Source organism: Mustelus asterias, chromosome 22 (assembly GCF_964213995.1).
Source record: "Mustelus asterias chromosome 22, sMusAst1.hap1.1, whole genome shotgun sequence".
Classification (NCBI taxonomy): Eukaryota; Metazoa; Chordata; class Chondrichthyes; order Carcharhiniformes; family Triakidae; genus Mustelus; species Mustelus asterias.
In genome coordinates this window covers 64,090,163-64,227,674 of record NC_135822.1, presented here as the reverse complement: position 1 = coordinate 64,227,674, position 137,512 = coordinate 64,090,163, and the positions used below count along the sequence as shown (strand labels likewise).

Here is a 137,512-nt window from a genome sequence, read left to right as displayed (position 1 = left end):
TGAAGACCATTTGCCTTCTTTATTGCCTGCTGTACCTGCACGCTTACTTTCAGTGATTGATGCACAAGGACACCAAGGTCTTGCTGAGCTTCCACCTCTCTCAATTTACACCCATTCAATACAAATAATCTGTTTTCCTATTATTGCTACCAAAGTGGATAACCTCACATTTATCCACATTATACAGCACCTGCTATGCATATGCCCACACACTTAGCCTGTCCAAATCACACTGAAGCATCTCTGCGTCCTCCTCACAGCTCACTCTCCCACCCAACTTTGTATTATCTGCAAATTTGGAGATAATACATTCAGTTCCCACTTTCAAATCATTAATATATAATGTGAACGGTTGAGGTCCTGGCACAGATCCCTGCAGAACCCCACGAGTCACTGACTGCCAATCAGAAACATTGAAATGGATAGAACGCTGGTTAGCAGATAGGAAGCAAAGAGTTGGCATAAATGGGTCATCGTCTATGATAGTGACCCATTTATATCAACTCTTTGCTTCCTATCTGCTAATCAGCTTTCTATCCATCTCAAGACATTACCTCCAATCCCATGTGCTTTAACTTTACATAGTAGGTTATGTTACCTTGTCGAAAGCCTTCTTAAAGTCTAAATACACCACATCCCCGACAAGGGAATTTTCAGTCACTTCAACCTACATGTGACACTAATAAATAAACTTTAAACACTGGTTTTCCTTGGTCAACTCTACTCGTTACATTCTCAAAGAATTCCAATAGATTCGTCAAGCATTATTTCCCTTTTGTAAATTCATGCTGACTTTGTTTGATTATACCACTGCCTTCCAAATGCTAAGTTATGAAATCCTTGATATTGGACTCTAGCAACTTCCCTCATACCGACGTTAGGCTCACTGGTCTATAGTTCCCTGTTTGCTCTCGAACTCCCTTTTTGGATAGTGGGCTTATATTAGCTACCCTCCAATCTGTAGGAACTATCCCAGAGTCCAAAGACCTACATGTTAACCTTCAGAGAATCTTGAACAAGGACTCCCAAGTCCCTTTCTGCTTCTGATTTCCAAAGCATTTCCCCATTTAGAAAAGTCTATGCCTCCATTCCTCCTTCCAAAGTGTATAATTGCACACTTTTCCACACTGTATTCCATCTGCCACTTCTTTGCCCACTTTCCCAGCCTGTCCAAGTCCTTCTGCAGCCCCCCTGCTTCCGCAATACTACCTGTCCCTCTACATATCTTTGTATCATTTGCAAACTTAGCAACAGTGCCTTCAGTTCCTTCTTCCAAATCATTAAAATCAATTTCCCCAAAACCATTTCTTTACTATTGCTGATTTTCTTCAGCTCCTCACTCAAACTTGTTTCTCTCAGAACTTCTGGTACATTATTCATGTCTTCCTTTGTGGAGACTGAGACAAAATACAAATTTAATTCCTCAGCCATTTCTTTAGTCCTGTTATGAATTCTCCCGTTTCCGACTGTAAGGGGACTACATTTGTTTTTCTCCATCTTCTCTTTACATACCTATAGAAAATATTAGTCATTTTTTATGTTCCCCGCTAGCTTACTTTCATACTCTATTTTTCCCTTCTTAACCGATCCCTTTGTCTCTCTTTGCTGAATTTTAAACTGCTCCCAATCCTCAGGCCTATTGCTTTTTCTTGCCAATTTGTATGCTTCTTCGTTGGATCTGATATTATCTCTAATTTCCCATGTAAGCCATGGTTTGGCCACAATTCCCTTACCACTCTTGCGCCAAACAGGAATAAACAACTTCTGGAGTTCACCTATTCATTCATTAAATGCCCGCCATTACCCGTCCACTGTCTTTCCTTTCAGTAATGTTTCCCAGTCTATCAGGGCCAATTCATGCCATCATAATTACCTTTATTGAAATTCAGGACCCTGGTCTCAGAATCAACAACATCACTATCCATCTTGGCAAAGAATTCTACCAGGTTATGGTCACTCGTCCCCAAGGGTTCTCTCACAACTAGATTGCCAACTAACCCTTTCTCATTGCACAACATCCAGTCCAAGATGGCCTGTTCCCTTGTTGGTTCCTCAACATATTGCTCAAGAAAACCATCCCATATGCACTCCAGAAATTTCTCCTCTCTTGTACTGTGATTAATTTGATTCTCCCAATTTATATGCAGATTAAAATGACCCATAATCGCAGATATTCCTTTAACACATGCATCTCTGATTTCCAGACAATAACACTTCTTTTCATCCACATCAACATCTACAGCAACCTTACTCACTCCCTCTATCTCTGCTCTCAAGTAAAGTGCAGCACCTGTACAGTAATGTACTGTAATTTGTACTAGACTGTAGTTGGCAAGTTTTACATTGTTCTTGTTTTCTTGCATCATGAAACCATTTCTGCAGTATAATTGTTCTGAATTTACTCAAAAGCATAGTTTTAATCACCTCTTAATGTTAGGTACATTGACCTGAACAGGCGCCAGAGTGTGGCCTCTTTTAAGGTCAAACCAAATAAACAAACTCAAATGAAATCAGGACAAAGTAAAAGGGGCAGCTCCCCAAAAGGAGGGGGAAGAGCCCGAACAAAAATCAAAGTACAAAGGAAACTTAAAAACATCAAATCAGAATGTGATTATTAGGGTCGATAACGCACCCCAACCCTTGCGGTGCCCAACGGCGCGGAAGGTGTCAACCGTGCCCGTGGACACCGCACGCTCCCTCTCCAGGGACACCTGGCCGCGAATGTAGCCGCGGTAGAGGGGCAGACAGTCAGGATGGACGGCCCCCTCGATCGCCCACTGCCTGGACCTGTAAATGGCACGTTTCGCCAGGCCTAGGAGCAGGTTCACGAGGAGGTCGCCATCCCGACCCGCCCCTCTCCGCACCAGCTGTCCGTAGATCAGGAGCGTGGGACTGAAGTGCAAACAGAACATCAATAAAAGGTTTTTGAGGAAAACAAAAAGGGAGTGCGACCTAAGACACAAAACATAGACATGGTCCACGGACTCCACAAGGCCGCAGAAGGGGCAATCTTCGGAGCCCGTGAACCAGTGATAACTAGGGGAATTTCACAGTAAGTCCATTGCAGTGTTAATGTAAGACTTACTTGTGGCTAATAAATAAACTTTACTTTGACAATCCAGCAACTTTCACGATCATGGTTTTTTTTCTGATTTCAAGACGCGATGTACCAGAGTCAGAAAGCACAGATTTAGAGTAATTGGTAAAAGACATGATAAAGATATGAGAAAAAAATTCATGCAGTGATGTGGAATTCACTCCCTCGGAACATGGTGGAGGCAGGTTCAATGGAAGCATTCTTATGGGAATTAGCATTTTATCTGAAGAAGAAGAATGTGCAGGGTTCCTGGCAGCATCACAGAGCTGTTGTGGCGCAGATGGTCTGCAACTCACGCAGTGTCCGACACCTGCCTTCTCCCCGCAACCCTGCACGTTCTTCCTTTTCAGAGAACAGTGCAAAACACAAATAACAAAAAAACAGAAAAAGCTGGGTCAACTCAGGTTTGGCAGTATATTAAGTGATCTTTCTCTCCACCTGAGCTTTGACCGTAACACTATATTCTCCTTGCCTTCTCCCCTATATACGCTATGAACGGTACGCTTTGTCCGTAGAGCACGCAATAAACAATATTTTTCACTGTATGCCAACACGTGACAATAATAAATCAAATCAAATATCTGCAGAAAGAGAGGAGTTAATGTTTCGAGTGCGTATAACTCTTCCAGCATCCGCAATGTTCTGGTTTTTAAGTGCAAACCAGAAGGTGGGAGAATTAAGTTGCAGGAAAGAGAATTGCTCCCTCCAGAGAGCATTCCACATGATTCTGTCTGCTGGGTGCACTTGCCCCGCAGAAACATGGCGGATCTCGGCTTTGTTGTGCCCCGCATAAAGATGGCGACCGCGGCCCCAACCCCGCCCCCATCTCTTTGGCGGTTTGTCACGTGCGGCCGCGCACGCCGCTTTGGCGGGAATCTCCCAACGGAAAAGCGTCCGAGTGAGTCTGAGGAGAGAGCGGCCAAAAAAAAATTAATTGGTCAGCGCCCGAGAGGCAATTCGCACAAAAACAAAGAAAACCCACTCTGGTTTTCCTTCCCCTGCAGCCATGTTTTCTGAGCAGGCGGCCCAGAAGGAGCCGACTCTGCTGTCGGCGCCGCTCCCAGAGCAGCCGGGCCCGACCTTCCAGCGGGTGCCCACCGCCTCGTACAGCAACCGCTCGGGCCGCTTCAAGCTGGGGGAGCGCAGCTTCCAACGCCAGTACGCGCACATCTACGCCGCCCGCCTCCTGCAGATGCGACCGGTGCTGGAGGAGAGAGCCCGGAAGAAGTGGGGTGAGTGCCCGAGGGACAGGAGCAGGGAGGCAAGAGGGTGAGGGGAGGGGAGGCGTGAGGGGAGGGGAGGCAAGAGGGTGAGGGGAGGGGAGGCAAGAGGGTGAGGGGAGGGGAGGCAAGAGGGTGAGGTGAGGGGAGGCAAGAGGGTGAGGGGAGGCAAGAGGGTGAGGGGAGGGGAGGCGAAGAGTGGAGGGTAGGGCAGTGCCTGACATCATGGACTTGTCCATTGTTTGAACCTGTTGTTGCTGCTTGTTTTCCTCTGTCACATTAATGATATATAATGTGTGCAAAATATACATGCGGGTATAATATACATATGATGCGTGTGCAAAATATACACGCTGGTATAATATACATATGATGCGTGTGCAAAATATACACGCTGGTATAATATACATATGGTGTGTGTGCAAAAGATACACGCTGGTATAATATACATATGGTGCGTGTGCAAAAGATGCACGCTGGTATAATATACATATGGTGCGTGTGCAAAATATACACGCTAGTATAATATATTACATATATAATGTGTGTACATTTGTCCATTGTTTTAACCTATTGTTGCTGGATGTTTTCCTCAATCACTTTTATTACAATAGGGTTTCCATATATGACAACATTTAACATATGCACATTGGTATATTAAAACTTTGTGTGGATTTGTCCATTGTTTAACCTATTGTTGCTGGATGTTTTCCTCAATCACTTTTATTACAATTGTGTGTCTATATGTGACAATACATAATATAGACACACTGGTATAATATGTTAAATCTTTGTGTAGATGTGTCCATTGTTCTAACCTGCTGTTGCTGGATGTTATTTTGAATCTCATTAATATAATATATAACGTGTGTGTCTATGTTAATATTAACACACTGATATATAGAATCTGTATGTAGCTTTGTCCACTGTTTTAACCTGTTGCTGGATGTTTTCATGAATCACGTTAACATATTGTATAATAAGAAGTCTCACAACACCAGGTTAAAGTCCAACAGGTTTATTTGGAATCACGAGCTTTTGGAATGTTGCGGTGAGTCATGAAGAAGCAGTGATCCGAAAGCTTGTGATTCCAAATAAACCTGTTGGGCTTTAACTTGGTGTTGTGAGATTTCTTACAAAAGTAAAGTTAAAGTTTATTTATTAGTCACAAGTAAGGTTTACATTAACACAGCAATGAAGGTACTGTGAAATTCCCCTAGCTGCCACAGTCCGTCGCCTGTTCGGATCATTGTACCGAACCAGCATGTCTTTCAGAATGTGGGAGGAAACCGGAGCACCCAGAGGAAACCACACGGACACGGGGAGAACGTGCAGACTCCACAAAGACAGTGACACAAGCCGGGAATTGAATCCGAGTCCCTGGTGCTGTGAAGCAACAGTGCTAACCACTGCCACTGTGCCCAGCCCAGTCCAACGCCGGCATCTCCACATCATAATATATAATGTGTGTGACTATGTATGATAACATGTAATGTGCACACTGATTTAATATATCAAATCTGTCTGTAGATTTGTTCATTGTTTGAACCTGTCGCTGTTTGTTTTCCTGAATCAGTAATGTACAATGCCTAATATACAATATCTGCACACACAAAATATGTGTCTGTAGATTTGTCCACTGTTTTAACCTGTCACTGTCATTTTCTTAACCAGTGAGATACATTGTCACCATATTATATACTATAACTTGCATACTCCATAACATTTATGCACTGATCATAGAATCCCTACAGTGCAGAAGGAGGCCCTTCGGCTCATCACGTCTGCACTGGCCACAATCCCAGCCAGGCTCTATCCCCGTAACTCCATGCTAGTTCCCATGATATGGAGAATTTAGCATGGCCAATGCACCTAACAGGCACATCTTTCGAACTGTCGGAGGAAACCGGAGCATCCGGAGGAAACCCATGCAAACACGGGGAGAACATGCAAACTCCACACAGACAGTGACCCAAGCCAGAAATCGAACCCGGGTTCCTGGTGCTGAGAGGCAGCAGTGCTAACCACTGTGCTACCATGCCACCCTAATATATTATCAGTGCGATGGCCGGGAATTGAACCCGGGTTAACTGCATGGAAGACAGCTATGTAATGAGAGAATCTGCTGCATCTATTGGCTTGCCCATTGTTTGAACCTGTCGCTGCCACTGTTGCCTGGATCCATAGTGAAGTTATTTATATATATATATATATATAGTGATTGAATCTGCTGCTGATTTTGACAATTGGTTTAAAATTATCATTTTTCAAAACAGCTTTTATTATTAGCTGTGGCAAGAATGCTGTCCTCATTGTTTCATATCTTGTGAGCAGTGCAACAAAATGTGAAACCTTAAGGTACAGTCATGTAATCTAAAACTAAATCTTCCAAAAGCAGACTTGTCAATTTGCCAGCATTGATCTTTCTGTGTTATGTTTTACAGGAGCAGATGTAGCAGTGAGGAAGCTGTGTGAGTTGCAGTTGGGGGAAAAATGTTGTGTGGTTGGGACCCTCTTCAAACACATGGAATTGAAACCATCCATTCTGAGAGAAATCAGTGAGGAGGTAAGGGCATGTCTTTGGGGCACAAACAACACTCAACTTATGGAGGATTACTGTATAATCTCCTTGATCGTGTGTCTGAACCTTGCTTAATATTCGTTTTGGTTGGTCAGCAAGTGGAATTTGTGCGCTGTCATAATCACAGATATATAGACTGCTAGGAACTTTATCCTGTTAATTTAGTTGAGATTTCATTTTGGTTTGATTTTGATTTGATTTATTATTGTCACATGTTGGTGTATGGTGAGAAGTATTGTTTCTTGCATGTTATACAGACAAAGCATACCGTTCATAGAGAAGGAAAGGAGAAAGTGCAGAATGCAGTGTTACAGTCATAGCTAGGGTGTAGGGAAAGATCAACTTAGTGTGAGGTAGGTCCAGTCAAAAGTCTGATGGCAGCAGGGAAGAAGCTGTTCTTGAGTCAGTTGGCACATGACCTCAGACTTTTGTATCTTTTTCCCGACGGAAGAAGGTGGAAGAGAGGATGTCTGGGGTGCGTGGGGTTCTTAATTATGCTGGCTGCTTTGCTGAGGCAGCGGGAAGTGCAGACAGAGTCAATGGATGGGAGGCTGGCTTGTGTGATGGATTGGGCAACATTCATGACCCTTTGTAGTTTCTTGTGGTCTTGGGCAGATCAGAAGCCATACCAAGCTGTGATACAACCAGAAGGAATGCTTTCTATGGTGCATCTGTAAAAGTTGGTGAGATGCCAAATTTCCTTAGTCTGAGAAAGTAGAGGCGTTGGTGAGCTTTCTTAACTATAGTGTCGGCATGGGGGAGACCAGGACAGGTTATTGGTGATCTGGACACCCAAAAACTTAAAAGCTTTCGACTGCATAGATCGCTGATCTGTAGTTATTACTGACTCGCAAATTTAGATTTGACTTGATCAGTTGAATGAAGAGGTTTTTCATAGTTTCAAGAATAAAGTGTCAAGTTTTTCTTTTTGCATTATCTCCTTTTCTTCATTTGATGTCTTGTCACCTTTTGAGCTGAGAGATTAGGTAGACAGCTCATTATTTTACACCCTGTACTCAACTGCTCAAGTATGACCTCTTATGTTCTCTGACACTGGGCAGCTTTCATGTGGCTTAGCATTGAAAACTGAAGGGAGCAGCATTTGACACTCTGGGCCCAGCTTGTTGGTGTTAATTGTAGCATGTTAATACTCGGTGACACTGAATTAGGAGGATTCACTGTTTCTCCAAAAATACTAAATCCTGTCTTTTTGTTTTAGCACAGTCTGTTACCTCAACCAGCACGTTCAAAATACACAGACCAGTTAGATGAGCTTATTCTGGAGGATGAGTTGCAACGAATCAAATTGGAGGGAGAGATTAATGTCCAGAAATTTGTTACAGGTATGACTGGAAACACCAAGTCTGGATGCAAGTCTGTTCCGATGAAGGTTTTTCCTTTTCGAGGTGCCATGATAAATTCTGGGCAGGTATGCGGGCCAAATTTGTGGTTCACATGATTTCTCAATTTCCTGAGAAATTATAGTGTAACCTGCTCTGTGTAATATTTTCACGATGTGGAGATGCTGGCGTTGGACTGGGGTAAACACAGTAAGAAGTTTAACAACACCAGGTTAAAGTCCAACAGGTTTATTTGGTAGCAAAAGTCACACTATCTGTAATCCCCACAGCTTGCCTGGACTTGCAGAATTTCACTGGCTGTCCTGCCTGGAGACAATACACATCTCTTTGACCTGTCTTGGTGCTCTCTCCACTCACATTGTTTGTACCTTTAAGACTTGATTAGCTGTACGTATTCGCATTCCAACCATTATTCTGTAAATTGAGTTTGTGTCTTTATATGCCCTGTTTGTGAACAGAATTCCTACTCACCTGAAGAAGGAGCTTAAGGCTCCGAAAGCTTATGGCTTTTGCTACCAAATAAGCCTGTTGGACTTTAACCTGGTGTTGTTAAACTAATATTTTCACAGCAGTTGCACAGTGAAATTTGCAGGTTTATGTTTACAAATATTTTGGTGATTGTTCATTAAGGCAGTTACAGAACTGGAAGAGACTTCTGACAATGAAACGTCACCTGTTGATCAAACCGAGTCAGGGTTCAGTGTTCTCCTAGTTGGACATTACTCGGGCAAAAATGTGTAGTTTCTAAGGGTGCAGGGTTACGTGTTTGATTTCTTTTTGCACCTTTTTCCTTGGAAAAGCTGATTGCATGTTGAAAGTAGAGTGACATTGATGTAAAATTGGAGAAAAATTATCTGTTTTGATGGCCATAGGAGTCATTTGAAGTTACAACCAAACAAAAGGGGTAAACATTTTAAATTCAGTTTCATGCTTTGGGAGTCCACTTGTTTATTTTTGAAAGTCTGAGGGGAAAAAAATCCCAAAGAGATTGTATAGATTGCAAAGAGCAGATGGGTCCGAGTTGAAGGTATCATGTGAATATTCCCTTCAGTTTGCTGGTAGAATGATGGTAGTAACAGCTTTGTAACCAGGTGTATGTTTCTGTTTTCTGAATGTGGTTATTACGGTTTGGGTGTTCTGTTTGTACTGATTGAATTTGACCATCTTTGTTTTGTTTGATGTATCACAAAAGATGGTCAACCTGAAATGTTAACCGTTTCTCTCCACACATTACCTGCTGAGTATTTCCACCATTTTCTACTGTTAAAACACTACCTTAATCTTTTTTTTAAATTGAGTCTTATGTCGTGCTGTATTAATCCTACCACTTGGCAATTAATTTGTCATTTAATTGTTTGAAATCATTGTGGTAGTTATTGTGACTCACTGAAGTTGGCCATAAACACTTGGTGTCACAGAGCTGATGACCTGTATCTAACATTTGCTTGTGTATTATTTATCAGGAGCAGTTGTTGCGTTACTTGGCGCTGAGCAGGGCGATGGAAAATTCTTAGTAGAAGAGCTTTGTACTGCTGACCTTGCACCACAACGGCAAGTGGCAGAATCCGACACTGATAGGTGAGGGCAACACTTCTGCATCACTAATTTTGAGAAAGGAATTGATTAATTTCAGCAGATGCTAATTAGTTTGTTATTCTGCACAACCTAAATGTCTCTATAGTTTCCTAGTCCTGCTTATTCAGCACAAGAAATTGAAGCAAGTTTTGGAGAAGTGGAAAAGATGATTCGGCCTATTGGTGGTGTGTCAGAGGTGGCCGGTACTGCCGAAACCTCAGACAATACAAGACTCACGAAGCCAGTGTCTCGGTTTGAAGACTAACTTTTATTTAAACCAGCGGCTGCTAGGAGAAATCATCAAAGGGTCAGGGCAGCTTTGAGAAAGAGCAGCTAGACCTCTCCGATGAAATCTGACGTATTCAATTCAAAACAGATCAATTATAGGTTTTCTTTATCAATTACTCCCTCCTTTCATTAACTTTAAATCAATGATTTTCAATATGTATGAATCAACAATAATACAATCACATCTTACCTTCTGACATAATGGCATTTTATTAGTTTGTAGAATTTGGAAGCTAACTCCTGTCTTGGTTGACCCCACTTCCCGTGTTGCTGAGTAGCATCAGATGCTAGCCCAAAATTCAAATTAGTGTTCCCATGAGTTCCCTGATAGGTCACTGTCAAACTAGGTGACCACATGACTCCATGTCTGGCCATGCATCCATCTTATCTGGACAGTGTGTAAGTCCTATTCATGAAATATGATTAAGTGTTCTAAATGTTCCCTCCATCTGAAACTCTAGTGATAAAACTTGTATATTTTCAAGGCTTAGAATGCCCTTTACCATGATGTTTCTCAGCAAATTGCCCTTGGCTAAAGTGTACAATATACCTTAGAATACCTGACCTTGCATTCAAAATATCAGCATATGTGTTTTAAAATCATAATCACTTGTTTAAATATCTTACTACATCTCCTATGTGTGTAAACTGCTGTCTTGTTAGCTCGTAAGCCTGTTTTAAAAGCCATTTAATTTACTGCTGGTATTTCTATCAGTGCCTTGATGTCTGATGGTTTAAAAATCTTACTAGCCTATTATGATTCCTCCTCTTCCACGGCCAATCAGTCATAGCCTTTTACATCAACTGTATCTCACATATCTCTTAATTCCTTACTTTCCTTTGGTAATTCCACTTCTTCTCTCATCAGTTATTTCATGTATAATAGTCACTTTGGCGTTCTGGTAACTTACGCAAATTTGAGTGAAAAGGTTCTGTTTGACTGTACTTTATGTTGCACCTCCAAATTTAAACACTTTGAGCAATTTGCCTGACAAATTAGTTCTAGTTTACTTAACAATCTTGATATGTAGTTAGAATTCTGACGAAATCTGAGAATTAATTGTGCATTGTTTTCCTGTTTGGAGGTATGTTTTATTAGCCTCTGGTCTTGGCCTGGGTGGAAAGAATGCTGACAGTCTTCTTGGCATGCAGCTTCTGGTTGACATGGTCACTGGTCAATTGGGAGATGAGGGTGAGCAGAGCAGTGCTGCAAAAATTTCCCGTGTGATTTTAGCAGGAAATCTTCTCAGCCGAAATACCCAGAACAAACATTCGTTCATCAAGGTAAACAGCCAGACTTTCAGCAAATGTTCTCCATATTGTCAAATGAACAAAACGTTAATTATCGTGTAAATTTCTTGACTTGCGAACTGGAAATCAATAACACCGATCTTAAAATTCACAAATGATCTGAAGTAGGCAGACTTTATATAGAACTTTATCAATATTCAACAAAAATTCAAGCATTAATTTGCATTGCCTTTGGCACTTCACAATTTGAAGGGTTGATATCACATGTAATTTTCTACAAGAATTATACTATCAAAATACATTTCAACGTATTGAGGAAAAATAAAACTTAATTTGTCCTTTTAATTCTTCAAGTCCTGGGACCAGCATCTGAGGCAATTTGGATTGATTTCTTCTTCAGATTTCAAAATTAATGTCTGTTTAACATAAGGACATAACAGGAGCAAGAGAAGGCCATAAAACTCATCAATCCTTTTTGTGATTCTTTATTTGAGTATTGCTGAAAAAAAAAACCCTGTATAAGTTTTTTGTCCTGTACTTATCAGGACAGAATTGCAAGAATATCAAATCTCAAAGAGAATAATAATGTATACTGTGTGAGAGGAGGATGCCGATTGGTCGAGGTGATGTGATTGAACAGGTTCATGCATTGCACCTTTTCTATTAGTTTATTTAAAGTTTATTTTATTAATGTCACAAGGAGGCTCACATTAACACTGCAATGAAGTTACTGTGAAAATCCCCTAACTGGCACACTCCAACGCCTGTTCGGGTCTACTGAGGGAGAATTTAGCATGGCCAATCCATGGCCAAGAAGGAAATTAGGAGAGCCAGAAGGGGTCATGAGAAGGCCTTGGCAGGTAGGATTAAGGAGAACCCTAAGGCGTTCTATAAATATGTGAAAAGTAAAAGGATGAGACGTGAAGGAATAGGGCCTATAAAAGGTGAAGGCGGGAAAATCTGTACGGAACCAGTAGAAATGGTAGAGGTGCTCAATGAGTATTTTGCCTCGGTTTTCACAGAGGAAAAGGACCTGGGTGGATGTACTGTGGGCTTGCGGTAGACTGAAAGGATTGAGTATGTGGACTTTAAGAAAGAGGTTGTGCTGGAATCTTTGAATGGCATCAAGATAGATAAGTCGCCGGGTCCGGATGGGATGTACCCCAGGTTACTATGGGAGGCGAGGGAAGAGATTGCAGAGCCTCTGGCGATGATCTTTGCGCGTCGATGGAGACGGGAGAGGTGCCGGAGGATTGCAGATGTGGTTCCTATTTTCAAGAAGGGGAATAGGGATAGCCCAGGTAATTACCGACCGGTGAGTCTAACCTCAGTGGTTGGTAAGCTGATGGAGAAGATCCTGAGGGACAGGATTTAGAGAGGTTTAGTATGCTCAAGAATACTCAGCATGGCTTTGTCAAAGGCAGATCATGCCTTACGAGCCTGGTGGAGTTCTTCGAAAATGTGACTAAACACATTGACAAAGGGAAAGCGGTAGATGTGGTTTATATGGATTTTAGCAAGGCGTTCGATAAGGTCCCCCATGCAAGGCTTCAAGAAAAAGTGAGAGGGCATGGGATCCAAGGGGCTGCTGCCCTGTGGATCCAGAACTGGCTTGCCCAAAGGAGGCAGTGTGTGTGTACAAATGGGTCTTTTTCTAAATGGAGGTCGGTCACCAGTGGTGTGCCCCAGGGATCTGTTCTGGGACCTTTGCTGTTTGTCATTTTCATAAATGACCTGGATGAGGAAGTGGAGGGATGGGTTGGTAAGTTTGCCGACGACACGAAGGTTGATGGGGTTGTGGATAGTCTGGAGGGATGTCAGAAGTTACAGAGGGACATAGATAGGATGCAAGACTGGGCGGAGAAGTGGCAGATGGACTTCAACCGAGATAAATGCGTAGTGGTCCACTTTGGCAGGTCAAATGGGATGAAGGAGTACAATATAAAGGGAAAGACTCTTAGTACTGTAGAAGATCAGAAGGACCTTGGGGTCCGGGTCCATAGGACTCTAAAATTGGCCCCGCAGGTGGAGGAGGTGGTTAAGAAGGCATATAGTGTGTTGGCCTTTATCAATCGAGGGATTGAGTTTAGGAGTCCGGGGATAATGATGCAGCTATATAAGACCCTCGTCAGACCCCACTTGGAGTACTGTGCTCAGTTCTGGTCGCCTCATCACAGGAAGGATGTGGAAAAGATTGAAAGGGTGCAGAGGAGATTTACAAGGATGTTGCCTGGATTGAGTGGCATGCCCTATGAGGATAGGCTGAGGGAGCTCGGTCTTTTCTCCTTGGAGAGACGTAGGATGAGAGGAGACCTAATAGAGGTATATAAGATGTTGAGAGGCATAGATCGGGTGGACTCTGAGGTTTTTTCCCAGGGTGGAAATGGCTGCTACGAGAGGACACAGGTTTAAGGTGCTGGGGGGTAGGTACAGGGGAAATGTTAGGGGGAAGTTTTTCACACAGAGGGTGGTGGGCGAGTGGAATCGGCTGCCGTCAGTGGTGGTGGAGGCAAACTCAATAGGGTCTTTTAAGAGACTCCTGGATGAGTACATGGGACTTAATAGGATGGAGGGTTATAGGTAGGCCTAGAAGGTAGGGATATGTTCGGCACAACTTGTGGGGCCGAAGGGCCTGTTTGTGCTGTAGTTTTTCTATGTTTCTAATCTACCTAACCAGCGATCCTTTGGACTGTGGGAGGAAACCGGAGCACCCGGAGAAAACCCGTGCAAGCATGGGGAGAACGTGCAGACTCCGCACAGACAGTGACCCAAGCCGGGAATCGAACCCGGGTCCCTGGCGCCGAGGCAGCAATGCTAACCCCCTATGCCGCCCTTATGCAAACTAAATTGCTTGAGGGATGATTATTCCCTCGTGCATTCTTTGTGGTAATGTCTCTACCTATTAGTCCACTTGTTGATTAAACTGCATTCTGTTCTCATGCAGTATACATTGTTCTCCTCTTTGAGATTTGGCATTCTTGGAAAGTTTTGATCAGTGCATGGTGAAAAATTTCGACAGCATTTTTTTTTCAGCAATACTGCCAAGCAACTGTCTTTCATATTTAGGTTGGATGTCAATCATTGGAATCGTTTAATTGCCTTGACTAGTATGAAGAAGAGCATTTAAGGGCCAAATGGTTTGCTCCTGCTTCTATTTCCGACATGAGCCAGGCAGATTCAATCCTCATATCTCTTGTAATATATTTTTACATTTTCTTTCTCGTGCTGGCATTATAACTTGGTAACCCAGAATTTTGTGTTTTAGGCGAAGTACCTCACAAAGAAGACCCAAGCAGCCAGTGTGGATGCCATCAAAATGCTAGACGAGATTCTGGTGCAACTGTGTGTACGTGTTTGTCTTGGCTTCATTTACAGCAGCAGAGAAGTGTTTGGTGGGAGATAGTGGACCTTTTAGTGCTTTGTTTGAACTTGACGAATCACTGTTGCCGAGATGGGTGCAGGTTAATTCAATTACTTGAAGGCAGAAATGCTTTTTTGTTTTTGGCTCCCTGCAGGCTTCGGTTCCTGTTGATTGTATGCCTGGAGAATTTGACCCGACGAATTACACGTTACCTCAACAGCCACTCCACCGCTGTATGTTTCCGCAGTCTATTACCTATCCCACAATGCAGCTAGTCACCAACCCGTATGAGGCAGACATTGATGGAGTTAGGTATGGATACATGGGTTGTGTAACAATTTGGGTTGTTTTGAGATTAAATATCGTTAGGATTTTGCCAAACATGGCTCTTGTATCCTGTTCATGGGATGTAAAGTTAAAATCTCTGTTCTAGAAACGGAAGCAAATGAAATCTAGTGATATATTTCAGGAATCCAACAATGAAGGCCTAAATTTGGAATCCTTGTCTTTAGGTTCCTGGGAACAGCTGGACAGAATGTGAATGACATTTTCTGTTATAGCAGCATGGAAGATCACCTTGAGATCTTAGAGTGGACTTTACGAATTGGCCATATGAGTCCCACAGCGCCTGATACCCTTGGTAATTATCTCACTTTTCTATCTGTATTTATAAGTATTCCATTCAAATGCTTAATTTTGTAAATTAAATGTCTACTCCACTGTTCTGCTGAAAGGCAGTTTTAAAAAATAGGTAGTATCTACTCTTTGCTGGTATTTGATGTTGATCTGACCTGCACTTTCCCAGAACATAATATCCTAAACTTATCCTTGTAATATTTACTGTTTGGTGTTCCGATGACTTGACAGTGCTGCAGTTAGGAAATTGACTTGCTTTCTATTTATTTCTAGGGTGTTACCCATTCTACATGAATGATCCATTCATTTTTGAAGAGTGTCCGCATGTTTACTTCTGTGGTAATGCGCCATCATTCAAATCAAAAATTGTGAAAGGTGAGGACCTGCTTTATTGCGAGATCTGGCACGAGAAATAGTCATGTTCATTGTCAAACTGTGGAAGAGTGATTTCTGTTTTGGCAGAAGATGGAAAGAATCTTGTTGACAATCTATGGGAGGGTTGGAAGGACTGCTGAAATACAGATGATTTTAAGCAGCATTTTGGTTCTGTGTGCTGATGCTTACAATGTTCGAGAGTATGTACCGTGTGGATTAGTTGGGAACACAACATTTTGACACCTGGGTGCCAAAAATTAATACATTTCTGTCAGCATCAAGGCCAGGGATGTCTCCTGTTTGACAAGTTTTAATGACTTTTGATTCGAGCATCATGCTGAACGCCAAGTTTCTGAATCCTATTCTCTTCAGCTCTGTTTGAAAACCTGTGGCATGATTGAAATTATTGAATAAACGTATTTCACGTACAATTTCCCTTGAGACAAATTGAGGTAGCTGCCAAGAATTCATCACATGATTTTTTTTTTCTTGCAATTGCTTACACTTAAAGACAGGAACAGTATCAGCAATTCACTCTATCCTAAACTAAGCCATTGTGGTCGCCTCCAACTGCTTATTCTGACACTGAGAGGTAGCAATCTGCAGAGCTGACAGTGACTTTACGAGTGCAGTAAGCATTTATTGGAATGAATTTAGTGACTCAATCAGCCAGTCCACAAAACAAATCTAGAAACAAATCTGCAATAGCTTAACCAATGATTAAACTAAAATTCAAATTATCAAAATTCGTGGTGGCACTGCTGTCTGACAGCTCCAGGGACCTGGGTTCAATTCCCGACTTGGAATTCCCGACATTGTTTGTGTGGAGTTTGCACATTCTCCCTGTGTCTGTGTGGGTTTCCTCCGGCGCTCCAGTTTCCTCCCACAGTCCAAAGATGCGCGGGTTAGATTGATTGGCCATGCCAAATTGCCCCTCAGTGTCCCGAGATGCGTTGGTTAGAGGGGTTAGTGGGGTAAATATGTGGGGTTACGGAGGTGGGGTCTGGGTGGGATTGTTGTCGGTTCAGACTCGATGGACCGAATGGCCTCCTGTACTGTCGGGTTTCTATGATTTCATTATTGTTTTGATTGGCTAATCCAGAACACAAGGTTGAGGAAGTCCATTCACAAACTTGCACTGAGTTTATGATGCTCAAGTAAGTGATTGGGCAATTGGTAAACAGTTTGGAGATGGTGAAATGTTGTTTCATTTGGAACTAATGTTTCAGGGAAATGGAAGGGGAATGATGTGTGAAGTTAGGAAAAAATGAAATATGAAACTTTAAAGGAGTTTTTTTGGATTGATCATGGTCATACTTTTGATTTGCACGGTTGTGCCCACCCACTGCTTTCAGCATGGAACTTTGAACAAGGGCACCTTTGTAAGATGACTATTCTGACATCTGAGTATGCAGTGTGAGGAGTAAGCAGGTTGTGGTGGCTATCATCCTGTTGAAACATTATTGTGGGAGGTCTCCATCCCAGGCATTCTTACAATTTTATATACTGTCAGACCACTTGAGCTTGCTCTCTGTTGCTAGTTTTTCATTCTTTGCTTTCGATCGCCTTGAGCTATTGGTCTTCTGGCTTTCACGTCTTGCATTCTTTGTTCTCCTACTGATATCACTGCATCCATATAAACAGTTCTTCATCTCAGCACTTCACAGGTCTTTAATTACTCTTCTGTGTGTTTATTTCCTTCCCTCTTTTGCTGTTTTTTGTTGCCTCTTGGCATGCTTTTTAAAATTTCCAGATCTTCAGCATCTACCATATGTTGCTTGTGCAGTATGTGAAGCAAACCGCTCAGCAGCCAGAGCCATTCAAGTTCTTGAGGCTGTGAGCATCCAATGGATGTATTCACTTTCAAAATGATTACCATTTGAGAAAACTGTGACAGGAATGCCGAAACACATGAAAATTGTTGAGTACAGAATCCTGTGATGATTATTAGATGAAATCACGAAAGTGCAACCAGTTATAATGTTGCTTAGAGATTCCATCTTGTCTGCCATTCATCTTGAGCTTCTGTGTGGAGGGAGCCTCTATTTTGATCAGTGGGGCGTAATGTTTATCCTTTTGTTTGATCCCTTTCTTATATTTTGGCTGGGGGTAGAGAAGGAAGTAAATAAGAAACAATAAAAAGAAACAGAAGCAGCTGACTATTTTGGGCTGCAGTTCAGTCTTGTGCATGTATTTTTTTTTGTCAGATTTGTGGAGTAATTGAGGAAAATACTCTCTGTTCTCAGGTGTAGATGGACAACAGGTGCTGTTGGTTGCTGTCCCAGAATTTTCCACAACACAAAAGGCTTGTCTGGTGAACCTGCGGACTCTTGAGTGTCAGCCAATCAGTTTTTCTGCTTTCTCTGAGCAGGATGATGTTGAGATGGATGTTAGTCACTGAGTGCACAGACACTTTTATTTCAAATGATTTCCTGTGACTTTTTTTTCTCTGGCTCTGTTGCAGCAAGCAAGGTACAGAATGCCCATGGTGAACTTCGGAGTGAGCAAACTGCGGAGTGTTGCACACCTTTTGCAGCTCTGCTATTGTTGCTGCTCAAGGCAGTGATGTGGGAGAAATATGCTGTGCGATCATTTTCATTTGAGTTCCTAGCTCCTCCAGAGGCTCAACTGAAATAATATGTGTGATCCTGATGTTTTGCACCCTGTGTCCATGATTTATTTTCCAAAATACAAAAGGTATTGTTTATGGCATGTTTAGTTAACAGCAACATGCTGAAATTCAGAGACTTGATCCCTGAGGGATATTTTGCATGAACCTTTTTAAGCTAGTTAATGGAACAAGAATGTGAACCCTGTACTAGAAGTCAACACTCTCGGTGATGTGCTTTTATTTCTTGTTGGGGTTTCTGTGGTTCTTCATATTTTGCTGTTTTGATGAAAGTTAGAAGCACAATCCCTTCCTTCACCAGGACCATCTGAAGATAAAAACACTGCTGGAAAATTGCTGAAAATGCTTAGATTTCTGGACAAGATTTTCTGGAGTGTAAGGCAGTGTCTGATTGGTATGTGTTACTTATCCTATGTCTGGACTTTTTTTTTGAACCAGTTTTATGATGCATATGGTGGAAGTATTTTTTAACTACTGTAAATGTTGGTCCATTATATGTATTACTGGATGTACAATTAAAAAAACCTGCACTTCCATAAGGCTTAACCTCTTCCTGAAGAAATACAATCTATCCTTCTGGCATGCCTTTTCTCCTGATCCTGTGCATTCTACTGTTTGGTGAACTTCACCCATCTAATCTCCTCAGGGAAAGGTGTGGAGAACCTCAATGCAATGGGCTACTCTTCACTCAATTCTGGAGAGGTAGCATTTTTGAGCATTTGAAGTTTATAACTCCTGTTGGAGTTAGATTTCAATCTAAATGAGCTGAGATTATTTGGATTTCATTGGAGCACATGTAAGCTTGGCTGAATAGGTAATGTATGACTGCTGAACATTCAAAGAAAACATTTAAGCAGAAAGACAAATTGAAAGATAAAGCTGAAAGAGGAAGGAGAGAAAGGGTAGGCTTCGGTAAGGTACCACACACTGAATAAATGAAGGTCAGCCTGTAAAGTCAGGACAAGAGAATGAATAGCTAGCTGACTGCAAGACAACAATCAGGGAGTATAGACTAAAGGTAAGTATTCAGATGATGTAAAGTGGACTCGAGCAACAACTTGTGTTCAGACAGCACCGTTACTACTTTAGCAGCTGCAGGTACAGGGGAACAGCTGAATCGCTGAAAAGTCACTGTCACCGTATAGTTCTGCTTGTTACAGTTTGCTTGTTGAGTTTGGTTTGGCCCAGGACAGGTTACTTTTGCCACTGTGCCTCTGCTGAACTTGGAATTAAAGCAGCAGTGGTTTACCTGCCTCTGCACTGCTGACCTTAATTTGGTTAAGGAAGCTTGTGGCATTCCATTTTGTTTGTTGCAGGGATTACACTCGTTTTGTGTAAGCTTGGTATTTTCGGTAGTCTTGTCTTGAATAATTGGCCACTTTGCTGTTTAGTTGAATACCTAGCAACACTTGAAATGACTCTCATGCTAATTCTCCTTCATTTGCACTTGTATGTAGGATGAGCCAGATTTTGACGAGAAATGCACCATCTGTCTTGTTAAACGTTGGTGCAGGTAAACTTGCCTCCAAACACTGATCCACTGCACCACTTCTTTCATGCACGGTAAAACATTTTGCATATAGCGCACTTCTCTAACATGACTTGTCAACGCCTCATCTGTCACACTATGGGACTCTGGGAAATGTCATGTGATCTGCTAATACTTGAAACATCTTGTGGGATGCATTTATAATCTACTTTCTGCAAAATTTTAGGTCATCTCAGTGGGAAGATTTAGAGAGTCTTCAAGAGAATAAACAAAACAGAAGTCAGCCTGGGGCTTACAAGCAACCCAAGCTTGTCGTGGGGCAGAATTCAGAACAAGTCACTTAAATCGATTTTACCTTAAATTCAAGATATTGTCCCAGCGTCATATTGTAACAGCACTTTGAGTTGAAAGAGCGGCTGGTATTTCTGGACAGACCCACAGACAGACTCGGCATCGCTGCTGTTGTCTAAAATAGGACAAGGCTGTTTTTTTATTTATCACTGTGTGGGGGAACTCCTTTCCTGTTCAAAGAAACAGGATGTGTGGAGATTTAAGAACCCAAGGAGTTGCCAGAGTTGACCTTGCTGCTGGAAGTAAGTTGGGGGATACACGCTGACTGAGTGAAGTGACGTTCCAAGAACACTGGACAACTTGCCATTATGTGGCAGGGAGAAGCAAATCTGCTGTATAAGTCAAAAGGAGTTTGGACTTGAAACAACAAGGCAGCATACTTGCTAGAAGCGTGGTGTTATGTATAAAAGTATCTGTTATGTTGTTTGTTCATGGGGAAGTACCTTTTGTGTAATTAGGTATGCCAGTTGCATATTAAGTAATGCTTAGTTTACATTGATTTTAGTTTGAATTCTTAAAATGTGAAATCTAGGATGCCTCTTTCCATTGGTCATTGGGACATTCATAGCGCCTTCAAAGGTTTTCAGCCTGCATGGGGATCGGAACACAGAATTTGACACAGCCTCAAAAGGAGATATTGGGCAGATGGTCAAAAGCTAAAGAGGTAGTTTTTAAGGAATGCCTTAAGAGAGTATAATGAGGAACAGAAGTTCAGGGAGAACATTTCAGAGCTTAGAATGGAGGCATCTGAGTGCACAGCCATCAGTGAAGTAGCGATTTTAAAATTGAGAATACATAAGAATTAGACAAACATGGATCTTCAAGGGTTGCAAAGGTGGAGGGAGGTTGCACATGTTGGGAGGGGTGAGGCTATGGATAAGAATTCTAAAGTTGAGATCAGTGCACAAAGTGGTAATGGCCTGCAGGTTTTTGATTAAATAATGTTGCCCAAATCATTGTTCTTTCCAGCCCCTTATTTGAACATTCTGATTTAGCGATGTGTAAAAACTGCAGTTATGCAAATTAAGCATCTATTCAAAATAACCCTTCGTTATTTGCTATTTTTTATTCTGGAAAAATAAGTTGTGTGAATATATTTTAAGACATAAGGAATTCTTGTTTACGGAAAGGGATACAGCCCTTCAGAAAATTGCATTTCCAGTCCTTGCAAAATAACTGTTTTCTACAATATAACATTTGCACAAGAAACCAGAATGGCTGCAATATTAAATACAAAGCTCTCTCAAAGCAAATCTGCTTGTCAAAAATTCCACTGTAAAAGTAAGTCCTGTCCATAGCTTTATAAGCTTGCATACTAGTCGCTGAATGGAGCTCCATTTCACTGTCAAATCAATAAACAGTCCTCCATCTGCTTTTCAATAACCAGTATTGAAAATATTATGAGTGACGCAAAACTGAAATTGCGAAGTAAGTGAACAGAGCCAATTCCAAGCAATATACATTCAAACTAGAACTGATATCTGTATTTTCAGTCACAGGATTTTTCTTCAACCTGGACATATTCATAGCTGCCCACACGATGTTTTGGCATGATCTTAAAACCCTGGTAGTGGTAGTATAATTGAAAACTTGGTTATACAATTCTTTTGTTATTCTGCTGCAAAGATAAATAAGTACTCCTTGCCAGATTTCATGACTGAACTGCAGATGTAAAGAGTTTGATATCCAAGACAGGATACTCATATACAGGATGGTTAGAATGAACCCCTTCTAAATTCTTCACCAGCACACAGTGAAATGCTTCCATGTGATTTTGCTGCTGAGAGGCTTTTTGTGATCAGTTTTGTTTTGTAATCTGATATTTTAGAAGAAATTCCATTCTGATTAGATGTCCACATGACAAGCATTTTGTTCACTGCATATCCCAGTCTGCTGAAAACAGCTGGAGGCTAGACTGCTCAGTCGTGACCCACAGGTATCTCTTGAACCCTGGTATACATTCTACAGATACGTGAGTGTCGGGGTAATACCTGTATCGTCAGAGGGATAATCATTTGTACATCTGTTAAAGAAACTCTGTTTAATTGACATATCGGTTTTGTAGGCCATAACAGTGCAGTAATTATTGCAATTTTTAATTGTACCTTCTGACTCGAGCTGGAACCTAAAGATATCAGCTGTGTTGTGCCTTTCCATGTGAAGCAGGTGCTTTGAAACATTGTGGAGCTCATGACTGATTTCAGATAAATACTGCAGTTTGTAAGGATTGGGCATAATTTTAACCATTTTCCCTTCAAGCACATTTATTTAAAAATCTGTACCACGTTAGAGCCTTGCACAGTTTGGTGGAATGATCTTTCTGGAACCTGAACTTGGAATATTTGTTATTATATAAGAAGCCAGTGCAGATTGTGGTTCTATTATGGGTTCTGTAATGTTTGCAATGACAGGATTGCACAAAAAAACGGGGTCTCGAGACCCTAGTACACACATCCTGATGGATCAGTGTTGATCTATGTTTTGAGACGTATTCTCTGTGTTCCCTTCTCGGATGAAAGCAGAAAACAGTGCATCAGCATTATTATGTGAAGATTCTGTTATTACTGATGCTGCTAATGTTTGAAGGTCATTAAATGAGTGCTAATTACTAAGCAGTTTCCCCAAAATGAAATCTGTTCGCACTGAGAAGCAGAAACTTGTTTCCAGATACCATGCAAACCCTAAGGAAACTGAAATAATTGACAGAAATTCCCAATATGACTGTTACATGTATTGATTTTTGACAAGCATGGTTTTACAATTAACAGCCCTTCAGCGACACTTCTGAGCTTTTAAACAAGATGACATTTATCCAAGTTCCTCTAAGTCCATGAATCTGCAAGTGAGTTCTCTATCCTGAATTCCGAGTCTGATTTTGATGATGCATTCGATGTCCTGGACGCACCCGAATTCTGCGGACCTTCTTTACTCTTCTTCCTCGCGTCAGGAGCACATTGATGGGCTCGCGTCCAAATTCTTTCATGATTTGCTGAATTCTGTGCCAATTGGATTTGCGCAAATTAAAATTGCACTTTGTGGCCTCATTCTCATATCCCACATGACAGACTCGTGTACTGGGCGCATAACCCTGTGCTTTCACAGTCACTCGATAGTCTCCAGGATTTAGTATACGCCAGTAGTCCCCATCACTTGCTGGAAGATGCAATAAGTAAAATATTAATCACAGGAATTACTGGCCGATCAGCCAGTCAAACAGTATTTGTGTAATTATTACCAATTCTGGACAATGATCTTGGATCAGAAGTGGTTATTTCATTTTGGTTAAAATGTTCATCAACTTTCTCAGCATAGTCATCAGTTTACAAACATGAGAAGAGTGAGACCCTCATTTAGATCATTATGCTACGAACACAAAGAAAAAGGAGAAAAATAACTTGGCTATAAATCTGCGATCGTGACCCCTGAGTTCAGAAACAAGAGCCTCGGTGGTCTCTGCCCATTGTCCGTAGAATGGCTGCAGATGCGCAGTGTGTATCTTTTTTCCATTTTCAGGTTTTCTGCGTATTTCCTGTTGGAGAACAGCCACACATGCATAGTTGGTGCATTTTCTAATTTCTAGACTGGGAAATGACTGTGTGCATGCTCAGTTTGGTTCTAACTTGAGCTGGAAACTGTTATTGCACATCTCCACAGAATAAGTAAAGCAAGGGCGATTTGATTTATTGTTATCACATGTATTAGTATACAGTGAAAAGTATTGTTTCTTGTGCGTTATACAGACAAAGCATACCGTACATGGAGAAAGAAAGGCGAGAGTACAGAATGTAGTGTTACAGCCATAGTAGAGAAAGATCAATTTAACATAAGGTAGGTCCATTCAAAAGTCTGATTGCAGCAGGGAAGATGTTCTTGAGTTGGTTAGAACGTGACATCAGACTTTTGTATCTTTTTCCCGACAGAAGAAGTGGAAGAGAGTATGTCCGGGATGCGTGGGGTCCTTGATTATGCTGGCTGCTGATCTGAGGCAGAGGGAAGTGTAGACAGAGTCAATGGATGGGAGGCTGGTTTGAGTGATGGACTGGGCTTTGTTCACGATCCTTTGTAGTTTCTTGTGGTCTTAGAAGAGCAGGTGCTGTGATACAGCCAGAAAGAATCTTTATGGTGCATCTGTAAAAGTTGGTGAGAGTCGTACCGGACATGCCAAATTTCCTTAGTCTTCTGAGAAAGTCGAGGCGTTGGTGGGCTTTCTTTACTATAGTGTCGGCATGGGGGCACAAGAACTAAAAACTTAGTTCTCAAACATTTCTACTTCATCCCAATTGTTGTAGACAGGGGCATGTCCTCCACTACACTTCCTGAAGTTGATGACTATCTCTTTCAAAAGTGAAACAGTGCGACAAGAAGGTCAGGTGACCCAGAAGAGACGTGCCACTACAAAGAATGTGTCCAAAGGAGCAGGACACGGAAGGGGGGACAGGAATACTCGGTTGCACCTTCTTCCGTCAGGAAAAGGATACAAAAGTCTGAGGTCACAGCTTCTTCCTTGCTGCCATTGGACTTTCGAATGGGCCTACTATATATATGTTGAGCTGATCTTTCTCTACACCTTAGCTATGACTGTAACACTATATTCTGCACCCTCCCCTTTCCTGCTCCCCAATGTACTCTGAGCAGTTTTGTTTGTACAGCTCGCAAGAAACAATACTTTTCACTGTATCCTGATATATATGAAAATAAGAAATCAAATCAAGCCAGACGGTGTCAACAAAACGAAGGAGTTTGTCATCAACTTCCGAAAGCGTAAAGGAGAAGATGCACCTGTCTACATCAACAGGTACGAAATAGAAAGAGTCGAGAGCTTCAAGCTTTTAGGTGTCCAGATCACCAACAACCTGTCCTGGTCCCCCCATGCCGACACTATAATTAAGAAAGCCCACCAATGCCTCTACTTTCTCAGAAGACTAAGGAAATTTGGCATGTCAGCTACGACCCTCACCAACTTTTACAGATGCACCATAGAAAGCATTCTTTTTGGTTATATCACAGCTTGGTACGGCTCCTGCTCTGCCCAAGACCGCAAGGAACGACAAAAGGTCGTGAATGTAGCCCAATCCATCATGCAAACCAGCTTCCCATCCATTTACTCTGTCTACACTTCCCGCTTGGCGAAGCAACCAGCATAATTAAGGACCGCACGCACCCCGAACAATCTCTCTTCCACCTTCTTCCTTCAGGAAAAAGATACAACAGTCTGAGTTCATGTCCCAACCAACTCAAGAACAGTTTCTTCCCTGCTGCTGTCAGACTTTTGAATGGACTTACCTTGCATTAAGTTGATCTTTCTCTACATTCTAGCTATGACTGTAACACTACATTCTGCACTCTCTTGTTTCCTTCTCTATGAACGGTATGTTTTGTCTGTATGGCAAATAATACTTTTCACTGTTAATACATGTGACAATAAATCAAATCAGTGGGACAGGAAGAGGTCCCAAGAAGACAGTCAAGTTGAGCAACAATGACAATGTGAAGCTGATTCTGTTAACTAAAGTTAAAAGTCAGGAGAAGAGGAAAATACTCCACATTAATCAGAGTTGGGGAGAAGACTTGGAGCAAAGTGGGCTTGGGGAGAAGCCAGAACACCCAAGGATACGGTCAAAGGTTGATGACTCTTTGGAGCAATGCTGCACTGCTTTCCACGGCTGAATATCTGGAAGGTGAAACTTTGAATGCACGTAGAGATCTATGGGAAAAGAATATCGGAAGAAAAGATTGACACCTGGAGGTGGATCTGTGTTGAAGACATCCAAGTGAAAACATAGTTTGGGGGAGAATTCCAAGGTGAGTTCTTCGAATATCGGGATTGGAAGTGCTCACAAGTATGATGTTAGTGTACCTTTTAAGAAATGTTTTTTTAAAATCATGTTCTCTGCAGCTCTCATAACTTCAGCTATTTTTAAATTTGGCACCGGCTGGCTGCTAGAAGTCCTTTTTATTGCTACTTCAGTGGCTTGAATGGGGTTTTGTTTATTTTTACTTTGAGATCTTTTATGACCTTGCACCCCCCCTTGTGGGGGGTGCAATTGATAGACAAGTCAAAGTCAGTTCATAGAGGTTAACAGCATGGAAAGAGGCCCTTCGGCCCAACTTGTCCATACCGCCCTTTTTTTTTAAAAACCCTGAAGCTAGTCCCAATTGCCTGCATTTGGCCCATATCCCTCTATACCCATCTTCCCCATGTAATTGTTGAAATGCTTTTTAAAAGACAAAATTGTACCCGCCTCTACTACTACCTCTGGCAGCTTGTTCCAGACTCACCACCCTCTGTGTGAAACAAATGCCCTCTGGCCACTTTTGTCTCTCTCCCCTCTCACCTTAAACCTATGCCCACTGGTTTTAGACTCCCCTACCTTTGGGAAAAGATATTGACTAGCTAGCTGATCTATGCCCCTCATTACTTTATAGATCTCTATAAGATCACTTCTCAGCCTTCTACGCTCCAGAGAAAAAAGTCCCAGTCTATCCAGCCTCTCCTTATAACTCAAACCATCAAGTCCCGATAGCATCCTAGTAAATATTTTCTGCACTCTTTCTAGTTTAATAATATTCTTTCTATAATAGGATGACCAGAACTGTACACAGTATTCTAAGTGTGGCCTTACCAACGTCGTGTACAAATTCAACAAAACATCCCAACTCCTGTATTCAATGTTCTGACCGATGAAACCAAACAATGCCGCCTTCACCACTCTGTCCACCTGTGACTCCACTTTCAAGGAGCTGTGAACATGTACCCCTAGATCTCTTTGTTCTGTAACTCTCACCAATGCCCTACCATTAACTGAGTAAGTCCTGCCCTGGTTCAATCTACCAAAATGCATCACCTCGCATTTATTTAAATTAAACTCCATTTGCCATTCGTCAGCCCACAGGCCCAATTGATCAAGATCCCGCTGCAATCCGAGATAACCTTCTTCACTGTCCACTATGCCACCAATCTTTGTGTCATCTGCAAACTTACTAACCATGCCTCCTATATTCTCATCCAAATCATTAATATAAATGTTTCCTCCCAAGGAAAAAAAATCTAACGATTAATTTTCAGTTACAGTTTAGAAGGGAGTGGACATTAGACTGAAAGCAGTGTTTTTCTCTCTCTTTCTCTGGTATTGGAAATTCTGCTGGTTAACTGAAAGAAAGGCTTCTTGCCTTGCTGGGGGTGGAAAATCTGCTGTTGGTGACTGGCTTGCCAAGTGTCTCTCTCTGGTGTTCTGGGAAGCTGTTCTGACTTCAACTGTTCTGGGTGTATCCAGAGGGCCGCTGCAAGTTACAAGGCTGAGAAGTCAGGGTTTTAATTTCCAACCAAGGGACTGAAGCTGTTCTGCCTCAAGAGAATTGCAGCATTCAACCAAAGGGCTAAATTCCAGCATCACATGCGCACTTGTAGTTTCTGTGATAAACCTGTGGGAAAGATCTTGTTTATGGGACATTGTTTGATTGGGATATTTCCTATATTCATTACAGGTTCAAAAATATCATGGTGATTTTTTAAAAACATGTTCGTAATTGGTAAAAGTTATATCTTATTTTCTTCCTATGCATGTTAACTGTATGCTTAAATAAACTTCGATAAAAGTTCCTTCGTGGGTCAGTTGAATCATACCTGAAGTGAAATATCTCAAGCTCACCCTAGCCAATTCCAAGTGCAAAACCTATGATCCAGGCAGACTTCATAAAACACTTTGGAGTTTCTGACCTGAATTATGACATGAGAAAGGAGTTTACATTTCGGTCACAATGTGACAAGTGTCGAGTGGGATGGGGGTTGATGAGAAATGCATAGATTCTGCTTTGGCGGCATCTGTAACTTGGCTTTCTGAGAAAGAGGTGTCTGACCACAGATTGCCCATTTGTTCACATGTACTGCATACTTTAGAGGATAAGGTAAATATTGTAAGTTCATTTGTTTGTATCTGAAAGATAGCTGGGCTGAAGGAGTCCAGTGATTTGACTCATTTATTAGTGCTCGTATTGAAATCTTTCTAACATTTTTTGCTTATGCAATCTTTCTTGTTAAATAAACGTTGCATAATTTGTGTTAAAAGAACAGGTGTTTTTTTTTTTAAAAGTGTGAGGGTTCATCTCCATCACCTCAGCTTCCACTCTGGAATCTGACTTGCCTACATTAGCTGGGATCATAACATTAAATATTTGAGAAATGTTATATTTTAGCCAGCTCCTTTATCCTGTGAATTTTCTTCCACACATCCCCCCCCCCCCCCCCAAAATTGTAATATTATTTATTATTACCATAAAAATGTAGTGGCGACAAGAGCATGTCAGAGGTGGGGATTTCTCTAGCAAGTAACTTAAATATTTACTTTCCAAAGTTCATCAACAAGGCGTGGTGGAATACTCTCCACTTTCCTGGATCAATGTGCATCCAACTTGTTTGGCACCTCCTACCAGCACACAGTGGCAGCAGTGTGTACCATTAAATCATAGAAATCCTAGAAACCCTACAGTACAGAAGGAGGCCATTCGGCCCATCGAGTCTGCACCGACCACAATCCCACCCAGGCCCTACCCCCACATATTTTACCCACTAATCCCTCTGACCTACGCATTTTAGGATTCTAAGGGGCAATTTTTAACCTGGCCAATCAACCTAACCTACACATCTTTGGACTGTGGGAGGAAACCGGAGTACCCGGAGGAAACCCACGCAGACACGAGGAGAATGTGCAAACTCCACACAGACAGTGACCCGAGCCGGGAATTGAACCCGGGACCCTGGAGCTGTGAAGCAGCAGTGCTAACCACTGTGCTACCGTGCCGCCCCACAAGGTGAACCACAGATATTCAGCAATTCCTTCTTCGACAGCACTTTCCAAACATCTGACCTCTCCCACTTGGAAACCAAAAACAGGAAGTGCGTGCAAACACCACTTACCAATTTCCCTTCAAGTCACACACCATCCTGACTGAGAAGTACACTGCCATTCTTTCAATGTTGCTGGATCAAAGTCCTGGAACTCCTTTCCAAATAGCACTGAGAGTGCTTCATCATATGGATTACAGAGGGTCAAGAAGCTAGCTCACCATCTTCTTGAGGATAATTATTGATAACCAATAAATGCATTATTTATTGCCCACTTGCCAGTGACACTCATTCCAAGAATGAATACTAAATTCTGCAAACTACAATTTGATTGAGTTAAAGAAGGTTAAGGGATTAAACTGTAAAATTCCAGTCTGTTCAACTCTTGAATACTGTCCTTGACTTGAATACTGTCCTTTACATACAAGATGAGACTCCTCCTGTATCTTTGACTCATGGACAAATAAATTGTCATCTGATGTAGAATCCCACATTCGCCTCTTTCCTCCAATGTTCTTGCAGCAGAACCATCAGTAGATCACTTAGCCCCTTGAGCATTTTCTGCCAGTCAGTTAGATCATAGGTGATCTAGACCTCCATTACATTTCTTACTGTTGCACCATATTTTAAAAATCTATACTTAACAGCAATCTGCCTGTCTCAGTCTTAAATTGCATTTGTCTTAATCTACAGTGTTTTGGGGAAGAGAATTCAATATTTCTGCTCCCTTTTATGGAAAAAAAAGTCATATTTGGAATTGTGACTCAGTAATATAAGCATGTAACTTTACCAGTGAAGTAAACAAATGCTGAAGGGTTTAAAAAGGACCCTTTAAAGACAAGAAAAAAATACAAACCGAAGATGGCTATCACAAGTCACCTGATGTCTGGTTGTGGATGTTGACCACTTTTCTCGAAAGATACTATATGGTTTTCACTGTAGACATGCCCTGACATGTTCCTCTTGGAATTTCACACCTAAGCATTTCAAAGTTCCCTTCAAAAAGGAACCACATAAAGGAATGGAACACAGCATTTGCATCTTTGAGACTATCTTTCCCAGAGACTGGAAGTCTATTAGGACAAGAGCTACCTGGAAGTGGGTCATCACAATCAATAGTGACTCCTTCAGGAGCTAATGACCGGGTCATTATGAGCCGTGGAAGAAAAGCTGATTCAGACATCAGATAAACATAGTCCTTCTGAAATCATTATGGGGAGAGAAATTCATGTGAGTCACCATTTTGAAATCACTTTACAACAGCTACGAAGCTCAGAAATAATCGTAGCCTGGAGAAGCTGCCAATGGAGCAGTAAAGAAGTCCCTATTTAAAAACCCTGATTTCCCTAGCCTAAAATTCCAACATTCACATCGAAGAACTTCAAGAGAAAAATCAAAGATTTCTGGAGCAGATGGATTATGGAAATAAGAAAGGAAATTTGCTCCAGTAAGTGCAGCTACGTAGACGAAAACCCAATCCCTGGATCAGAAGGGAACCTGAAAACTGTAGCCGCAATCTCCAGCAAAGAATTCAAACGGTGAACTCTTGTCACTTTTTGATTTTGAAATTTTAACTTGGCTAAGAAATTAACTTTCCGCAGTGTACCATGTAGAGTTTTGCATGCTTATGTGCAGGTATGTGCGAATGTGTTGAGAAGCATGAGTTCACGTCTTTAAATAGTTTGCTATCTGTACCAGAGTGGTTTTTTAACTCAAAAACAAACCCTTTTGTTTAAAGAACCAAGAAAGCTTGTTAGACCGATTCCTTTGCGATCAGTACATAAATGATCAAACACAGACATTGAAGAAATTTCATCACCCTCCTAAAGTCACAAACGAACCCGTTATGGTCAGACCTAGGGGTAAATTAAAGAGTTCAATTTTACCCCCGCTGCCCCGACCTCACTTGGTCGCAACAAAATGACTATGGTTTTTATTGCTGCAAAACTTGGGGCTCTCATGTTAAGATTATGTACCCATTTTTTCCGTTCACTTCTTGTATCCATCTCAATCTATCTTCATTCAATGTTGGAATGAGCTGCCGGATAAAGTGGTAAATGCGGGGTCACTTTTAACATTTAAGAAAAACTTGGACGGGTTCATGGATGAGAGGGGTGTGGAGGGATATGGTCCAAGTGCAAGTCAGTGGGACTAGGCAAAAAATGGTTCGGCACAGGCAAGAAGGGCCAAAAGGCCTGTTTCTAAGCTGTAAATTTCTATGGTTCTATGGTTGATCTCTTGGCCACAAGCCTTCTGAACTTCTGAGTGATCACCACATTAATCAGCCAATTCAAGGAGAGTTTTAGTGATGAAGAGCGATTGGTTAGACTGGGGTTGTTTTCCTTAGAGCAGAGGAGACTGAGGGGGGATATGATTGAGATGTATAAAATAATGAGGGGTATAGATAGACAGGAACAAACTTTTTTTCCTTGATCAATGACCAGCAGGCATAGAATCAAGGTAAGGGGCAGGAGAGTGAGAAGTGATGTGAGGAAAGACTTTTTCATCCAAAGTGAGGTGGGAGGTATTGAAGTGTTCAGGGATTTTAAAACTCAACCCCAGGACAGTAAGTAGCACACCCAGTACGAGTGGGTACAGTGGCCAATTTTGTGTCTTACTGTAACTCGCTCTTCATTCAGACCTTATCTCTCTTGCACTGCATTTCTTCCAACTTGCTTTACAAACCCAATGCTGCATGAATTGTTTCTACTCCTTTTCAGTCTTCGTGTCCTGCATTTCTCTCTACCTTGGTAAAATTAATGGGTCAGGATAAATTGCATCTGTTGGAATTCTGAACAAGAGGTTTCATTACCTGTTAGCACATCATGGTTTATTCCTTCAGCTGACACTGTGGCATTTGCAATCACATTTCCCTCCAAATCACGCACAAATCCTTTGATTCCACGATGTATCTGAAACAATATACTCTGAACTAAAGGTCTTTATTTTCAACACATTTCGCAATAACATTCCTGACTTTCAGATCCTGCTTCCATGAAATTGTTCATGCGATAAGGCCAGTAAATTAACCTATACACTGCTGTTAGGCTTGGAATTAACCATTCTAAATTTTGCTTGCAAATCCAATCCCTTATGATTCCAATCTTGAGCTTTTTTTGAATGCTCCAATTGTGTATTTATTAAATATGGCAGAATATTACTTAAATAGTTAATGATTCTAAACAAGAAATCATTTGGTATACTTTTACCTTATGACTTGTTTTCCTGATAATTACACCCTCCAGTTTGCCCATTTGTTATAATTTGGCATGAATGCCGCCCTATACATTTTATTGATTATTTCGTATTTCTAAATCTATTAATGAATTTGACCATTCATCTTTTCCCAATGAAAAATCTTATTTAATTTTTTTCTTTAAATGCATGTCCCTAACCTTCGTTCACCTGATATTCTCCTTTCCTCTCCCAAGTTATATAATTTATTGACTTACTATGAAACCCAATGAACAGAGATGATCGGTACAGCAAAAGCCATGAGCCTCGAAGCAAATTTGCATTGCAGCCCACCTGTTTGCAATTTCTTGCAAACTGTCAGTCTGTTCAACTAGTCTTTCCTCCATTTTTATGGGGTAGTTGCCAATAGGAGACCAGTTCCATGTGAGTCCAGTCTCCGTTGTAACATAACTCCAGACTGCAAAACAATGTTAATCCTCCCAAAAGGATAGCATTTCCAAATTTGTCATGAAATTCAGGACCAGTTTTATGGCGAGCTTGTCTTGTGGCAATTTGGCGAATGCTCTGACCGGATAGGGAGAGCAGTCTTTTGGTCAAAGGACCATCTCCGCCACTGCCACCTGACCCTTTACCATTCAGGAAAACAAAAAAAGTACTGCCTGCTGCCCACTATGTAAGTTCACTCCTGACAGTAGATTTGGAATATTAACATTTGTAGGAAGTTGCGCTTGTGGTATGTGTGGTAGTCCAATACCTGTTCCATAAAAAAGAGCATTGCCTCCTGGTTATTCTCCCATTCGTTTGCCAGTCCATTCGCATGAGGGAATTTGTCACACCCGACATAAATGGAGAGCTGGAAGCAGTTGGTGTGTAGGTAGCTGAAATCATTGATAGCTGTGGAGAAGACGACAATTTTCAGGAGCCATGGGCGTACTCTCACTGAAGCAACACCTATTTCAAGGGACTTTAAAGGTTTTCTCTCTCCTCAACTAAATTACGCTGTATTATGGGACCTACTCGTATAACATTTTAAAATGGAATGGGTTAAGTGTGAGAGAATTAATGAATAAAAAATCGGGCAGGAGTCGGCCATTTGGCCCATTGAGTCTGTTCCACCATTCAGTATGATCATGGCTGATTTGATTGTGGCTTTAACTTTCCTGCCAGCCCCCTAATCCTTTATCAACAATCTATCTAACTGAGCAGTGCACATATGCAAAGACCCAACCTCCACTGCTTTCTGTGGCAAACAATGCCAAGATCACTGACCCTCTGAGACAAAAAGAACATGCAGCATCTGCACTGTCATGCTCTCTCAGAATTTAATATCTTTCAATAAGATTAAAAAACAGATGCTTTCACTGCTGAATCTTGAGATGCAGAATCTAATTTATAATTTGTATTATTGAGAGGCCGTCGTATAATTTTGTTTAACACTCCTCAGTAAGTTTTCCTTCAAGAAGTGTATACTCTAAATGACTTTCATAACTTGATGATACCAAATATTCTGGGAAATATTATGCTTTATCAAGGGTTTTCTCAGTGAAATTGCCAGGTTATGCTGTGGTTCTAATTCAAAGCGGTTTCTGGCTAATTACATTTATTTCGTCAGTACTTATCGCCAGCAGAGGGCAAGCACACCATTATTCCAGCAGGGTGGAGAACCTGCAGCGTGGCGCAATCGCTCATCTTCTGCAAATTAACTGGCCTGATCACTGACTGTCAATTGCTGCGAACTAAGCAGAAGACTCATCATTCTGTAAGGGAAAAAAATACTTTGACGACCCCCGGATGTCTGAAAGTGCTTTGCTTTTGCAGTGTAGTTACTGATGTAATGTAGGAAATGTGACACTCAATTTGCACACAGCAAATGGGAATTTTGGAAAGACCAAGTGCTTGTCTCGCAGTCAGTCCAACCTAACTTAAGTAAAATAAATATTTGCAACATCTCCCCTTTTATTCAGGATGGATTATATGGATTAGAGTTATTGTACAAGTTCTCTCTTCACTCTCTGGAAAAGGAGTATTCACTGTCCACAGAAGAGTGTTAACACTGCATTTGTGCTTAAATTTGACAACTCTATCCAGATGGGTTTTATGGCTGTGTGTGCATGGTGCTGTAATTCATACTTACTACCAACAGATGGATGCCATGCGCCACCGTTGATGATTCCAAATCCATTAGTAAAATCGTCAGTGTGACATTTGCCTCGAAATGTTTCTGTCATAGTAAGATGCGCAGAAGCATAAGAGATAGCCAGCCACTGGAATATTGCGTCATCTGGTGTTTCCATGTAACTTATCTTTTCAACTTCATCTTCCTCATAATCATCTACCCTCTGTGGCCTTCGCATCACCTCTTCTTCCTCCTCCTGAGTTCTGCCCACGTTGTATGGAAATGTCACCACCTGTTCGCCTCCAAGGAAATTGGCTCCAAGGACAAAAGGGATTTTCTCTAACCATGCTATAACAGCACGCGTTTCCATAGCAACCTGAAAAAGATAGATAGAATTTGAAAAAGTTGTTCACAATCGCACTGTTATTGCAGTGTGAAATTACTTGTTCCAAAGTTTACTAATCTTTTTGTGGTTTACCCACAGTAAATCCATGGGACAGTCTGTTTCCACATTCTGGATTCTTTAAGGTCATTCACTGAGATTTTCTCAAACATAAACAGTAAATGCTGGAAATACTCAGCGGGGGCAGGTTGCATCTGGGTGGAGAGAGAGATACAGACACAATTAACATTTCAGTTTGATGATTTTTCACTTGGCTGACAAAAGATTGGAAAGATATCAGATTTTAGGCAAGTAAAGAGGGGGAGGACTGAGTAAACAAAAGGAGAAACATGTAACAGGGTGGAAGACAGGAGTGATTCATTAACAAAAGGGATCTTCACGTTGAAGACAAATGTTCACCATCTGCAGTGTATGATAGGTTTCACTGGATGACTGCGAAGGCAGATCTGCACCTGGGAAGGTTCTGCAGAGGACAGGATACTGATGATGATTTGAGGTTTGGATGAGGCACTGGCTCAGAATCCTCTCTCTGCATTTTCAAAAGGGATACTCGTAGAAAGCACAAGCGGGTGGTTTTGGGACAAATACAAAACTATCCAAAAACAACTGAATTTTTGTGAGCTGTAAATGGTAACAACAGACCTGCTGTTCGAAGGAATGGAAGTAATGATTATCACCTGGAATTGTTGAACTTGATGTTGAGTTCGAATGCTGAAAGGGGATAGGAGAAAGTGTTAGTGGTGCCATCACTCTGGAAGTAGTGGAAGAAGCCGAGGATGTTGAATGTTGAGACTGGTGAGGACAAATCTTGTGGAACGAAAATCTTGATAGTTCTGGGTGGGAGGACAAAGGTGAGGCCAGAAGAACAGGAAATAGGACAGATATATTCAAGAGAATCCTTGATTGAGAAGAAAGGAAGGCATATCAAAAACATTGGCATGGATAACTCTGTGTTGCCATCAGAACAAATGAGAAGGAGACAAAGCAACTGGGAGAATGAAATAGGACAGGTGGCATAAAATTAAACATGAGTTTTGTTTCTCTTCTCGTAGGTGACATTTTCTGTTTATTTAAACAGATTCACGGCATCTGTAGTACTTGGTTTTTGTATTAGAGTCTACTTTCATTGCTCAAACTCATCCAGACCACATTATTGCTTTCTGAGCCCACTAAAGGCCATTTTAGATATCTTGCAAGCTTTTTCATCCACGTTTGTCAACTAAATAAAATTTGCTGCCCCCTTGCAACAAACATTCTGTACAGTTGGCATGTAACTGCTGCTTACTCACTGAGCTTTCTTCTGATTGGTATTCCTCTGGTATAGGAATGTGGTGATTGGGGCCTCTTGGAGTACCTCTTCTTTGCTCTTTTGCACTCCAGATCATTGACGTTAGGTCAGGAAAATTGTCACTGAGGTCATATCCTTCTTCTGTCCAGTACCCAAGTGCCCAGCTGCTTAGTTCTGATCCCTGTGGCAGAATTAAAATATTTTGATTATTTTCTTTCTTGTGGTCTCTTCCATTCTTTGACACCAACGACTGTTAGTTTTGCATCTAATTATATGTTTCTATTCGGTTTTGGGTACTTATTAAAATTCCACTAATTGATGTTAACTTTAATGAAAATATCACACCAACCCTTTCAGAAGCTACACTTGAGACAGGGAATTTCCACATGTGCCAAATCCAAAGCTGTGATATCATTATTCATTGCAAACAGGCAAAATGTCAATTTCGCCAATCTCATTTTCGCTCTGCTAAGTGTATGCCCTATGCACGAAAGATGAAGCGAGCATATTATCATATTGACAGTTATTTCCAACAAGGTGACTGTTCACTGCCAATGGAAACATTTATGAAGATGTTGCACAATGTGCACTTAATCAGTCAGTAGTACATTTTCCTACTCTACGTTTCACGCCCCGTCGACTCATTAAAGATTCTTGGACTGTATTTCCAATCAGGTGCTCACTATTTCATAAGCCAGTTCGTAACCATCTGGATTGAGAGAGGGTACAAGGTGTATTCTTGTGCTATCGATTATACGGGTGATCCGGGGGTTTCCATAGGTGTATTCCTTACACAGGAATTGCATTAGTAGCAGTAGTAACTCGCGGCCTAAAACTTCGTTCCCATGCATCCCAGCAGTGTAATGAAATTCAGGCTCCCCTGCAAAACATCAATTTATCATAATTAGTTGTGAGTGTGAGAATAGCATTAAAATAGTAACCAATCTCGCAGGAAATGATTGCAGCCAAAAGAAAATCAGAATCATTTTGATGAATTTCTTTTCATTCCTCCTCTGCGTTGTGATAATTTACGCAGGACTACGGTTCCAACAGAATCAATCTTCTCAAATAGCTACTCTTGATATGTGTACTGAATAGTCAATTGTTGGAGGCACTTTTAATATGATGTTTGCCACAATCAAGTCTGAATTAGTCCTCCCCCACTGTTCACACGTTTCAAATATTCATAAGGAGGAATTGCTTGGAACCCGAGGGAACAAGATCAGTATAATGAAAAAGACATAGTCCTGACATTTTTTTTCTAAGAAATGAAACAATATTATAGATCTTTCGCTCATGTGAGGAAAGTTTATAGTGAGCAGCTAGCGTGCACTAAAATGCTAATATAATTTTGGAACAAAAGATAACTCACAACAAAATTGTATTATGAGCGAATGTGACTTCAAAAAACAGTTAACCTTGATTAGGCACCCAAGAAATTATCATTAATTCCCCGAGGATGAACAGAACTAAGATATGATTTTCCTCTGGCAGGTGAGAGACTTGCCTGGTAACCTTGCCTACTGATGAATGATCAAAACCAGAAATAAAGAGCTAAGATGCGGAGCTATCAAGACCAAGTATTCAGACCCAGTCAATGAGTTGTCGAGTCGAGTCTGGAAGAACAAACATGAGGTGGAACTTTACCGTTCTATCGCAGTGGGGGCGGACTGTTCAAAAGTCCATTGACTTCAGTGGGATTGGAAAATCCTGCCAGCAGGAGGGGCCATAAAATTCAGCCCACGGCGTGACAGATTAACGGTGAATGTTGGGAAACTTTCGAAGAAGATGTACATAGATGTTAGAAGTTCCTTTTAAAATTGGGTTCAGCATTTGAGAAAGGGCTTAAAAACCTTCACTTGTCAGCCTGGGAGCTGACTTCAGCCAAGGCAATGAAAATAACTAACTGCAACATTAGCCACAATTATCTGTGGGCAGAAGTGGACACCAGCACTGATTAAATTGTCCTTAAACCGTTGCTGTAACATGCGGAAGTCAACAATTTAATACCATGTTTTGGAAGAGTATAATAGAGATACACTGAGGAATATTACCAGGTTCATGCTCTCCTGGGTTATCTGACAACTCCATGGCATAGATCTTCAGTCCTTGTGAACTTTTTCCAATGTTATAAATCCTGGTAATATTTGGACACTGCTCATTCACAACCTTCATAAGCTGAAGAGAGAATTAAATGTTTTATTTGTTTAAATAAAATAATTACGTGCCGAACAAGACACAGACTGGTGTGAAAGTTGGAGACTGAATGGGACAAAAGTTTGTAATATTGCACACTTTGCATCAAATTAATTTGTACTGTTCCTGACTATCTGAGTAAAGAACCAACAGGAAAAACCTTTGAGAAGATAACACTCTGTCAAGTGTCACTTGACTGTGGAAAACTATGGAGGAATAGTCGGAAGATAATCATATAACATTTTATCAGGATGCTGCTACATTACGTGTATAAATTTCCTTGGTCCCAGTAGCTCACCTTGTACCTTAGGGCTACTTGACCATCACAATCTACCTTGTACTTGCAACCTTAATTTTCAACATTATGCAAACATTTATCGTGCTCTTGTTAGGACCAGAATCCCACGTCACCTTAGGAACCCTCACGGAACCCCAACAATTTTTCCCTTTTGACATAAATGTGAGGAAAGTTTCTCCGACTATTTGAAAATAAAGCACATGGGATTGCAGGTAACGTGTTGAGATGGATAGGAAGCAAAGAGTTGGCATAAATTGTTTTTTTTCTGACTGGCAGTCAGTGGCGAGTGAGGTTCCGCAGGGATTTGTGCTAGGACCCCAACTGGTCATATTATATATTCATGAATTCAAAGAGGGAACTGAATATATTATCTCCAAATTTGCAGATGATGTAAAGTTGGATGGGAGGGTGAGCTGAGAGGAGGATGCAGAGATGCTTCAGTGTGATTTGGACGCTGAGTGTGTGGGCATATGCATGGCAGATGCAGTATAATGTGGATATATTTGAGGTTTTCCACTTTGGTAGGGATAATAGGAAAACAGATTATTCCTTGAATGAGTGTAAATTGAGAGAGGTGTATTCTCAGTGAGACCTTGGTGCCCTCGTGCATCAGTTGCTGAAAATAAGCACGCAGGTACAGCAGGTAGTAAAAAAGGCAAATGGTATGTTGGCCTTCATAGCGAGAGGTTTGAGAATAGGAATAGGGATGTTTTGCTGCAATTGTATAGGGCATTGGTGAGGTCACACCTGGAGTATTGTGTGCAGTTTTGGTGTCCTGATCTGAGGAAGGATGCCCTTGCTATAGAGGGAGTACAGCAAGGGTTTACCAGGCTGATTCCTGGGATAGCAATCTGTCATATGAGAGACTAAGTCAGCGAGGATTATAGTCACTGGCGTTTAGAAGAGTGAAAGGGGATCTCTCATAAAATTCTAACAGGGTTAGACAGGATAGATTGGGAATCCAGAACTAGGGGTCATAGTTTGAGGATAAGGGGTAAACCTTTTAGAACTGAGGTGAGGACAAACTTTTCACCCAGAAGGTGGTGAATGTGTGGAATTCACTACCACAGAAAGTAGTTGAGGCCAAAACATTATCTGATTTCAAGAAGCTCTTGGGCCTAAAGGGATCAATGGATATCGGGAGAAGGGGGGGGATCAAGATATTGAACTCTGATCAGCCATGACCAAAATGAATGGGCAGAGCAGGCTCCTCGAAGGGCCTAATGGCCTATGCCTGCTTCTAGTTTCTATGTTTCTGTTCCACTGACAAATTAGGGATCTTTAGTCTGAAAACAAACTTTATTTCATAACAGAGTTTAAGTATAACTCGAACAAATGAAACAACTTAACTATTAACAGTTGAACAATATTTAAAAATGAAAAGAAGCAACTTTACTTCCTCGCTTATGACTTTTCCAGTTCCAAATAAGCCCCATTCATACATAGATCAAAACGACTTTCAAGTAAATACAGTTAGCAAACTCAAACATACTTGCTATAAATTGTGATAACAGTCTGGAAGCTTTCAGAGAGTGATTTTGTGGGGAGACAGTGACTCCTGAGGAACAGCCTGTACATGCCTCTGACTTCAGCTGACCTGCAACTGCAAAAGTTCCTTCCTCTCTGCTGCAGACCTAGCTCCTCCCATCATCACACCAGCACCTAATGGATAACTCACGACATTTTCAATCTACCCAATCAAAATACCCCAGGAGAATCTCCATCTATAAACAAAAATCCATCAGCTCTATCCTAAGTAAACACTACATAGCTAAAATGAATGATTGTCCTTCTCTCCCGGCATCTGAGCTACATTCATTCCAGACATACTACCTGTAGAATCAAGCTGAATTTTTTAAACATTCCCCTCAAACAAAAACAAATACATGTTTATCTATATCAATCGCACTACAATCATGACATTTTAAAAAAAAAGTTAATTAACATAGCATTCTTATAATCATTGGTATTGCTTGACATGTGCATGCAACGAGCAATTATATTTTTGTATAATAAAGCCTACATACTCTCCAATACCATTTACCTGCAACAGTCAAGTATTTAGTCATTGACACTGAGGGATTATTGTTAATATTTGCTGGCAATACCAAATCAAGGAGTCCAGATAACAGGAGGAAATTAAAGACAAAAAATAGACAATTTAAAAAGTGGACAAATAAGTACAATGCATAAAAATGTGAATTAGCATTTGTGTTTTAAATATTTTTCTTGCGAACCAAAGCTCACTGCTGCAAATGAGCTCTTGTGCCCAATGAACTGGAATATAACTTTGCATGCCAAAACCTGATCTACATTGGTCTGGCCTTACCTGCCGCATCTCCTTGTAGTTGTGATGCCTGAAGTCAAGACCTTCTTCTGGAGCCAGTTCATTGGGTTCATATTGATTGGAGGCTGTGAGAGAGGCATTGCATAATTTATGGTGTCAAGTTTTATATGATAGTTGTAATCAGTTGATCAATATACACCGTTTACAAAGTTACAAAAGATACTGAGGCAAAAATGTGAATCATTGTGTTGGTTGGCAAATTGCTAAAGTGGACAGATGAGAAGTCCTCTTGGAAGTAACAAGGGGGAGATTACAAGAAGTGTTTTCACATGGAATGCTTTTTCCAAAAGGCCACTGAGAGACATCAACATTCAGTTTGAAGCATAGAACCAAGCCATTTGGCCCATCTGGCCTATGCTGTTTTATGCTCCACTCAAGTCACCTCCCATTCCTTCTAAACACATGCCCATCTGTACTTTTCTCCCTCATGTGCTTCTCTAGCTTTTGATGGAAATGAATATAAAATAATTTTGAATGTCCAAATTGGCAGTACAGTCACTGGGTTGAAATTGTTTGAAGGATAAAATGTTACTTTAAAAGCAATTGGTCTAAGTGTTATAATAGGATTCCAGTCAACTTGATTATTAACAAGTGCTGATACTGAAATATGTAGGTAACTTCGACCATTTAGAGATAAACATTGACACATTTATCATTCTGTATTTTACAGTACAGAGTAAACTTGTGTATTGTATATAGTATATAGTACACACAGTAAATGCTCACATGCAGTATGGCACACAAAGAAAACACATACATGCATCACTGGTATCTAAATACTGAAGGGCAGATATGACATTGCAGGTGGGACATATTTTTGCTGTTTGCATCAGAGGAAGTTATTACCTGACACTGGACAGCCGAGTACCTCCATTCGCATGCACAGGCTTCCATTCCAAGTTTGTGGATTAATTCGGATGTAGCGAGCCACAACTGTTTCCGGGAATTCATTCAGAACTGGTGTGTCAGTATCCACGTTCCCATAAAATAGCTACAGAAATGGGAAAGTATCATTAACAGCCAGAGGCATTGTATTCTCAATAGTCTTTTTATTGATCATGCTGTGAGGAAATATCGCTTATACAAATCTATAGATCCCTCAGGATATGTCAGCATTCCGGTCTTAGATCTGGTAGGAACCCATGAACACACAGGTGCCCAGGTGCTTTGACAGATATATTCAGGCAAGGCACAGATTATTCCAGTCAGAAACCCCCATTAGTTCTGGGGTACCTGGGTTATTTTTCATTTGTGAGGTAATGTGATTTGTTACTGTGCAGGAGTGACAAATCTGATCCTGTCTGTTTTCAATTTCTTGCCCTGACTGAGATCATTTAATTCAGTCCAGATTGGAGATTGAATCTGGAATTTTCTTGATCCCCATGTGCCATTTTCCACATTCAGCAGAATCTTTGGAGAGTCCTATAAACTTGTTTTATGTATTATTTAAAGCTACATGAACTATAGTAGTTTATTGTGATGTATATAACACTGATGGGAAAAATATCTGGATGTAAACGTCATCCATGAACAAACCACATGTCAGCGAGTCAGTCTTAACAGTTACCTTGTGTGATACTTAAATTATATCTGTCATCTTAAATGGCACACACCTAATCATAGCCCTTATTTATATGAGGGGGGGGGGGGGCGGGTAGTGATTCTCCCATTCCACTTCACAAATTTTTTAGTGCAGAGGGCTGGGAGATTTCAGCAAGGCCGGTTAGCGCAATCTGCGCAGGGTGTCTGGCCCCAAACGCATCTCCCAGCGCTGGATTTCTGGCGCCGTCAACTCTGCGCCAGAAATAGGTGCGGAGCTGCATTAGGCATTCAAAGGTGCATTTAAATGTAATTAGCAGGCTCTGGACTGAGCCCGCTGGCCTCTGTCCCCCTCCCCACTCCAGGAGTATTTCATTCAAGTAGTCTTTACAGTAGCTCCCCACTTTCGGGGAGCTGGTGGCCTGACCCTGCTGCAGTAAAGCAGGGGGGGGTGTGGCAATCGGGGCCCCCTAGCGGGTTGGGCGGCGTGGGGGGGGGGGGGGTAGGGTGGCCCCTAGGCATTGGCATCTTGGCACTGCCAGCTCTGCCCCCCGGCAGTGCCAAGGGGCAAAGTGCCAATGTCCAGGGTACACTTCGGCATCGGAGTTGGGGCAGTGCCTTGGGAGCAGGGCTTGAAGGGGGTGGGGGGGAATCAGGGGAGATGGGGGATCCCGCTGCCACTCTGCACTTTGGCCTGACAGAGGGAGTGTTGAACAGGAGACTGGGGCTGCGGGGGAGGGGGGGGCAGTGATCGAGGGGGGGGGGGGTGCTGGGGCTGGGCCCGGGCATGCTTGGGCGGCCAGCAATTGGCCCATGGCAAGGTGGAGGGCTGGCCAGCAATTGAGCTGGCCAGCAATTGGGAGGCCTACAGGGGCCACGGTGCATTCACCGATCTCAACGCTGACAGATCTGCGCATGCGCAGTGCCCCGCTCAGTGTTATGCTGCCAGCTTCTCCGGTGGGAATATATTGTATGTGCTTCACGCTGATGCACTCAGCAGTGCACAGAATGTCGGAGATTCTTCTCTGAACTCCTACTGAAAAAACCAGCGTGATTTACTCCAGTTTTCACATGAATTCGACACTTTAGAATTTTTTTGGAAGAATCCCCCCCCTGCCCTATGATACCTAACCTAAATTATTTTTCAGGACAGTCATGGCTGTCAACTTGTCTGATGCACAGCTCATAAAATCTGTCAGCAGGTGATACCCACGCACTGTGTCTATCCAGTTATTGCTTTTCATTGGTGTGTGATGCCCATTCAGCGTGCTTGAAACAGACCTAATCACATTGGTCATTGCATGTGGTATGTATCCATTCACATCAATCAGTATGTGATTATGTACCCAGTCATATTTGTCAGTTTCAGTTATGATATATTTCAGATACATTTTCAGTTACATTTAAATGTTTTTGAGACACATACCCAATCGTAATATCCATCTGTGTATGTCATCCATGTACGGCTGTCGTTGCTGAACTGCACATAGAATGAGTTTACCCAGTCATTGCTGTCAATACAAAGATTTGGTTGTTAGTTCCAAAGACTGGATTTCAAATTCTTTCCAATGAATGATGGCATGAATTTAGCTCTGGTATGATTTGACAGTTAGGTATTTTTGAAGAACACACAACTGACAACAAAAGGTGAAGCATGTGTTTCTTAACTTAGTAAATCAGAGTGAATAGCAAGGTCAAAAAGGTCAAGGAATAATCTAGGTTCAAAGGAAGACAAGTTCATTGGGTGATTAGTTAATGCCAAGCTTTGGAAGTCTGAACACTGTCAGAAAAGAAAAATAAAGAAATCGGAACTTTGATGCCCTGATGAAAGAAGTAGTTTTGGAGACTGTAGTTGAGAATTCTGATTCATTCTAAATACCCAACATGAGGATAATTAGCAGCTAATGTTTTAATATGTGGTTTGAGAATAATACAAAATATGAAAGTAACATCTTAATGTCTCGAAGAAATGTTTTTAACATGCCATTAAAATGAAAGATGTATTCATGAAAGATATCAGCACAAGTCAGGCACAAATAATGCAACAAAGTAAATTACCAATGCATATCTAAGCTGGGGAAAATAAGTCCAATTATTTCAATAGAACTGGTTTAAATTGTTTAGAGAAAATGCTGAATCATAAGAAGCCATTTTTTGGGAGCGAACATCCGTAAAACAGACTGACAAATAACGAATGACGAATATTTGAAGGTTTCAGAGAATTATTGATTGAAAGACATGTAATCAGTGGATTGACAGATCAGTGAATGAATAAAATTGCTGCTAATTATGTGCTGGGCAGATTAATCTGATGAAAAAAAATATAACTATTCTACTTTCTTGGCATGAAATCAGAGATCTTTTGTGAAAGCCTGCAAGCACATTAGCTGTGCAGGTGGAACTATTGATCTCCCACTTTGGCCAGAATGAGATTTGTCTTGTCCTAATTGTATGTTTGTCTGAGTATTGTTAATTTGTAATGCTTTTGATTCTAACATTTCAATGTTTTAATTAAAAACTAGTTTAATTGAAGAATTTCATTGAACCGAATAAACTTTCTTTTGCCTTTGTGAAATGAAATGTTTAACGAAAAGATATAAATTAATCAGGCCACCTAAAAGAATTTCCCACAACAGAAACTAATTAAAAATGAAATAAACACAGGGTTGGATATGATTGGATGATGAATGAGTGATTTGATGTGAACAGGGAAGTAATAAGGACAGAGTCCTGAAGGAACGAATAGAGGGTAAACAATCAACAGTCTTGAGCATGTGATTTGATGGAAACTGGACAGCTATAAATGGAGCTCAAGTGAAAGCCCATATAATGGTAATCTGTTTGAAATGTAAAATGTTCAAACCTGACTACTGCCAAACTATTGGAGCAAAGTAGTACAAATAAGAAAGTCACCTGTAGAATGGCTATGCCTAAAACCATACTGACAACGAAGGGTTAGATCAAAACTTTTAAGGTGATGGATTATAAAAGTCCTGTTCTTTTCCTTTATCCTTTCTATTGTCCTCACGATACATGCCTCCAAACTCAGCTCAAAACTGATGAAGGTTCCTCTAGACTCAAAACGTTGGCTCTATTCTCTCCCCACAGATGCTGTCAGACCTGCTGAGATTTTCCAGCATTTTCTGTTTTTGTTTCAGCTCAAAACTAAACACTCTCATTATTTTGCATTACGTTTTTCCTTTTCTTGGGAATTGGTCAACTCTTTTCGTAAAAGATAGTGCCAAATACTTTATAATTATTGCTTATTTCCTTCACACCAGTACGTTCTAAAGGTATGGAAACTACCTTGAATTTTCAGATTAACAATCTGTTACAATTAAGGTTTTCAGCATGACTCTCCACTGGCAATTTTCTTGCCAATACTTTTGTAATTTCTTTGCACATCTCAGACCCAGAATCATTTCGTGCCACCAGTGCAAAAATGCAACAATTAGAGCTGAAGGACAGACAATGAGGCAATAAACCTAGCCATTAGAAAACAGGAGGGGTGATTTTTCAACATACTGTAGCAATGAATCCCGCCCCTGGGTGATTACTCCACTGAATTCAATCAGTTTTCTGGCATCCACTTCAATCCACTGTGACTGGTCCTCTGTATGGGCGCACCAGGCCCCATCATAATAATCCTCTTCGTCCTCATCCTCAGCACCTGCCTAGGAAATGTCAGAAGCAATTTCATTGAGGATAGTGAGGATTTTACATTTCATCAAAGGAGAACAAAGAAATTGATAAGGAAAGGGAACAGAAAATGCGAGAGTTGACGAACAAGACACATAAAAAAACACATTGCAAGTGTTTGTAATGATATGTAGATTGTGTTACAACCAAATGAGAATGGATGAACTGGCTCTTCTCTATTCAACCTCAACTCTTTTAATTTTAGAGTCTCTGGCTGTAATGAACCCATATGTGCTTTTAAAATTTTGTCCTATTATCACAAGTTTATGGCCCTTTTCTTTTGAAAATATGATTTTTCAACTTTCAACTGACTGGAAATTTTGCAGTTTGAACTTAGACAGAGAACACTTAAAAATGAAAGGCCGCATTTTAAGGTGAAGGTGAGAAACAAACAAATCACCCTCAAGGTAGTGGAACGAGAGAAACCTGTTCTATAATCAAGACACCCAGCGAAAATTGCAACTGTCCAAGGAAGAAACATTAAAAATGCAAAATACTGAAACAATGACTGTCACAGACAGAAACACCCATGACTTATTGGAAATACACAATGGGTGAAGTATTTTAAGGCAAGTCTTTCCAGCCATGAGAGAGGGTTTGCAAGTGATCCAGGCCTCAAGGTTTGCGTTGCTTTTGCATGAGGATATGCCTTTTCCAAATCAGAATGGAGTTAACTATTTAAGCTGTGAGCAATGAGGAACCAATCAAAAATAAGCTTTTGTGTGTCAAAGAAAGAGCAAATTTATTAACCACTAAACCTGAGAAAAAATAATAAAAATGGAACGTCAAACACACACACACACACATATACACACACACACACACACACACACACACACACACACACACAGAGCACACTCTGAGCACTGCAGAGTGCCCTCGCGGGATTCACATTGAAAATCAGGGGGTGGGGCCTATTCCCGCCCGACAGGCTGGCAGCAGAGCACTGAGCGGACCACTGCGTAAGCACCGAACTGTCAGCGCCAAGATCAGCGCATGCCTACTGGCCCCGCACTGCCGGCTTCCTGATTGCTGGCCAGCTCGATTGCTGGCCAATCCCGCATTACCGCCCCTCCGACCCACCCCCCCCCAATTGCTGGCCTCCTGGACCTTCCCAGGCAAGCCCTGATGCCCCCTCCCCCCCACCCCGATCTCCCCCCACACCCATCCTCCCTTCTCTCTGCCACCAATCCCAATACAGAGTGGCAGCAGGACGCCTCCCCCCACCCCACCAATCACCCCCCTAATGGGCCCCCCTCCGGCCCCATCCCTTGGTACTGCCTAGTGCCCAATGGGCAATGCCAAGGTGCCCCTTGGGCATTGTACTTTGTCCCTTGGGCAGTGCCAGGAGACCAGGCTGGCAATGCCCAGGCTGACCATGTCCAGGGGCCTCCATGGCCTCTGTTCACTCCAGCGGGGTCAGCTGCCAGTTCCCCATTAGTGGGGAGCTGTTATAAACCCTGCTGCAGTGAACCATTCCTGGCGGGGAGGGAGACGCGAGCGGGCCTGGAGACCAGTCCCAGGCCTACTAATGGAATTCAAATCTGGATGTTAATTTAAATCAACTCCAGAAATCCCGTCCCTGGAGACGCGCAGCGGCTGTTGTGCCCAGCGGGGAGCTCGCTAAACGGCCTCAGCTGACGTCTCCCAGCCCGTTGCGCTGCCAGTGCAATCATCGGGCAACCATCTTTTTCCAAAAGAGTGAGAGGGAGAGGCAGCAGCCTGTTTCCTCAACTGCAACTTCAAGTATTACTGTAAAGTGTGGCTGCCAGGTTTACTTGGCAACAGACCTGGCTCCAGCATGCTGCAAATGTCTGCCACTGGCTGACCTGAGAACTGAGTCTTCCAAGACACTGGTGTTCCAAACATCAAGGAGGTTCATCTGCACACCTTGTATTGTGTGTTTGGCTTCCTGAGAGCTATATCTCTGTTCAGGTACGGTGGCACAGTGGTTAGCACTGCTGCCTCACAGCACCAGGGACCCAGGTTTGATTCCCGGCTTGGGTGACTGTCTCTGTGGAGTTTGCACGTTCTCCCCGTGTTTGTGTGGCTTTCCTCCGGGTGCTCCGGTTTCCTCCCACAGTTCAAAGATGTGCGGCTTAGGTGGATTGGCCATGCTAAATTGGCCCTTAGTGTCAGGGGGACTAGCTAGGGTAAATGCATGGGGTTATGGGGAGAGGGCCTGGGTGGGATTGTTGTCAGTGCAGACCTGATGGGCCGAGTGGCCTCCTTCTGCACTGTAGGATTCTATGATTCACTTTTGTGGCAGCAAGTCCATGAATAGCCTATAGCTGTTCCTATTCCTGCTGCCACGGGTCCCTCTGTTGGTGCTCCTCGTGGTGATGTTGCACTGCTGGTCACCTTGGTCCTCGTCTGAGGTTCAACGTAAACAACATTAGCAGTACCCACGCAGATCTGACAGATCAGAGCTCCAAAGTGCAGATAAGATGTACAAGCCTTCAAAGTTGTGAAAGTAACTTCTGAAGCTTTTAAAGTAACCACTCAGTACAAGTACTGTGTAGTCAGGCAATAACTAGCTGAAATATCAGTACTTTTCAGCATATTTCTCTGCCCATATCTTCAGCCCCCTAAATTACTCCTGTGTTTGTGCTTTGCTTTTATTAGCAAATGCCAGGAAGCCCATGGACCCACAGTTACTCCAGCCTCTGTTACTATCACTGTAATTGAGCAATTGATAACCCACCTCTCCCAAAATTGTTCGCAGGTAGCCTAATGCACTGCAGCTAAATAGGAAAGGTAATGGGTGTTGGAGTAGTCTACCTGATGTGCTGTAAATTTCCAGGCTTTTAATCCGTATCTGTTCCCAAATGCAGTTAAGACTACAAGTCAAAATTCGGCCCATTCAGTCTGCTGCTGTAAAAAACTTTATATTTAGTTGCAAGCTCATAAAGCCATGTTGGATTGTTTCATGCTGCACAAATCAAAATAAGCCATGAGCTCAGCTTCTCACCAGGTCGTCCCCTGGTTTTCAGCCTGTCCATCAATTCTACTCTCAAATCAGTTTAGCAGTGTTCCTAAAGTTTTTCAGAGATAATTTACTGTACACTGTTGATATCAGCTTGACTGCTGGAAAGAATGCTTTGGATGAAAACTGTGCCAGAAAGTTAAAATGCTTTTCTAAGTTTAAGTTTATTTATTAGTGTCGCAGGTTAGCTTACATTAACACTGCAATAAAGTTACTGTGAAAATCCCTGCCTGTTCGGGTATACTAAAGGAGAATTTAGCATGGCCAATGCACCTAACCAGCACATCTTTTGGACTTTGGAAGGAAACTGGAGCATCAGAAAGAAATCCACGCAGTCAGGAGGAGAACGTGCAAATTCCACACAGACAGTGACCCAAGCTAGGAATCAAACCTGGGTCTCTGGCGCTGTGAGGCAGCAGTGCTAACCACTGTGCCAAAATGCCGCCCTATATCTAGAAGATATATCAGCAATTGGTGGGAGATGTAATAATGATGACATCATCACTGCTCAGAAGGCAAAAATAAAATTCCAGTCCTTGTATGTAAACTACTTTCTATCTGGGATTTATGATTTCTGGACTGCACTACAGCTAATTTTCCAAACCGAGAATAAATTGAGATTATAAGTGAAACACAAAATCATATTATTGAACATTAAAGAATGACATTGAAAGGAATAAATTTGTGGCAAATGTGGCCGAAGGGTGAGCAGTCAGAATATTGAGAGTCCAAATCCCACTCACAAGATTTGAGCATAAAAATTCAGGTTGCTTCTAACAGTGCTGCACAGCCAGAAGTACTGTCTTTCAAATGAACTTTAAACTGTGAGATCCCTTTCTCTGCAAATGTAAAAGATCCCTGGCACAATTTCAAAGAAGAATGTGGTGGGTGGGGGTTTATCCCTGATGCTCTGGCCAATGTTTATCCTTCAATCAACATCATTAAAACAGATAATTGCCTCATTACATTGCTGTTTGTGGAAGCCTGCAATGCACACATTGGCTGAGTATTTCCTACATTGTAACAGTGACGACTTCAAAAGTACTTCATTTCCTCTAAAGTGCTTTGGCATGCCATGAGTTCACAAAAAGCTCTATAGAAATCCAGGGCAGTTTTCCTGTTTTTATTGCACAAAATAAGGCACAAATTTATTTGACAGTACAACAAAATGGGCAGTATTGCACTGAGTGCCTGTTACTTGACCCATCATATATTCCAGAGACCTTCCAATTGCTTGCCATTTTAACATTCATTTAAATCAAAGGTGTAGCAATGCGTACCCACATGGTTCCCAGCTACGCTTGTCTTTTTATGGAGTATGTGGAACATTCTTTGTTCCAGGTCTACCCAGGTCCCCTCCCACAACTCCTTTACCGGTACACCGATGACTATTTTGGTGCTTCTTCTTGCTCTTGTCCCGACCTGGAAAAATTCATCAACTTCGCTTCCAGTTTCCACCCCTCCATCACCTTCACCTGGACCATCTCAGACTTCCTTCCTTCCTTGGCCTTTCTTTCTCCATTTCCGGCAATAAACTATCTACCGATATCCATTACAAGCCCACTGACTCCTTCAGCTGTCTGGACTACAGCTCCTGTAAGGACTCCATCCCTTTCTCTCAGCTCCTTCGCCTCCGTCGCATTTGTTCCGATGATGCCACTTTCCAAAGTGGTGCTTCTAATATGGTTGCTGCTCCTGATGTGGTGTCCTCTATATCGGTTGAGACCAAATGTAGATTGGGTGATCGCTTTGCCGAACACCTTCAGTCTGTGCGCAATCAGGACCCTGACCTTCCCATTGTTTGCCATTGTAACACACGATCCTGCTCCCATGCACACATGTCTGTCCTTGGCCCCCTGCAATGTTCCAGTGAAGCTCAACACAAACTGGAGGAACAGCATCTCATCTTCCAGCTAGGCACATTACAACCTTCGGGTCTCAACATCGAATTCAATAACTTCAGATGATTAGCTCTACTCCACCTTAACCCTTTGTTTTCATTTTATTTATATTTTAACTGTTCTCTACCTTTTATTTCTTTATTGTCTTTATTTTTCTTCCCCTACTCTTTCCCCCCTTTTTTATCCTTTCTCCCTCTTTGCTTCCCTTTTCCCCCTTTTTCTCAATTTTACCTCTCTCCCACCCATCTCCCCCCTCCCCCCCACATCTTCATCTGTCACAGTTTACCCTCTGATTTCAACTTCTCTGCCGTTTGACCATTCATACCTTCTATTCTCTCTATGGACTGCATTCGCACCTCTTAACCTTTCCCCTTGTTTTTGTGGCTATGACTCATCTTTCATCTCCCACTTTCTATGCCTTTTAGCTTTGACAAAGGGTCATCTGGACCTGAAATGTCAGCTCTTTTCTCTCCTTACAGATGCTGCCAGACCTGCTGAGATTTTGCAGCACTTCCTCTTTTTGTTATATATTCCACCCTGAAGTCAGTTGGACCAAATATTGGGTGGGGCATATGTATCACTGATGATTATCGATAATGCTGCCTGTTTTGCATTCCTACCAATATATAATTTCATCTCCAATTGTAAAATAACATCAGCATGTGTGAAATTGCTAGGATCTCAGGTTCAGGAGCTTTGTTCTTCTACATCAAGTCTTCCAGGTGGGAGCTGGTACATAGCCCTTGCAGTCCCCATGCTTGATAAGCTTGCACTGACTGTACAGCTATGATATTTTCCACTTTCAGAAGTTGTTTATCTTTGTTTTTAAGGCCCCTGTGAATGCTCTCTGTCCCGCTGTAGTGTAAAAGTCTTCAGAGCAGCATTGAGGATGTTATTTGAATGCTGGGAGATGAAGGAAGGTTGGACTGGTGGCCTTGGTGAACATTATCCTCATTCTGTACTTCTGCCTGTTGCTCCATTGGTTTGCATAATGTCAATTTTATTGGGTTTGCTGGGCTCATAGGTGGATTTGTCTGAAAGGTTGAACCTTTGAAGATTAGCAACTCTCAAGCCTTGGGATGCATGATGCTTTGCTATAGTTACAATGATATCTTGTTTCTTGTATGTTTTGCTGTGCTGTTAGTCTTTGGAAGAAAAATTAGAAATACAACAATAGAAAGGAATGATGATTGTGTGTTGAAGTGGATGTGCGCAAGGAATCCGAGTCCCCTCACCTGCATGTTAAGTCGAATACGATGAGGGCCAAGTCCATGTCGTAGAAAGGATGATGCTGTTATTTGTTCATCAACAACTTCATGAGACTCAAGACCCAGGGGAGGGCATTCTGAAAATGAGAGATTGAGTTAATTGATGAGCTAAAAATGGGAGAATTGGATTTTAATACAGATATATACTATTCATGCAGGAGATTTCTGGTGATATAATTGGCCAGGATTCTCCTGGCCCACTGTACTGTAAAGAACAAAGAACAGTACAGCACAGGAAACAGGCCCTTCGGCCCTCCAAGCCTGTGCCGCTCCTTGGTCCAACTAGACCAATCGTTTGTATCCCTCCATTCCCAGGCTGCTCATGTGACTATCCAGGTAAGTCTTAAACGATGTCAGCGTGCCTGCCTCCACCACCCTACTTGGCAGCGCATTCCAGGCCCCCACCACCCTCTGTGTAAAAAAACGTCCCTCTGATGTCTGAGTTATACTTCGCCCCTCTCAGCTTGAGCCCGTGACCCCTCGTGATCGTCACCTCCGACCTGGGAAAAAGCTTCCCACTGTTCACCCTATCTATACCCTTCATAATCTTGTATACCTCTATTAGATCTCCCCTCATTCTCCGTCTTTCCAAGGAGAACAACCCCAGTCTACCCAATCTCTCCTCATAGCTAAGACCCTCCATACCAGGCAACATCCTGGTAAACCTTCTCTGCACTCTCTCCAATGCCTCCACGTCCTTCTGGTAGTGCGGCGACCAGAACTGGATGCAGTACTCCAAATGTGGCCTAACCAGCGTTCTATACAGCTGCATCATCAGACTCCAGCTTTTATACTCTATACCCCGTCCTATAAAGGCAAGCATACCATATGCCTTCTTCACCACCTTCTCCACCTGTGTTGCCACCTTCAAGGATTTGTGGACTTGCACACCTAGGTCCCTCTGTGTTTCTATACTCCTGATAACTCTGCCATTTATTGTATAACTCCTCCCTACATTATTTCTTCCAAAATGCATCACTTCGCATTTATCCGGATTAAACTCCATCTGCCACCTCTCCGCGTACTGTCAGTTTGAGCAAGGCAGCGGACTGGGAGACACCAGCGGGGGGCTAATTGGCACAGAGCTGATTATCATATTGAAATTAGGATTTCAATATGATTAGCGGGCCCGAGAAAGTATTCTGTGGCCCCGCTAGCGTCCCCCCCCCACCCGCCAGAAGTGGTTTCCTCCAGTGGTGTTTATAATTGCTCCCCACTAATGGAGAACAAGCGCCCTGACCCCGCTGGAGGGAACAGAGGCCATTGAGGTCCCTCTCGGAGGTCGGGGGTAAGGGGAGTGCCCCTTGGGCCATGCCAGCCTGGCACTGCCCACCAGACGCCTGTGGAAGGGAGTGATTGTTGTGGGGGGGAACCCACTGCCACTCTGCCAGTGGAATCACTGGGAGAGGAAGCGAGGAGGGTGATTGGGGCTGGCCATCGTGTTGAGGAGGTGGGTGAGTGGGGTGGGGGGGGGTGGAAATGATGACATTGGGGCTGGCCCAGGGAGGTGAGGTAGGCCAGTGATCGGGGGTAGTGGCGTCTGCAAGGCCAGCAATCAGGGGGTTGTGGACTGGCCGGCAATGGGGGGAGGCGGGGTGCTACTGTGCATATGCCAATCTCCGCTCTGACAGATCGGCACATGCGTACTGACTCGCTCAGCACTATGCTGCCGTCTCTCAGGCCGGAAATGGCCCTGCCCCCTGCTTTCCAGAGTGAATCACACTGAGGCACTCTGCAATGCACAGAGTGTCGGAGATTTGCTCTGGTAAGTGCGCCCAAAAAATGGGCGGGAGTTTTCTCACACGTTGGGCACTTTGTTTTTTTTTGGGAGAATCCCGGCCATTATGTTTGGTGATGTCTGAACACAGAAATGGCTCTTTTGTAAGATTGCAAATGTTGTGGTTTCACAAAATTAGTCCAGTTTTGATTATTCTAGATATTAGAAAGGATATTAAATATTTCAAAATTAAATCTTTCTTTAGATCGTAAGATAAATATCTGGTAGCCCAAGTAATATTCCATAAACCACTTTAATGAAATTCAAGAGATGACATGGAGTGAAAAGCTCTTGCATCTTGGCAATGGGTATATAATTCAGTGCTTACACATTGATAGGTCATATGGAAGATGCACATCAAAACTATGCAAGGGTACATTAGCATCTGCATACACATGTTTTGTTACCAATCTACATATTCATGCTCTGTCAGGACCATTTAGTACCTCCATATACCTGCTCGGTCTGGACAATCTAGTTCCCACTCAGCTTGGCTCCATCATGGCAGCCTAATGCCTACAAAGGATATGCCTGTGTACAACATGCACGTGAATAGCTTGAGAAGAAAAACTTGAAATCAAAATTGGGTAAAGAACACGAGGAACAGTTTATTTTTAAAAATAGCTTAATCTAAGTCACAAGAACAGCACAAAATTTGTAAGTGGGCACTTTGATAACAAATTGTTCACTCATGTTAGTTCTAAAATTGGAATCTAACATATTACACAGATCAAACAACACTAAAAAAAACCTTTAAAATTTTTCATGTAACTAATTATTACAGTGTGTCCTCCAGAGAGCCAAGTTATTGGTCTTGAAACCATTACAAACACAACCTTTGTGCTTGGCCAACTAACCAGCAGAAGAACTATCCAGTAAAATTCTGCTGTCAAAAACAGGAAACTGGAAACAACTGTGGTGATGGGAAGGGAGTAATATTCTGCAAAAATAACAATAACAATGCTGCTAAATGGCACAATAATGGGATGCAGGAACTGCTCTGGACAGAACTGCTATTCATCAGCAATAACTGGAGCAATAGTGTGCCCTATTGTTATTACTATATTCTATATTACTCTATTACTCTATTGTTATTTAGGGGGTAACAACTAGCAATACAGGTAAAATGCTATTTGTGATCTGTAACAATACAGTGTTATTGATTGACATTTGGTACAACAATGAGAGCTACAGAATTGATTTGCTATTCAGGAGCAATAACTGTATGGAACTAAACTGCTGTTCAGGGACAATAATTGGTAAGAAGAGGCTGGATTGTTATTCTAGTGCAATGGGGAGAGACTAGAACATCTGACAGGAATTTGTGAAATTGAGGACAGCAGAGCAATAAGGAGGTAAACCAGGAAATCCACTGACAGCTTAAGAAGCAGACCAGGTATAAGATTTGAGAACAAAATTTGAACAAGATTTGTTGGCTGTTATCAAAGATCATAAAAGCTGGAGAACCATTCGCCGACTTTACAAAAGATGGCACCTGAAGGAAAAAGATCTGCGGATAGCTTTGGACTGTGTCTCATGCTTATTTCAGCATAAATGTAAGGATAGGATGTTTCACTCCTGGAGTAATTCCACTTACAAATCCCAGATCTTTTATAGTAAAACACACTATTTAATAACACAGTTTAACTATAACTCTCACAAATGAAGCAGCTTAACTCTTTTGCAGCTTTATAGAACCTTAGTTAGGCCGCACTTGGAATATAGTGTTCAATTCTGGTCGCCACACTACCAGAAGGATGTGGAAGCTTTGGAGAGGATACAGAAAAGATTTACCAGGATGTTGCCTGGTATGGAGGGCATTAGCTATGACGAGAGGTTGGAGAAACTTGGTTTGTTCTCACTGGAACGGCGGAGGTTGAGGGGCAACCTGCTAGAAGTCTACAAGATGATGAAGGGCATGGACAGAGTGGATAGTCAGAAGCTTTTTCCCAGGGTAGAAGAGTCAATTACTCGGGGGCATAGGCTTAAGGTGTGAGGGCAAGGTTTAAAGGAGATGTACGAGGCAAGTTTTTTACAAAGAGGGTGATGGGTGCCTGGAACTCGCTGCCGGGGGAGATAGTGGAAGCAGATACGATAATGACATTTAAGGGGCGTCTTGACAAATACATGAATAGGATGGGAATGAAGGGATACGGTCCCCGGAAGAGTAGGGGGTTTTAGTTCAGTTAGGCAGCGTGGTCGGTGCAGGCTTTAAGGGCCGAAGGGCCTGTTCCTGTGCTATAATTTTCTTTGTTCTTTATTAACAATATTTAAAAATGAAAAGAAAGAACTCCAAATTTGAACTTATCTCTATTTCAGTCCAAATAAACAACTTTCTTCTTACAGACTCAAAAAACATTTAAATTCAGTTAGCAAGCATAAATATACTTGCTGTAATGGGTGTCAACAGTCTTAAAGCTTTCAGAGATTTTGTGAAGAGAACAGCTTGCAGTCTTGAAGCAAACCCCAGCCAGAACTCAAAGCTGTTTCTCTCTGCTACAAGCCGAGCTCCTCCCATTAACCACATTTTCACATGACCCTGCATACTTAAACCCATCTTAAGAACATAAGAAATAGGAGCCTGCCCCGCCATTCAATAAGATCATGGCTGATCTGATAGTGGTTTAGTTCCACTTACCCGCCCGCTCCCCATAACCCTTAATTCCCTTATTGGTCAGAAATCTATCTACCTGTGACTTAACGAGGTAGCCTCCACTGCTTCAATGGGCAGAGAATTCCAGAGATTCACTACCCTCTGAGAGAAGTTGTTCCTCCTCAACTCTGTTCTAAACTGACTCTCCCTTATTTTGAGGCTGTGTCCTCTAGTTCTTGTTTCCTTTTAAGTGGAAAGAATCTCTCTGCCTCTACCCTGTCTAGCCCCTTCATTATCTTATATGTCTCTATAAGATCTCCCCTCAGCCTTCTAAACTCCAACGAGTACAGGCCCAATCTACTCAATCTCTCCTCATAAGCTAACCCCCTCATCTTCCATTCCTTTTACCAAAAACACCAGGGGACCTTTTCTTTTTGTAAACAAAGTCCATTCGCTCTCTCCTAACTGAACACTACATGGCTACAATGAGTAATAACCTGCTCTTCCAGCATCTGAGCTGTATTCCATCCATACATCCTGACTATTTGTAGCATAGAGCTGAATTTCAAATATTCCCCTCAAACACAAAATATATATTTATTGAACTATTATCATCATACCTTTTCCCAAAGGTAGGGGAGTCTAAAACAAGAGGGCATAGGTTTAAAGTGAGAGGGGAGAGATACAAAAGTGTCCAGAGGGGCAATTTTTTCACACAGAGGGTGGTGAGTGTCTGGAACAAGCTGCCAGAGGTAGAAGTCGAGGCGGGTACAATTTTGTCTTTTAAAAAGCATTCAGACAGTTACATGGGTAAGATGGGTATAGAGGGATATGGGCCAAATGCGGGCAATTGGGACTAGCTTCGGGGTTTAAAAAAAAGGGCCGCATGGACAAGTTGGGCCGAAGGGTCTGTTTCCATGCTGTAAAGCTTTATGACTCTCTAAACCTGGTACTGATGTGTATGCATTTATTTTTTCCATATATGTTAATAATTTGTCATTTTTGTCACAAATTTTGATTACATTCTTTAGGTAGTTATACAAAGAACAAAGAACAATACAGCACAGGAACAGGCCCTTCGGCCCTCCAAGCCCGTGCTGCTCCCTGGTCCAAACTAGACCGTTCTTTTGTATTCCTCCATTCCCACTCCGTTCATCTGGCTATCTAGATAAGTCTTAAACGTTCCCAGTGTGTCCGCCTCCACCACCTTGCCCGGCAGCGCATTACAGGCCCCCACCACCCTCTGTGTAAAATACGTCCTTCTGATATCCGTGTTAAACCTCCCCCCCCTCACCTTGAACCTATGACCCCTCATGAACGTCACCACCGATCTGGGAAAAAGCTTCCCACCGTTCACCCTATCTATGCCTTTCATAATTTTATACACCTCTATTAGGTCACCCCTCATCCTCCGTCTTTCCAGTGAGAACAACCCCAGTTTACCCAATCTCTCCTCATAACTAAGCCCTTCCATACCAGGCAACATCCTGGTAAACCTCCTCTGCACTCTCTCTAAAGCCTCCACGTCCTTCCGGTAGTGTGGCGACCACAACTGGGCGCAGTATTCCAAATGCGGCCGAACCAACGTTCTATACAACTGCAACATCTGACCTCAACTTTTATACTCTATGCCCCGTCCTATAAAGGCAAGCATGCCATATGCCTTATTCACTACCTTCTCCACCTGTGATGTCACCTTCAAGGATCTGTGGACTTGTACACCCAGGTCCCTCTGCGTATCTACACCCTTTATGGTTCTGCCATTTATCGTATAGCTCCCCCTGACGTTAGTTCTACCAAAATGCATCACTTCGCATTTATCTGGATTGAACTCCATCTGCCATTTCTTTGCCCAAATTTCCAGCCTATCTATATCCTTCTGTAGCCTCTGACAATGTTCCTCACTATCTGCAAGTCCAGCCATTTTCGTGTCTTCCGCAAACTTACTGATCGCCCCAGTTACACCTTCTTCCAGATCGTTTATATAAATCACGAACAGCAGAGGTCCCAATACAGAGCCCTGCGGAACACCACTAGTCACAGGCATCCAGCCAGAAAAAGACCCTTCCACTACCACCCTCTGTCTTCTGTGACCAAGCCAGTTCTCCACCCATCTAGCCACCTCCCCCTGCACAGATGTTGTAAAGGAATAGATTTTGTCAATATATTTCATGCTATGCTGAGGCCTTTTCTACTACATCTTATTGCGAAATGTGGTGATGTTTTCAAGTGGGCAGCATTGTATTATTTGTCATTGTTATGTGCCTCCTCCTTATTCAGGCCTAAGAGGGTGTTGGCAATTATAGTCTGACATTGGATTGGTTCATGATTAGGTTTGGAAAGATACTGCAGTAGTTTGCCATAACTTTATGCAGTATTGCTGACTAGGAAAACTCTCCCATTCAGCATGAGACATATTGGAGTGATTTACAGGTGAGTGATCAACCTATCTGACCATGTTATGAATGCACCTTCAAGTTCCCAAATGGGACTTGAACCCAAAGCCGCTGGCCCAGAGATAGGGATGCTACCACTGTGTCATGTTATGTGCCTATTTATATAAAAGAAAACAAATATAATTTATATGAATGCAAGAAAGGGGTAATATTCAGCCAAATTAAATTTAAAGCTTTGAAATGGTTAATCCAATGCAGACTGCAGTGATCTCATGCATAATGGGTTTTCACTTTCTCAAAAGTAGTTAATTTTTTGACACATGTCTGGTTGGAATTGTATCTTTATATTGTTGGTACCACCAGCACCTTGCACTGAGTCAGCATCCAGGAGCTGCCAGGTCCACTGAAGGGGAGTCTGGGAGAATACTGCTACAGCCAGTCTGGAACAATGCGAGAGTTAAAATCTCTGCTATTACATCCATACACATCTTGTAGGTACTTTATTACATCTGGTCTGACTTTGGCTTTGAGTTGGCAATGTGGCAGTTCAATTTAGAGGTGGGCAATAATGCCAAGAATAACATAATACTTTCTAAAATCTCACTAAACATTGATTTTGGATGAGGTTAATTCCATAATGATGTTTACGAACAAAAGCAGGTCAGAATTAATGGCGGTCATCATAAACATACAATGCCTGAAGGAATACATGTCATGTTATGTAAGAAAGGTACAAATTTGGGCTGCAATTTTACTCACCACATCTTTAGCAGTTCTTGAACAGAGGGTTTACAGATTTAGGACTTTTGACTTAACTTGGAGTCACTTTGACTCCCTGGTCGTTTTTCCCTCTGGAGATGTTAAAACAGCAACCAACTGAATACAGCAATTTCTGTGCACTGTTTTATTCGCTGTGGGTGTAGAATCCAATAGAATTTCTAACTTCTCATAAGAGAATGAGACCGTAGGCCAGATTTTTACAGAGTTAGGACAACTTCCAAGACTTTTAAAAATGGTCGGTAGGTCTTGGATATGGAAGTCCCAGAACCATTTTTGGAAGATACCATTTTTGCTGGGAGACAGACACGGGCTGTGAATCATGTGGCAGGAAACCTAAGCACAGCAGGGCATTTGAAAATAGTGCCAAGTTTAAATATTTTTGAAGTTCCCAGGAATTCGTCCTGTAAGAGGAATCGTGAAGCAGATGTAAATGCTCAGTAAAGGGCGAATAAGGTCTATTTACATGTCATACCTGAAGTTATTTAAAACCCCAGCCCTTTAAAATAAAATAAAAACTAGACTGCATCTGTCAGTTTAAGTTTAAAAAAACACATGCTGTTGGGTTACTTTGATTGACAAGTCATCTAGTATAACTCAGAAAAACTATGATTATCTGTTCCTGCAGTTTCAATAGAGTCCATTGTCAACATGTCCCAAGGGCTGTTTATTACAGTGGAATCCATCATGGATGCTTGGCTGAGTTGCAAAAAGTCCAAGTTTTGAAAATGTTTATCCCTGGATCCACAGCCTTCTGGATAAAAGGATTGTAGATCATTAGTCGCCTCGACAGGGAAAAAAAGTGCTTCCTGATTTCACTCCACTCAACCCTGTTGACACTGTTGAAAAAACTTGAACATATATTCTGAGGAGGACCAATAGTGAGTGTAACCAGCCTGTGCCAGCCTGAACTGAACAGACGACAATCTGAACTGACAAATTAATGGGAAGAAATATTAAAAGAATTTCACTCACTTTTTCCAAGTAGTGGCAAATGTTCATCTGGGTCTATCTCTTCAGGAATCTCCTTTTCTGGTTTCTTGGGCTCCACTGCAAAATATAGAACAAATTGTCACTGCAGCCATTCTTCTTATGCACCATTGGACTTTTCATTCCAGACTCCAAACTCACTTGAAACAATCATTCTTATTTGGTTTGTGGTCTTTGCCCTGTACCAAGTTCTTTCGCTTCTCCCTCTTTTATTGTATACATATAGCGGGGGGGGGGTCATTGCACATCCCTTTTCTGCATTTGTTGCATGTGCAAAATAAACAAACCCTCTTATTCTACCTTATCTCAAGTTTGTTGTGGGGTTATTAATAGAGGATCGGATCATTCCAAAACGGAAAGTTTGGGGAAATACATCACCAGTTATAAAGGGGAAAATCAACAATCAAAACACCTTTCTGTTTATAGACAGGTGTGAGAGGAGAAATCAGGGCTGTTAAATTGATTCCCCTCCTGTCCTTAATACTTGAAACATGAATTCTCCTTGTTACTCCCTTCAATCCTTATGGTTAGTTGTCAGTTCCCTTGAAGTCAGGCTGACATTTTTGACTGACTTTTCCTTTCTCACTTTACAGTTCATCCGGGCAAAGAACCATTCTCTACTGCTCCGATGTTACACTCAGTTTTTATGTGTGCCATTTGTCTCAGATCCTCGACTTTCTGGATAGCAATAAGGCTTCTAGTTCATGACATATTTCCTGTTTGGCTAACATTTTGTCCCTGTGGACCTTTCCCTGTTTTACACCATCTACTCATTCACTCTTATTTGTTTGCTCGTTGGAAATTTATTCATCGTCACTTTGTCCTCAACTAATGGACGATGTCGAATCTATATGGGTGGAGCTGCGGAACACTAAAGGACAAAAAACGCTAGTGGGTGTACAGACCATCAAACAGTAGCAGTGAGGTTGAGGATGGCATCAAGTAGGAAATTAGAGATGCATGCAGTAAGTGTACAGCTGTTATCATGGGTGACTTCAATCTGCATATTGATTGGGCTCATCGAACTGGTAGCAATGTGATGGTGGAGAATTGTATAAGTGATGGTTTTCTTGACCAATATGTCGAGGAACCACCGAGAGAGCAGGTCATCCTAGACTGGGTATTATGTAATGAGAGAGGATTACTTCGCAACCTTGTGGTGTGAGATCCTTTGAGGAAGAGTGACCATAATATGGTAGAATTCATCATTAAGATGGACAGTGACACAGTTAAATCTGACACCAGGGTCCTGAACTTGAGGGAAGCGAACTTTGATGGTATGAGACGTGCATTGCCTCGGATAAGCTGGCAAAGGATACTTAAGGGGTTGACAGTGGATAGGCCATGGTAGATATTTAAAGAAGACATAGATGAACTTCAACAACTGTATATCCCTGTCTGGCATAAGGGTAACACGGGGAAGGTGGCTCATCCATGGCTGACAAGGGAAGTCAGAGATACTGTTAAAGCCAAAGAGGAGGCATATAAATTGGCCTGAAAAAGCAGCAAACCTGAGGATTGGAAGCAGTTAAAATCCAGCAGAAGAGGACAAAGGATTTAATTTGGAAGGGGAAAATACAATATGAGAGTAGGCTTGCAGAAAACATAAAAACTGACTGTAAAAGCTTCTATAGATATGTAAAGAGAAAAAGACGAGTGAAGACAAATGGAGGTCCCTGACAGTTAGAATCAGGTGAATACATAATGGGCAACAAAGACATGGCAGACCAGCTGAACAAATACTTTGGATCGGTCTTCACTCAGGAGGACACAAATAACCTTCCAGAAATACTAGGGTCTAGCATGAAGGAGGAACTGATGGAAATCCTTATTAGTCAGGAAATTGTATTGGGGAAATTGCTGGGATTAAAACTCAATAAGTCCCCAGGGCCTGATGCTCTGCATCCCAGCGTGCTCAAGGAAGTGCCCCTAGAAATAGTGGACGCATTGGTGATCATTTTCCAGCATTCTATAAACTCTGGAATGGTTCCATGGATTGGAGGGTAGTGAATGTAACCCCACTTTTAAAAAAGGACAAAGAGAGAAAATGGTTAATTATAGACTGGTTAGCCTGACATTGGTGGTGGGGAAAATGCTGGAGTCAATTATTAAGGATTTAATAACTGAACATTTGGAAAGCGATGATAGGATCGGTCCAAGTCAGCAAGGATTCACTGAAGAGAAATCGTGCTTGACGAATCTTCTGGAATTCTTTGAGTATCTGATCAGCAGAGTGGACAAGGGAGAACCAGTGGATGTTGTGTATCTGGAGTTTCAAAAGGCTTTTGACAAGGTCCCACACAAGAGATGAGTGAGCAAAATTAAAGCTAATGGTATTGGGGGTAATGTATTGACATGAATAGAGAATTGGTTGGCAGACAGGAAGCAGAGAATGGGAATAAACGGGTCCTTTTCAGAGTGGCAGGCAGTGACTAGTGGGGTACCGCAGGGTTTAGTGTTGGGACCCCAGCTATTCACAATATACATTCATGATTTGGACAAAGGAATTGAATGCAATATCTCCAAATTTGCAGATGACACGAAGCTGGGTGGCAGTGTATGCTGTGAGGAGGATGCTAAGAGGCTGTAGGTGACTTGGACAGGCTGGCTGAGTGGGCAAATATTTGGCAAATGCAATATAATGTGGATAAATGTGAGGTATCCACTTTGGTGGCAAAAACAAGAAGGAAGATTATTATCTGAATGGTGGTAGTTTAGGAAAAGGGGACGTGCAACGTGACCTGGGTGTCATGGTGGAACAGTCGCTGAAGGTTGGCATGCAGATACAGCAGGCAGTGAGGAGAGCTAATGGCATGCCGGCCTTCATAGCAAGAGGATTTGCGTATAGGAGTAAGGATGTCTTGCTGCAGTTATACAGGGCTTTGGTGAGGTTATACCTTAAATGTTGTGTGCAGTTTTGGTCTCCTAGTTTGAGGAAGGACATGCTTGCTATTGAGGGAGTCCAGCGAATGTTCACCAGACTGATTCCTGGAATGGCAAGACTGACATATGAAGAGAGACTGGACCGAATGGACTTGTACTCACTGGAATTCAGAAGAATGAGAAGGAATCTCATATAAAAACATATAAAATCCTAATGGGACTGGACAGGCTAGATGTGGGAAGAATTTTCCCGATGTTGGGAAAGTGCAGAACTAGTGTCACAGTCTAAGAATAAGGGGTAAGCTATTCAGGACTGAGATAAGGAAGAACTTTTTCACTCAGAAAGTTATGAACCTATGGAATTTTCTACTACAGAGAACTGTTGAGGCCAGTTCGTTAGATATGTTCAAGAGGGAGCAGGACATGGCCCTTGTGGGTTAAAGGTATGGAGAGAAAGCTGGAGTGGGATACTGAAAGTGCATGATCAACCCCATGATCATATGGAATAGTGGTGCAGGCTTGAAGAGCTAAATAGCCTATTCCACCTAGTTTCTGTTTTTCGATGTTTTTCTATGTTCTTATATGATTCCTTTATGCTTGAATAAGGTTGGTTTTAAAGTTATAGACTTTCTTGTGAACTTGAAGTTATCCTCGTCCATTTCTGGTAAAACTTTCCTCTTAACCATCTATTGCCAGTCTTGTCGTCTTGCTTATCAGCTATGGAACTTGTAAGTGATGCTTTGTCATCACCTCTCAAGCCTTTGAAAAGATCTGTCACTGTACAATTTTAACAAGCTACCATCATGTGGTTGCCCACCTAAGAGGGAGAGGATCTCATCGAACCTTATCAAAATTCAAACAGGATTCGACAGGGTAGATTCACAAAGAATGTTCCGGATGGTGGGGGAGTCCAGACCTAGGGGTAATAGTTTGAGGATAAGGGTCAAACCTTTTAGGACTGAGGTGAGGAGAAATTTCTTCACCCAGAGAGTGGTGAATCTGTGGAATTCACTACCACAGAAAGTAGTTGAGGCCAAAACATTGTGTGATTTCAAGAAGAAATGAGATACAGCTGTTGGGGCTAAAGGGATCAAGGGATATGGGGAGGAAGGCAGGATCAGGATATTGATTTTGATGATCAGCCATGATCAAAATGAATGGCACAGCAGGCTCAAAGGGCTGAATGGCCTACTCTGCTTCTGTGTTTCGAAGCTATTATTGGCTCTTTGAAGATACTTTGAGATAACTTGATATATGCTACAAGTAATCATCATCCTTTTCTTTTAAATATCAACTCAGTGATTCTGCATAGCTCTGTCCTCTTTTCCAGTCTATTCCTTCTGTAGCATTGACCACTCATTTGTATGTACAATACTCTTGCTTATTTTTGCACTCTGAACTCGTTGCCTTCTTTCAGTGCACTGAACCATGACTGTGTCTGCATTGTAATGTACTTGAATCATAACAGCTTTATCTCTTTCATGCCCTTTGATAGGACAATAGAAATCTAAAATTGTTCAGTTCTTTGGAGACACACTTTCACACCGAATCTGGCATGTCCAGTTGGTCGCCACCACCTTAGTGTTTTGATAGCTTCACCATGGCTCTTCTTTGTGAATAGAAATTTTTGGGCTCATTCCTTCCTTTAAATTGAAATAAAATTCCTCCATCTCCTCTCATGCATCGAGGGAACTTAGTTACAGCTTCATGGCATACTTCTCCTTCCCACTCCATGCAGTAGAACTCTATAAAAATGTGTTCAAATCTTATATATTACTCCCAAATGTAGGAAGACTCTTCTACTGCCTACTCTTGCCTGGTAGAAAAAACATGTTATTTATTGGACTATCTTTACGTCACCTCCAAACTTTAATCATCCTCTCTTTTTCATAACTTTATTATCTGTGATTTTACTGATATAATGCTACAATTCTTCCACTCTATTTTTCAGGTTTAACTCCAAAAAGATAATTCTAAATGTTCCTCCACCTTCCATTCTCTCTTCATCTGCACCAAATCTTCATTTCATTGAGACAAAATTTATTGCATTGTTTCCCAGACTAACTCCCTCTTTCTCACATCCTTAAACCAGGAGGGTCCCTTAGTCCTCAGTAATTTTCTCCTGATGCAAAATTTTGAAACCTACGATTGATGTCATCTGAGGAATGGGAAAGCTTAAATCAGTCAAGAAGTGGTCGTACTGAGGCTTTGGCCCTTCACCTTGGTTTGAGAAACCTTCACATAAAGGAGTTGTTATCTTTAATGCAATAGGATTAAAATTAGGCACTAACTTTGGTTTAAACAGTAACAGTACTTAATGGTGCAATATTTGCAGTGCTGTGGCATTGAAATAACAACATTGCATTCACTGAAACTGGGAAACATTGGAAATAATTGATGTAAGAAGGCATTATGAGAAGTGCACCTTATAAAAGAGACATGGAATTCAGTATAAATGTTACTGTGGAGCAAAGGATGCAGACCTTCCTCTCCTCACTGCACCATTCTCCTCCCACCCCACTCCCTCTCCACCATTCCATTATTAAAGAACAAAAAAAATTACAGCACAGGCCCTCCAAGCCTGCACCGACCATGCTGCCTGACTTAACTAAAACCCCCTATCCTTTCGGGGACCATATCCCTCTATTCCCATCCTATTCATGTATTTGTTAAGACGCGCCTTAAAAGTCACTACCGTATCCGCTTCCACTACCTCCCCCGGCAACGAGTTCCAGGCACCCACTACTCTCTGTGTAATAAAGCTGCCTCGTACATCTCCTTTAAACCTTGCCCCTCGCACCTTAAACCTATGCCCCCTAGTAATTGACTCTTCCACCCTGGGAAAAAGCTTCTGACTATCTACTCTGTCATTCCTCTCATAATCTTGTAGACTTCTATCAGGTCACCCCTCAACCTTCGTTGTTCCAGTGAGAACAAACCAAATTTCTCCAACCTCTCCTCATAGCTAATGCCCTCCACACCAGGCAACATCCTGGTAAATCTTTTCTCTACCCTCTCCAAAGCCTCCACATCCTTCAGGTAGTGTGGCGACCAGAATTGAACACTATATTCCAAGTGCAGCCTAACTAAGGTTCTATAAAGCTGCAACATGACTTGCCAATTTTTAAACTCAATGCCCCGACCGATGAAGGCAAGCATGCCGTATGCCTTCTTGACTACCTTCTCCACCTGCATTGCCACTTTCAGTGATCTTTGTACCTGTACACCCAGATCCCTTTGCCTATCAATACTCTTAAGGGTACTGCCGTTTACTGTATATTTCCTATCTGTATTAGATCTTCCAAAATGCATTACCTCACATTTGTCCGGATTAAACTCCACCTGCCATCTCTCCGCCCAAGTCTCCAATTGATCTATATCCTGCTGTATCCTCTGATGGTCCTCATCGCTATCCGCAAATCCACCAATCTTTGTGTCATCCGCAAACTTACTAATCAAACCAGTTACATTTTTCTCCAAATCATTTATATATATTACAAAAAGCAAAGGTCCCAGCACTGATCCCTGAGGAACGCCACTTGTTACAGCCCTCCATTCAGAAACACACCCTTCCACTGCTACCCTCTGTCTTCTTTGACCGAGCCAGTTTTGTATCCACCTTGCCAGCTCACCTCTGATCCCATGCGACATCACCTTCTGCACCAGTCTGCCATGAGGGACCTTGTCAAAGGCCTTACTGAAGTCCATGCAGACAACATCCACTGCCCTACCCTCATCAATCTTCTTCGCCACTTCCTCTAAAAACTCGATCAAATTCGTGAGACACGACCTCCCCTTCACAAAACCATGTTGCCTCTCACTAACACGTCCACTTATTTCTAAGTGGGAATAAATCCTGTCTCGAAGAATCCTCTCCAATAATTCCCCTACCACTGATGTAAGGCTCACCGGCCTGTAATTACCTGGATTATTCTTGCTACCCTTCTTAAACAAAGGAACAACATTGGCTATTCTCCAATCCTCTGGGACTGCCACTGTAGCAAGTGAAGATACAAAGATTTCTCTCAAGACCCCAGCAATTTCCTCCCTTGCCGCTCTCAGTATTCTGGGGTATATCCCATCAGGCCCTGGGGACATGTCTACCTTAATGTTTCTCAAAAACCCCAATACCTCCTCCTTTTTGATCTCAACATGACTCAAATTATTTACACATCCTTTCCCAGACTCATCATCCACCAAGTCCTTCTCTTTGGTGAATACTGACGCAAAGTACTCATTTAATACCTCGCCCATTTCCTCTGGCTCCACACATAGATTCCCTCTCTTGTCCTTGAGTGGGCCAACCCTCTCCATGCTACCCTCTTGCTCTTTATATATGTATAAAAAGCCTTGGGATTTTCCTTAATCCTGCTGGCCAATGCTTTTATGTGACCCCTTTTAGCCCTCCTTATTCCTTGCTTAAGTTTCTTTCTACTTTCTTTGTATTCCACACTTGCTTTGTATGTTCCCAGCCTCCTAGCTTTGACAAATGCTTCCTTTTTCTCTTTGACTAGGCTCACAATATCTCTCGTTATCCAAGGTTCCCAAAACTTGCCATACTTATCCTTCATCCTTACAGGAATGTGCCGGTCCTGAATCTCTATCAACTTACACTTGAAAGCCTCCCACATGCCAGATGTTGATTTGCCCTCAAACATCTGCCCCCAATCTACATTCTTCAGTTCCTGCCTAATATTGTTGTAATTAGCCTTCCCCCAATTTAGCACGTTAACTTGAGGACTACACTTATCTTTATCCATCAGTACCTTAAAGCTTACTGAATTGTGGTCACTGTTCCCGAACTGCTCCCCTACTAAAACATCGACCAACTGGCCGGGCTCATTCCCCAATACCAGGTCCAGTGAGGCCTCTTCCCCAGTTGGACTATCTACATACTGTTTCAAGAAGCCCTCCTGGATGCTCCTTACAAACTCTGCCCCATCCACGCCCCTAGCACTAAGTGAGTCCCAGTCAATATAGGGGAAGTTAAAATCTCCCACCCCAACAACCCTGTTACTTTTACACCTTGCCAAAATCTACCTACATATCTGTTCCTCCAACCCCCACTGGCAGTTGGATGGCCTATAGTAAACCCCCAACATTGTGACTACACCGTTCCTATTTCTGAGCTCTACCCATATTGCCTCGCTGTATGAGCCCTCCGAGGTGTCCTCCTGGAGTACAGCTGTGATATTCTCCTTAACCAGTAGTGCAACTCCCCCACCCCTTTTACATCCCCCTCTATCCCGCCTGAAACATCTGTATCCTGGAATATTAAGCTGCCAATCCTGTCCTTCCCTTAACCAAGTCTCTGTAATGGCAACAACATCATAGTTCCTAGTACTAATCCAAGCTCTAAGTTCATCTGCCTTACCCTGTTAAACTTCTCGCATTGAAACAAATGAACAAATAAACTTCTCGCATTGAAACAACTTATTGTTCAAGATTACATAATTTTTCCAAGATATTTGTCTGTTACTGTTCGTAATATGAACTCATTTTATGTTGGACTGGGGAGTTATTTATCTTTGAACTCCCCATTGATTCTTTGAAGCCACACACATAGTTTGTGTATATGGGTAGGTGTGTGGCCGGACCTCCACCAGTGCTGCATTGATGCAGCAGTTGGGTTGTACATAAGGCTAGCCTGCTCACTTCTCCTCTGTTCTTTTGAGGAGCTCCACAGTTTTGCTGATGTTTGATAATTTCTTGGTTTCTTTATTACTGGTCATAGTAAATAAACAGGATCAGTACCTTGGTTTCTGCCAGATGCTTCTGCAATCGTCAGGAAACCACATGACAGTCTTAGTTGCAAAAAGGCACACTTCAGCTGTACATATCCTCAGAAATATTTCTGGACAATTTTCTGCTCAGATGGCCTTCTCACCATTTTGCACCCTTTGGTCATTTTGTTTTCCATTAAAGGCTTGAAGGATGTTAGGATGTGTTTGATTAAAAACCTGAAGCCTGAAAGAGTGTGGATTCTCAAGGTAAAGAAGATGGGATATTGTTTCCCTCAGACCCAAACAATGGGGAGGTAATTCATAGGTTTTAACTGGTTATCCAGACAGATACTTTGCAAATAGATATCAGAAAGACTTCTGTTATTATAGGGATGTTTTTTTAAGTTCAGAATAAATGCTTTAGAAGAGAATTATGATATAGAATGCTGATAAGTGAGGGAACTGATATTCGGAGAAATTATGCCTTTAAACTGAGATAGGCAATTCACGAAAAACAGCGATTTTATTTTGTATTAAATGAAATATCTGACACTAACTATTTCAGAAGCCAGTCTGAGGAGTTTAAAGTTAGTCGAGCAACTGAACTAGATCTGACCCAATGTCAGCATAATGTTAGCCATGCAAGAAATGAATGACCTTGATTCAAATGTCTGATGAAACACAGCACAGTGAGAAATATCTGTGTTGCTTTAACTCCTTGGCTCGAATGTTATGGCCGATTTTCCCATTCTGCTGCAATGAACGGAAATTTGTCTGGCCGCCAAATTCTCCGACCTCGTTGCAGCAGGAGTGTGGCATTGACAGCTGGTAAAATCGTGCCTCTGATGTATGGAAGTAGTGACGAAGGAGTAACCATGCTGTCGCCACATTGTGTTGGATTTTCAGTGGGAATTGAAGAAATCAGAAAGATCGTCTATGTTGTTAGCGCATTTGAAAATGCTGGGGTCAGGGAAATGAAATTATTCTTTGTCATTTAACAGCTTGTGACATATGGCACAATCAAGGATACTGTGAAATATCACACAGACAGAAAGCAATAGTACTGTCATTGTCATAAAAAATACTTACAGTTATCTTCGAACCAAGGATAGTCCCATACATCTTCATAGCCGTATGTTTCATCAGATTTGGGCTCTTTCGGTTGCACTGAAAAACGCACAATCCATTTTATGCTGAATTAATATTTGTCACAGAGCCAAGAATACATTTCTAGATGCAAGGTGATATACCCCAGTTTCATTCATTTTTGTTCATCGCTCTACAATTTGTAATATTGTGCATTGTTCTGGAATTATGAATGCCGAAAAGTAAGTGGAAGACTGCAAACTCTTTTTGTGCAGGATCTTACCATCCCATTTTCATTTTATCGACTGGGCTTAGGAAATACGAAAGGAGTGTGTGCAAATTTATCACATTTAATCCTTATTTGACTGCAGTGTTAAAATTATAGAATCATAGAATTCCATTTGGCCCATCGAGCCTCCACCAACAACAATCCCACCCAGGCCCTATCCCCGTAACACTACATATTTACCCTGCAAATCCTCCTGACACACATTGAGCATGGCTAATCCACCTAACCTACACATCTTTGGAGTGTGGGAGGAAACCGGAGCACCCGGAGGAAACCCACGGAGACACGGGGAGAATGTACAAACACAGACAGTAACCTGAGGCCGGAATTGAACCCGGGTCTCTGGCACTGTGAGGCAGCAGTGCCAACCGCTGTACCACTGTGCTGCCCACCGCTGCTGTATCCTATTTTGTCAATTTCCCACCTCAGCAGAGTGAGATGGAACTTTTCTGACTGATAGGTGTAGTAAGTTCTAACCAATGGGAAGATCTGGGTGAAACATTCTCAGTTAGCTGATCTGACACGTGAGCTGGTCTCAATTGTGAGAATTCTTCGGCAGTCTTCAACTAGATGTGTAACTGCAATGTTATGAAGTGTATATAGCACATATGATCGCTGAAACAGTGTCAGAACTGATAGACTAACTTACACTCTCCATATTCATCTGGTTCAACTTCTTCAATATCCAAATCAAACTCCAGCTCCTTCTCAAGTGTTGTGTCATATGGTTCCTTTGGTTTTTCCTCTGGTCTGCTCCAGTCATCTGCAATGATGAGCAGAATTTGGCTACAATGGGACCTATGCCACTCACATGCTGATTCTCAAAACTTGTGGAAAAAGGCAATTGCTGAGTTAAATAAAAGAGATTGCATTCCACTTAAAGAGGACAACATTGGTTATTTTAAGACAGACTAGAAATAAAGGAGGAAGCACCTCAAATGTAAGAATCTGTGAGTTTCCCCAGGAGGGGTATTGTTAGACTTCACCTTTTCCTGGAGGAATGATGGCAGTGCAGGAGGCCATTCGGCCCATCGAGCCTGCACTGACAACAATCCCACCCAGGCCCCATCCCTGTAACCCCACATATTTACCAGGCTAATCCCCCTGACACCAAGGCGCAATTTAGCATGGCCAAACTACCTAACCCGCACATCTTTGGAGTGTGGGAGGAAACTGGGGCATCCGGAGGAAACCCATGCAGACACGGGGAGAACGTGCAAACTCCACACAGACAGTTATCCGAGGCCAGAATTGAACTCCAGTCCCTGGAGCTATGAGGCAGCAGCGCTTGCCACCATGCTGCCCTTTTTAATGTTATGGCCTCTGTCTCAAAGCAACTTTACTCCACCTGAGTGTGTGCTCTTCTGTTCTGGATTCACTAACCAATGAAAGCAAACTTTTACTGTTTAGCCTCAATAACAGTTCATAATTTTGAAAGCTCTTTTAAAAATTTCCCTTAACCATTTCTGTTTGAGTAGAAAAAGTCTCAGTTGTTCTGGCTACTTATAGCTACTTAGTATGTTTTCATATTTAAAAATTTAAGCATTTAGTTTCAGTTAAAATATTTATACTGTGCGCACGGATTTTCTAGGAACCAAGAATAAATATACACGTAAAGCAGCACTTTGAAGCTGGAATGCGTTGCAGAGGCTGGCTCTTAAATTTATTTGAAATATTGCTTCTGTTGATCAAGAAAATGGCTGCACCCAAGCTGTTAAAGACCAGTAATGTTATTTTTTTTAAGAATCTGATTTTGGGACACAAAGGATGATTCATCCTGTAGGAGGTTTACATAACAGTACTGGCTGATGTTCAGACACTATAAACGAGACCGTTTTTGCGAAATGACTTCCTGCCATTTTTTTCTTACATTTTGATTAACCCCTCTGATGCCAGCTCTCCCCTCGAGGAGACACTATGTCCACTCAACAATGAGTTAACGTAACATTTCACTTGTGTCCACTGTCATTAGTCTAAAGTACTAATGAGTAGAGGTTTCCATTTTGTAGCTCTGCACTTTTTTTTGCTTTCGCAGAGGAAGAAATGTTTTTTTAAACTCACATTCGTCCACATCTTCACCTATTCCATAATCATAATTGTCTCCATACGACTCCGTTGGAATTTCTGTCGGTTCAGCTGTAAAAGTAAGGAAATTTAAAATTGAAGACTTCACATCCAAAAATTGGATTAACTGAGGTACACGGAGCATAGCAAGAGGAAGAGGGTCTAATACACACCAGGAAATTTCAGAAATGGTCTCATACAGCACACAAAGTGGCAATTCAGCCTATCATGCCTGTGCCAACATTTGGAAAATGCTCCTCTCTTCTCCCTGTCAATGCAAATCTTTTCCATTTTAACTGTATGCAATAATGAGCAAGATCTTAGAATGCAGAGGGCTTCGACTGCCAAAATGATGATAAATATATTCCTGTCGTCAATTTGAATTTATTGTTGATTGCTCCCCTCAAATGCTTTAACTTAACATCTGCTTCTCACTTTGTTGAGTTATATCGGTCTGTGGAGTCACATCACATCTTGTGTGCACTTCATTACAGTTCTCATCTAGTTGGGGATGAAATTCACTTTGAGGTAATAGTGAGGCGACAGTGCATTATGAAACCCTTCCAATTTTACTTTCCACTGGAATCAAGTTGAAAATTGCAACTGATTTACCGCCATCTGCTCTCTCCTCCCAAAATTGAATTTTTCCCTCTTTTATTTTTACAGTGGTTAGCACTGCTACCTCACAGCGCCAGTGACCTATGTTCATTTCCCAGCTTGGGTCACTGTCTGTGCGGATATTGCACGTTCTCCCCGTGTCTGCATGGGTTTCCTCCAGATGCTCTGGTTTCCTCCCGCAGTCCAAAAGACATACTGGTTAGGTGGATTGACCATACTAAATTCTCCCTCAGTGTAGCTGAACAGGCGCCGGTGTGGGGCGACTAAGGGATTTTCAGAGCAACTTCATTGTAGTGTTAATTGTGTTAAATAAACTGAACTTCAGTGTTTCTCAATTTTTTCCCTTGAAGAACCCCTTTTTAAATGAACAAGTAATTATTCCCATTCTAAATCAATACAATGAATTATTCATACAATGCAAGTGCTGCATGTAAATAGAGTTTTGATGATACTTTTATGTAAACAGATATTTCCTTACAATCATTTTACTTGCAGATTACATATAGATACAGCAATCTCCCTGCTTTTATTAACATTCTCTCATGCAGGCTCCCCCCCCCCCCCCCCCCAACCCCCCACACCCGTGAAATAATCAGCTCACTCCACATTGCACATGTGGTAGTCACACTCCACTCCCGTTTATTGGCTCACACCAAGCCTGCCTCTGGCCGCCTACGTGAGCACTTTTACATTATCTTGCAAAGCTCAGTTTGAAAACCACTGCCCTAATTTATTCTATCTACAATGTCTGTAGTATCGCATCAGTTTTCTCCCATTCTCCAGCTATCTTTCTATAGCCACACCATGTTTGTCAGTTATAACTGCAGAAGGAAAGGGAAAGACAAAGAAAAAGGCCTTTTGGTTCATTGAAACATACTTGTAACAGATGGGTGGATCGACCCAGCTTTCTGATGTTGCCGCACTCAAATCACAGTGGAAAAGAAAATCTTGATTTTCCTCCTCTTCAAAGGACAAGTGAGAGAAGAGAAGCACAGGAGCCTGTGACGAAAGGATCCTGCCTGTTCTGACCCCACCTCAGGTACTTAGAACATTAAAGTACTGTGGTGCCTGACTCCAACTGGAACTGACTCCATCTATAGGTGTTCAGCTGACATTCTCTGAATCATTCTGTTCTGAATAGTAACGACAATGTAATGAACCTACCCATTTTCTCTTCTTCAGTGATTTCCGATTCCTCATGTTCAACAAAAGGAGATTCAATGAATGGCATGGTGGGGGGTTCAGTCGGCCACAAGTCATACTCAACTGGGAAAAGAAAAGCAGATTTTGGTTGTTTTCCCCTCTGTTCTGCCTTTACATCATTCATTTACTCCGGCAGTACTCAGGAATTCCAATCTCCCAGATCCCCAGGTAAACACCAAGATCCAGACAAGAGTTGAATTAACCTTTATATTTTCTTGTATAACTTTGTATCTTAAACTGGTGAATACTAGCCCATCTGTTTCCTCCCCCCGAGGAGTCTCTAGGGTTTCCTCCTTCCCCTTTTAGAATATCAGCTTCAGGTCTTTCTGTGGGTTCGCAGTCTGGTTGCTACATCTGCTTTCAATTGAACCTTTTTAATATATGGAACAACCCAAAGGATTACATAAAGAGAGCTGGAACCTGTTCAGATCTGAATTTCCAATGATGTTTTGTTTCCTTTTCCCCATTGGTTATGGTGAGGGGGGGGGGTGAGGCATTCATTCCACTTCAAAAATGGGACCACGAGAGAATGGAAATCTGAGCATGAACATGTTCGAGAGTGTACCTTCAAGAAACATGAAATATAGTCATGTTGATTCTATTTTACCTATACGATCTTACGTCAAGAGCTAAATGCAGGAAACTGACAAACATCTGATAGAAGTGTTGAGCTAACACTGGCAATGGAACATTGTAATTGGGTCACTCTTCAGTGCAGATTTATTACATTTGGTACTTTCTGTAATGGAAATTCACGTTGCTCGAAAATTACTTTGTTGTGTAAGCCATTCTCTTGGAGAATGAACCCTCAGGCTGCCAGCAGCTTCAGTGAATTCTACCTGCTTTAGCTTGACCATTGTTTAAAGATTTTCATCTTACTCACAGTGATGCCGAAACAAGACATCGTAAGAAGAAACTGAAATGTTAGCAGTGTTGCTGTTATGCTAACCCTCCAGAGAACAGCTCAAAGAGCTGAGCTCCCCACCAACAGCTTGTCTGTGGATGGCAATACGAAGACTAGTTCAGACTCAGTGGTGATTTCTCTGACAGGAATCTTACCAAAATTCTTCAAAGGCTCAGACAGAAACTGGCATGAAGCTCTCCAGCTCCACAGACCAGTTGTCTCTCCAGATTTTGAGCCTCTTAATAAATTAAAAATGCGTGGGTGTGGTTTATGCCATCACTGGCAAGTCGTGACCTCAGAGCTGGCAAGACGCACTCCACAGAGATTGGGGTGCCATCTTCAGAGGACGCCCCAATCAGAACAAAAAATAACCTTTCCCCTGCCACCACGGTGATATTGGGGACTCTACCCCCACCCCCAACAATCATCACCAACATTCTCATCCCCCTCCGGTGCTCTTCCTCACCCCCCCCACCACCTGTAAATTTAGCCCCCCCACCATTTAGGCTCCCAATAGGGTCCGCCCCTTGCACTGCCCCTGCACGGTTTGGCATGGCCAGGCTGGCACTGTGCCAAGCTAGCAGTGCCAAACTGTGCCAGGGTGCAGTGACAGGGCAGTGACTTGTCATGTCTCTGTCCTCCTGGGAGCTATACTTGCCTCCGTTCCCACCTCCCCCCACCCCTCCAGAGGGATCTCATCCACTGTTTCTCGTTTGGCCAAATCTCACAACTTATGAATACTTAGTGAGGGGGGTGTGTCATGAAAAAGTATTGGCTGAGGATTAGGAGCAGTTTAAAATTCAGCAAAGGAGGACCAAGGGATTGATTAGGAAGGGAAAAATGGAGCATGAAAGTAAGCTAGCAGGGAACATAAAAACTGACTGTAAACGTTTCTATCGGTATGTGAAGAGAAAAAGACTGACAAAAATGAATGTCGGCCCCTTACAGTCAGAAATGGGAGGATTCATAATGGGGAATAAAGAAATGGCTGAGGAATTAAATTTGTACTTTGCTTCAGTCTTCACAAAGGAAAACATGAATAATGTGTCCGAAGTGCTGAGAGAAACATGTTTTAGTGAAGAGCTGAAGGAAATCAGCATTAGTAGAGAAATGGTTTTGGGGAAGTTGATGGGATTGAAGGTGGATAAATCTCCAGGTCCTGATAATCTTCACCCCAGAGTACTTAATGAAGTGACTCGAGAAAGAGGAAGTAGATCCATTGGTGGTTATTTTCCAAAATTCTTTGGACTCTGGAATAGTTCCTTCAGATTGGAGGGTAGCTAATGTAAGCCCGCTATTCTAAAAGGGAGGTAAAGAGAAAACAGGGAACTATAGACCAGTGAGCCTAACATCGGTACGAGGGAAGTTGCTAGAGTCTATTATCAAGGATTTCATAACTCGGCAGTGGTATAATCAGACAAAGTTAGCATGGATTTACAAAAGGGAAATCATGGTTGACGAATCTATTGGAATTTTTTGAGGCTGTAACTAGTAGAGTTGACCGAGGAGAACCAGTGGATGTGGTTTATTTCGACTTTCAGGGGGCTTTCGACAAGGTCTCACATAACAGACTATTATGTAAAGTTAAAGCACATGGGTTTGCAGGTAATGTCTTGAGATGGATAGAAAGCTGGTTTGCAGATGGGAAGCAAAGAGTTGGCATAAATGGGTCTTTTTCTGATTGGCAGTCAGTAACTCATGGGATTCCACAGGGATCTGTGCTAGGAACCCAACTGTTCACATTATATATTAATGACTTGGAAAAGGGAACTGAATTTATCATCTTCAAATTTGCAGATGAGGGTGAGCTGTGAGGAGGATGCAGAGATGCTTCAGTGTGATTTGGACAGGCTGAGTGTGAGGGCATCTGCATGGCAGATACAGTATAATGTTGATAAATGTGAGGTTATCCACTTTGGTAGCAATAATAGGAAGACAGATTATTACTTGAATGAGTGTAAATTGGAAGAGGTGGATACTCAACAAGACCTTGGAGTCTCTGTGCATCAGTCACAGGTACAGCAGGCAGTGAAGAAGGCAAATGGTAGGTTGGCCTTCATAACGAGAGTATTTGAGTATAGGGATGTTTTACTGCAATTGTATAGGGCATTGGTGAGGCCACACCTGGAGTATTGTGTGCAGTTTTGGTGCCCTTATCTGAGGATAGAGGGTATTCAGTGAAGGTTTACTGGGCTGATTCCTGGGATGGCATCTGTCATCTGAGGAGAGACTAAATTGGTTAGGATTATATTCACTGGAGTTTAGAAGAGTGAGAGGGGATCTCATAGAAACTTATAAAATTCTAACAAGGTTAGACAGGGTAGATTCAGAAAGAATGTTCCCAATGGTGGGGGAGTTCCACTAGGGTTCATAGTTTGAGGATAAGGGATAAACCTTTTAGAACTGAGGTGATGAGAAATTTCTTCACCTGGAGGGTGGTGAATGTGTGGAATGCACTACCACCGAATGTAGCTGAGGCCAAAACGTTGTCTGATTTCAAGAAGAAATTAGACATAGCTCTTGGGGCTAAAGGGATCAAGGGATATGGGAGGAAGGGGGGATCAGGGTATTGAATTTGATGATCAGCCATGATCAAGATGAATGGTGGAGCAGGGTTGAAGGGCCGAATGACCTACTTCTACTTCTAGTTTCTGTGTTTTTATGTGGTGTTACTCATATTAAAATTTATGCAATCTATTTAAATGAGATTACTGCCCTTTGTGGGTGCGAATCTCGTGACACTGCCACTGAGGGAAATTGGGAAATGCAATCTCATTGACGAGAATTGCATTCTTTGATTCTCTCTGGACCTTTTGCCTGCACCGGCGATCCTTCACATGGAGAGTGCGGGCTCAAAATTGTCCCCACAATCTGTCTACACTCACTGTCTTGGCCATATGGGCAGGTTAAAAACATGTAGAACTGTACCCCAGCAAAAATGAGCCAATAGGAGAGGGTAGTTTTCAGCCCCCTGAAACTATGACTCATGTAAAGGTTGATCCCCTACCATTTGGCTAAATATTTAGTCTTAGAAACTTGACTTTTACGTGAGTATGTGTAGTACCCTGCAGATGTGGGAGGAATATAATGATCCAAAGAAGTAGGCTTTGGAGACATTAAAATCACTTTTAATAAAAAATAATCTATTTCTGCTTTTTCCGTTCCGTTCCACTTATGTGGATTTTGTAATCGTTGTAAATCTGATATCAATGAAATGACTAATCAGCCTTTGATCTAATTTACCAGCAGCAGAGGAGGAGTACGATCATTGGCTTGGTAGGTCAAACCAAAAATTTCAAGGGACTAATATGACAGGTCTCAGAACAGCTGTGTTTAATGGCCACAGTCTAGGATTGGCTACTCGCTTTTCTATTGTTTTGTGAAGAGAAAGTAGAGGAATTTTGTTTGGCAGCATTCGGGTAAATGCCGGGTCTATACTGAATCTTGAAGTAACTGCCTCCACGTGTAAACACTATGCCATCTTTGAATCTGTTCGATTCTGATTATGCTTACATATTTCCAGGCCTGTAACAATTTCTTCCAGCATTTCTGTGACAGGCTCAGTTGGAGTTTCTGTAAATCAGAAATAACAAAAAAAACACATTTTTTAGAAAGAACTGATAAATTATACTTTTTTTTCCAAATTCATATTTAAAACTGAAAGGGCAGTCATTCACATAGAATTGTACAGCACGGAGAATTTTTGTGCCTGTTTCTTACCTTGGGAAGCTATTGAGAGACTTTCACCTCATGTGTTTGATGCCAGTTTATGTCGGAAACATGATAATTACTGGGCTTCATTGCAAAAACTCTCACCTTATATTGGGCATAAATTATATCCCCCCCGCTTTGTCAGTAATTGTTTAGTTTGAATAAAAACAAAGCCTGCAAAGCCGACTCTGTATTCTTTCAACAAATAATGTTCCTTAATAAATCTGTACGCCTCCATCTACTCCAATCTTTTGTGTTCCCTGATCAATTTCTTTATAAATTGCTTTATAAATCTGTGTTTCTTTTTCATTTTATCTAAATATCTGTACTGGCTAAGCTATAATTAGTCCTGAACTAAAGTTCATGCTTTTTGCTTCAAAGCTTAGCAGGATTTGTAACTGTCTCAAACAGTTGTGCTACATGCGTGAACTGCTATAAATAAATGATAAAACATCTGATCCTGATCAAAAAATCCAAAATATCCTGAGATATATTCCCTCACTTTCAGTGCTGCGCGCGGCCCACTTCTCCCTCATTGCATGTTTCTGTGATTTCTACCACAGCTGAGGTTTCTTCCACACCTCATATTTCATTTGTGGGTCTCTTTCAGAGTCTGACTGAACGATTATCTGTGACTCCTGAGATGTTCATAATTCAATTTAAATGTTTCTAATCTCAAGTAAAGAAACAGTTCAATTTGAATTCTACATGCATCCAAATGATTCTTGTTGTATAGAACTGCATCAGAATACAGTTAAGAAATATTATATAATTGGAAATCTGCAGACTGAGTGATTCTAAGCTGAAGTGTGTCTGAATGCTGCAAACGAGATGATTTCTAGCTAACGTATCAAACTTTGCTACCACAGTGTGTACACAGCACTTCTTTTTGTCTCCTCACTTGCCATGAGCAGCAATGTTCAGTTGTAAGAATGTCAATGTAATGCTGTAATTCATCAGAGTGCAGGATGTAAGTGAAGTCAGAATGATGCAGCATGACCCTTGGCATGCTGTGAGGCCTTGAGAGGGAAGAACAGAAAAGGGCAAAAGATGTCAGCACACTGGGAGCCGAAAAGCCTGAAACATTACTCTAGAATTGAACAAGACTCACATCTGAAGAAGCAGTTTGCCAATTAAAGATGAGCAGGAAGGAACAATAAAGATAACAATTGAAGATGACTCACAGTGAACAATCGGGATGGGTGATAAGATATGATCTAACTGAGCTAGTCAACAGAATACTAAGTTATTTTTTCCTTTCTCTCCTTATACTCCCAGCATATGTCCAACTGTGGCTGGGGCATGCTACCTAATACTTGATCTCCACCTGTCACTACACAGTCTCATGAAAAGAAATGCAAAACCAACCCACTGCAGACTCTGCCTCTGATTTTTCATTCTGATTGTCCCCCTTCAGCGCCTGTTCCAACATTACAGCTAAAATTGGGACTTAGTGAGTGCAGCTGATCGAATCAGAATCCCCCTCTGTCAGTGCACTGTTTGCTACTGCCCATATGACATCTCTACAATTCTTGAGTGGAAGGGAATTGAATGCTTCCTGAATGGCTCAGTGCATTCATCCAATAATTAGCTGAGTCATACACGCCAAGAGGCCCATTTGGTGAATCTTCTGTCTAGGCAACTGTAGGAGTGTTACAGTTATTCAGTGCCCTCGGTGAAAGGGGGGCTCCCATTCCTGATCATCATCTGATGCTTCCTGTTGGAAAGTTCATGTGTGTGGATGTCATGTTGCTGTATATAGTTGGATATCCTGTGACATGTCTACATGGGGGAGGTACCAGAGAGTACCTGATAACTGGAAACAGGCAGTAGAAAAGAGTCAGGTGTTTATTGACTGAAATATTCACTATTTCAACTCTGAATATTGCTTTTCTCAAGCTGCCCTCATCCCTGACTGGATCTCCTTATGATCACAATTCAGCAATGAGAGCAGGCATTCCAATGGCTGCTAGCAATGATACCCATGAACAACTCTCCATTCTGATGGAATATCTTGCTATTGATCTTTACTGTAGCAATGCAGCTGACTTTAGTTGGTTGGTGATTGGAGGCTCTCCAAAGGCCCATGCATCACTCAAATATGATACTAAGTACTGAGGCTCCAACTTCTGTGCTGGGGTGTGTCCTTCTCACTTTGCTTTTCCAATTCAGTTATAGAGCTTGGCATGGTTTTGAAGATGTTTGCTAAAAGAGAGTGAATTTTGAAAAGGCAGGAAAGTAATTTGAAGGGCAAGAAAATCTCGGGAAACATTCATTTAATACACTCGATTTCTTTTACAAAATAATCTCTCCAAAAATTTCAAAAGCTTCATTTGAAAAAAACTCTCCAACCTGTTACATATCTAACTTTTAGCAGTACTGCTGACAAATCATTAACCTAAAATGTAAACTCTGTTTTTCCCTCCACAGATTCTACCTGACCTACTGCGTGTTTCCAGCATTTCTGTTTTTATTCCAGATTTCCAGCCTCTGTGGTATTTTGCCTTTGCCTCTCCAAGTCAGCTACTTCCTCCTAGCCGAGGCAATCTGGACCACACTGAGGGGCAGGCTTTGAGAGCAGTTCCATATACTGCAACAAAATTCATACTTTGACTGGCCTCAGGACCAATCTCGGGTCACCCAAGTTCAGGCAAAGATGACAAGCAGGTGTAGAATATGTAGTGTACCGGCCTGTTGCATACTTCCCTGGGACCCATCACTCCAGGTCTGTCCTCAAACTGAGCCAAAGTTAGGAATCCCATTGCAGTCAAAGGAGCTGCTTCAGATGTCAGTGATATTCTGCAGTGATCAAGCAGCAAAGAAAAGACCCAAAATTGTGAGACAGCTGAAAAAGTCTTTTTTTAAACAGGATATTTTGAAAATTTTGCAACTTAAAAAGGAATAATACCCTTAAACTTTCCATTCTCCTGTCTGATTTAAGGTCTTCCGAGCGATGTATTACACTATATGAAGGTTAGGGATTGTTTATTTCATGAAAGAGGAAATCTCCAGAAAGCTGAAGCTGTGCCAGATCAAGTATCATCTGACAGGAATCCTGTAAGCAAGCTGCATTAAAGCTTTTATCTTCAGCAACCTGAAGATAACCTGGGCTGAAAAATGGCAGATGGAGTTTAACCCTGACAAATGTGAGGTGATTCATTTTGGTAGGACTAATTTAAATGTGGATTACAGGGTCAAAGGTAGGGTTCTGAAGACTGTGGAGGAACAGAGAGATCTTGGGGTCCATATCCACAGATCTCTGAAGGATGCCACTCAAGTGGATAGAGCTGTGAAGAAGGCCTATAGTGTGTTAGCTTTTATTAACAGGGGGTTGGAGTTTAAGAGCCGTGGGGTTATGCTGCAACTGTACAGGACCTTGGTGAGACCACATTTGGAATATTGTGTGCAGTTCTGGTCACCTCACTATAAGAAGGATGTGGAAGCGCTAGAAAGAGTGCAAAGGAGATTTACCAGGATGCTGCCTGGTTTGGAGGGTAGGTCTTATGAGGAAAGGTTGAGGGAGCTAGGGCTGTTCTCTCTGGAGCGGAGGAGGCTGAGGGGAGACTTAATAGAGGTTTATAAAATGATGAAGGGGATAGATAGAGTGAACGTTCAAAGACTATTTCCTCGGGTGGATGGAGCTATTACAAGGGGGCATAACTATAGGGTTCGTGGTGGGAGATATAGGAAGGATGTCCGAGGTAGGTTCTTTACTCAGAGAGTGGTTGGGGTGTGGAATGGACTGCCTGCAGTGATAGTGGAGTCAGACACTTTAGAAACATTTAAGCGGTTATTGGATAGGTACATGGAGCACACCAGGATGATAGGGAGTGGGATAGCTTGATCTTGGTTTCAGATAAAGCTCGGCACAACATCGTGGGCCGAAGGGCCTGTTCTGTGCTGTACTGTTCTATGTTCTATTAACCTCAACAGGCTCTCCTGTCAGCTAGTTTAATTGCACTGAAGCCACTTTGGATAGGTTGGTTCTCGTTCTTTGTTGGACACAGGACTGACATTTCAGTTTTTTTATCAGTGTCACAAGTAGGTTTACATTAACACTGCAATGAAGTTAGTGTGAAAATTCCCTCGGCGCCACACTCCGGCGCCTGTTCGGGTACACTGAGGGAGAATTTAGCATGGCCAATGCACCTAACCAGCACGTCTTTCGGATTGTGGGAGGAAACTGGAGCACCTGGAGGAAACCCACTCAGACACGCGGAGAATGTGAGACTCCGCACACACAGTGACCCAAGCTGGAAATCGAACCCGGGTCCCTGGTGCTGTGAGGCAGCAGTGCTAACCACTGTGCCACCATACCATCCCATCTGTGAAGTGGTTAAATATCAGTAACCTGGCCAAAATTTAGCCCTCAACCAACTTCACTCTGTAGATTATTTTGGCTATTATCACATTACTGTTAATGAGACTGTGCTTTGTGCAAATTGGCAGTGGCGTCTCTCATGTTATAACAGTGGCTGCACCACAAAAGTGTTTCACTGGCTGATTAGGAAGGATATCCTGAGATCATAACCATGATATAAATCCTTGTCTTTCTTTCTTGCATTCTAGTTTCATATGATTAATGTTAATGACTGCATCTGATTAATGAATTTAAATAACCAATAGTGTGAGATGCTTTTGCAGTTATCACCTCAGAGTTTCCAAGTTTTTCTGTTTTGAGGGTCGTTTGGGTTATTAACAAAAAGAATAAGGGATTTCAAAGCACAGGTTTCATCTTTTAATATTAATTAGCCAGAGAAATGTTTTAAAGCAAGTAGAAAACAAGCAATCATTTGGCCTGCCCTCAAAGTTCCCAATTTTCACTGGCAAGTAATTCTTTTTCAGTAATATGGCAACTGGTGATTAAGAGAAAATTTATAGAAAGATTATAAGATTTGTTTAATTGTTTATTTTCAATTGAGCAGAGATTTCTTGGAACTAGATATATTTGTGCAAGTGTTGATGTCAGTACGGTAACTGGCCAAGAGTATTATTTATATATCACAGATCAGCCCTGTTTGATGAACCATCATCCAACGCCTATAACATGGAGTCATAGAAGTGCAGATAGCTGCATTTAAACAGTTGATTTATTTCAGTGTTGGAACACTCATTGCTGTAAACTTATCAAAGGAAATGCTCAAGGCAATGCCCCCATCTATTGTGAACAGATTATTTTATACATACCCTTGTATTCTTCCACTGGCAGGGACTTTTCTTCCTCTCCCTGGAAAGGTTGTTGAGGGTTCTCTTCCTCTTCCTTCAAAGCATCTTCAGTTTCCTCCAGCTTTTCAACTGGTTTCTTGGGTTTCTTTTCTTTCTTAGGCTTTGGCTGCTTTTCTTTAGGTTTTTTCTCTTTTTTTGGTTTTGAGTTTTTATCTTTGGGTTTTTTCTCTTTCTTGGGCTTTGACGACTTCTCTTTGGGTTTTTTCTCTTTCTTGGGCTTTGGAGATTTCTCTTTGGGCTTTTTCTCTTTCTTGGCCTTTTTGGGTGTTCCTGTCGGGTTTGTCAATTTCTCAGCTGTTACTATCAGTACATCATCTGATTCTCCGCGTCTTTTTCTTGCTTGTGGAAGAGTTTCCTCTGTGCCTTTTATCTTTCCTGTGGATTTCCTGGATCTCACTGTCGAAAGAGTAAAATATGAAGTACTGACGGAAACAAAAAAAAGGAAAATCGAACAGCAAAGATGAAAACGGTTGGTAGAGAACCTCAATTGGTGTGTTATTTTCTCAACTAAAGTATAATAAAAGAATAATTAAAGTATAGGGGCCAATTAAGTTGGACAAGGAAATCTTATGGAGGATGAAATGATGATGGGTTTTCTCATAAGATTATAGCATAGCGTATGGGACTGAAAAGGGAAAGGAGGAGATAATGGGGATAACTATAGTTGGAGAGCAGCACTGAAAAATGGTGGATCATAAAGTGCAAAATTTATTGTGTTTAATGCTATGTTTCTTGGAATGTGGAGGAACCTAAGAGGGAAACAAGAATTTTGCAATTGTACGGAAAATTCAGATGTAAATTTTAACTTAAATTCCCAGAAGTTAATAAAATATGCAGAGATCAAGTTCCTTCCACATTGTTGATCCTCATCAAACAAAAACACTTTGATAGTTGTTACTTGTACTATGTTGTGGCAAATTTCAGACAGGGCAAATTTCATAACATGCTGAATGATGGCGCTTCATAGGGCGGCACAGTGGCACAGTGGTTAGCACTGCTGCCTCACAGCACCAGGGATCCAGGTTTAATTCCGACCTTGGGTGACTGTGTGGAGTTTGCACATTGCCCCCGTGTCTGTGGGTTTCCTCCGGGTGCTCTGGTTTCCTTCCACAGTCCAAAAATGTACAAATTAAGTGGATTGACCATGCTAAATTGCCCCCTGGTGTCCCAGGATTTGTAGGTTAGATGGATTAGCCGTGGGAAATGTGTGAGGTTATGGGGATAGGATAGGCTAAGATCAAGTGTAGAATCGACATGCTGTATTTGGTTGAAGTCATTAGGTTACGTTTTAGCTTCATTTGAAGCAATTTTTAAAAGCGGCATCTCGGCCTTTGGCTAAGATGCAAATGAGATCAAGCCTTGGAGGGGGTGTAATGCCTACTCCAATCAGCTTGGATTATGTAGATCAAGCCCAAGACAGGAGATGAGAGCCCTGTCTTGTCAGCATGAGTCGGGAATGTCTCGCTTGTTGACACTCTGAATTGGACTTGATTGGATTGAATTGGATTTTAAAAAATAGCGTCGAGGGCCGACGTAAAGTACTCTGTCAGAGAGTCAGTGGAGACTGAATGGGCTGAATGGCCTCCTCTGCACTGTAGGGATTCTATGATTCATCTGCCCCCATCTATATCAGGTTCTCATCCCCATTTTTCAGAAATCATATGAATTTGCATGACATTTGGATGAAGGTGATTCATTTCACATTATTAATTCCACTTCTTTCCAGCACAGGTATTTCTTAAATGATCCCAGAGTTCTTTTTCAATCAGATCCTATTTCAGATGCATGTTCTCATCCTTAATTCAATAACAAGACGTTGGATTCTAATGCAGCCACTTTATTTTGAAATCCCAGAGCCATGGAGAAGACCCGAATTCCTGATAAAACTCTGCTCAAAAAAATGGAAGAAGTTACTTCTAAAAAGGTCAGATTACAACCTAAATATGCACTCCATGTGTGACAGCACGAGACAAATTTTGACACCTAGTGGTGCACAAGGCAGAGGCTTTTTTTCCTGGAACAGGTTGCTAGCCTGTCGTCAAAGGCTTTTATAGCTTGAGGAGTGCCACTCAGCATCAAGCCTGGCTGACCAGGAGACTCTGCCACGCTTACTGCTTGTCATTGGCACCTGTTGGAAGGATTTTGCAGGTTGATCCTCAACCTATTGGCCATGTTATGAATGCAACTTCCTTGACCATCAAGTTCTGGCGTGGGACATGAACCTGGAGCTACTGGCTCCGAGGCAGGGACCTGACCCACTGCGCCCACTAGACAAGTATGGCGCTGTCTATGTTGCAGAAACATAAAGAAACCACTGGACTTAGATAAGATGACTTCTCTACTGGGAAAGTATTCAAGGCAATCTGGAACATAGACAATTCAAATTTGCCCCCCAGGACATGTTAGTTTTATTTATTCAGGCTTGGAAGTTATGCCTTTGTATGGCACATCTCTGGTGTACCTGCAGCAGAATCTATGTTCTTCACATCTTAACTGGACTGAAGATTGACACTTACCAGGAGATGTTTCTTTGGAAACACTCTGAGCTGCCAGTATCCTAAAGGGTCCCGTGTGTTCTGCTGCATCCTCCGTTTCTGCAGGGGGGATCGTATCAGGGGACAGCCCCGCTGTCTTCTCCTCATTCCACTGGGTGGACCTGACTTGGATTTGAGAGTCTTCAGGGGCGATCAGGGACTGAGTGAAACCAGCGTTGTTCAGAGCGAGAAGTGTTAAGATTGTCAGAGGGTAGGCACCGCACCCTGTCATCTCAGCTGGGTGCAGAAAAGACTCGGGCAAAGCTACAAATAGTGGAAAAACAACAGCTCGTGCAGAGAATCCCACCGGTACAACAGCGAGACAGCGGGTGCCCGGACAAGCCCAGCCCAGAGCAAACAAAAGTTCAATGCAGCATGAGCAGAAACGAAGCCGGCACCAATTCTCCCGAACCAGGGACAGATTAAGCCGGACACAGCCACAATTCAGACACAGCCCGATATGTTTTGAAAATCAAAGTTTTATCAAATCCTTGCCACGTTGAATATCGTATACATAAAAAAAGTTACAGAAGGGTTAATATTCGACCCCCGTGAACACGATTAAACGGCGGCAATAAAACTCCATTGAATAGTGCTGGAAGGTTTTTGCATTAAGCTTGGATGGAGCCTGCAGATCAGAGTTCCCGGGCAATGACTGGACTTCCCCTCTTTGATGCTGAACTGTGGCTGCTTTGAAATGTCCCCCTTCACTCTCCTCGTCTGCCTGCCGCTCTCCTCCGCTGACTGACTGGGTTTGGCAGCTGTACTTTTTTGTCATAAACAAGGAAGGAAATTAACCCCCACCCGGTCAATGTATACTCAGAGTCTGAATTGCGAAAAAAGAGGGGAAAAAAAGCTTGGCACAAATTCTCCAAATTCAACAGCCAACATAAATCAGGAAGGAGATTAAATGTGCAAAGCAGTGAGTGAGTCATTTGCACCAGAAAGCATTGTTGAGAGTTAATCATTAAAGAGATGATACAGTCTTCTGTGATTTCTCCACCAATACACAAAGGAGCAATGACCAGGGTTATAAACTGTTGAAAACTCTGCTGTTGTTGGAAAGTGGTGAATTTCATGCTTGCTGGAATAACAAAGCACCCTCTTTTTAAGGCATGTCTTGACATTTTAAAGACATGTCTCTCCAGACATTCTTCACCTCCCGTTTCTCTCGGCTGAATTGCATCTCACATCCAAGTGGTTAGGGGAATGCAACAGTTACACATCTTGGTTTTAGGAACACTGTAACAGGAGTAGGCCTTTTAAGCCTGTTCAATGAGGTTGTAGCTGATCTCCAACCTAACTCCATATGCCCACCTTTCCCTCTATTTCTTTTGGTTAACAAAATATATACATCCCATTTTTAAATGTAACAATAGATATGTCATTAATTATCAGTTGTGGAAAAAAAGGCCCAAACTCCTATCATCATTCACTTAGTCCATGATAAAAAAAAGTTTCCCACTTTCCTCTGGACCTCCAGGAATGTATGGCTGAGATGTTATCTGCACATAGGGATTGTAGGAATGAATCCATCACTCCATTTCTCGGGCTCCCAATGAATCAGTGTGATTTTATACACATGATATCTGATGCCATGTTCTCAGGGGTTGAACAGAAACCCTATTGACTGTAATTAGTGAATTGAATTGATCCAAGTGCTATCGTGTTCTAATCTTCAGAAAGTGGAAGAAGAAATTATTGTACCAGACCATGAAAATTCAGCTAAAACTACAATTTTTGAATTTGTTACTTATTCTTGAGATATGGGTGCCACTGGCAGGTCAGTGGTGGTTTGACCAACCTCTTGAACTGCTGTAGTTTATGTGGTAAAGGTACACCCACAAGACTGTTAAATAGGGAATTCCAGGATTTTGATTCAGTAACAATGAAGGCATTGTGCTATATGCCTAAGTGAGGATGGTATGTGACTCGGAGGAGTACTTGGGGGCAATGGTGTTTCTCTGCACCTATTAGTCTTGTTCTTCAATGTGGTGAAGGTTATGACTTTGGGATGTGCGAAACCTTGGTGACTCTAAGCAATCCAGCTACGTACGGTATGCTCGTGTTTGAGGGATATTTAATTATTGGATTGGATGCTGTACTAGTGAATTGTTTTATTCTGGATAGTGGCAAGTTTCTGGATCTTGTCTGTGCTTCCCCGGTTAATTATTGCATCATAATCCTGACTTGTTGGTGGAGGATGGATTTTAAGTTTAAGTTTTATTTATTAGTGTCACAAATAGGCTTACATTAACACTGCAATGAAATTACTGTGAAAATCCCCTAGAGAATCAGGAGGTGAACCACTTCTGTAGAATTTCAAGCCTCTCAGCTGCTCCAGTAGCTTCAGCAATTGTATGGCTGATTCAGTTGAGTTTCTGGTCAATAGTAATCCCAGGATGTTGTTCTGAGGGTTAGCAATGAGAATGCTATGCGGAGATATTTTCACTCTGTTGTTGGAGGTAATCATTGCCTTGTGTGGGCAACATTACTTGTCACTTCTCAATCCAAGCTTGGTTGTTATCCAGATGTTGCTGCATGCAGACATGGACTGCTTCAGTATCCAAGGAGCTGTGAATGATATTGAACATTGTGAAATGATCATTGAACACCCCCATCTTCTTTGGGGGGAGGGTCATGATGAAGCAGTTGGAGATGGTTGGACCGAGGATGTTAGTTCCAGTGATTGTAAGTTGAGGAAGAAGTCCGAAACTAGCCTGTACCTTAAAACAAGTTCATTTCCAAGCCAGAAAAGCAAAGTCACAGAATCTTCCAATTCTTCCGATCGTCAGTGTCACAGCTATGCATACTATTTGGTGTATGACCAATTGTAAAACAAATTAGCAGACAGAATTTTCTGCACGCCCCTGTGGCAAGTTTTGCAGTGACAGAGGCGATCTGTCATTGGCTGGTGGTGGGATCTTCCAGTCTCATGGCTGTCAATAGGGTTTCTTTCCAGCTGTATGCACCCCCCCCTCCCCCCCCACCCCACCCACTGGGAAACTGCTGTGACCGGAAGATCCTGCCAGCGGGAACAGCTGGAAAGTGCCAGCCAATATCTCCATTTATTGGTGTACCAATACCCATCATGTGTTTAACATTGTAATTGCCATTGAACCATCATAACGCAATTGTCAGTCTAACAAAGTGATTTTCACTGGACCACAACAATGTAATTAATAAGACAGTGACAGTGGACACTACCCTGAGGAATTCCTGCAGCAATATTGTGAGAATGAAATGATTGACTTCCAGCAGTTGCAACAAACTTCCTTGGTGCTCGGAATGATTCCACCCTCCACCAACAAGTTTACTCTTTGATTCCTACTGGCTTCAGTTTTGGCAGGATTCCTTGGTGCCACACTTGGTCAAGTGTCACCCTGATGTGAAGGGCAGTCATTCTCACTTCTAGAATTCAACACTCTTGTTCATGTTTGGTTGCAGTGAAGCCTGGAGCCATGATCCTAGCTGAACCCAAACTGAGCATTATTGAGCAGGTGTATAGTACTGATGACGACCCCTTCCATCAATATTTTGGTGATTGTGAGTCGGCTAATGAGCAGATTCGATTTGTCCTATATTTGTGACAATTTTCCAAATGATCTGGCCAATGCCAGTGTTGTAATTAGACTGGAAAATCTTGGCTGGAAACTCAGCTGGCTCTGAATCATGGACCTTCATATGGTGTCTTGGCGTTTATTGGTAGGGGGATTGAATTTAGGAGTCGTAGCGTTATGTTGCAACTGTACACAACTCTGGTGCGGCCGCACTTGGAGTACTGTGTGCAGTTCTGGTCCCCACATTACAGGAAGGATGTGGAGGCTTTGGAGAGGGTGCAGAGGAGGTTTACCAGGATGTTGCCTGGTATGGAGGGGAGATCCTATGAGGAGAGGCTGAGGGATTTGGGATTGTTTTCGCTGGAAAGGCGGCGGCTAAGAGGGGATCTTATTGAAACATATAAGATGATTAGAGGTTTAGATAGGGTGGATAGTGATAGCCTTTTTCCTCTGATGGAGAAATCCAGCACGAGGGGGCATGGCTTTAAATTGAGGGGGGGTAGTTATAGAACCGATGTCAGGGGTAGGTTCTTTACCCAGAGGGTGGTGAGGGATTGGAATGTCCTGCCAGCATCAGTAGTAAATGCGCCTAGTTTGGGGGCGTTTAAGAGATCCGTAGATAGGTTCATGGACGAAAAGAAATTGGTTTAGGTTGGAGGGTCACAGTTTTTTTTTTAACTGGTCGGTGCAACATCGTGGGCCGAAGGGCCTGTTCTGCGCTGTAATGTTCTATGTTCTATGTTCAGCGTTATGGCTGAAATGTTTTTGGGGCCCATAGCCTTGGCTATGGTTCATTAAAAGTAAAAAGCAAACAGTAATGAAAAATTACAACAGCAAGTATTGCTTAAGCTATGCCTCTTCTGATACAAAGTACTGAGCAGTGCCAGTCTTTTACATCCATCTCATTTGATAGCTATAGGGCCTTAATTTAATGTCTCATCCCAAAGGTGACACAACAATGCAGCAGTCATTGCACTAGGAACATATCCTCAGCCACTTCTCAATTCTGTCACAAAGGGCTTGGTTGCCAAGCCCCAAAAAAATGGTTGGGAGAGGCGAACAAGAGGCTTGGCCAAAGAGGTGGATTTTAAGCAGAGTTTGAAAGGAGGAGAGGGATATGGAGAGGCAGAAAGGCTTTGGAGGAAAAATTAAAAAGTGGAATCCAAACAGCTGAAGTAACATCTGTACATTGAAGGGAATATGCATGAGACATCAGAGAGTAACTGAAACATTTGGAGGCTATAGGTGTGGATTGGGTTGCAGTTAGGTAGGGATGAGGCCTAGGTTTGTTTAAATATAATTAACCAGTCCCCACAGAATGTTGAAAACAGACTATCATTCAGACTTGGCTGTTGTAACAAGGCCTCGGAGGCAGAAGTCCCTTCACCAAAATCCCTTTATTTACAAGTCTGACAACAGCATACAGAGTGCTTTCAGTTAGCAGTCTACACTTGGAGTCCCAGAGGAACTGACACACCTGGTTAAGTACAGAGAAAGAGGCTCTCTGACTGGCCCATCAATTTGGCCCTTAATCAGGGACATATTTTTGTGTACAACCAAATAAACAAAATCAATTTAACTTAGGGCAGAGTCTGCTTCGCTTCCGAGATCAGACAAGGTCGGGCGTTTTCAGATTAGTATGGCCGTAGGCGGCCCTTAATCAGGGAGTTCATATTCTAACAGGCTCACCTCAATTGCCTGATGAAAGTCATTACAGCTCAAGAGATTGAAAAAAGGGCAGCAATTTCTCCAGGTTTTCTGGCAAGATCCAGAGACTATGCTCTTGGTTGATAATTTAAATATTTCAGCAATAGTTGTGAATGACGTAGACTTCTGCTTGTTCGGCCTTATATATTAAGAGCATCTCAAGGCCCAATTTAACAGGCTGGTATAATTCCCACCTTAGTTGCAAGATGTTTAATGAATGTTTCTTGCTTGGGTGCCAGTGAATTCTCCTCCAAAAATCAATTGGAACACATCATCCTGGAGGATATTAAACTGGAAGGCCCACTGTATTGCTGTGTGGATCAGCAGAAGTTCTTTATCTTTTGTAAGGGAAAGAGGATCTTGGGATATGTGCTGATGGGGTCTTTGGGGATTTGTTGATGCATTAGTCCAGACGATTCTCTGTTGGTTTGAGAGTGTTGGAAACAAAATTTGTTCCTTACTACTGTTTCCCTGTTGATTAGAAATTGACTGCTTTACATTGTTCTTCTTGTGCAGTCATACCTGTTGATTTTATTCTATTTTAAAGATTATATCAATATTTATAATATTTTTATGTGTCTCATAGAATTATAGAAGTTACAGGACAGATATAGAACACACTTGGAGCACACTTGGTCTCCATATTTAAGGAAGGAGATACTTGTATTGGACTTTTTGGTTCCTGGAATGAGGGGGTTGCCCGGTTATGAGAGGTGGAGTAAATTTGGCCTGTATTCTATGGAGCTTAGAAGAATGAGAGGTTATCACATTGAAACATTCAAGATTCTGAAGGGGCTTAACAAGGGTTGTTCCCATTGGCAGAAATTTAGAAATTGGGATGGGGGGTGCAGGGTGGGGGGAGTGGTGGTGGAGAAGTGGGGTAAAGTCTCAGGAGAAAGGGGTCAATCATTTAGGACTGAGATGAGCAGAACTTCTTCACTCAAAGAGTTGTCAATTTTCTGAAATTCTCTATCCCTGAGGTTGTGAATGCTCCATCATTGACTACATATAAGGCTGGGATAGGCAGATTGTTGATTACTTGTGGAATCAAGGGATATGGGGAGAATATAGGAAAGTGCAGTTCAAACCCAAAAGCACTCCTGATCGTATTGAATGGTGGGGCAGGCTCATTGGGCCATTTGGTCTGCTCCTGCTACTTACCTCTTGTTCTTTTTATAGTATACTCTTTCATAAAATATCTAAAAGAACATTACAAAACATTTGAAAGTGGTGATCACAAGAAGTGCAATGATATTCAAATTTTCTACATCGATCATATTGCACTCTTTAAGGTGCTTCAATACAGTGGTGATGAATGTAATATTTACGACGTACATTCAATATGAGTCATATCATCTGAGGGGTTCGACACAAATTCCAGCCCCTTGGTGTACTATGGCTGAAAGGCATTACAGTAAGAAGTCTCACAACACCAGGTTAAAGTCCAACAGGTTTATTTGGTAGCAAATACCATAAGCTTTCGGAGCAGAGCTCCTTCGTCAGATGGAGTGGATATCCGTTCTCAAACAGTACACAGACACAGAAATCAAATTAGATTAGAAATCATCTCCACATCATGAAAGGCATTAGACAGTGAGCTTTCCCCATTGTGCTTCTGTGGCAGCTGCCTTGATCTTACTTTGAATATGCCGGTCTGCAACCTTCAGTTGACAAATATTAGCACTGGAAGACCAACATGTCTTGGGCAGACCAAAGAGCGTCTTTCGCCGAGTTGATGATCCTCCAGCTGCAGTTGATAATTGCCTCAGTGTGCATCCCTGGGAACAGCCTTTAGAACACAGAGCCCTCCCTCATGGAACTTCTGCCTCTCATGTTCTTGTGTTCTTGCCATTCACCCCAACAAACTTGTGCCGCCATCTAATCCCACTCTCCTGCTTGATCCCATAGCTAGTATTAATCTCTTTCAAGAAACTAGCTTTTAAAGAGCTTATCCCCTATACTTCAGAAATCTTTTGAGACACATTCTGTATATCATCAGGGTGTTTCATTTTTTACCATTGCAAGGTGTTGTTCAGCCCTGCTGCCTGAGCAAATCTCTTTCCTGAAGTTCCTTTGGTTCTGCCCAACTGAATCCTTTCCATTTTTCTCCTTCTTGGCACCCATTATTTAGTTCTGCTCATTTATTTGAAACATAAGCGGAACTTTGAAACATCTTCCTGTGTATGAGTTCTGGAGAAATGGAAACGGCGTTGTAGTTTTGTGGGCCAGATCTCACAAACCTCTGGTATGAGTTGTATTTTGTGGGTAATAATGAGCTCAGACTATGCGTTAGTCATGGGCGATCTCATGTTCTGAAGCTGATGTTGTGTAATAGGCAGATCTCCACACGTTTTCCATTAAGTTTGGTGAGACCCACATTTCTAATATTTTTGTCATCCCTTTTCATTGATGTCTGCAAAACATAAGGCAGAACTTGTGGGGTTCTCACGGGTTCTAGTCAGTTTACATCACCTTTGCCAGTATTTGATGTGGTCCGCTAATAGTACAGATCATTTTAGTCTTCGAGATGGGCAGGTGGGGTGGAGTGGGGATTTTAAATTTTGAAAAATCTGGAATCCCTGACAGAAAACATGAAGGCAGGTGAAGGTTGAATAGCAAAAGTGGAGAGGCTGAGTTTGTATGACAGAGAAACTTACAACTGTATACTATTTTTCATGTCCTCAAAATGCTTCCCAAAATGCTTCACAGAGAATTGTTATCACTGTTGTGATCTAGATCAACAAAGGAGCCAATATGTGCACAAGGTTCCACAGGTTGATTTGAGAGAAACAAAATCTGTTTTTTAGTGGTTTTAGTTACGGGGGTAACATTGGTCAGGATACCAGCAGACCTTTCTAATTCTCTCGTAACAGTTGCAGTGAGGTATTTCACATCTACTTGAGAGGAAAAGTGAAGCCTCAGTTTTAACGCCTGATCTAAAAGATGGCATTTTAAACAAAGCAGCACTCCCTTCATGCTACTCTGAAACTCAAGAGTGCCTTGGACCCACAATATTTTGCCTTCCAGAGGAGACTGTGAACACTGAACCAAGACTGATGCAATAGCAGGGAGATACTTTGTCAGTTCCTCCACCCCAAGGTAAGAAGAATAAAGATTGATAGGGGAAGACAAGGCAATTATGTGGAAGAAAGAAAGACTTGCGTTTCTATAGTTTAATTCATGACCACAGATATGCCACAGACAGTGAAGTACTTTTGAAATGTTGGCACTGTTGTAATGTTGGAAACACAGCAGCCAATTTATGCACAGCAAGCTTTCACAGATGGCAACGTGTCAATGATCAGGAACTCTGTATTTGTGATGTTGATTGAGAGACCCTAAATCGGGGAAGATAAGTTGACCTGGTATATAAAACAATCCCAGTTTTCCAGCCCCAAAAATCATAATTTTGCAAATACTCAGGCCGGAATCTTACCACCTTTCACGCTGGTGGGATTTTCCCATCCTGCCAAATTCTCCGACTTTGCTGCAGTGGGAGCATGGTGTGACTGGCAGGTAAGATTGTACCCTATGTTTCTATGTCAACCCCCTTTTCCGCTATGCTGTCCTCACATTCATAATCAGTATTATTTTTTCACCTCTCAAATACATATTTACTTACCGAAACCTTATAACTAGCTGCAAGACCTCAAGTAGACAATATGGGCTACTGCGAAGATGTGGGGGAGTTTAAGTCATGCCCACTCTTTATATTGGGTGCCAATGACATTTCAAATTGGCAACGATACACACCCTGACAGGGCTTTATTTTTGTATTCAGCAATATTTGGAGGCAATTTCTTCTGAAGTTTTAAAGGTCAACTTACACTGACATCTGTGACAATTATTGGCCTAGACATCAGAGAGAACTCCTCTTTGAAATAATGCCACGGGATCTTTTATATCCACTTGAGACGGCAAATGGGGTCTTAGCTTAACATCTCATCTGAAAGACAGCCCCTCCAATCGTGCAGAGCTCTCTCAGTGCTCCACTGGAGCATCAGATCTCATTTCTGTGCTCAAGTCCTGGGTCCGAATTTTAGGCTTCTTGGGCAAGCGTGATTGGTGGGATTGGAAATGGATGCGAAATCCTCAGTCAGCTTCTGACAGCAATTGCAGACTGGCTGGCCATTGAGTGTGTGCTGAGAGAGGCTCAGCATGCCGGGTTGGGGTGGGCACTGGAATGATTGAGGGTGTGGTTGGGGGATTTGAATGGCTGACAATCATTGTGGAGCTGTCTCAATGAACTGCTGAAATTTTCCAAGGGTCAGACTACTGTTTTGAGACAGTGTGGATGGAATATGTCTTTTACCCCCGGAACCTATGCCAGGTGGGATGGAAATAGCTGGAGTCAGTTGACTTTTAAGATGAGTGCCTGTGGGTTCTACTGGAGGCTTTCAGTGCAGACAGGAGGTATTGTTGCAACAAGGTGGCAAGAAGAAGCCACAGCACTTAACAAAGAAAGCATGGACTGAGGTGGCAACTCTGGTCAGCAGATATGGTGTAGTTCAAAGGACCTGGATACAGTGCAGGAAGAGGTTCAATGACCTTCTGTGCACTGCCAGGATGAGTACCGATTCCAGATGTAACTGTGGAAAGATGTGTTTGTTTGCGACAGCACTTGTTGGGGCTCACTGGCGCTAATCCTGACCCTCCTGTGGTCTTAAAGACTGCATGTGATCAAAACAGATGGCTGGCATGAACGTAAGGGTGATGTGCTACAACTTTGTGGGGGAGGATGGAATGTTCTGGCATGGAAGGGGAGACTACATTTTTTTCATTACAGGAGAAAAGGAGTCACATTGCATAGGAGCAAGGTCTAACAAGTGGTGATGTCCCAAATCTGCTGATATTAAGTCAGACAGAGGGGCAGATCCTTGAAGTAGTGGATGAACGTGGAACTAGGTCCCCTGGTTGTGGAGAGGCGGGGGCTAAGAGGAGGGCAAGAGTCCAGTGGACAAGAAAGAGATTGGGGGAAGGTATGAGAGAGGTAGAACAGCAGTTGTAAGACTGATATGTGAAATGCATGAATTCATGTTGCCCTCCATTTGGAAGTCTTTGTTCAGCCAGATGTCTATTCCAAGACAACCAAACTGCATGCACTCTGAGTTTGTAATGCTGCCTGAGACTTAGATATGTTTCTCCTTCCTCAGGTGGATGATCTCTAGACTTCAGAAGGACATCAAGGACCCTCCTTTGCATTAGAGGATGTACCTGCATTACATCCTCCCTCTGCACCATGCACCATGCACCAGCGCAAGTACAGGTATGTTGGAGCATTTCGGAGCAGATGGTACCACACACTGCGGAAGACACATCACACTGGCTTGAGGCACTGGTGGAGGCAGAGAGTCCCTAGGGTGATAGAGGATTGCTGAAGACCAGCATGATGCTGAGGCCAAGGCAGATGATGAGGCTCTGGAGTTGTCTGTTAGGTGGGATGCACATGAAGATCTGGCAAAACTCTGACGAACTGTATGCCATGGCCTCTGTATTGGAGAAGTCCATGTGGATTATGAGGAGCGCATAAGTTTAACTTTATTTATTAGTGTCATAAGAAGGCTTACATTAACATTGCAATGAAGTTACTGTGAAAATCCCCTCATCGCCACACTCCAGTGCTTGTTCGGGTACACTGAGGGAGAATTTAGCATGACCGATGCACCTAACCAGTATGACGTTCGGACTGTGGGAGGAAACTGGAGCACCCGGAGGAAACCCACGCAGATATGGGGAGAATGTGCAGACTCCGCACAGACAGCAACCCAAGAAGGGAATTGAACCTGGGTTCCTGGCGCTGTGAGGCAACAGTGCTAACAACTGTGCCACCGTGCTGCCCATTAGCCCAGAGCACAGATTTCTCCGTAAACAGAGTGGTGACTCTCACGGAGACACAGCTCCAGGAACTCAGTCAAGGGTTTCTGGGGTTGTGTTCAGACCTGTGAGCCAACACGCTGGCAGTGACCTCAGCATGTCATTGCCAATGTGAGAGGTGGATGAGGCACCCAGTGACTCTGCTGGCATCCTGTCCATTTCTGGTCTCTGGTGATCAGGGAGGTTCAAACAAGCATCATGTTGGTGGATGAGCTGCAGCTCCATGCATCTGGGGGCTCCTCATTTTGCTCCTGATGATGGCAGCAGGTCCTCTGCCAGTGTGTTATATCTGAGAAAACAGTGACGACTGAGCAGTCTCCAGCACCATCGCTAGGCACTCCTCATGCCCAGCCATCACGCTGGATTCCTGCCTAGTTGAGACCCACACAGGCTCCGGTGACCAGAGGACACCTGCCAAGGTCATCAAGGCTAAGGGTACATCAGAGTTAGCAGCCTGCCTCAATGTAGCTGCCAGCGAGAGGGAAGCACCAAGACATAGCACTTGTAAGTGGAAAGTTAAGTCACAATGATCACATGAGGGGTCTCAAGGGTGAATCATTTTTCATTGATAAATGTATAATGGTGCTTGTGTATTTCACAATTCGCTATTAAAATATGAGATCATTGCCAATGGTGTTGGTGTGCTTCATGCAATTGTTAGGGAGGTGGCCAGGTAGTCGTGTGTTGCACAAGACTGGGCTTCAAAGTTCATCAAAAAGGCAGGGACATGAGTGGAAAGTAACAGGAGGGCCTCATGAGCACAGATCAGTGAGGTGATGGTCTCCTGCCCATCATTTGGGCTCCTGGCTTTGGAGTGGTATTTGAAAATCCTCACTAGTCTTCCTGACCCCCAATCCTCAATATGGGATCTTGCTCCTCACCTTGGCACTGATCAGCCCCTCCTCAGACTTGGCACTGGATTCATATCTGGAACAACATCGCTGTCTTCATCCTCCAAATGGTCCCCCCTTGAGGGAGCTAGATTGCGTAGGGCACAGCACACTGTTTGTGTTCGCTGCAGGTTTATGATTTTGCTTTACTTTTAGTTTGTGCAATCAGGTTCTGTTCTTTTGCAGCTGATTCCTGAGTTATTACCCCCACAACTTGCACATTTAAAGAGTGTGAGCTCTTTCAATTCACAAGGCATTCGACTCCTCTGCTGGTACCTCGATGGGCACATGTATGCATTCAATGGCTCCCTGAATTCTTGGAAATCCAGCTATGGCCTTGTCTATCCTGAAGTGAATTAAGGTGTTGATCCTTTGGAACAGTGCATCTGTAATCAAGTTGATGCAACTGTGCACAGTGGAATGCGAGACTCCGCAGAGATCTCCCACTGACTCCTGGGACGATCCTGAGGCATAACAGACTCACTGGCATTGGATGGCCATTCACACATTTTGAAGCTGTCTCAGAACCAGTTCTGTCACAGGGAAAGGTGAATGTTTCCCTCAAGAGGTGGAGCCTTCATTGGCACTTAACCTCTGTCATGTCCATGTAGCATGTTCTTTGCCTGTATACTCTAGTTACTGGGTATTGGCGCTTTCTCCTGATCCTTCTCCCTTGTAAAGGCTGCTGACCCCCACCTCTTCTGGCTGTGCCTCTTGGTCCTCTTGGCAAACCCTCGTATCATGCCTGCAGATAACTGGTCTTCTCTCCCTTCAAGTTCTCTCCTCTTCTGAAGATGTCCCTCCAGCTGAGTACAGAATCTTCATGTCTGGCCCTGATGGTTGCACAGGTTTCAGCACTGAAGGGGCCTTTCTGCAGGAAGCCTGTGTAAGGGCGGCACGGTAGCACAGTGGTTAGCACTGCTGCTTCACAGCTCCAGGGTCCCAGATTCGATTCCTGGCTCGGGTCACTGTCTGTGTGGAGTTTGCATATTCTCCTCGTGTCTGCGTGGGTTTCCTCCGGGTGCTCCGGTTTCCTCCCACAGTCCAAAGATGTGCGGGTTATGTTGATTGGCCAGGTTAAAAAAATTGCCCCTTAGCGTCCTGGGATGCGTAGGTTAGAGGGATTAGCGAGTAAAATATGTGGGGGTAGGGCCTGGGTGGGATTGTGGTCGGTGCAGACTCGATGGGCCGAATGGCCTCCTTCTGCACTGTAGGGTTTCTATGATTTCTATGAAATGTTTAACCCTTCTAGAATTATCCAAACCAACCAAATTATTCCAAAAATGATTATGCTAGTATCTATCGTTGATAAAGGCTTATACCCTGAAAAGTTTGAGCATTTAAGGTTACTTCTTCGAAAAATCTTTCAGTGTTTGAGCAGAGAACATAAAAAAGCAATGATTTTCTCTGTCTTTCAACGTTATGAACAGGAAAATCTGCTGTGATTTCCCCATGGTTTCCAAGATTTCGACTTTGTAATATCATGCCAAAGGAAAGGTAATGATGTTTTTGGCAGGCTCTGGATACACAATCCTCCAAAGGATTAGTAAAGAAAAGATGTGAAACTTTCTCACAGATCTGGTCGATCCCGGCCCCATCACGGCAGGCTCAAGGGGAGCCTTTGTGTATGACATCAAATTGGAAACAAAGTCACAGTGTGTTCTTGGCCTAACCTGAGGGACTGTTGTGTATTGTCAGAAAAAAAACAAATTTGTTTTTAGATATCAAATTAAGTTGATAATATGCAAAGAAGGAACATAAAAAATAGAAAGGTACATGACACTATCCTGAGAATAGGTTGTGGATCTGGGAATAGGTTTAAATCTGGGGTGTTTGTGAAGGAACTATAACAATATGTGGATCTCTTTCTGCAGGCTGAGCAGTTATTGACAGGAGCACCAAGGGACAGGTTATCCTGGCCAGTACTAATGTTAATTGTATGTTAATTGCATTGTTAAGGTTAAGGTAATACAGGTGGAGTGTATTGATTGATTAAGTATCTTGAGCATACATAAAGAGAGACTTGTCCCATGACAAGGGTGGTGGGTGATAATGCTGTGGTATGATTTTTGGACAAGTAATCCACACATGCAGGGAAATGCTCTGGGGATTTGGGTTTGAATGCTCCCACGGCAAATTGTGAAATTTGATTTCAATAAAAATCTATAAAGAGAGGCTTCTGGGACACCAAGTGTTGGTTAGGGAGGAGACATGTTGTATTCTGCAAATGAATCTCGTGTTAAGTAAATAGATTGGCATCTGGTTTAATACTTCACCATCTGGTTTCTGAATTAATTCAAACCCACAGCCACTACCATCTAGAAGGACAAGAGCAGCAGATACCCTGGAACACCACCACCTGGTGGCTCCCCTCTCAGTGACTCACCATCCTGACTTGGAAATATATTGCTGTTCCTTCACTGTCGCTGGGCCTCCTGGAACTCTGTCCCTAACAACACTGTGGGTGTTCCTACACCTCAGGGACTGCAGTGGTTCAAGAAGGCAGCTCATCACCACCTTCTTAAGGCAACGAGGGATGGGCAATAAATGTTGGCCAGTGGCACCCACATTCCTGTAAATGAATTTTTAAAAATTAACCACAAAGGGACAGGCTAATCCATGGTGGGTACTGAGGAATATGCTAAGCTTTTGTACAATGTGGATCAGTTACCTGCAGTGGGGTGGAACTAAATGACAAATCAAGCAGCTATCCACAGGAGGCTATTCGGAGACAGGTCAGGCATGTTCACTAAACAAATTCCTGTAAAAGTGCATTAACAATGTGAATTTCTGCTGGAGGGAGAATAAAGATGCACATAGCAATAAAGGATCGTTCTTCACAAAGGGAAGAAGAATTGAATTCAAATTGGAAATGAGATTTTAGTCTGTAGTAATATTTGAATTGAGCATGTTTTGCAGGTTTTCTGAAATGTTGACCTGTTCAACCTTTATTATATTGTGAATATAACTGTGGATTTACAGATAGTGCTGTTTGGCTGCGATGGCAACAGGAGTAAGTTGCGATCAGTGGGTGGCTGCACAATGAGGTGTGGTGTTAAAACACACAAATCAGCAGGATCCAAGTTTCAATTCCCAGTCTGTGGTCTTGGCTGGATTTCCACAACTGACTTGGGAATGGGTGATATTGATTGGGGGTGGGGAGGGGGAAGGGGGGGGGGGGGGGGTGGGTGCGGGGGAGTGGAGGGGGGGGTGCGGGGGAGTGGAGGGGGGGGTGCGGGGGAGTGGAGGGGGGGGGTGGATGCGGGGGAGGGGGGGTGGGTGCGGGGGAGGGGGGGTGGGTGCGGGGGTGGGGGGGTGGGTGCGGGGGAGTGGAGGGATATGGCGATGGTGGGTGGTGAAGAATGTCTGGGTTATTTTCCTGCCAGCTGCACTGGAGCAACATAACCTGAATGCTGATTTGTTTCCCCATCCCGAGTGACGTACATTTGGCATCTCTCTGCTTGAAATGGATGGGAAATCAAAAGAATCTGAAGACAGGGAGGTTTGTGGCCGTGAGTTTGCATTTTTTGAGAGCTCTATGCTGTACATTCTTCACTTCCACCACATTTATTTATACACCACAGAATCATTGTCCTAAATATTGTGTGAGTTTTGAAAGCTGTTCCACATTCTTCTGGTTGATCGGGTTAAGCAATAAGATAATTGTCCGTATTGTATAATAAGAACACTAATAATTATGTCAGTGATATTGTTTAAGAAAACTTCCTACAAGGACTCCCTAGAGCCCCTTAAAATCCTGTGTAGTGATAGCATGAGAGTGAAGTGCCTTGCAAGTGGCCCCCATCCATCTGTCTCTTGTTATGTTGAAAGTGACAGCCTTCCTTGGCTGCAGTTCAGTATCATTAAAAAAACAAGTTTGTCTGACTGACTTTAGTTTCTTCAGTATTTGGCAAATTACTTCTTAAAATTGGCCTTATATTGGAGTAGACTTCGTAATTAGATGTAATTTTTTAAAATAAACTTTCCAGGCACAAAACTGATAAATAGTCCTGGGAGTTCTCTCCAATTTCTCAACCCAATGAACATTTAACAGCAAGACTCAGATTCCTGCCACTTCACAGTTTCTAAATCCTGCATAAAATCGAGCAGGATTCATAGAAATCTGAAATCAGACTCCGGTTTGACAGATGGAATAAAATTTCAGCAGGACCAGTAGGATCCTGACTTCAGATTCCAGCAGATTGATGGGATTGTGATTCCAAACTCCAGGAGCACTGATGGAATATGAACTTGGAAATCCACAGGTTATGAATTGTCATGAGCAAGATTGAGTAGTTCTTGCTTTCTGGTACCCACACCAACCTGTAACCAGCAGAGCTGAGAGAATCTTACTTATTGCTACTTATCCTTCCCTTAGCAAATAAACCTATAAATCTCATCCGAACAGATGACAAGAGGACTAGAGTGATAGTAACCCATGGAGTTGAAGCCATCATTTCATTGGGAACTAAATTCGACAATAAAACAATGTCAACATCTCCTGGCATTTATACTTAAGACAGAAAAAATGTTCCAGGGTGCTTCACAGAGGCAAAATCAAAAATAAAGTAACAACAACCAGGAGTAGCACTCTTGCCTTTCAGTCCAGAGATAGTGACTTCAGCTGCTACTCTCGGGCCTTGTGTACATAATCTAGCTGACACTTCAGTGCAATGCACAGGGATGGTGCACTGTTGGAGATTCCCTCTTTCAGACACAACATTAAGCAATTGCCTCACATGCCCTGTCAATTGGATATTATATAACTCATCATGCTATTTGCAGAACAGTAGGGAAGTAATCCTGATTTCTTGATTAACAGTTATTTCTTAAACAGTGTCATTAAGAAAGATTATCTGGTTATTTATTCTTGCAGTTTTTTTGATTCATTCAAGGGATTTGGGCGTCACACACAAGGCCAACATTTGTTACCCATCGTTAATTGCCTTGAAAGATAGACGGAAAGGGGAGGGGTGGGGTAGCGTTGCTGGTTAAAGAGGAGATTAATGCAATAGTAAGGAAGGACATTGGCGTGGATGATGTGGAATCTGTATGGGTGGAGCTGCGGATCACCAAAGGATAAAAAACGCTAATGTGAGTTGTGTACAGAACACCAAACAGTAGTAGTGAGTTTGGGGATGGCATCAAGCAGGAAATTAGAGATGCGTGCAGTCAGAGTACAGCAGTTATCATGGGTGACTTCAATCTGCATTTTGATTGGGCTCACCAAACTGGAGCAATGCGATGGAGGAGGATTTCTTGGAATGTATATGGGATGGTTTTCACAGAATCACAGAATACTACTGTGCAGAAGAGGCCCTTCAGCCCGTCAAGTCTGCAGCAATACAGGAAAGGCCCTGACCTGCCCACCTCATCCCACTTGTCAGCACTTGGCCCATAGCCTTGAATGTTATGGTGTGCCCGGTACTTTATAAAGGATGTGAGGCTCCATCACCGTCCCAGGAAGTGCATTCCAGACCATCACCACCCTCATGGTAAAAAACCTTTTCCTCCAATCCCCCCTAAACTTTCAACCCCTCACTTTTAATTCATGTCCCCTCATAACTGACCCTTCAACCAAGAGGAGCAGCTGCTCCCTATCCACTCTGTCCATGCCCTTCATAATCTTGAACACCTCAATCAGGTCGCCCCTCAGTCTTCTCTGCTCCAGAGAAAACAACCCAAGCCTATCCAACCTCTCTTTATAACTTAAATGTCCCATCCCAGGCAACATCCTGGTGAATCTCCTCTGCGCCCCTTCCAATGCGTTCACGTCCTTCCAAAATGTGGCGACCAGAACTGCACACAGTACTCCAGCTGTAGCCTCACCAAAGTCCTATACAACTCCATCATGACTTCTCTGCTTTTCTAATCTATACCCTGATTGATAAAGGCGGGTGTGCCATATGTCTTTTTCACCATCCCATTAACCTGTCTTTCTGCCTTCAGGGATCTATGGACAAACACGCCAAGGTCCCTTTGTTCTTGGCTGCTGTGGGAGTAACACTGGGTAAAGTACAGGAGGGAATTGTATTCCCAAAGTAACATTGGATGTGATACAATAACATTGGATGCAATACAGAAGAGATTGTACTCTCAGACTAACATTGGATGTTATATGTGGTTCCATTCCAAAGAAAGAAACTGTACTGAATAGAGTAGTGTGGGCCCTAAAGGCACCAGTGGTGAATTCTCAATGAGTTGCTCCAACCCTTTATCTTATTTACTGCGTAAAAACACTTGACAAAAGTATTGTTTAATACACCTACATGCAGTTGTGTTCAGTTAATCTTAGAATTTAATAAATTCTTTTGAGTCATTAGCTATGATGAGATAACTGTAACCATCTGGGAGGGAATATAATAGCCAGGCCAAGTCAAACTTGAACAAGAGCACTCACACAAACTGGGGCTTAATCAGATGCCTCACAGCATATAGCCTACTGTTCAGGAAATGGAAATTTGTCAGTCCCTGTAATGCTGTCAGATCTCTTGGGGCAGGCAAATCACTGAGGTTGATGTGAGGACTTTTTTCCTAGATACTCAGAACATGTGCAGCTCCCTTCAAATATTCCTCTGTTAAAACACTGCAGGGCAGAATGGTTTGACTTAAACATGCAACCTGTGAAAATTGAACCACTCCCACCCCAAAACCAAAAAAAAAACTAGTTCTCAAAACACAGAGTGAAAGAAGAGCAGCCTCTGCACTCTGTGATGCCTGGGGAGCTGAGAGAGTGCTGTGTGCAGCAGAACTCCTCAAGCACTAAATAAACCTTCTGAGTGCAAACATTACTGTGCAGTGTCTTTGCAGTATCAATGAGTAGATTCTTAATTGGATTGAAATTACTTTATGACGTCATAGAGTCATAGAGGTTTACAGCATGGAAACAGGCCTTTCGGCCCAACTTGTCCATGCTGCCCTTATTTTTTTTAAAACCCCTAAACTAATCCCAATTGCCTGCATTTGGCCCATATCCCTCTATACCCATCGTACCCATGTAACTATCTAAATGCTTTTTAAAAGATAAAACTGTACCCGCCTCTACTACTACTACCTCTGGCAGCTTGTTCCAGACACTCACCACCCTCTGTGTGAAAAAATTGCCCCTCTGGACACTTTTGTATCTCTCCCCTCTCACCTTAAAACCTATGCCCTCTAGTTTTAGACTCCCCTACCTTTGGGAAAAGATATTGACTATCTACCTTGTCTATGCTCCTCATTATTTTATAAACCTCTATAAGGTCACCCCTCAGTCTCCTACACTCCAGAGAAAAAAGTCCCAGTCTATTCAGCCTCTCCTTATAACTCAATCTATCAAGTTCTGGTCGCATCCTAGTAAATCTTTTCTGCACTCTTTCTAGTTTAATAATATCCTTTCTATAATAGGGTGACCAGAATTGCACACAGTATTCCAAGTGTGGCCTTACCAATGTCCTGTATAACTTCAACAAGACGTCCCAACTCCTGTATTCAGTGTTCTGACCAATGAAACCAAGCATGCCAAATGCCTTCTTCACCACTCTGTCCACCTGTGACTCCACTTTCAAAGAGCTATGAACATGTACGCCTCGATCTCTTTGTTCTGTAACTCTCCCCAACGCCCTACCATTAACTGAGTAAGTCCTGCCCTGGTTCAATCTACCAAAATGCATTACCTCGCATTTGTCTAAGAGATCATCCAACCCGTTTACATGGAAATCATTGTTTGTCTGTAATAATAGGAAGAAATTGGAGAAATAATTTTGCTAAAGGCTACTTCGGTTTCCTCAAATAGGAAAATGGGCAACTTGACTGAGAGAAGAGAAAAGAATCTCCCGAGAATGGAGAAAACATCTCAGCAGTTTACGAATAAATATATGGCGAGCTGGTCTGCGGACACTGTGCTTTCACTGCAGTCACTGCTTTTTCCACTTCAACCAGGCTCCATTGTCAGTCATACTGCCGTATGCCGAGCTTTTGTTCTTCTTTCCTCTGACATATCTTGACATCCCTATCAGTTTATGCTGCTGTGATGCACTGTTTATAACTTTGGTCAGTGCCAAGTTTCATTTTCTGTCCTCCAACTGGATGATGTTGCACTGCCTATTTTTACACCTTACTTTGGATCCCTTTGCTTGTTGTTGAAAGTGAATGATCAGTATTATTCATGCCGTTGTACAACATAAGCCTTACAGAGGAAGTAGCTATCTGCACCATGAGGCTGGCTGCCACAGAGTCTGTAGTAACTGATGTTGATTGTTCCTGCCTTTTGTCTGTTCCCAACACCTGGCTTACTCTCATCCTACTATCTGTCATGATGAACCAACTGCAGATGGGACCACCATGGACTCTTGCTTCTATCCCACCCCTATTCCCTTGCCCCAGCCTCCCGCTTCAACTGCCTGCCCAGCCACAGCAGCCTCAGGAGGAGGAGAGAGAGGACAATCCATCACTTGATCACTCACAGCCAGCAGTTTAGTTACTGGTGCTCACTTTGGGGACAGTGTAGAGTTATGATCTGTGAGAGTTAACTACAGCCATGCCAGGGGGAAAGGATAGCTTGCGTGCCAACTCCTCAGAGGGTGAGCTTATAGATGAGTTTTGCTGCAGAGGACTCAGATGAGAACCTCAATCGGACTGCAAACAGTGGATATTCACACTCAGATGCTGTGTGCATTAATTGGCCTGTCAGACAGTTTCTTGTCACTTTCAAAGAGTATAGAGGAGATCAGATCCACTTGTCAGAAGGCATTCTGCAGAGCTTGTCCTGTTCACAGCTCTTCCTTCATTTCCTTGTTGTTCTACAGATTCGAAGACACCGCAGCTCCAGTCTTCATATTTGTTGTAGCCTTTGAATGGATAGGTCACCTACTCCTTTGCTCTACCTTTGAGAATGCAGCAAAACTCTTTGCCAAGGAGTTCACCACAATGCCTTCAAAAACATTCCAGAATGAAGGGGTAACCAAGAAGGTAGATGAGGGCAGTGCAGTTGATGTTGTCTACATGGACTTTAGCAAGGCCTTTGACAAGGTACCGCATGGTAGGTTGTTGCATAAAGTTAAATCTCACGGGATCCAGGGTGAGGTATCTAAATGGATACAGAATTGGCTTCTTGACAGAAGCCAGAGGGTGGTTGTAGAGAGTTGTTTTTCAAACTGGAGGTCTGTGACCAGCGGTGTGCCTCAGTGATCAGTGCTGGGCCCACTGTTATTTGTCGTTTATATTAATGATTTGGATGAGAATATAGGGGGCATGGTTAGTAAGTTTGCAGATGACACCAAGATTGGTGGCATAGTGGACAATGAAGAAAGTTATCTCCAATTGCAATGGGATCTTGATCAATTGGGCCAGTGGGCTGACGAATGGCAGATGAAGTTTAATTTAGACAAATGCGAGGTGATGCATTTTGGTAGATTGAACCAGGGCAGGACTTACTCAGTTAATGGTAGGGCATTGGGGAGAGTTACAGAACAAAGAGATCTAAGGCTACATGTTCATAGCTCCTTGAAAGTGGAGTCATAGGTGGACAGAGTGGTGAAGAAGGCATTCGGCATGCTTGGTTTCATTGGTCAGAACATTGAATACAGGAGTTGGGACGTCTTGTTGAAGTTGTACAAGACATTGGTAAGGACGCACTTGGAATACTGTGTGCAATTTTGGTCACTCTATTAGAGAAAGAATATTATTAAACTAGAAAGAGTGCAGAAAAGATTTACTAGGATGCTACCAGGACTTGATAGAGACTGAATAGACTGGGACTTTTCTCTCTGGAGCATAGGAGACTGAGGGGTGACCTTATAGAGGTCTATAAAATAATGAGGGGCATAGACAAGGTAGATAGTCACTATCTTTTCCCAAAGGTAGGGGAGTCTAAAACTAGAGGGCATAGGTTTTAAGGCGAGAGGGGAGAGATACAAAAGTGTCCAGAGGGGCAATTTTTTCACACAGAGGGTGGTGAGTGTCTGGAACAAGCTGTCAGAGGTAGTAGTAGAGGCGGTACAATTTTATCTTTTTAAAAGCATTTAGATAGTTACATGGGTACGATGGGTATAGAGGGATATGGGCCAAATGCGGGTAATTGGGATTAGCTTCGGGGTTTAAAAAAAAAAATAAGGGCGGCATGGACAAGTTGGGCCGAAGGGCCTGTTTCCATGCTATAAACCTCTATGACGCCATGACTCTAATACTTCCAGAAATTTTGCAATGGCAGACGTTCTTCAAAATCACCTTGCTGCAAGTTAGATGCCTGATCTTTTAAGTAATGTGAGTGCTTAGCAACCCCCCTGCAATTGAACACCTTTGGTGAATGACAGTGAATTAATTGAATGGGCCTTCACTGTTCCCTTCTTAAAATAGAGCATCAAGTCAGGTATAGGACTGTGTGACGTAATGATTGCACCAGTTCAATTGCATCAGTGTGCAAGGCACTGCTACACTAGCGTCCTCCTCAACATGGGGGCATGCTGCAAGCTCAGTGTGGTGCAGCAGAAGGGTGTTCATGTCGTGCTGTCTATAGAGGTGCTACCAGACCTAATGTCCCAGGGAGTTTTATGCATGAGACGTTAAACTGGGGTTCTGTTCAGTTGGATGTAAAAGATCCCTCGAAGAAGAGCAGGAGAATTTTGTCTGTGCCATGGCTAATATTTTGTGGTGGACCTCAGTTGTGCCTTTGTCCTATATGGACCACCGTGTGTGTCCTTGTCATACCTGGACACATCCCCTTCCAGTTTGGTTCCTCCCCTCGGCACCTAGTATAAAGGTGGCTGTCTCCTCCCCCTTGTTCAGTCCAGGTTGGTTATTTGTTGGGATCTGCTCCTGATTCTGTTGTGAATAAAAGCCTACACTTATATTGGCATATCGGTAGTCTTTCGCCTTATTGATAGCGCATCATATTTATCTCTCAAGCAGCTTCACCAAAACAGCTTAACTGGCCATTTATCTCGATCACTTATCTCTCCGTTGCTAATAAACAATGTTGCTTTCGAACTGGATTACAACATCGGTCATAGTGCATAACAACAGTGTCCACATTTCAAAAATAAATTGCAGCAATCAATTTGGGATGACCTGAGAACATGAAAGAAGCTCTATAAATGCATACGTGGAGAGTAAGAATATACTGCTATTTCTGAATTATTCTATGCAAGTTCTTTCATTGTTGCCATAGGGCCTTCAAAGAGAGCTTAAAACTGAAAAAGATCACTGCTGGCATCTTCAGTGAAATAATTTACATTGAAATGTGCCAGCAGTTGGAGTTTGAAACAACATTGGCAGCCCTGTTGCACTGTATTGAGGGGGCTTAACTGATCAGTGTTGATGTTGGCACAGCATCCAGAATTGCTCAATTTCTACTCATGTGAACTAAACAACAGAAATAAGATTGTTAATAATGTTTACGAAGAGAATACAGATCATTTAAAACATTTGTATGTGAGCTGCATACTGGCATCTTTGGAGCTCAAAGGGGCCAAGCATGACAATAACATTCCTCACTGACAATCATTTTCACTTTGAGACTATTTTGAAGCAGTCCCTTATCTTCCTGAAGCTCCAGATGGTGCACTGGTCGAGTCAGTGACAGTGATAATGAGGCCACTCTTTCAGTGCTCTTAAAAAGATATATAGAGTGTTTTACAGTTGGCTTCTGAAAGGCAAATCGCCTGCAATCCCAAATTGACTCCAGAATCCTGGAACAATGCTTCTGCAGTCGGACGTTTGACGATCTTGCTCTGAAGCAGATCACCAAATATCATTAATCCACAAGTATATGAACACTGTCTTCCAAAATCTTCTCCTTTACAATGGCAACACGATCATTAGCACTGCTGCTTCACAGCGCCAGGGACCCAGGTGAGATTTTTGCCGTGGGTGACTGTGTGGAGTTTGCATGTTCTCCCCATGTCTGCGTTGGTTTCTTCCGGGTGCTCCGGTTTCCTCCCACAGTCCAAAGATGTGCAGGTTCAGTGGATTGGCCATGCTCAATTGCCCTTTAGTGTCCTAAGACGTGTCGGTTAGATGGGTTTAGCCATGATGAATGTGTGTGGGATTACAGGGATAGGGTAAGGAAGAGGCCCTGGGTAAGATACTCTGTCAGAGTCAGTGCAGACTCGATGGGCTAATGGCCTCTTCTACACTACTGGGGTTCTATGATGTTCAATTTTGTAATTTACCCCCAAACTCTGCTGCTTGATTTTGAAGACCATTATACAAGCAATCATGAATTGAGTGGATGTAGTGATAAAGTCTGAATGTGAATGAATCCAAAGAAAAAGATACTCATTTTCTCAGACAAGACAGATAAGAACACAAGAAATAGGAGCAGGAGTAGGCCATCTAGCCCCTCGAGCCTGCCCTGCCATATAGGATCCAATAGGATAGGGATTATATTGGCTTGAGATAGATCTTACTAGAGGATGGTGTAGTGGTCTTGTCACTGGACTAGTAATTCAGAGACCCAGGGCAAGATCTGAGAATCTGGGTTTAAATCTCACCACGGCAGATAGTGAAATTTGAATTCAGTCACAAATCTGGAAATAAAAAGTCTAATGATGACCATGAAACCATTGTTAATGTGGTTCACTCATGTCCTTTAGAGATGGAAATCTGTCATCCTTACCTGATCTGGCCTGCATGTGACTCCAGATCCAAAGCAATGTGGTTGACTCTCAAGTGCTCTCTGAAATGGAGGGCAGTTAGGGATGGGCAATAAATACTGGCCCAGCAGCACATAATTAGATAGGGTGGAGAGCGAGTGCTTTTTCCGCGGATGGTGATGGCTAGCACAAGGGGCCATAGCTTTAAATTGAGGGGTGATAGATATAGGACAGATGTCAGAGGTAGGTTCTTTACTCAGAGAGTAGTAAGGGCGTGGAATGCCCTGTCTGCAACAGTAGTGGACTCGCCAACATTAAGGGCATTTAAATGGTCATTGGATAAACATATGGATGATATTGGAATAGTGTAGAGTAGATGGGCTTTAGATTGGTTTCACAGGTCGGCGCAACATAGAGGGCCGAAGGGCCTGTACTGTGCTATAATGTTCTATGTTCTAATTGCATTTTAAAAAAATCTTTTAGTTCTATTAAATATATTGCAAATATATTAATTCTGTTTGGTTGAAATAGTTTAGATGACCTCTTTGAGACCTTGTAAAGGATAAACATTTCTCTGTACTTCAGTATGGGTTGCTCAAGTCAGCTTCATATTTCAATGCTGAATCACTGCATTACTTTTATGGGGCAACTCAGTACATGTCTGGACCACGGGGCTAAGTGTGTGGAAAGGCTCTTTCACCAAGTAAAAATGTCAGGATTTGTTAAAATGAAATTTTCTGCACAACATGCCCAGGCTGACATTGTACATCTGAGGCATTGAGTGCAGGGGGCTGGGTGGGAGTGGTGGTGTTTGGACAAGAAGGAATGGAGACAAACATAGCAGAAAAAGACAAATAGGAATAGAGAGGGAAGTAAAAGGGAAGCAAACAAAGAAAAACAGCAAATTCCAAATCTTCAAACAAGCTATTCAGTTATTCATTGCTATCATGTGCACTAGTTTCACAGACATCCTGGAATCTCTCACCCTCTCACTGCATTGACTCTAATTGTGTCATTGTAGTTGTTCAAATATCCTTTGACTTCCATGGTCCCAAATTTCCCAATGTTGGAACCAATAATGAAAGTCTGCAATGAACAATGTGTGGATAAGAGAAGAGTTTGCTTTTCTGTACACTCACTGTTGCAAATTTGTTCCCATATTGCTCAGTGCTGACAGGCTGATGTGACGTAACCTAAGGTGGATGAATGCACCATGTGCTGTGTGGGAGGAAGCTGCGGGGTTTCTTATTTCTACTTACTCAGTGCTAACCATTTAGGAAGGAATTTACGAGTATGGAATGAGCTGATTCAATATAGATTCCGAAACGTCTGTGGAAATTTTGGCTGATCCCTTTCCCTTCTGTGATGATGGATAAGGGAGCGAGTGAAAAAGCAGCCAGCCAGTCGTTTAGTGGGTCTGGTTGTACAGTTACCTTAAATAATGGTTTAGGTTCTGGACTGCCATCTCTAGCTTGCCCATTGTGTTATGTCTTCAGCCAGGTCATAACTCAAGTTCCAGAAATAAGATTCTTGAACCTCTATGAGCAAAGAGTAACCTGGATGATTTTCTAATTTCTGTTGCCTTCTTCATGGTTTTTAGCTTCTTGGTGGACTGCAATAAGGCGGCACGGTGGCACAGTGGTTAGCACTGCTACCTCACGGCGCCAGAGACCCGGGTTTGATTCCTGGCTTGGGTCACTATCTGTGTGGAGTCTGCATGTTCTCCCCGTGTCTGCATGGGTTTCCTCTGGGTGCTCTGGTTTCCTCCCACAGTCCAAAAGACGTGCTGGTTAGGTGCATTGGGCAAAGTAAATTCTCCCTCAGTGTACCCGAACAGGCGCTGGAGTGTGGCGACTGGGGGATTATCACAGCAACTTCATCGCAGTGTTAATGTAAGCCTACTTGTGGCACTAGTAACTAAACTTAAAAAAAACCAAAGCCCAACACTCAGCTACCGATGTACGTCTACTCACACCAAGACTCTCTGATTCTGAGGTCAGAATGTCATGGAGCTGGTAGTCGCTCTGCCTTGACACAAGTATCATAGAACATAGAACAGTACAGGCCTTTTGGCCCTCCATGTTGTGCCGAGCTTTGTCCGAAACCAAGATCAAGCTATCCCACTCCCTATCATTCTGGTGTGCTCCACATCCTATTGGATCAACCCAGTATTCAGAGACTGTGGTTTATAGTGCCCTCAGTTTGGGCTGATGAATGTGTCTGAAATCGACATTTAAGGAATTTTAATCATAAGTTGCATCCAGTGCAAATTGAGTTTCACACCAGTGTAAGAAATGGCTGAATTTAGTCCAAAGATGTGCGGGTTAGGTTGATTGGCAATGCTAAAATTGCCCCTTAGTGTCCTGAGATGCATGCGTAGGTTAGAGGGGTTGGCGGGTAAATATGTAGGGACATGGGGGTAGGACCTGGATGGGATTGTGGTCGGTGCAGACTCGATGGGCTAAATGGCCTCTTTCTGCACTGTAGGGTTTCTATGATTCAATGATTCTAATTACAGAGGCTGCACTTCAAAGATGGCACAAATATGAGGAAGTGGAGGAACTATTGAACAAATCTACATGATCAAGCTGTGTACAATAAAGTGCCTTATTTCAGGTTGTTAGAGCTGGATAAGTTAATGATTAGTGGAGTTTAAAACCCTTAAGATTTCCCCAAAACTTGAAGTTCTTATCGTGGAATGAGGAAAATGTTCAAGGAAACTCTGTTTTCAATCAAACAACTGAAACCAAGAGAAAAATGTTGGAAGTCACCGGGGAGGGGGTTGCTCGTGCGAGGTGGTGGAGGAATCGGGCCAGGACTGGACAGGATGGCTCCCTAAGCTGCAGACATTGAGTGATGCACAGGCTCAACCATTGTGAACAATTGTGCATGCACCATTGGATGCAGTGTGTGCCAAATACTTGAGATGCGTCCTTCTATCTTGGACTTTAGGCTTGGGACTTGGTTCATAGATTGTAGACATACTCTGGTTATCTGCTTAACACTTAGAATCATAGAATCCCTGTAAGTAGTAAGTAGAATCTATAGTGCTGAAGGAGGCCATTTGACCCATCGAGCCTGCACCAACCACAATTCCACAGATCCTATCTCCATAACCCCACATATTTAACCTGCTAATCCCCCTGACATTAAGAGGCAATTTAGCATGTCCAATTAATCTAACCTGTACATTTTTAGACTGTGGGAGGAAAGCAGAGCACCCAGAGGAAACCCACACAGACACGGGGAGAATGTGCAAACTCCACACAGTCAGTCACCCGAGGTCGGCATTGAATCTGGGTCCCTGGTGCTGTGAGGCAGCAGCGCGAACCACTGTACCACCAGAACTTGTTTATCAGTACATCATCTAAACAGCAAGTTGCTCCTCAACATGATTTCAGCATTGCTTTTGAGAGTCGAACACGTGACTGACTGATGTCAGAAGTACATGGTCATCTGTGTTATCTCATCTGTTAACCCTTGATACTGCATTGAATACACTCATGTAACTATTCCTGATGCCGGGTGGATCAGCATCAGGAGTTGCAGTGTTAAAAACATCACGCTGGAAGCTGACTCCTCTCACAAAACGGGCCATGCCTACAGGTTGAATTAAACAGCATGGTGAGTTTTCTCTAATTGTGCCTGTTCGCAGCCCTTTGAAGAGACTTTTAAAATTGTTTGTTTTCCTCTGCAGGGGCACTAATAGGCACCTTTTAAAAGCTGTTAGAACTATTTGCTGAGAAACTGACTAGTATGCACCAATTTAACATGTTAATAGTTCTGTTTAGTATTTTGAAATTGTTTTCAGTTATTTGAGATAGGTCACTTCAAGGACTAGACACTTGGATTAACAATGCTGAAATTTTATGGTAAACCTATTTTCAGCTGTATTAATAAAACCACACATGAGTGCAGAACTTTTTTTGCTGCAAGAAGGAAAAGAACAATTATGTTCTAAAATGCTCCCTAATTGAACTGGTTCATGGAAGAGTTTACATTTATATTTATGCAAATTAGTTTGAGCAAAACATTGAGTGATAATTTCTTTATAGAAATCATAGAAACCCTACAATGCAGAAGGAAGCCATTCGGCCCATCGAGTCTGCACCGACCACAATCCCACCCAGGCCCTACCCCCACATATTTACCCGCTAATCCCGCTAACCTACGCATCTCAGGACTCTAAGGGGCAATTTTTAACCTGGCCAATCAACCTAACCCGCACATCTTTGGACTGTGGGAGGAAACCGGAGCACCTGGAGGAAACCCACGCAGACACGAGGAGAATGTGCAAACTCCACACAGACAGTGACCCGAGCCGGGAATCGAACCCGGGACCCTGGAGCTGTGAAGCAGCAGTGCTAACCACTGTGCTACCGTGCCGCAATTTGCAGCCAGATTACCGACTGCCTTTTCCAGCCAGGAGTGGAGTTTAAACTCCACCTTATTGTCAATCAGGTGGCAATGCGACTAGGAGCTGACTCGGAGCCACATCTTTGGTATCTGGGTTCATGTCAAACTCACACACAGGGAATAAAAAATTCTTGTCACTTTTAGATTTAAAATTGATGCTATAATCTAGCTGAAGACTCAGAAATCTCATGTTCCAAGTAGAATTACTATTCTTATCAAAAAACAATGAGAATTTGCTTTCGATTGTTCCACTGTACAGCAGTTGCCTGATGTGAATGTGCACTTAAAATTATATTACATTTCTGAGCTTATCGAAATTTTGAGAGAAAGAACCAACAGATGCTTCTGTTTTCTCTATGATTTTAATGATGTTGAGTGTATTTTGGCTAATGTAATTAACATGAATAATCTTTGCAATCTGTGGTTGAAGAAGACGTACATTTTTCCATAAAATGCCACCTCACATTATTATGTTTAATCTCACAAGTTTTTGGAAGAAAATGACAATTCCAAACCATTTAAAATACCAAACAAATGTCCCTAATTTTATCTTTGTGTCAAGATTGTCCATGGAGTGCCTGCCTTCAATCAACCAGCCCCTGCGAGGGGTTCCTTTTGATTCTACAGTCAAGTCCAGTTTGTGGCTGATGTGAATTCCATCCAGGAGCCAGGAATCCATGAGTGCTCAGTAAAGCTGAAAGTATTCAGACAGCCAGAGGGAGTTAATAATAATAATCAGACTGCAAGACCAAGTTTTGAAAAGACCAAAGAGCTTTAAAGCTGTGTTCAAACTGCTCTTTTGGACTCATTTTACAACTTAATCTCATCAAATGCAAATTGTTTGAAATAAATCCCTCTTCAGAGCTTTGCAGAGAGCAATAATTGAATACATTTTCAATTGCTCCATGTCATTTGATACAGTAATAATATCTTGTCCCTTTCCATTCTCTGAAATGGTAATTTATCTTGTCTTACAAAATTGAACATTCCCCTTCTTTATCGACATGCAGAACAGGCGCATGGGGCAAAATGTCCTCTTCCTTTCTACATTTTTTTGGCCTCACTGGATCCTGGTTAAATAGAACTGCGATCTCTCCTCCATTGATGAAGTTATAGTAAAATATTTTTTATCTAGCATGCGCAGGGAACAGGTGGTGCCATTTAATCAGAAATGCTGGTGAACGGAGAAATCCATTTATCAATGGAATACTGTGAAATACCAGTAGCATGAACTTACGTGCAAGTACTCAGGAAGTGTATTTTTAATTCTAATCATCAGCTGTATATTAAAAAATAAATTAAAGTATTAAAATAGTACAGCATTCAGGCTGGTTCTGGATAACTTTGTAATTGCTTCTGGGTTGGTTAAGTGATGATTCGTATCAGGGGAACATCAGAAATTCAAGTAAAGAATTCTGGTTGGTAGAGTGCATAGTTTACTGCATTTAGTTTCTTCTTGTGTTCCAAACTGCTGTATGTGTCCAGGTGCATTGGCCATGCAAAATTCTCCCTCAGTGTACCTGAACAGTGTACCAGAGTGTGGTGACTAGGGGATTTTCACAGCAACTTCATTGCAGTGTTAATGTAAGTCTACTTGTGACAGTAATAAATAAACTTAAACTTAATGCTCTTGTCATTCAGTTCCTGTGTCTGGGGATTCCTTACAGCATATAGGTCAATGTCTGTCATTTGTTAGGTGATCCTTCTCTGACTGTTGACTTCCAAAGCCCCTGGTGGAAAAATTTGATCTGGCCTATTTTTCAACTCTCCAATCATGATGTATGATGACACAGACCAGTCCATTGAGGCAGGCAGCACACACAAATTTTGCCACTGTACTTGATTTCAACAAGTGGCCGACTGTGGAATGTACTGATCACTGGATGTCCACTCAGCAGGTGGCCCAGCTATGTGCGTCGTAAGCACAACTCAGAAATAGCCTGGACTTCTAAAGCTAGCCTAACCTCCCCTTAAAGTGGAGCTGCACATTCAACAGAAGCTGCTGAAACAGTCTTTGAAAGGCGTGGCTGGAAGAACAAGTGCAGCAAATGGAGCAATAGGCAAGAGAAAAGACTTCCAGATTTTGTGATCTGGCCTTAGGTGGAGAATAGAAGAGGTGCCACGTTTTTGGACCTGAGGCCCTCAGGGCACACCCTGAGAAGGGAGGGCGAGCACTTCGCCAAGTCTACCTACCACACCACCAATCTCTCATGCTGCTTATTGCACAACATCTCCATCGCTCACCAATCTCTCTCAATCAGGACTCATGCTTAATGTTCAGATATTCGACTTCACCCTTCTGCACCAGTACTGCCAACCTCACACCCAACTTTCGGTGCTTCCACATGCCTCCAGCTATTCAGCTGTGGCAGGCACATTAACTCAATACGTTGCAGCAAATTCACTGACATTATTTCCTCTCTATTGCTGGCTCATAAACTCAGGGAGTAGCACAGAATCTTTGGGAGAAATGCACACCTGCATTTCCTGAACCATCTTGAGTATTCCGCATTATCGGGCCTGTTGTGATTGAGCTTGTTGCATCTGGTGTTGCTGAAAACCTTCAGTATAACTGTATATCGACTGTATATAACTGTATATCTGACCCCAGTGGGTCGGATCTCAAACAATGATGAGACAGAGTACAGGAATGAGATAGAGAATCTGGTGAACTGGTGCGGTAACAATAACCTCTCCCTTAATATCAACAAAACAAAGGAGCTTGTCATTGACTTCAGCAAGCGTAAAGGAGAACATGCCCCTGTCTACATCAATGGGGACGAAGTAGAAAGGGTCGAGAGCTTCAAATTTTTAGGTGTCCAGATCACCAACAACCTGTCCTGGTCCCCCCATGCCGACACTATAGTTAAGAAAGCCCACCAACACCTGTACTTTCTCAGAAGACTAAGGAAATTTGGCATGTCTGCTCCGACTCTCACCAACTTTTACAGATGCACCATAGAAAGTATTCTTTCTGGTTGTACCACAGCTTGGTATGGCTCCTGCTCTGCCCAAGACCACAAGGAACTACAAAATGTCGTGAATGTAGCCCAATCCATCACGCAAACCAGCCTCCCATCCATTGACTCTGGCTACACTTTCCGCTGCCTCGGTAAAGCAGCCAGCATAATCATGGACCCCACGCACCCCGGACGTTCTCTCTTCCATCTTCTTCCTTCAGGAAAAAGATACAAAAGTCTGAGGTCACGTACCAACCAACTCAAGAACAGCTTCTTCCCTGCTGCTGTCAGACTTTTGAATGGACTTACCTTGTTGATCAAGGTTGATCTTTCTCTACACCCTAGCTATGACTGTAACACTACATTCTGCACTCTCTTATTTCCTTCTCTATGAATGGTATGTTTTGTCTATATAGCGCGCAAGAAACAATAATGTATGTTAATACATGTGACAATAATAAATCAAATCAAATCAAATATATCCCTGCCTTATGCCTTTCTCAAATCTCACCTCACTCCCATTCTGATGACAATGGACCTCTTGATTTCTTCCCCACGCTTTTCCCTCACCCCAAGCCTCACCAATCTGCATTTCTGCTTTCAGATACCCAAGAACCATGCAGTGAAACTTCATTGTGATGGGAAGAGGCAACACCTGACCTCTGATGAAGAAATATGTCATTTGACCTGACATTTGCAGCCACAAGCTCAAATTCTGACGATGTGTGAACTTACTTTAAAGGGGAATACAGAGGTAGGATCAGCACGTGGTAAGCAACTGGGCATGAATGAATTGCAGCTGGGCCAGAGGGAAAGATGAGTAGTTCATATCCCAGCTCACTGGAGGAGGGGGTCACTGTAGAATATGAATTCTGCGACAGAGAATGTAGGTGTGCACTTTGAACGGGTGGCAGGAGAACAGTGATAGGCATGGACGCCAAGTTGTTTGCTGTCGGCCTCTCACATCGCCCCTTGACACTGTCAAGGAGAATGGAGGAGTCCAGCTCCAATTTAGCACATTATTTTGTACAGAGCTTAGAAACAGTCCTTTCCAGCATAGACTTGGTGACCAACTTGATAACAACACTTGCAGACCCCGCCATGATGCAGCTGATGTCTCAGCTTTCATTGCAGCACAGACAGAAGCTATCCGACATCTCAATGCTGTGTTGGAAGTTCAAACTAAAGTCACAGCGATGCTTGTTGAATGAAGTTGTTGTGGAATATTTTTTGTCGGTCGGTTTTATTTCAGCATTTTAGTCAAGAGGATGCCATGATGGTATGATTTCAAGAAGAAATTGGATATCTGTGATTTCAAGATGAAATTACATATAGGTCTTGGGGCTAAAGGGATCAAGAGATTTGGGGTAAAGTGGGACCAGGATATTGAATTTGATGATCAGCCATGATCAGAATGAATGGAGCAGGCTCAAATGGCCTACTCCTGCTTCTATTTTCTGCGTATGTAGCAAATGGATTGAAATTTGGTAAGTTGTGGAGCAATAGTGATGTGAGTCGGACATCTCAGGGGAACTGAAGTCTCAATAATCACAAACAGACTGGAACAAGCGAACCCTGAATGCCTTCTCCCTGACTCCTCTTACAGTGGTGCTGCAGAGCCCAATTTTGTTGCCTCTTTTTCTGGATTGCATTTTGTTTTTGTAACAAAATTTGTTAAATCTAAACACTCTCATTCTTTCTAATTTGCAAATACTCCATCCCAGGCACTCTTCCTGCTCCCGATAAAACTACTTTAATGAAATAACTTCATTATACTCTTTAGTATTTCATCATTTCCAAAGTATCAAGTCTCTGGCACTTGCCACCCCTCTTAATCCTGGTTTCCTCCTGCAAATCTATGAGATTTTAAAACTTATGCTGTGGGGGCCACGTGATGTGAGCACTGGAACAGCCGTGTTTCTGCGTGAACTGGCGCTGCTCATATTTTAACTCTTTTGTTTAACATGGTGCACGACTCACAGTCGCTTTATCCTGGAGTGTATACTCTGTTGTTGTCTGGTTAAGGGTATCTCTAGTACCCTGCAGATTCACTTGACTGACACACGTGAAATGGTTTTACCCAAGTATCTCTGTGCGTACCAGGCAAAAAGAACTATGCACACGAGCCAGCAGTCAGTGAAACAGTCACAACTTTATTTGAAGACAAACTTTTCAATTTTAACTTTAACAACTCTACTTCTAACTACCCAATTCTTTTAGAAACTTAAGTGCTTCGCAGACATTCGTAACTTGTATCAGTTCGTCAAATTCTTTTGTCCGTTCCTTTCTCTCTCTCTCTCTTCACGGGTTGATTCTCTCTCTCTCTCTCTCGGTTGGGGGGCAAGCTGTTCTGGTCTTTGCTGTATCCAGATGTGCCTCTACGTAGGCTGGGGGTCAGGTCAAGCCCTGCCAAGGCTGGGTTCTTATACCTTTCTGGCTACCATCTTGAATTTTCCAAGGACTTGACCAATCAGGGGAATTGAGTTAAATGATTTTATCATCTTGAAACATTGTTAATGGTTTTCGATGGCTTGCTAATGGTGAACCCTTTGTATGTCTCTGCTTTGGGGCCTGGGTGCCTGGTTTTGGCCCAGAATATTCACCTGGTCTTTTGTTTTACCGAGGCACATTTGCCCCATGTATCTAGTGGTGATTTGTTTGTCAAGAAATGTCTTAACAGCCCTTTTACACTTGCGAGTGTGTTCTGGTGGTTTTCAATTCTCTTAGCTTAAATCTTGCATAAGCCTGTCTCCAGGCAGAATTGTGTCTGTGTGTTTGTATGTCTTGGACGAAGGTATTCCTTCCTTTGAGATGAGGGACACCAGTGTCCCGGCTGAGTACACCTGCAGGAAGTGCACCCAATTCCAGCTCCTTGAAGACCGTGTTAGGGATCTGGAGCTGGAACTGGATGAACTCAGGATCATTCGGGAGGCAGAGGCAGCTATAGATAGAAGCTACAGAGAGGTAGCTACCTCCTAGAAATTATGATACGTGGGTGACGGCTAGAAGGGGTAAGAAGCAGTCAGAGCAGCGATCCCCTGGATCCCCTGTTCCTCTGTATAACAAGTATTCCGTTTTGGATACTGTTGGGGGTGACGACTTAACAGGGGTAAGGCATGGGGTACAGGTCTCTGGGATGGAGTCTGTCCTTGTTGCTCAGAAGGGAAGGGGGGAGAGGAGTAGTCTCTAGTTATTGCGGACTCCATAGTTAGGGTAGATAGGAAATTCTGTGGGAACGAGAGGGACTCGCGGCTGGTGTGTTGCCTCCCAGGTGCCAGGGTCCGTGATGTCTCGGATCGTGTTTTCGGGATCCTTAAGGGGGAGGGGGACCAGCCCCAAGTCGTGGTTCACATAGGCAGCCAAGACATAGGTAGGAAAAGGGATGGGGATGTAAGGCAGAAATTCAGGGAGTTAGGGTGGAAGCTTAGGGCTAGAACAAACAGAGTTGTTATCTCTGGTTTGTTACCCGTGCCACGTGATGGTGAGGAGAGGAATAGGGAGAGAGAGCAATTGACGTGGCTACAGGGATGGTGCAGGAGGGAGGGATTCAGATACCTGGACAATTGGGGCTCTTTCTGGGGTAGGTGGGACCTCTACAAACGGGATGGTCTACACCTGAACCAGAGGGGTACCAATATCCTGGGGGGGAAATTTGCTAATGCTCTTCGGGAGGGTTTAAACTAATTCAGCAGGGGGATGGGAACCTGAATTGTAGATCCAGTGTACAGGAGGTTGAGAGTAGTGAGGTCATGGATAAGGTTTCAGCGTTGCAGGAGTGTACTGGCAGGCAGGAAGGTGGTTTGAAGTGTGTATACTTCAATGCCAGGAGCATCCGGAATAAGGTGGGTGAACTTGCAGCATGGGTTGGTACCTGGGACTTCGATGTTGTCGCCATCTCGGAGACATAGATAGAGCAGGGATAGGAATGGTTGATGCAGGTTCCGGGGTTTAGATGTTTCAGTAAGAGCAGGGAAGGTGGTAAAAGAGGTGGAGTCAAGGACAGTATTACGGTGGCAGAAAGGACGTTTGAAGAGGACTCGTCTACTGAGGTCGTATGGGCTGAGGTTAGAAGCAGGAAAGGAGAGGAGACCCTGTTGGGAGTTTTCTATAGGCCTCCGAAAAGTTCCAGAGATGTAGAGGAAAGGATTGCAAAGATGATTCTGGATAGGAGCGAAAGTAACAGGGTAGTTGTACTGGGGGACTTTAACTTTTCAAATATCGACTGGAAAAGCTATAGTTCGAGTACTTTAGATGGGTCAGTTTTTGTCCAATATGTGCAGGAGGGTTTCCTGACACAGTATGTAGATAGGCCAACAAGAGGCGAGGCCACATTGGATTTGGTACTGGGTAATGAACCAGACCAGGTGTTAGATTTGGAGGTAGGGGAGCACTTTGGTGATAGTGACCACAATTTGGTTACGTTTACTTTAGCAATCGAAAGGAATAGGTATATACCGAAGATCAAGAGTTATAGCTGGGGGAAAGGAAATTATGATGCAATTAGGAGAGATTTAGGATGCATAGGTTGGGGAAGGAAACTGCAGGGGATGGACACAATTGAAATGTGGAGCTTGTTCAAGGAACAGCTACTGGGTGTCCTTGATAAGTATGTACCTGTCAGGCAGGGAGGAAATGGTCGAGTAAGGGAACCGTGGTTTACTAAAGAAGTTGAATCTCTTGTGAAGAGGAAGAAGGAGACTTATGTAAAGATGAGACGTGAAGGCTCAGTTAGGGCGCTTGAGAGTTACAAGTTAGCCAGGAAGGACCTAAAGAGGGAGTTAAGAAGAGCCAGGAGGGGACATGAGAAGTCTTTGGCAGGTAGGATCAAGGAAAACCCTAAAGCTTTCTATAGGTATGTCAGGAATAAAAGAATGACTAGGGTAAGATTAGGGCCAGTCAAGGACAGTAGTGGGAAGTTGTGCGTGGAGCCCGAAGAGATAGGAGAGGCGCTAAATGAATATTTTTCGTCAGTATTCACGCAGGAAAAAGATAATGTTGTCAAGGAGAATACTGAGATACAGGCTATTGGACTAGACGGGATTGAGGTTAATAAGGAGGAGGTGTTAGCAATTCTGGAAAGTGTGAAAATAGATAAGTCCCCTGGGCCGGATGGGATTTATCCTAGGATTCTCTGGGAGGCTCGGGAGAAGATTGCAGAGCCTTTGGCTTTGATCTTTTGGTCATCATTGTCTACAGGAATAGTGCCAGAAGACTTGAGGATAGCAAATGTTGTCCCCTTGTTCAAGAAGGGAAGTAGAGACAACCCTGGTAATTATAGACCAGTGAGCCTTACTTCTGTTGTGGGCAAAGTTTTGGAAAGGATTATAAGAGATCGGATTTATAATCATCTAGAAAGGAATAATTTGATTAGGGATAGTCAACACGGTTTTGTGAAGGGTAGGTCGTGCCTCACAAACCTTATTGAGTTTTTTGAGAAGGTGACCAAAGAGGTGGATGAGGGTAAAGCAGTTGATGTGGTGTATATGGATTTCAGTAAAGCGTTTGATAAGGCTCCCCACGGTAAGCTATTGCAGAAGATACAGAGGCATGGGATTGAGGGTGATTTAGCGGTTTGGATCAGGAATTGGCTAGCTGTAAGAAGGCAGAGGGTGGTGGTTGATGGGAAATGTTCATCCTGGAGTTCAGTTAATAGTGGTGTACCGCAAGGATCTGTTTAGGGGCCACTGCTGTTTGTCATTTTTATAAATGACCTGGATGAGGGTGTAGAAGGAAGGGTTAGTAAATTTACGGATGACACTAAGGTCGGTGGAGTTGTGGACAGTGCGGAAGGTTGTTGCTGGTTACAGAGGGACATAGATAGAACATAGAACAGTACAGCACAGAACAGGCCCTTCGGCCCACGATGTTGTGCCGAGCTTTATCTGAAACCAAGATCAAGCTATCCCACTCTCTATCATCCTGGTGTGCTCCATGTGCCTATCCAATAACCGCTTAAATGTTTCTAAAGTGTCTGACTCCACTATCACTGCAGGCAGTCCATTCTACACCCCAACCACTCTCTGCGTAAAGAACCTACCTCTGATATCCGTCCTGTATCTCCCACCACGAACCCTATAGTTATGCCCCCTTGTAATAGCTCCATCCACCCGAGGAAATAGTCTTTGAACGTTCACTCTATCTATCCCCTTCATCATTTTATACACCTCTATTAAGTCTCCCCTCAGCCTCCTCCGCTCCAGAGAGAACAGCCCTAGCTCCCTCAACCTTTCCTCATATGACCTACCCTCCAAACCAGGCAGCATCCTGGTAAATCTCCTCTGCACTCCTTCCAGCGCTTCCACATCCTTCCTATAGTGAGGTGACCAGAACTGCACACAATATTCCAAATGTGGTCTCACCAAGGTCCTGTACAGTTGCAGCATAACCCCACGGCTCTTAAACTCCAACCCCCTGTTAATAAAAGCTAACACACTATAGGCCTTCTTCACAGCTCTATCCACTTGACTGGCAACCTTTAGAGATCTGTGGATATGGACCCCAAGATCTCTCTGTTCCTCCACAGTCTTCAGAACCCTACCTTTGACCCTGTAATCCACATTTAAATTTGTCCTACCAAAATGAATCACCTCACATTTATCAGGGTTAAACTCCATTTGCCATTTTTCAGCCCAGCTTTGCATCCTATCTATGTCTCTTTGCAGCCTACAACAGCCCTCCACCTCATCCACTACTCCACCAATCTTGGTGTCATCAGCAAATTTACTGATCCACCCTTCAGCCCCCTCCTCTAAGTCATTAATAAAAATCACAAAGAGCAGAGGACCAAGCACTGATCCCTGCGGCACACCACTAGCAACCTGCCTCCAATCCGAAAATTTTCCATCGACCACCACCCTCTGTCTTCGGTCAGACAGCCAGTTGCCTATCCAATCGGCCAACTTTCCCTCTATCCCACACCTCCTCACTTTCATCATAAGCCGACCATGGGGGACCTTATCAAACGCCTTACTAAAATCCATGTATATGACATCAACTGCCCTACCTTCATCAACACACTTAGTTACCTCCTCAAAAAATTCTATCAAATTTGTGAGGCACGACTTGCCCTTCACGAATCCGTGCTGACTATCTCGGATTAATCCGCATCTTTCTAAATGGTCGTAAATCCCATCCCTAAGGACCCTTTCCATCAATTTACCAACCACCGAAGTAAGACTAACCGGTCTATAATTACCAGGGTCATTTCTATTCCCTTTCTTAAACAGAGGAACAACATTCGCCATTCTCCAGTCCTCTGGCACCATCCCCGTGGACATCGAGGACCCAAAGATCAAAGCCAAAGGCTCTGCAATCTCATCCCTTGCCTCCCAAAGAATCCTAGGATACATTTCATCAGGCCCAGGGGACTTATCGACCTTCAGTTTATTCAAAACTGCCAAGACATCCTCCCTCCGAACATCTATTTCCTCCAGCCTATTAGCCTGTAACACCTTCTCTTCCTCAAAAACATGGCCCCTCTCCTTGGTGAACACTGAAGAAAAGTATTCATTCATCACCTCGCCTATCTCTACTGACTCCATACACAAGTTCCCACTACTGTCCTTGACCGGCCCTAACCTCACCCTGGACATTCTTTTATTCCTCACATAAGAGTAAAAAGCCTTGGGGTTTTCCTTGATCCGACCCGCCAAGGACTTCTCATGTCCCCTCCTAGCTCTCCTAAGCCCCTTTTTCAGCTCATTCCTTGCTAACTTGTAACCCTCAATCGAGCCATCTGAACCTTGTTTCCTCATCCCTACATAAGCTTCCCTCTTCCTTTTCACAAGACATTCCACCTCTTTTGTGAACCATGGTTCCCTCACTCGGCCATTTCCTCCCTGCCTGACAGGAACATACCTATCAAGGACATCCAGATAAGCTGCAGTGCTGGGCTGAGAGGTGGCAAATGGAGTTCAATGCGGAAAAGTGTGAGGTGATTCATTTTGGAAGGAGTAACAGGATTACAGAGTACTGGGCTAATGGTAAGATACTTGGTAGTGTGGATGAACAGAGAGATCTCGGTGTCCATGTGCATAGATCCCTGAAAGTTGGCACCCAGGTTGATAGGGTTGTTAAGAAGGCGTACAGTGTGTTAGCTTTTATTGGTAGAGGGATTGAGTTTCAGAGCCAGGAGGTCATGTTGCAGCTGTACAAAACTCTGGTGCGGCCGCACTTGGAGTATTGCGTACAGTTCTGGTCACCGCATTATAGAAGGTTCTGGTCACCGCATTATTGGAAAGGGTGCAGAGGAGATTTACTAGGATGTTGCCTGGTATGGTTGGAAGGTCTTATGAGGAAAGGCTGAGGAACTTGAGGTTGTTTTCATTAGAGAGAAGGTCAAGAGGTGACTTAATAGAGGGATACAAGATGATCAGAGGATTAGATAGGGTGGATAGTGAGAGCCTTTTTCCTCGGATGGTGTTGGCTAGCACGAGGGGACATAGCTTTAAATTGAGGGGTGGTAGATATAGGACAGATGTCAGAGGTAGGTTGTTCACTCAGAGAGTGGTTAGAGCGTGGAATGCCCTGCCTGCAGCAGTAGTGGACTCGCCAACAGTAAGGGCATTTAAATGGTCATTGGATAAACATATGGATGATATTGGAATAGTGTAGATTAGATGGGCTTTAGATTGGTTTCACAGGTCGGCGCAACATCGAGGGCCGAAGGGCCTGTACTGCGCTGTAATGTTCTATGTTCTATTCCCAGCATACCTTGCTTTAAGGCTAATTCCTGTGCCCTGTTTTTATTTCAGTTGCTGTGTTTGTATTTTTGACTTAATGATTGTTGTAGATGGATCCTTTTGAATGATTCGATCGAAAAGGAGTAGTCGGAGGCACCATGGGTCGTCAACATGTGACCCGGATGGGGAGCAAGCTCTGTGTCCAGTTGTTGTCTCAAAGGCATTGCAGGAGATGGCTGCAAACATTATCAAAGATATAGGTGATAAACTCGGTGTTTTGACACAGAATATTCATGCTCACTTGAATGAACTGTAGAATACCGGCAAGAGGCTCAGTGAGGCTGAAGAGAGAATCCTTAAGGTCAAAAGTACTGCTTCTTTGGTCAGGGTTCGGCTGCAATCCTTAAAGTCAGCTGCATGGCATGTCAGATATCCTGATTAACCTGGAAAATCAGGGCCAAAGGAAGAACGTCTGTGTGATCTGTTTTCCAGAGGCAGCTGAAGGCAGGTTAAATTTTTTTAAGCTGTTGCGATGATTTTTTAACCTCGATACGACGGCAGATCAAGCTTGAAGGGGCGCACAGTGTCCTGTCCTTGAGGCCTGGGGACAACCAATGCCCTCGGCCTATTTTTATACATATCCATAGCTTCAGGGACCACCAGAGAGTTTTGGAGGCTGCCAGACGTGGTGGGAGTTGGCTCTACGATGGGGCAAAAATGTCATTCTTCCCGGACTTTTCGGTGGTAATGCAGCAAAAATGCAAAGGCTTTGAGATGGTGAGAGAGCGTCTGAGGCGTGTGGGGTCCAGGCTTACAATTTAATATGCAGCCTCACATCCCTGAATGCACCCGACCTCAAGACATTCACTGAGGTAGTTGAATTGGTGTAAACACACTATCACCAAAACCGTCGGTAATATTGCAGCGACTTAAGTTTAACTCAACTGGGAGAGTCCCGGGGAAACAATTGCAATTCGTATTACCAAGTTAAGACAGATTGCAGATCATTGTGACTTTGGAGCCAACCTCAGTGAGATGCTGCGGGACCATTTTGTCTGCAGGATAAATAATGAGGCCATGCAAAGGAAGCTATTAGTCGAGGCAGATTTAAAATTTAAGAAGGCACTGGAGATAGTGTTGCTGATGGAGAACGCTGAGAAGGGCGCACAGGAGCTTCAGAGAGCACAAAATAGCACGGTGCACCAGTTAGGGTGGGAAGCTGCAGTCAGCAATGGTGCCAAAAATGATGATGTAATTTTAAAGCAGGAAGCAAATTCAGCCATGAATAGAGCAAGAAGATTTAAAAGAGGCAATCAATCACCTCGGATTGAAGCCGTGTGTTACAGGTGTGGGGCTAATCACTACCCTAAAGCCTGCCAGTAGGAAGAGGCTGAATGTTTTTTTTTGAGACAGGCAAGGTCACTTAGGGCACCGTAAAAGTAAGTCAGGTTTACCCAACAACAGAGTGAATAATACATTGCAAGTACATAATATGGATTAGTCTAGTACGAAGCATTTAAATGTTGACTCATTGTTCAATTTGAAAGTGGGTCATCAAGACTCGAAACGTTGGCTCCACTCTCTCCCCACAGATGCTGTCAGACCTTCTGAGGTTTTACAGCATTTTTTCGTTCTTGTTTCAGATTCCAGCATCTGCAGTATTTTGCGTTTATCAAGACTGTCAGCATCTGTGTGGACTTCAAATTACCAGCTGCCAAATTAGATAAGTATCCAATCCCAAGATTGGAGACTTGTATGCAAAGCTGACTGTAGGTCAGTCTTTTACAAAGCTGGATATGAGCCATGCATATCAGCAACTTGAGTTAGACGAGAGTTCCTGAAGTTATGTTATGATCAACGCACAGAAAGGTTTGTTTCAGTGTGTCATCAGCATGTGCTATTTTCCAGAGAACAATGGGAAGTCTACTGCAAGGACTTCCATGAGTCATAGTGTAAAATCATAAAATCCCTACAGTACAGAAGAAAACCATTTGGCCCATTGAGACCTCACCGACAAGAATCCCACCCTTGCCCTATCCTTGTAACCCCACGTATTTACCCTGTTAATCCCTCTGACACTAATGGGCAATTTAGCATGGCCAATCAACCTAACCCGCACATCTTTGGAGTGTGGGAGGAAACCGGAGCACCTGGAGAAAACCCATGCAGACATGGGGAGAACGTGCAAACTCCACACAGACAGTGACCCGAGGCTGGAATTGAACCCGGGTCCCTGGTGACATGAGGCAGCAGTGCCAACCACTGTGCCACCGTGCCGCCCTCAACAAAATGAATGTGTACTCGGATGATGTTTTGGTAACTCGATTGACAGAAGCTGAACACCTAGCTAACCTAGAGCAGGCAATAATGAAATTTCAAGAGGCTGGAATTCACCTCGAGAAGGAGAAATTACTTTGCAAGTCACTGAGGTAGCTTATCTTGGGTATCACGTAGATGCACAGCGTTACATCCCATGGAAGACAATGTCAGAGCAATAAAGGAGGCATTGGCCCTCAGAAACACATCTGAGCTCAAGTCATTCTTCAAAATGGTGAATACTATGGGCATTTTCTACCAAATTTATTGACACTGTTGGCTCCCTTGCAAATGCTGCTAAAGGAGCACCAGTATTGCCTTACTACCAAGCAGTCCAAACCTTCAAGGCAGGTCTTAAGAAGCACTCAGTGGTATTCCGAGAGACCAGAATCTCATGATTCTCTGCACTCTACAACAGAAGTGCTGTCAGCAGAGTAGTTGATGGGTCAGAGTCTTAGGAATAGACTAGGCCTTGTGTTTCCAAATTTGTCAGAGAGGGTAGAGGCCAGTCAGTGCAGTCAAAAGAAAAATCATGATTCAGGCAAATCAAAAAGGTCATTTTCAGTGGAGGATGCTGTGTATATCAGAAATTTTGGGAGTGCTCGAGTTGGGTCCTAGGAGTTGTTGTATTAAAAACAGGAACATTGTCTTATGAAATGAATGTATAAGGAAGAATTGTCCAGAAGATAGTAGACCATTTTTGAGGATGTGAGTTACCCCAGCAGTCAGTACTGCCACCTGAAACCATGTTTCAGTAAGAAATGTAGTTGACTAACCAAGCAGTGTGGTACCGAGCCAGCCTTTGACAGATGATTCTGTCATCCCCATGGAAATGGGCGAAGCTGAGTTACCAGTACTGGAGGAGATGTCTGGTACAGTGGTCTCTGCAAAAAGCACCCCAGAGCCAGGAGTTACGCTGTTCCACGAGAAATCGGAAACCACCTGAAAGACTCAATTTATGATGGACTGAATGCATGAGTTTGAATTTCTAATTGTTGGAGACTGAGTAACTTAAGTATTATCGTTGCATAAAATACCTTAGAGAGGGAGGGATGTGGTGTTGTCCCCTTTAAGGGGCGATCTGCCGAGAGCATCATGTGACCTGGGTAACCAATCATGGTGTGGAGATGCTGGCGTTGGACTGGGGTAAACATAGTAAGAAGTCTAACAACACCAGGTTAAAGTCCAACAGGTTTATTTGGTAGCAAAAGCCACTAGCTTTCGGAGCGTGCTGCTCCTTTGTCAGGGGAGAACTCCCACCCACCTGACGAAGGAACAGCCTGTTCCGAAAGCTAGTGGCTTTTGCTACCAAATAAACCTGTTGGACTTTAACCTGGTGTTGTTAAACTTCTTACTGTGTGAACCAATCATGGACCAGGGTGGGGGGGGGGGGGGGGGGGGGGGGGGGGGCGGTGGTCACCCAAGCAAATGTGGGTTTCTGCATCAATTCAATCCTAGTCGCTGATTTGCAGCCATGAGGCTGCAAATCTCTATTATAGTTATGTGACTAAACATTGCAGTTGTTATTTACCTAACCGGTGAACAGGAATTATTACAGTGGGCCAGGTATTTTTTTCATCTTTCTCAACCAGCAATTGAGGGGTAGGAGTGTTGGTCAAGAAGAACCTGCATTTTAGTTTGGAAAGCTGCGTGAAAGACAACGGTATTAGATTGTTACGAGGCGGAGGAGAATCTGTTAATAATGAATGACCCTCCTTTATTACTCCCTGGACTTTGTCACTAAGGTCTTTGTGGACTTTGCTGAACTGGTCTCTGTTCAATATTTGGTGGTGATTTTAATTGCAATCTTAACGCACTAATCGATACACCCCCTGTTACAAGAAACCCTCACATGCAGCAAGCTCGGGCATTGGCCTCAGCTTGAGAAAAGATGGATTATTTGGATGGGTGGAGAACTTTGCATCCGAAGGAGAAAGAGGTCACTTTTTTTTAGCCCCTTATTTGCGTCACGCCAGGATTGACTATTTTTTGTGCCAAAGGTGATCCTGCAGTTGGTTGCCTCTTGTACTATTAGAAGTATTGTGATCTCTGACCACGCTCCAATTTTTTTCGAATTTCTTCTCAAGGGGACCCACCCTCGGCCCAGGTCCTGGAGGTTTGATGCATCTTAACTTAAAGATCATAATTTAATTTCATACTTCAAGACTGAATTTGATGCTTTTCATTTAGTTAATTCCCTTTCTGATGTCAGCCCCTCTATTCAGTGGGTGACCTGCAAGGCCTTTGCTCGAAATTTGATCATCTCATTCTCGGCTAGAAAGAGGCATAAATTGAATGAGTAGCAGCATCAGCTGGAGGTCCAGCGAGCTGAATTGGAGAGGGAATAAGGTCGAAATCCTTGTGATACAAAGCTGAAGGAAATTGGTGTAGTTAGGACAGCACTGAACTCTTTGTTGACCCAGTGCAAAGAGAGAAGTTGTATGAATTTGTAGGTATTTGGCTTTTTTTATGAGGAACAAATCAGACTCTAGGACGATAGCTTTAGTGATGGACTCCAAGGAAATTAGGGCAGAAGATATAAACAAGTCTTTCAAGAACTTTTATGTCAATTTGTACAAATCGGAATGCTCTAGTACTTAACCATTAAACCCCGACAACCATTTGGCCCATTGAATCTGCATCACTCTCAAAAAGAGCACCTTATCTGGGCCCACCCCCGCCCTATCTGCATGACCCTGCGTATTTACCGTAGCTAATCAACTTAACCTTTGGACTGTGGGAGGAATCTGGAGCACTTAGAGGAAACCCACGCAGACATGGGAGAATGTGCAAACTCCACACAGTCACCCAAGGCTGGGATCGAACCCGGGTCCCTGGCACAGTGATACAGGAGTGCTAGGCACTGTGTCACTGTGTCACCCTTATGTAGCATTTCACCTCATCTCTTGAGTTTCCCTCTGTCTCGGAGGATCTGAAAGAACAGCTTTGAGTGCTCCAATTTCTGAGGAGGAGCTTCACCCTGGTAAGGCACCAGGACCTGATGGTTTTGGGTGTGAATTTGACAAGGAATTCAAAGATTTGTTATTAGAAGCATTAATTGGGACGTGTAATCATTCCTTTGGCATAGGTTTGCTACCGGAGTCGCTCTGTGAAGCGAATATTGCCTTAATCCTGAAACTGGGCAAGAATCCTGAGCAGTGTACTTCTTACAGGCCTATTTCTTTATTGAATGTTGAGTTGAAAGTGTTGTCTAGGATTATGGTGATGCGCCTGTTATCATAAACCTGAGAAACACACTGTACTGACTGGAGTCAATGGGCGGGAATTTACAGCCTCGCTCTTCCCGAAACTGGAAAATCCCGCCCGAGGTCAACGGACCTTTGCATGGTCCACCCCGCGCTTGCTCCGATCCCCATGGTGGTCAGGCCAGTAAAATTCTAGCCAATGTAGTTTTACTCACTGTAAGTCCTAAAGAAACCTCAGATTTGCAGGTGCAGAGAAGATATCCTCTTGAGAAAGGATGCATACTGCAAATTTGTGGGAGGAAATCCTGCAATGTTCACTGTTTTCAGGGATAATCCCAGACCTGTGATCTAAGGAAGCTGGGGATTCAGCTGTAAAATAAGACATTTCATATTTTCCAGGTTACTGTCTCTTGAGTTGAATCACTCATTGTACAACAATGAATAACAGTACAGAGATCAGTACATTGACCCTTAGACACAGTACCTTTTAGATTTTTCAGCCATGGTTTTTGTGGACTTGATTGTTCTCACAGTCTAATGTAGAGTCAGTTACAGTGAAATCATGACATTGCTGTGAGAGGCATTTCAAAGAACAAAAGAACAGTAGAGCACAGGAACAGGCCCTTCGGCCCACCACGTTGTGCCTATCCTGATGTGTCTATGGGTCAATGTACTGATCTATGTACTGTTATTCATTGTTGTACAATGAGTGATTCAACTCAAGAGACAGTAACCTGGAAAATATGAAATGTCTTATTTTACAGCTGAATCCCCAGCTTCCTTAGATCACAGGTCTGGGATTATCCCTGAAAACAGTGAACATTGCAGGATTTCCTCCCACAAATTTGCAGTATGCATCCTTTCTCAAGAAGATATCTTCTCAGCACCTGTGGAATTCATTACCGCAGGAGTAGTTGATGCCAAAACATTGAATGTATTCAAGAGGCAGCTAGATATAGCACTTGGGGTGAATGGGATCAAAGTTTATGGGGAGAAAGCAGGATTAGGATATTAGGACAATCAACCATGATTGTGATGAATGGCAGAGCAGGTTCCAAGGGTCAAATGGCCTCCTCTGCTCCTATCTTCTATGTTTCTCTCTTCATAGTCCATTTCCTCCAAATCAGGCAACATCCTGGTAAATCTCTTCTGTATCCTTTCCAATGCATCAACATCCTTCTGGTAGTGTGGCGACCAGAATTCATTGGAGCGTTGGAAGATGAAGGAGGACCTGATAGAGGTTTGCAAGATTATGACAGACTTGGACAGAGTGGACAGTCAGAGTCTTTTTCCCAGGGTCGAAGGGTCAATTACTCGGGGGCATAGGTTGAAAGTGAGAGGGAGAAAGTTTAAAAGAGATGTAAGGGGCAAGTTTTTCACACAGAGGGTAGTGAATGCCTGGAACGTGCTGCCAGAGGAGATGGTGGAAGCAGATTCTATAACAACCTTCAAGAGGCATCAGGATAGGCACAACTTGGTGGGCCGAAGGGCCTGTTCCTGTGCTCTACTGTTCTTTTGTTCTTTGAAATGCCTCTCACAGCAATGTCATGATTTCACTGTAACTGACTACATTAGACTGTGAGAACAATCAAGTCCACAAAAACCATGGCTGAAAAATCTAAAAGGTACTGTGTCTATGGGTCAATGTACTGATCTCTGTACTGTTATTCATTGTTGTACAATGAGTGATTCAACTCCTGTACACAATATTCCAAATATGGCCTAACCAAAGTTTTATACAGCTGCAACATGATTTTCCAATTCCTATACTCAACACTGACCAATGAAGGCCAGCATGCCAAATGCCTTCTTGACCACCTTGTTCACCTGAGTTGCCTCCTTAAGGGAACTGTGGATCTGCATGCTAGATCCCTCTATATGGTAATATTTCTAAGGGCTCTATCATTTACTTTCCTTCTGCAGTAGACCTTCCAAATCGCATCACCTCTAATTTGTCCAGGTAAAATTCCATCTGCCATCTTTCGGCCCAGGTTTCCAGCTGCTTTATATCCTGCTATATCCTCTGACAATCCTCCTCACTATCCGCAACTCCCCCAATTTTTGTACCATCTGCAAATTTACTAATCAGACCACCTACATTTTCCTCCAAATAATTTATATATATTACAAATAACAGAGGCCACAGCACTGATCATTGTGGAACACCACCTATTACTGACCTCCAGTTAGAAAGGTACCCTTCCACAGCTACTCTCTGCTTTTTATGCCCAAGCCAGTTTTGTATCCATCTTATCAGCTCACCTTGGATATGACTTCATCTTCTGTATCAGTCTGCCATGAGGAACCTTATTGAAGGCTTTACTAAAGTCCATGTATACAACATCCACTGCCCTGCCCTGGTCAATTTTTCTTGTCATTTCCTCAAAGAACTCAATCAAGTTTATGAGACACGACCTCCCCTTCACAAAACCATGCTGCCTATCGCTAATAAGCCTCTTCCAGATGTGAGTACATCCTGTCCTGAAGAATCTTCTCCAATAACTTGCCCACCTATGATGTAAGGCTCGCAGGCCTGTAATTTCCTGGATTGTCTCTTCTGCCCTTCTTAAACAGAGGAACAATGTTAGCTACTCTCCAATCCTCTCATATCTTGCCTGTGGCTAAAGAGGATACAAAGATTTTGGCCAAGGCCTCAGCAATTTCTTCCCTCGCCTCTCTCAGTATTCCCAGACATTGTTCAATGTCTGGTGTCTGGAAAACTCAACTGTTAAACACCTTGCAAGAGAAAGTCTGCTGTGTTGCTAATTGGCTCCCAGTATATTACCGCTCAAGATTTCTACATTAAAGTAATTGTTGCTGAGTTTTGTGACTTTTAGGGAAGTTTTGTCTCAGTAATATGTAGTTGTGTATTTTCTGATACTTCGAACTCTAAAGCCAGCTGACCAAACAGTGAGAAATTGAGGTATTGATGTTTTATTACTGGATGCCTGGACAAATGAGTTGGAGACATGAGTTCAAATACCACGGTGTGAGTTGAGAAATTTAAATTCAATTAATAAATTAATCTGGAAGAAAATTGAGTGTTCATAATAGTGACCATGGAAAAATCCATCTTGCTCATTAATCTTCTTCAGGGAATTTTCAGGAAGACAATTGTACACTTCTATCATCATTTGTGTGAAGTTTCCTCACCTCTCCTGAATGGATTGGCTCAGATTTTAATATTGGGTCCCCTTGTCCAAAACTGCCCACGAGCAGACAAATTAATTGTCTCAACATAACTCATATAATGTCTTAAATGGGTTCTTTGCAGGTTTTCAAACAAAATTTGACACCAGATGCAAGAACTGATATTGTTCCTTTACACTATCTTGGGGGAGGAAACATTGAAAATAGGAGCAGGCTTGGGCCATTCAACCTTTCTCACCTGCTTCACCATTCAATATGATCATGGTTGATCCTATATCTCAAAACCATGCTCCCAAGCTTTCCCAAGACCCCTTGATACCTTCTTGTCCTTGAGACGAGTGATTTGCTTGACCATTTCAGAGGACAGTTCAGAGTCAACCACATTGCTGTGGTTCTTCAGTTATATCTAGGCCTGACCGGGCAAGGACGTCAGGTACTCTTCTTTAAAGGACATTAGTGAACTAAATGAGGTTTTACAACAATCAATTATAATTTCATGGTCACCCATGACTAAGACTAGCATTCAGTCCCAGGTTTATTAATTCAACTTAAAAACTTAAATTCCACCAGCTGGTATTCTACGATTCTTGCCCCCATGGCATTAGCCTTGGTCTCTGGATTATTAGTTCAGTGACATTACCATTATGCACTGTCACCCTTATTCTGTGCCACGCAGCATTTGGTGCATGAATTTCCTTGCAACTCCCAAAGAAATTAAATTTTTTTTCTTTGAGGAGTTATCCTTCACAGGGGTTTGGAACTTCTGAGAAAAGGAATGAGGTGAGGCCTTTAGCTGCTGGGTTAATTTTGTCCTGATGTATAAAATGTAATTATTTTTACCTTCAACCATCTAATATCTTTGCTTCTCCAGAATTTTTACTCCTTACAGCAAACATTGCCAAGAAGTCTGCAACTTGTCTAATCCTCATTTCTGAAATGGCCAGAGAGTGTGATTCATTTAAAGAAAAACGATGCTCAAAGCGCTGAAATAGCTGCACTAAAAGTGGGAAACAGCACACCACTGTCTTAAATCAGAAAAACATGAGCTGGCAATGGCGATTAGAGCAAACTGAAGGATGATCATAGTTCAATCAGTGGGTGGTAAAGTATGTCC

At 42.7% G+C, this 137,512-nt stretch overlaps 2 protein-coding genes across 3 annotated transcripts; one reads left to right on the top strand and one right to left on the bottom strand.

Moving 5' to 3' along the window:
* The first annotated feature begins 3,956 nt into the window (after positions 1–3,956).
* On the top strand, positions 3,957–18,909 carry pold2 (polymerase (DNA directed), delta 2, regulatory subunit). 2 transcript variants are annotated; one of them, XM_078239481.1, is made up of 10 exons: positions 3,957–4,329; positions 6,762–6,883; positions 8,118–8,241; positions 9,723–9,837; positions 11,208–11,406; positions 14,639–14,719; positions 14,889–15,046; positions 15,247–15,374; positions 15,644–15,745; positions 17,992–18,909. In XM_078239481.1, exons 1-10 carry the CDS (start codon positions 4,104–4,106, stop codon positions 18,144–18,146), a joined length of 1,410 nt encoding a protein of 469 aa, XP_078095607.1. In that variant the 5' UTR covers positions 3,957–4,103; the 3' UTR covers positions 18,147–18,909. The 2 variants fall into 2 exon arrangements, with proteins under 2 accessions (XP_078095607.1, XP_078095608.1); XM_078239482.1 differs by having other exon boundaries at positions 15,686–15,745; positions 17,992–18,903.
* A 2,355-nt stretch (positions 18,910–21,264) lies between these two features.
* Positions 21,265–87,818, bottom strand: LOC144510129 (inactive carboxypeptidase-like protein X2). Its single transcript, XM_078239480.1, has 20 exons — positions 87,049–87,818; positions 84,494–84,928; positions 79,109–79,168; positions 74,653–74,754; positions 72,868–72,942; positions 71,456–71,569; positions 70,521–70,598; positions 60,811–60,885; positions 52,260–52,369; positions 45,964–46,112; positions 43,865–43,949; positions 41,746–41,890; positions 40,882–40,964; positions 38,113–38,236; positions 36,742–36,938; positions 36,060–36,239; positions 34,386–34,743; positions 33,006–33,145; positions 31,869–31,968; positions 21,265–23,367 (listed from the first exon to the last, which is right to left on the bottom strand). Exons 1-20 carry the CDS (start codon positions 87,296–87,298, stop codon positions 23,066–23,068), a joined length of 3,162 nt encoding a protein of 1,053 aa, XP_078095606.1. The 5' UTR covers positions 87,299–87,818; the 3' UTR covers positions 21,265–23,065.
* Between the last annotated feature and the right edge of the window lie 49,694 nt (positions 87,819–137,512).

Coding starts and splice junctions, on each gene's coding strand:
- pold2 (XM_078239481.1), top strand. CDS start 4,104: ATGTTTTCTGAGCAGGCGGCCCAGAAGGAGCCGACTCTGCTGTCGGCG. Junction 8,242..9,722: donor TGTCCAGAAATTTGTTACAG/GTATGACTGGAA, acceptor ATTATTTATCAG/GAGCAGTTGTTGCGTTACTT. Junction 15,375..15,643: donor CACAGCGCCTGATACCCTTG/GTAATTATCTCA, acceptor ATTTATTTCTAG/GGTGTTACCCATTCTACATG.
- LOC144510129 (XM_078239480.1), bottom strand. CDS start 87,298: ATGACAGGGTGCGGTGCCTACCCTCTGACAATCTTAACACTTCTCGCT. Junction 74,755..79,108: donor TGTTACAGGCCTGGAAATAT/GTAAGCATAATC, acceptor TTCTTTTCCCAG/TTGAGTATGACTTGTGGCCG. Junction 52,370..60,810: donor TTTGCCACTACTTGGAAAAA/GTGAGTGAAATT, acceptor TCTCATTTTCAG/AATGCCCTCCCCTGGGTCTT.